The sequence below is a fragment of the Labrus mixtus genome, chromosome 24, assembly GCF_963584025.1.
Source record: "Labrus mixtus chromosome 24, fLabMix1.1, whole genome shotgun sequence".
Lineage (NCBI taxonomy): Eukaryota > Metazoa > Chordata > Actinopteri > Labriformes > Labridae > Labrus > Labrus mixtus.
The window spans coordinates 11,112,661-11,234,556 of record NC_083635.1 but is presented as its reverse complement, the minus strand read 5'-3'; the positions used below and the strand labels follow the sequence as shown (position 1 = coordinate 11,234,556).

The following is a 121,896-nucleotide window of genomic DNA, read 5'->3' as shown; positions in this document are numbered from 1 at the left end:
CATTAACACCAAACATTTTATTTTATTATTTCTATATATTTAAATTAAAATTTTAATTTTCTTCTTTCCTTTAATGTTGACACATATATATCTTTTTTTCTCCCCTCTTTTCTCTTCCTCTCAATTATCTTCAATTTTGTTTCTGTTTATTTTTCTTGCTACTTCCCATTCAGCCACTCACTTTAATGCATCACACTGTCACACACACATTCACACGTTTCTTACACACTACTTCAACTTACTACTTGACTTTTATATCTACTTCAATTGTATTTGTCTTTGCTAATGTTTGCGTATTTTGATTTTGTTTATTTCTGTTTTGCCTGTTTTTGTTTATTTGCCGTCGCTTTAATTGTCATGTCTTGAATAAAAAAATAAAATTAAAAAAAAGAGTGTTTCTTATTTCCCCTCGCGTTTACATGAGCCTTTTATTGTGAAAGACCACACCGGAAACAGTTGTGTTTTCATTCCCGCTGACTTGACATCACCCCAAATCGCCTTATGGTTGTTAAGACTTGAACGGCTTTTTTCCTGCATCTGCGGGAATTTGTTTCGGCAAGGCATTACAAGATAAAGAAGAAGACCTATCTCGGATACATCAACGTGGCTATTTATTGGTAAAAGTGAAGAAAAAAGGCTTTTCTGTCCATTCAAAGAGCTACTTCGTGCCCCCGGTGAGTTTCTGCCTCTCCTTTAAAAAAAGATGAGCTTCTTCGAGTTTATCCTCGTGTTCGACTAATTCATATTTTAAACATCTATTAGCGACTTGTTTCAACTTGTAGCTACAAGAAATCACGTAAACGCATCTTTATTTACGATAAATGGGATAAAGGGATAGTTTAAATTAATGTTTTGGTGGCGAATGTAGTCGATAAATGATGACAAACATTTTAAGGCAGTAAAACTTGACTAACGTTGGCTTGGCTACTGCCGTTATTTTTACGTTATTTTTACGTTATTTTACGTTATTTTACGTTATACTACACCCACGATATTTTGTATTGAGGAATCGAGTAGAGTTGAGTAAGGCCGTTTTTTTTTTACTTCAAAATGTGTTATTTATTTTATTTTTTTTCGTCGTGTCATGCTGTATTAGCTGCATTTATTCGAAACGTTTTAACAGTTGTTCCCAATTTGATTTAGTTGTGGTTTAATTTCAGTGTAACGGAAGCCGACTCTCGGCGGGTAAACAGGCTAATTGCTCAAAAGCTACAAGTGGGCATGTCTTCAAGCGGAGTGCGTCTCAGATGACCTCAGTGGGCTTCCTTACTTAGACTTTTTTTGGAACGTAACGAAAATTTCTGTTACACCTGCCATTATTTTTAACTATGAATATACACATTTACCTTAAAAGTTTAATTGAATTCATGCCTTTTTCTTCAATTGCCTTTATTTTAGTACTTATTTACTTTGTATTTAATATTATATTGTGTTTAAATTTGCTAATATTGTGGGGTTTTTTTGCTCATATTGTGTGTTGGACAACGCCACAATTTTATTTTTTATTTATTTATTGCACAAAAAAACCAACATAAACATAATAGATGAATGGAAAAACAGACAGTCCATAATGATTAGTTAATTAACAAACTATACATTTTGAAAGAAATGTGCTGGAGGAGCCAAATAAACCCAGAGGGGCTTGTCGAGCCCTCCTAAAGAGAAACATGTAACACAGAGACATATTAGACTCTACTTCTTGAGGAAGCTTAGGTCTTTTAATGTGTGTAGCAAAATGTTATCCATGTTTTATCAGACTGTCGTGGCAAGTGCCATTTTCTTTGCAGCCGTCTGTTGGGCTTGTGACTCTAAAAAGCTTAACAAGCTGATTAGGAGGGCTGGCTCTGTGCTGGGGTCTGATGTGGAGCCCCTGGAGGTGGTGATGGGGAGAAGGATGATACAGAAACTGTTGAACATTATGGACAATAACATGCATCCCTTACACAATCTCGTGTGTGAACAAAAGAGTGTTTTTAGTGGGAGGCTACGGCAGGAGGACAGATTTAAAAATACTTTTTTACCTACTGCAATTGCACTTTATAAGGACTCCCCTTTAAGTAAGGACAGAAGACATTTAAACTTTTAAACTTTAGCCTGAGCTGCATATATCATATATCAAACTGTATTGTGGGCTCATGTTTTTTTGTATGGGTGGGATATGTATGTATATATGTGTGTTGTGTTGTGTGTTTGTATGCTGGCTGCTGGAACACCTAAATTTCCCTGCTGGGATGAATAAAGTATATCTTATCTTATCTTATCTTTAATATTAATGTAGTCCAAGCAAAAACAATAAAGCTAACAAGAACACATACTCAATAAGGTGTAAAAGAAAGCAAAACAAGAAAGAGACAAATTAAAGAAGAGGGGGAAAAATGAAAATAAGATAAAGATTATAATTTCCAAGTTTGGGATCAATAAAGTAATTCTATTCTATTCTAATGAAGTCCCCTTTCTTGGATTCTGTCATGAGTAGGAACTAGTTACCCTGGTCATTCATTAAACTGAAATGGCAGGATTAATACAGGATTAGGATTAATACTACTCTACAGCCATGCCAAAGTGTTGCCAAGAAGTCAGGATTGCCCTTTACAGTCGATTGGATTTGAATTGGCATTAATAAGGCAATAAAACACATATTATAGTACAGGGCTTATGATTTAAAATGTTCACATGCAAATGCAAAATGTATGACATAATAGTACTTTGGTAAAGTATTGTTATGTCATACAAATTCCGATCGAGCCATGTACTAGAGCAGTGGTTCCCAAAGTGGGGGTCGCCTTCCAAAAACAAATGCAAACTGGAAATGACATATTTGACCTATTATTGTGAAATTAACTTACAAAAATGTTGTTCAGTTAGTTTAAGGCTGCTGTGTTTTTTTTAGTGTTGTTCTAATGTCAGTGTTTGGATAGGTCCATTAGTGCGTGCTGCTGTGTGCACCGTTATGCTTTAAGCACTTCCAGGGACAGAGGGGGTCCCCGGTCTCTCGCGTGGTTATTTTGGGGGTCGCGGGATGAAAAGTTTGGGAACCCCTGTACTAGAGTGTCCCTGTCTGTCTGTTGTGATTTATTTACACAACATTACAGTCGTTATTTTAGCATCATATGACAGTTCAACGCAGGTCATCACCAAACCTTCAGGCTTGTGTTTCAACCGGCTGAGAGTGAGATGTGTATTTTACAGAGAACTTGACAGCAGACCAACGAAGTAAAACGAGAAAACCAAATATAACATTTTGTATGTATCCATTCATGGTAACTTAATAATGTTGCTGGTATTTTTCATTTGTAGCAGTTTTGTCTAAATGCTTTTCCCCTACGCCCTTAAAATAGTTCCCTTATGTAACTACGTCTCTGTTCTTTTGGCTGTTTGGGGTTTCTGTGCCTCGTGGTCATTAACACGTTTAGGAATGGGATTCATTTCAAGCTATTTTTCTGGAGTTTTGGACGCTTCTGTTTCAACCTCCGATGCCAGCAGAGGTGGGATAACTTCATCCCCCATTACGCCTCTGTGACATTCATTGTGAAGGCGAAACGTCGCAGGGGCGTAAATATCACACCTCGGACTGAATAGGGTGTTAAACTCAGTTTACTGAGTGTGTTTCCCTCCTGTCTGAAAACTTTCTACTCCTTTTAGTATTTGCTGTTTGCAATGTCTTCATGTCCTACACCCTTGTATTCTGTATAGTTCAAGGAAAAGTTAATACATTTTTTTTTATTCCAGGTCCTGTGATCCAGGTGTTGTTGCCGTCCTGTGACGGATTTACCCTCTCAGCTGTCGGGCAAAAGGAAGAGCGGAAGCAAGGATGCCAAAACCGGTAGGATACTGTTGTTAGATGAAAGTTTGCAGAAACATTTTCGGAAGCTTTCATCACTTTTTGCTCTAAGAAGATGTTCAGAAATGCACCGAGTGGAAAAGCTATGCAATGTCTCTCCTAATTAATTCAGATTGTTTGATATAAGAAACCGAGTTTGCAGGCACAACTTATGAAGTAGTTCAGGATGTATGAGATGAAGGAGATTCATAAAGGTTGCACTCTCTTTCTGCCTAGTCTGCTAATGTTGTGATCTTGTAGCTTCATGTGTGCGTCTACTAAGTGGCAGTTTCAACCCCCTGGCTGCTCCCACTCCTCATACTCCTCATCCAAGTAAACAACAGCCAGAGTGTAAAGTGAACTGCCAGACCCACAGGCCTGCAACTGCAACACTGCTGCCTTTGTTGCTGAAAGGGAGGAGAGAATGCCAGAGAGCTGGGATGTGAACAACGCCAAAACAAAAAACGATTTGATGCAGTTCTTTCATGGCTGTCTCGATGCTGTTAACCCTGTTTTTTTTTTCAGCATTAACAGACCTGGGTAAAGCTCTCTTATGAATAAGCAGATATTGCATTTCACATGCTTCTCTTTCACTTTACAATAGGAATTTTTCATAGTTTATGTGTCCAGTTGTGTTGATTAGTTTCTTTCATGGAAAAAGTACCAGGCAAGGTTGCTAAAGCTTGCGTCATTCACTTTCCTAGCAACTTATAACAACAGGCTTTGCTGCAAATAAAGCATGTCTTCTGTCTGTTCTCGAGGTGGTGGGTGTTTGTGTGTAGGGGGGATTCTGGAAGCTACAGAGGAAGAACAAACCAGGCACTGATGTCACCCTTCATTTCCTCCTCCTGTCCCCTGAGTCACAAGGGCACCATCCCAAAACAGACCCTCGGATAGGGCAGGGAGCGACGTCTCAGTCTCAGACAATAACTGACAGAGAAAGTACAGCAGGGAGGCACTGACATAATAAACAGAGGAAACGAGAGCCATCCGACGTGACTTGCTCTGGGCTCTGTGCCAGACATCATAACTTTTTGGAAAAGGCCTCTTTTGTCTCGGTGTCAGCGCTCATCTGTAAATGAAGGCGTGTAAACAGTCCCAAGGTTGAGTAACATGACAGTTTTTGGAGCCAGCAGGGATAGCAATGAGTTTGTAATAACAATAACTTTATTGATTTCAACACAGAAACACATGGTTCTTGTTCACACTCAGGATTTGGTAGACAGTTTGGATAATACCCAACATGGTTCAGCTTGGAGGTTATATTGTCCCTGCTTTGATTTTAACCCAGTGTGGTTCAGCAAGATCTATGTTTTCACAATAATCAGGCTCAGTAGTGTTCCCTAAGGTCACCATTTGGGGGAGAATTGTCTGCTTGCACAAGTATTTAAAATGTACAAGTTGTCCTATCAACATATAGTTCAGTTCAGTTAATCTGGAGTGATTTGCAGCTTCTTATTTATCCCAACATATCATCTCACCCCTTTGGAGCTCGCTGTGGGCTGAAGGCCAGCTGGGGAGTTATGAGGTGATAGCACCCCACAGGAAGAAGGGCCCTTGCTGGTTCCCTAGCTTGTGGCTGTTTTCCTGTTTGCAGTTAAAGGGGGCCTGCTGTATATATCAGGGCTCAGGCTGTGTCAACATCCTGACTCTGAGGAAGAGCAGAAGTAAAGTGACGAGGGAGGATTATCACTGTCAGGAGAGAGTGAGGAAGGCGACATGGGAATTTGTTGTAGTATTCAGCTTTGAAGGAAACCGTCAGAATTACAGGAAGGGAGGAGTTGGAATATTGTTTCTAGGCAACGTTAAGTTTGTTTGCTGACCGCTTTTATTTGACCCTTAACTGCATTTACCAAACAAATGGGGTCCATAATAATGTAGAGTAAGTGAGGCCCTCCTGCTTCCTCTTTATTATCCCTCTGCTACATCTTGTAAAATCACTTGAAGTCCCTCAGATTGCTGTTAACCTTCCCTCCCTCAAAAGGATGACCATTTGTGTTGGTATGTAGCTGTGATTGTTCCTCTCCCATTCTCATGCCTCCTTTCTTTTCTCCCTCCCTCCCACTGAAGCCTGCCTCACCCTGCAGGGGGGTTAATCAGAGGGACAGACAGCTGCTCAGAGCCCAGCAGGCCAGATTAGCAGTTCTACTGATTGAAGTGTGTGTGTCTGTGTGCGTCTCTCAGCAAAGCTCCTCTTAGCAGCTTACAGTTACTAAACAGCTGCACATTTAACAAGGGGCCTGTCTGAGAGAGAACTCGTCTTCACAGCTGAAATGGAGAGGGGGAATTAAAGTGCAACACAGAAGGAAAACAAACACGTACAGCCTGATGCAGTGTTTGACACTCAATAGCCACTTTCCTAAACGCCCTCCTAAAAATGCACCTGAATCTTCCCGAGTTATTCTTTAACATATGTCCCTCTCAGCGGGACATCTTTCCTGTTGGACAGGAGGGACCTCGGGCAAGACATGACATCAAAAGGGTGCTGCAGAGGCCACAGTTTAATGTTTCCAACATATTCAAAGTGGTCAACAGAGCAATGTTTGGTGTAATTGGACATGCAGCATTAACAAATGTGTAGAAAAGAAGATTTTGGCAAGAAGAAACCACAAAGAAGCACCTGCATTATGTCTAACATGATTACACCAGTCACACATCGCTCGCAGGATATAAACATCATCATCCTGCTCGCTCGCCTGCAGTGAATTCCCTAGTTATTGCCTGCTGCATTCACACACCTTAAGGAGGCTCCCCCTGACTTGTGCATGTCAATTGCAGCTGAAATTATTCTGGCCATGTTGGAGTTGGAGCTCACAAAAGTTGAACTACTGCAGAACAGAAAATATGCACCCATAATAAGCCCATTAGCATTGAGAGTTGCAAAAAAAACTGTGTCTGAGTTTTAACTTCATGTGGAAGCTAACGGGCTGCAGCAGCTTCAAACTTGCACCAAGGGCAGTGTCCCAGGATGTTTTGATGCGATGCAATCACGCGGAAAAGTCACAGTTGTCGTAGCCTGCAGTGCTGCGATGTGTAGTTACATTTCTTGGAAGTTGGGCAGCTGACTAGAGGGACTGTCAATTTAATTCAGTATGCTTTCAATCATTTTAAAATCCCTCATTAAACAAACACACCTGAGTTTATAGTGTTCATGGTTTTATCTGAAATATTTGAGCAAAGCTTTACATCTAGAGGTGTCACTGTTTGGGCTTCACTGCAGGTATTTGTCTTTAACTTCTTACCCTCATTTTAAGAAGGTAAATCGACTGTGTTGCGCAGTCAGTGTGTTTGTTACCAGACTGTCACATGAGGACAGGCTTGCAGGAGTTGCTCCTTTAAGATTGCTCAGTTGTCAGTGTGTGTGATTAGCTGTGTCAGAGCATCGGCATGTTGTCGTCTCTCTCCTCCTCCCCCTCTCTCTGCAGGAGAGAGCGGATTAACTGACCGTCTGGTCCGCGCAGGATTCCACCACTCTGTGCCCTGTGGGTTGGCTATGTTTTGGCGCACACACACACACACACACACACAAAGGCCCCAAACAAATGCAAGCGAAGGAACATTCATCTCCGGTCACTTGGAAACCCCAGCTCAGCAGCACTATGTTGTCCATAACTACTCGAGTCTCAGAGAGTCAATGAGGCAGCTACTGAAACCAAAACAGAACTAATTCATCTAGCAGTGAGCCACGAATGTTTCTTTATTCAGAGGGCTGATTTTGTACACTTGAAAGAGCAGACAAAGAAGTTGTCCTAGTTGCAGAAGTTTTGTTTTAATTGGCTTTATGTGGTGTGATGGAATTTGTGCCAGAAATCTAACACAGCAGATCTCAGCCTGTTGAATATGTGCAAATCTTTTCTCTAAAATGCTATGACTATGTTGTGATGCTTTCTTCCTCTCCAACATTGACAACAAATGATGATTAGAATAATACCGCCTGACCCTATTGGACAATTGTAGCTCAAAGATGTCATATTGTTTGTATACTTTCACCTAAGCCTGAATTAGCTTTAGTTCATGTGGTATCGTGTAACCATATCCTCAGCATCCTCGCTGTAATGATGTTGACAGGGCTTTGTTGATACGAGCAGCTTATGTTATTGGATGTCACTTTCATGCCATCTAAACTTACATATGAAAAGCATTTGAGAATCACTTGAAGAATTACTCGACAGCAGCACACATTGCATGCAACTTGAAATAGTTTGAAGTTATTCAAACAATGCTTTTATAGCTGAACAGATTTTGATTGATGCATCCTACCACAGGTTTCATATTCTACCTCTGCAGGACACGTTGAACTCCTCGTTTTTACATTTTATTTCCTGAAAATCATTCCCTGGTTTGTCTATTTTTTTCTTTTTCATTACCGCTAATATATCTGGTTCTAAACTGCAGTGTGGGCAGGTTTTCCAGACTGAAATTAAGCCTTGATCTTTGGGTGGATTTAAGAGTAAGTGCCTCTTCCTATGATTTTTAGATACTCTATTCCCTTTAACACCAAGGCACTATGTTTTGAAGCAACTTAAATGCCTTTATTGTCACAGCATGGTCATGATAGAAATCAAACAGTCATTCAGACAAGTAGAAGGAAACTCTTCTGGAGGTCAGTTGCTAATGTTTGGACACACTACATCTTCCTCAGAGTCAAACAGTACAAGAACCGATTTGAATAACCTAAATACCCTCCCACTCACAGAGAGTCATCTCTCATTCGTCGAGAAGTGGGAGACATTCAGACATTTTCAACTTGAAGTCTTTACCAGAGAGTCAAACCACTTTACCGCCAGCATGTTAAACATACTTGATTTAAGGAAGCGCTCCTATCCTCCTGTTTTTTGGGGCACAAAATATCTTTTGCACTTCTGCAACTGCATAAATAGATAATCTGCAAAATGTTCAAGGCAAAATACCTCATTGAGTTATTTAAGACTTCTTTTCCTTGGACGCTGCCCACATTGTCCCCAAAAGTTGCCCTGGGCCTTAAGCAGGTCAGATTATGAAGATGTAGGATACAGTTTGGTCCATTTCCATAAATGGACTGTCGCACAGTGTATTTATAATGTCATGCTGCATACCTATAGTGCAGAGAAAGTGCCGCAGCTTCATGGCTAATTAATGAGTGGGAGATACATTGTGGTCTGAGCCTCATGTGGTGCAGCGGGAGTCCAGTCATTTGCTGTATAGACACAAGTTTCATTGATTATTCATCTCAGGGTTATTATGAGAGACAGTGAGGGAGAAATGCAAAGTAAGCCTTTCTGAGGTTGTGTGTATAATTTCTCTGAGTAAAAAGGAAGGTTCGCTGCTGCTTCTTTTCTGCATCTCGTCTTCTCCTTTCCCTCCTTTTTTAAGAGGTTGGCTCATCTTCAGTAACCTCGCTGTAACTTAATCTGAAAGAGAGTACACCCCAGATCTGCTCTCTTGCTTCCTGTTGCGTTTATCTTCCCCGCTTATTTTTTTCTCTCTTCTTGCAGCTTCTGCACTTCGCCTCTCGTGCTCCCCTCTGTATCTCTTCTCATGTTAACCGCAGCTGAGGCGGCACACAGCTCAGTGTGTGCGTAGGTGTGAGAGGAAGGATGTCAAATAACTCAGAGGTCAGCCCCTCGATGCTCTGTGCCATCAGCTGCTGCTAGGCCTTCTGCCAGTGCTGCTCCGCAGGGCACAGCCAATGAACGAGTATTATTCTCTGCACCACCCCATGAGGGGTAGCTGAGAAGTTGTGGGCTGTCACGAAAGCTGGGGCGCTGCTTGCTCTGGCAGTAAAGGATGGAAACATGGAGAAAGAAAAGTTAAACACTGTTGCTACTTTGGTTAGGATTGAGGAAAACTGACACATGCTGAGCAATCGTGATTCTGCAGATGTGTTGGTGCATTTTTGCCACGTGTCAAGTTTACTATTTCTATCATAATGTTTTGGGAAGATGTTTGCATTTTGCATGAATTTGATTAAAAAGTGGAGAAACAAAGTGGAACAGCGGATGTACGGGGGGATTGAACATGCAATAAAGATATTTGGAAAGAAGATTTGGGAAAAGGCTTCTTTGAAAAGTTAGTTTATTGATTTAGTTTGGTTTCAACTTTCGACTGATTGTAGTCGAGCAGCGACAGCAACATGATGTACAACTTACTAGAAGTTGTACATCATGTTAAGAAGTTTAGAATAAAAAAAACTTACAGTTCACTTCAATAAAACTTGATGTGACAAACAAATGAAACTCTTGTTGTGTTTGTTTTCTAGATCAATGTTCGTGTGACCACCATGGATGCGGAGCTTGAGTTTGCCATCCAACCAAATACGACAGGGAAACAGCTCTTTGACCAGGTGAGCATGACTGATGTACCTTTTTCTTTTTATAAAAGGTTTGTTTGCGCTCCAGAAGAGGAGCAGGACACAGACATTCATGATTTTTGCTCATCAGTGGAGACATTTTTGTGTCGAAGGAGAAGACTTCAGAGAAAAGTATTTTCAGATCTCGTAAAGTAAAGGTATTCATCTCAATCTCAATTTCATCTGAAGCAATTGTTCATCAGAGTCCATGCTTTCAAAACTCCTTGTCTCTTGTAGTTCACATCTTTTGGAGACCAAAAAAGACCCTAAGGAAAAGTAATTTAACCGATGTGAAAGAAAGGATTTGCACAAATAAGTTATGCGCTGAAGCATCCATGAATGCCTTCCAACCTACTCCAGGGATCCTTGTTGAGCATCTGCTGCATGTTTGGACGAGGATGTGATACCAAATGTGACATGCACAACACAAAGAGGGCGAATCCAGATTAAATAAATTAAAGAAATAATTCTTGTATCAGCTGTAGAAATCCAGATTCCCTTTTTTGTTAAATTCTCAGGTGGTGAAGACGGTGGGGCTGCGGGAGGTCTGGTTCTTTGGTCTACAGTATGTTGACAGTAAAGGCTACAGCACCTGGCTCAAACTCAACAAGAAGGTCAGTTCTCTTCTGCTTTTTCCCCCCGTCACCAAACACATGTGTTGTATTTCTTACATGCTTGCTCTCTTATTTGTCAGGGTCTCTCTACTCTCTGTTTCCCTTTTATCCGTTGGTCTTTTATCCACTCAGTGCTGGATGTTTGTTTGGGATTTGCCCAGAAGCTCTACTGGAGCCTCTGATGCACTCCTTTTACAGGCGTCCTCTCTCACTCAGGCTAACACACACACACACACACACACACACACACACACACCAGCATTACAGTGCGTCTGTGTGTTTCTGACTTTGCATGACAGAAGATTCCCCCCACACTCCACTAGTGTGTGAAGGAGAGAGAAATCAGGAGCTCCAGAAATAGTTGTTGAGAAATTCTGATTACACTTCAGTGTTGTGAAGCACGTGTGTCCATATGTCCGGTCCTTCCACAAATATAGACCAGAAACAGGATTTAAAGCGGCTTCAAAAGGAAACTATTTCCGTGCACATGCCCCCTGAAATCCAAAGATCTCCTCTGAATTACTGTGACAAGATTATGTAAGTGTAGCTCAAAGAGCATTCTAGTTTGTTGCAGTTCTTTTTCATGCGTTTATATTGGAGGAACAGTTCTGGAAAGGATTCATGCTCTGACATTAACCCCGGACTATAGCAACCATATTTTACCCTCTGGCTTACTTGTAAAATCTCTTTACTGTAAGACTTGACCAGCTGAACAAAATATCTTCAAATGATGCAGGAAGACTGAACAGCTGACCCACACCCTTACACATTGTTGACTTGAAGCCTCTTTTACATCTGGGTATGCTGACTGGACTTACGTGAGGTCTGTTTCTACTGCACACTGTCTTAAATTCTGTACAGTAAGATAGATATTTGGACTAAACATCATCCTGCTCAACTGTACAGATGTTCCTTGACTCGTATTGCACACATCTTTGATCACTTTTTTTAGTCCACTGATAGTTCTGCTGTTCACTAGCTTTCTTGTTTTATATTTTGCTTTTATGTTTGATGTTTTTTAGCTCCAAAAACACCAACACTAAGATATATGTGTAAACCTACTCTGCAACAAACCCGAGTCTGATACTGTAACAAGTGCTGCATGTATTTTCTGACAGGTTTTTGGAACTCTGAATTTAGAGGCCTTCTTGTCTATGTGAGCAGTGCTCAAAAATATTTATGCCTTGATGGATTTATTATTGTTAAAGTTCATGACTTGTCCTTCCTTCCTGCTCAGCCAGTCACCAACATGCAGCTTTGATGCAACCTTTATGATCTGCTGCTTAACAGATGGTGTCTTTGTCTTTCAGGTGACCCAGCAGGATGTAAAGAAAGAAAACCCTCTACAGTTCAAGTTCAGAGCCAAGTTCTTCCCCGAGGACGTCTCAGAGGAACTCATCCAGGAGATCACCCAGAGACTCTTCTTCCTGCAGGTAACAACACACTCTCTGCTCAGGTTTCCATCTAAAGGTAGTCCAAAATGTAACAGGAGAGAAAGGTCATATCTGCAGAACATATTTATTTGATAAGAAAGCTGAAAGTTATTTTTAAAATAAATATGAATGTTGAATAAATGAATTAATTCTTCTTTTTATCGACCTCAGGTGAAGGAGGCCATTCTCAATGATGAGAACTACTGTCCTCCAGAGACGGCTGTTCTTCTAGCATCATATGCTGTCCAGGCAAAGTATGGAGACTACAACAAGGATGTTCACAAACCTGGCTATCTTACCCACGACAGACTGCTGCCTCAGAGGTGAAAACACACACACACTATTTCCCAGCCTGTGAGAACACTGTGGGAGGTTTCTGTTTGATTTTCACACAGATATTCTGAACCTGGAATGCCTCGGGTTCCCTGTTGGAACTTTCAAGGATTTCCTCCTGCGAGGTTATTTCATACAGTTCAACAATCCTTTCAGGTGAAGTCATTGTGCTTGTGTTTGTGCACACAGAGTCCTTGAGCAGCACAAACTTACCAAGGAGCAGTGGGAGGACAGGATACAGACCTGGCACGAAGAACACAGAGGAATGCTCAGGTACATACGTGCATGTTGTGAGGACAGTGAACTGCACATTATGTGTCCGTACAGTTTTTATTTTTAGACCGGCTCTTAGACAGACAAGGCCAAATAAGTCATGTTATGCTTGTCCACTTTTCCAGAGAGGACTCGATGATGGAGTACCTTAAAATCGCTCAGGACTTGGAGATGTACGGCGTGAACTACTTTGAGATCAAAAACAAGAAGGGCACACAGCTGTGGCTGGGCGTCGATGCCCTCGGCCTCAACATCTACGAACATGAAGACAAGTAAGCAGCACGCACAGACGCATACACAGAGTTGAGTTTACAATGTAAGATAAAATAATTTGATCTTTGAAGACATTTAAAAGCTGGCCTGACTGTTTACACTTTTCAGTTCCCATTAAGACATGACCAATAAACACCAGTTTACCCGCCATGTTTTGGTATGTATGACACTTTGAGATCTGTGGTTTGCTGTAAACTACTGAGCAGCCACAGACATGTACACACGTGAACAGATTTGAAACAGTTTCACAACCGAGTATGTGCCAAAGCATGTCATCACAACGGTATTTCACCTCCTGTGTCACCCGACCTCACCACAAGGTGTGACCCAGATTAGAGATACAAAGAGGATTTATCACAGTGAAGAAATAAAGGAAAACATCATATTATAGTTTCTCTGGCTGTGCAGATCTGTTTGCATTTTCTTTTTCTAATTAATTAAATATCTCATTATTCAGCAGGCTAGATTTTATATTTCTCACTTTGTCGGAGGCCCGTTCCCAAAGGTAAAATGCAAGTTTCGAGTAAGCGAAGCTCCTTTTTTGAAATAAAATCTGAGAGAAGGGAGGACTGTGTCGGTCCATTGTAGGAGAGTCTTTCCTGTCCTCTGCTCAGATATTTTTTACCCTTTTGTGGATAAAGGGATAGATTTAATCACATCTCCTGCAGCATTTCCTTTCGCTGCTTTCCCCTTCCTGCCCGTCTTCTGAGGTCATCACATCTGCCTTTCTTTTTCTCTTGTCAAGGTGCCACAGGAAGGAAATGAGTGATAGTTTATTTCTCTCATCATCATCAATTTATCCATATACTCCCCTCTTGTCCTTTCTTTTATTTGTACTTTCTGGATTAGAGAAAGTGATATTTGTTCTCTTATCTGTCACCACTTTTTAAAACAAAACTGCAACATAAACTAAAAAAGGAGCATTCAGTCATCTGATTTCCTTACAGATGATTTGTTTCTCTTAGGGCACCACCTGCTGGCTGATAGTTAAAACATGTTTTACTGTGTATCATCAGTGAGTGGGATGTAAGCTGAAGTATTTAAAGTTCAAGTTGTAAACTTTGTTTTAAATTTGTGTTCCAGGTTGACACCAAAGATCGGCTTCCCCTGGAGTGAAATACGAAACATCTCTTTCAACGACAAGAAGTTTGTCATCAAACCGATTGACAAGAAAGCACCGGTGAGAGTGAGAGGAAAAACATCAGCCATATTTGACTTACTGCTTGATTCTTTAAAGAGAGGAAAAACTCCTGCTTTACATCCTCCCCCTTCTCCTTGTAGGACTTTGTGTTTTACGCCCCCCGACTGCGCATCAACAAGCGGATCTTGGCGTTGTGTATGGGGAACCACGAGTTGTACATGAGGAGGAGGAAGCCTGACACCATCGAGGTGCAGCAGATGAAGGCTCAGGCCCGGGAAGAGAAGCACCACAAACAGATGGAGAGGTACAGCAAGTGGACACTTACTAAATTGCACATCATTTGTTGGGTTAAAATGAGACTTGCTTATTTAATATTTTACCCTTTAAAATTGCACTGTAATTAAAACACTTTTTGAAACACTTGTAAAAAGGTGTTGATAATAATTACGCCACTAGAGGGCAGCCTTTCTTCATAGAGTTCATGATCTGAGGCAGAGGGAGTTTTATTTTTTTTAGATAAAGGTGCTACAATTATTATTTTTTTCTGTCATTAAGGATCAAAGCTAACTTTCCTCAAAATAACCCTGAATTAACTTTTCTAATCGTTCACAAGTTTATATAAATCAAGCGGGAAAACAAATTCCCCAGTGCTGTAACTAAAGGTACATTTGTTTTTCTGCACTTGAGGATGTTTTAAACCTAAATGAAAAGGTCATTAGTAGACTTTGTCGTTGGTCATGAGAAGGGCTGCATTAGGAATCCTTCAGTTTTTAATCTTTTACCAAGTTTTTAATGAAGCTTACTCTCCAAAACAAGTCGACCAGGGGGGGAAGAGTATTCAGCTAAATGAAGCAGCTCTGCATGTCTTATTTCCAAGTTCATTTACACACACAGGAATTTGTCTTGGTGTTTTGTTGCAAAATAATTAGCCTAGCAGTTTTCCATGTGCTGCATTTTATTTGTACACATATTCTGAATATTCATGCAAACAAAATACCGCGTGTTCTGGAGACATCTTTTGAAAATCTGTGCTCAACACTCATCATCCCTGAATCCATGAGTCACAGTTAGTCTGGAGGCTGAGCGCTGTATCATACTAGAAATGTTTTGTTACTCGTTTAACAACACTCTATCTTAAACGTGTCTTCTAAAACTTTTCAGGGCTCAGCTGGAGAACGAGAAGAAGAAGCGAGAGTATGCGGAGAAGGAGAAGGAGAGGATAGAGCGTGAGAAAGAGGAGCTCATGGACAGGCTGAGACAGATTGAAGAGCAGACGATGAGAGCTCAGAAAGGTATGCATGTTTTCTTTTCATCCACTTATCTCTGCTTCCTCTTCTCTCGTCATTTCTGTCAAATTGCAGAATCTCTTCAGGGCTTTGAGCCAAGGCCCGTCATGTCTAGTCCCCGTGCTTGTACGACCAGAATGAACTGAAGAGTTATTTTTGTAAATGCAGCCTCAGTTCAGATGAATTTGTGTAAATATGAAACTGAAGGATCAAATGATTTGTAACACGTCTACAGAGCTGGAGGAACAGACTCGTAAAGCCATGGAGCTGGAGCAGGAGAGAAAGCGGGCGAGAGAGGAGGCCGAGAGGTTGGAGAGAGACAGGCTAGCGGCCGAGGAGGCGAAGGCGGAACTGGCCATACAGGCTGCAGACCAGCAGAAGACCCAGGAGCAACTGGTATGTGTGTTTATGTTACAATCTGGCTCATTCCTCTGATGTTTTATTTTTGATTCATGCTACATTCTTCTGTCTGTTTTCTTCCAGGCTTCAGAACTGGCTGAATTCACAGCCAAGATCGCTCTGCTGGAAGAAGCCAAAAAAAAGAAAGATGACGAAGCCTCACAATGGCAACACAAGGTTTAAATTCAAATATCAGAAGAACATGCAAACACTTTGAAATCTTTCCAACTAGAGTCTTACTCTCCCCTCTCTGTGTCGTCTCCCTGCAGGCTCTGTCAGCTCAGGAGGACCTGGAGAAGACCAAGGAGGAGCTGAAGACAGCCATGACGGTGGTGCCAGCTCCTCCGGGTGGCAACGGTGAGAACGAGCATGACGAGCAGGATGAGAACCATGCAGAGGACAGCGCGGAGCTCTCCAACGAGGGAGTCAGCCAGCTCGACCTGCGCAGCGAAGAGGCGCGCGTCACCGAGGCCCAGAAGAACGAGAGGGTCAAGAAGCAGCTGCAGGTAAGGGACAACGTTGACATTTCATGATTTGTTTTTTCCTCTTCTGCATCTCTGCGTCTCTGTACGCTCCACTGTTGTTGTCTTTTTCTGTTCCGTTCTCCTCACCTTCCCTTCTCTTCGCTCTCTCAGACATTAAGTTCAGAGTTGGCCGAGGCGAGAGACGAAACCAAGAAGACGCAGAACGACGTGCTGCACGCCGAGAACGTGAAAGCGGGCCGAGACAAATACAAAACCCTCCGCCAGATCCGACAGGGCAACACGAAGCAACGCATCGACGAGTTTGAGTCCATGTGAGAGCAGCACCTTTTCCTCATCTGCTCCCGAACTCTCCCGTCAGCGGATGCTCAGTTTTCACGGACAACAGATGCTCGCCCCGGCAATCCTGAGAAGTCAAAAAAAAAACTGCCAAAGTCGGCATTTCCACTCCGACATTTACGGAGCTGCCTACGCCACTCTGATCAACGTCTCCTATAATCCTGAAAAGAAACTGCTAAACCAAAAGTGAAGCGTTTGTATTTTGAGCTAACATGGCCATAGAAAGCTACATTTGTGTTTTGTTTTTTTTTTGTAATGCTTGATGACTTGTATGCAAAGGTTACGTATGTCCTCTCTTTTTGTTTTTAAGATGTCTTTGCTGCTTTTTCTTTGACTCGTTTTACTGATGGCGCCCTTCTTTTAAGTTGTCTGTCCAACATTTGAATACAGACTGGAGTTTCTTTTGGGGGGGAGAGTAGGTCAATATTTTCATTTAGTGTCAAAGCTATGTTACATTATAACAAAATATTACAAGCTAATTATGCTATTTATATCCCTGTCTGTGAGCTGAGGTCATTTCAATGTATTGGATTCATTTAAACAACAACTACAGGTTATAATAATAAACTCACTGCAGTATTTCAACACTTTCATGTCAGGCTGAATTAAAAATCCACAAAAGCAGTATTTAGAATGAAATGGAAGCTCGTTGGGAATAGAGCCACCCGTCTAGTCAGAAGGCAGGGACTGATGAATGAATGTAGCAGAGGTCACAAAGGGAAAGTTTTTTTGTTTGTTTTTTTTTACATGCAGAGATGATAGGGTAGCAAGGAGCTATCACCCTGCGATGAGGAAGTGTTCTAAGATAAGCTAATTGATAGTTGTGTGTGTGTATGTGTGTGAAGCATCCAGTGTTTGAGTCCCAGTCACCACAGATGGTTTTCTCTGCCTACCAGCTCACAGAGGAACAGGGTGACTGTTTGTGTGGAAGGCCTGCTTCCTGTGTGACTGGGGAGCTTATGAAAACATCAGTCCTCGATCTCTGGACAAATCTCTACCTCAGTAATGTTAGCGGTGGTGACTGAAAGTCAAACACTCGTGGTGCCTCCCTCCGCCCTCCAGACGATCAAAAAAAAAAAGAAGGTTGTTACTTCACATGGTTGTTGTTACATATTTGGGTGGCGCTTCTTTTGCAGGCGATGCGATCTGCCTGATATTTTGGGGAGTTAAAGACTTCAGCAGGCTGTAATGGCTTCAACAAAATCTCCACCAACGTTATAGAAAGCATCTCTGGAGACTCTTTCTTTTCAACCAGAAACAACAGTTTGTCTTCTAAGCCTCCAAACTCCATCGATTAAAAAGGTTAATTTAACTACACGGAACAGGAGGCGCTGGTCTACTGCTGCCTTCATCTTTTAGTGTTCTCTTAATATGACGTAGATCTGAATAACTATTTCATGAAAGTCAAGAATTAACTGATCGAAGACAGGATTGACCAGCAACTCTGATGTCTGCAAGATAAAAAAACAGTTTTTATCAGTGGAGTTTGGGGCGCTTTAACGGCTGTTTATGGGTTTTAAAGAAGGATTTTACTAAACAAAAAAAGTATCTCTGTATCGATCCTTTCTAAAATGTTTTACAAGATTTAACTGCAGCCATTACAGCCGGTCCGCTGACTGCAGGCTGAAGCAATTTACAAAGTAAAAATACAGACGTGGTTAAAAATCACTGAACTTTACCCTTTAAATGTTTATTTTGAAACTTTTTTTTTTTGTATATGTAACATTAAGACAGTGGTTTCATCCTGCTCCCTACACTGCTTAGATTTTCTTGTTCATTCTCATTTTCTGCAAAAACAAACGATGAGAAAGGTGACTGAAATGATGCTGCACAGATCATGTTTGAGATGTACTGAATGATGAGAAATGTTTTTGAAGAAGCTTTGTCTGTCAGTTAGTGAAAATGAAGGAGGGTGATGTGGGGCATTTGATCGTGAGGAGGCCGATTCATGTTCTCGTTCAAATGAGAAACTTGTGATCACAGAAATGTAGAAGTTGTAAGTAGATCTTAACATGAAGAGACCCGACTGTTGTTCAAATCTCTCCAGTGTCAAATGGAGAGCAGGCCAATTTCTTCCATAACCTTTATTCTAAAATCTCAAACAAAACTTCGGTGCACAGAAAACAAAACAATTGTTGGGGTGGAAATCAGCTTGAGCGTGCTTTTTTTTTATTATTATTAACAATCCGATGAAAACATGTTAATGGTATTATTTGTTATGTGACAGCTGGTGTGGGTTAATATTTTTTTTAATAGAGTTTTAAAGTTCAAGCACTTGTTTGAAACAGGACACTGAAGCCTGCCTTTTGTGTTTAACTTCACAGTGTCCATTGAGAGAATATTGTTTGTGTTGTGTTTGCCATAGCAGGTGGAAAAATTTACCTTTTTTTTTGTATTTTGTACAAAGAACCTCAATTAGCAGCATGCATCGCTATACTGGACAACTTCCCTGGAGGGGAAAACTGACAGCCCCGCCCCGTCTCTACTCCACGTTCAAGCTGTGAGGCTTCAGTTGAATGTTTTTTTTTGGCCCGCCTGTCCCCTCCAGTGAAGCCAGGGTCCGTGGTGATGCCTGCACTGGCACCAGCTGTCACATTTTGCTGTTTTTTTTTTTTGTTCATGTTTAGTACTCTTCATGATAGATAGCACAGATGGATTGCAGTCCATTTCATTGGTTCACAAATAAAAGTTTTAAATTTTGAGCATGTGTTTTGTCATTTTTTTATTCTTTGAATTAAAAGCTAGCGTTCAGCCAAATTCTCGTTTATAAGTTTTGCATAAAATTCTACTCAAAAACATGAAGAGTTAAAGATTCAAAAAACTGTGTCTGTCTTACAGTGACAGAAAATGACCTTTGGTTAGAGGCTCGTGTGACATGAATTGTGCCAATTCACAACACGACATGTCCCAATTTAAAAAAAAAACAACATACTAACCCAGGGGTGGGCAACTTGCGGCCTGGGGGCCAAATGCGGCCCCCATCAACCCTAAACGTGGCCCTCAGGTACATTTTTACATATTTATTGATTGGAAACATCTAAACAGATTTATCTTATATTATAAGTTTTACAATAATTCTACAAGTTTGTTTACCTTTAACTTGTGCAAGCTTTTGGGGGAAAGAAAATGCTGAATACATATATATAATATATATTCAGAGTTGTAATTAATCTGTGATATTATCAATGAACTTAATATAATGGAGAACATAAGGTAGATGAAGAAGAGTTATGAGCATATGAAAGTTAATAAAATCAAGGCAAGGAAGAAGAATTTTAAAACAACCTTTTTAACTTGTAAATGTTTCCTTTTAATTTATGTTTAATCTAAATTATCTCAATGAGCTGTAAGATGTACTCATATCAAATATTTTAATCCTAATTAAAAAAGCAGATTTAATCAAATTGATCATTTCAATTAAATCAATAAAAAGGTTTGTGGTATTTTCATTAAGAAAACCAAACGACAATAAACTAATTAAATTGATTAAAAGGTAAGTTTGAAAAGTAAAATTAAACCTAAGAAGAAAAGGTTTAAGGTAAAAATGCAGCTTTAATATAAATAATTTACCAAACGATGATGTAAGACTCTAATTAAAAGTTATAGGTTGAAAATAAATGTATTTTATCTTTTATAAATGACTTTATATAGAGAGGGCGCCCTCTGGTGGTTAGTTGTTGGTTACTGCACTTAAATAATAAATTAATCAGACTGCTGTTTCTTTGACTAAATTAAACACAGAAGGCTGGATTAAGAGCTTTTACTTTTAAATAAAATAAATGAAGTTTATTCATATTACTTTGAGTAAGATGAACATTTAATCTCTGAGCTCTGTGAACAGTAATGTTTAGAAAATCATTTTACCTCTGAGCTGCAGCACAGAGCGAGGAAACACCTGCACACACCTGTACAAAGAAACAAGAAGAAAATACAGAATTTTGCTATACAGAAGTAACTGCACTATTTATATTTATCCAGACATTTATGTGTTGGATAAAAAGGTTAATAAGAGGATACATTTGTGTTATAGTGACTGTTGGATGTAATTACAACCCATCGCCAGCAGAGGGCAGCAGTGTAATATGAATGCATGATGCAGCGGTTAATTAGACCTGACGAGGCTGTTAACATCCAGGTGAGCTATGTTGTAATATTTACAGTCTGTGGTTGTAAAGTGTAGAAGTTATATTAAAGCCACAAAGAGTTAAAAACCTTAAATATCATGTAGATCATTTGAAGCACAACAAAGTATTTAATTATTATAAAAGATATACTTTAAAACACGCAGTGCTACTTTAGCTGCGGAACGGAAGTGGGGAAATGTTGGATGTTAAATGAAACAGCAGTTTGGCTGCTATCTAGTGGACATGATTAGTAACTACAGTCAAACTAGAGTTTATGAGTTTGTTTATGATTATTTCCTGATGTTTGTTGTTGTTTTTGTTGTTGTAGGCCATGTCCCTGCCTGTTGTTGTCATCTCTAACGTCTGTCAGCTGCCCAGCGGCTGGGCCTCCATCCTCTGGTACAACATGCTGACCTCCGAGCCCAGGGTACATAACCAGGACTCTCATTGATGATTACAGATGTTTACTTATCACAAATATCAAAGATACAATTAGGTGATATCTTAATGATTTAAACAAGTTTCACAGCTGCCACCTTAAATTCATAAACAGACCATGAATACAATCTAAATGTTGACGCGTGTATAGCTGTTTTACGGTTTGCATTTTGAGTATATTTTGATGCCTGTTCTTTTTATATGAAGTAAGGTTTTGAATAAAGGTCTTCTATTCGTAACAGAGTGTCTTTAACTGTAGTTTTAAACCAAATGGTTTGACTTTTTGTGTTTCCATCTCTTCTTCTTTCCTCTCCTCTCCCTCAGAATCTGAAGTTCTTCCTCAGCCCTCCGCAGGCCAAGTGGTCTCAGCTGTCCGAGGTCCTCAGCTGGCAGTTCTCCTCCGTCACCAAGCGAGGCCTGAACCAGGAGCAGCTCAACATGCTGGCTGACAAACTGCTCGGTAGAAATTGTTTTCTTTTGGGGTTTTTTAACAGTTTTGTTTATTAAATTTTTGTACACAAAGAGGCAATAGGTTCACAGTACTTGTGAGTGACAGTGTTGCAAGGTTAACATCAACAAACAAAAACAAACAACATTTGAACAGGGTGGTCAGTCTGGTCACACTATGGATCACGGCTGTTAGTATACATAACAATCTCAGTCCTTAAAGCAGAGTCGAAGAGGGAAGACAAAAAAGAAACAATAAATAGATACATCAATACAATAATTACAAAGAGGTAGCAGCAGGACAGAGCAGGATCTTATCCAGGAACAAGTGGGAAAATAATCTTTTCTGCATGAACAAGGAAGGGGCCCCACAGTTCTCTGAATTTGCAGGCGTCTGGTGACATTTCTCACAGGACGGCTCAACTGTGTCATAGATCTTGGAGAGTCTAACCTTAGTCCAGTGAGTGCGGTGAACCACGCCTGGCACAGATAGATGAGGTATGCACCCGCTTAAGAATATCCCCCCAGAGCTCGTCCGAAATGCCCTCCCCCAGTTCCTCCTCCCAGAGAGCCTTCACAATATTCAAAGAGGTCGAGGATAGGGTTTGAATCTGACTATAAATATGTGAAATCATACCTCTTCTCATGATTGGGACTTGAATAAAGAGAGTATCTAGGGTTGTATCGGCAGGCAGGTTTGGAAATTGGGCATATGTATTGCGAGCAAAACTACAAGCTTGTAGGTATCGGAGAAAGTGACTCTTAGGAATAGAAAACAGTTCCTGGAGTTGTTGAAAAGATGCAAATACATTATTGATGTATAAATCTCTAAACCGTTTAATGCCAAGATTGGACCAAATCCCAAAAGTACCATCAGATATGGAGGGAGGGAAAGAAATAGTTTTCTTTAACAGATAAACACCTGCAGGACTTTCAAACAGGCCTTTAACTTTCATTTATTTTTATCTTCAGGAGCCAAAGCAAAGAGAAACCCAGAGGGACAAATCCCCTGGACCAAGTTCTGCAAGGTGAGCCCCATTCAGCCTGAGATTTAAGATCGTCAACATCTGTGATACTTTTCGATACCACAAGTTAAAAATGAATAAAATCTGTTATTTCAATATGATTGAAAGTTTGGAAAAGTACTAAAGCTGTCCAAAAACTTAGATCTTCAGTCTCATTTTAACCAAAAGCTGCAATAAGAGAAACATGTACAGGTTAGCAGATACTAATGAAGTGTTTTTGGTGCATCATAAAGTTAAAACTACATCTTCTCTTTGAACTAAATGTATTTGTCTGTAAGCAGAGTGCGAACGAGAAAGCGTATTCCTTCTGGTTGTGGATCGAAGGAATCCTGGATGTGATTAAAAGACACCTGCTTTCCCTTTGGAACGACGGGTGAGTGCTGCCGTCTTTCTTCAGTGTGAAGATTACACTTTTCTGAGATGTGCGGAGTGGATGTTAGAGTCATTTTCTGTGTGTGTGTGTGTGTGTGTGTGTGTGTGTGTGTGTGTGTGTGTGTGTGTGTGTGTGTGTGTGTGTGTGTGTGTGTGTGTGTGTGTGTGTGTGTGTGTGTGTGTGTGTGTGTGTGTGTGCAGCTCCATCATGGGCTTCATCAGTAAGGAGAGGGAGAAGGCTCTGCTCAGTGATAAGTGTCCCGGGACCTTCCTGCTCAGGTTCAGTGAGAGCAGCAGAGAGGGAGCCATCACCTTTACCTGGATCGAATACGACCTCTGCAGTGAGTGAAGGACTGATGCTGTTCATGTCTTATGTAAAGGAAGAATGTGAGACTCTTTGATCCAGTAGATATCGCCCTCCAGCACCAGCATTAAACCAAAACAAACAACAATATGCCCAGATAGGTCGTGCTGTGCTACCCCCAAACCTTCCGCTCAGTATCTGATATTTTCTGATATTTAAATTGAAGAACAGTTTCCTACTCCCTCTCTCTGCAGACAAGCCGCTCTTTCACTCTGTGGAGCCGTACACGAAGAAGGAGCTGTCCGCCGTCTCTCTGCCCGACATCATCCGTACCTACAAAGTGATGGCTGCCGAGAACATCCCCGAGAACCCGCTCCGCTTCCTCTACCCCAACATCCCAAAAGACAAGGCCTTCGGGAAATACTACCCCAAACCCACAGAGAGTAAGTGTTGTGGTTCCACAGTAAAACCATATGATCTGTTTATAAAATATGATGCTTTCTTACATTTCACAAACTGTGTATTAAGTATTAATGCTTCTTTTAAGAGTGTTTATTAAACTTAACAATCTGCAGGTGCTGTAAAAACATTAGACCTTTTATACAAACGAGCTGATGAGAGGTTTTTTATTACCTGTGATTTCAGCAAAGTATCTTATTGCAAAGTGCACATGTTTATTTAATGCTTATTGGGGACTAAATGCTGTTAAAGTTGAATCTGTGTTTATTTGACTTTTAGCTCAGGAGCCCATGGATGTGGAGAACAATCCAGATAGGAGCGGCTACATGAAGACAGAGCTCATTTCTGTCTCTGAAGTGTGAGCAGAGAACGTCACTTTTTAAACACATGTCAAATATTTTATTGGTAATGCATTGAGCAGATTTAATGTGGATTTGCTTTCTGTTCAGACATCCGTCCAGACTGCAGGACAACATGTTGCCCATGTCTCCTGATGACTACAGGGCGTTGTCACAGTTAGTCGGCCCCAGAGACATTGATGCTGTGGTGAGTATTTTGATAAGTTTCTGAACCAGCTTCTGTGAGCACCTCTTTAAAAACTGCTGTTTACAGTCTGCACAGGGTTTTTTTTTTTTTACAGGTTAAGATTTCTGTTAATTCATCATCTGTAAAGAAACAACACCTCAGATGAATGTAGACGAGTAAACTGACAATATGTCCACCTGAGATGAACCGGTAGATGTGTAGAAATGTAAACCCAGCTTTACTCTGTCTGTATTTATCTGTTATTTTGTCCTTGTTGATCTTAAATGCAGTTGCTTTAAGTATTGTTGTGTTGTGTGTAACTAAAGTTTAAATTTGGAATGTTTTTATGGGGTTTGGCCAGTAATGTGAGCTAAGTTTTGCTGTGTGTTTTCTCTTCTCTTGCTCTGCTCAGACCAACAATCTGCTTGGATTTGAAGAGCTTGATGTTCAGGTAGAGGCAGCCTCAGTTTGTTGCTCTACACTGAATTTCCTTTGTGTTGTTGTGCTAACATCACTTCTACATCTAACATACAGAGAAATAAATATGAATCAGAATGTTGCAGCCCTAAAGTCTAAAAATCTAAACATGTACTCCAGTTGCATGAATTTAACTGTTTTGCGATGCAGCGGCATGCAAAGGCGTGAATTTAAGTCGTTTTCACATCTGCACTCCTGAAAATATCTAGATCATTTCAGGAGGACTGCTCCGGAGATTCTCCTGATCTGGTTGTTCACATATCCAGAAGTTTCTTCATTTCATCCAAGTCTTCTTTCTGTACTCTCTTTCAGTGTCTTTGTTTCATCAGTGGTTGAACTCTGATGATCATTTTATCTGCTCTTAGAGGTGTGGTAAAGACCCTCACTACTTTTAAGTTACATACAGGTCAGTGTAGTAACCAGTCACCTTCTAGACACATTTGAGTGATTACATTCACTCTACTTGGAAGTCAAAGAATTTATATTTTTGCCCGATAATTACGAGGCCAAAAAGCAGAAAAGGCTTAAAAAGACATTCAAAACAAAAACCCTTGAAGCTAAAGAGTACGATATTTATCAGGTCTTTCTATCCTGACGGCTTTATGTTTTTTTGTTGATTATTCTAGTAGAAATAAATATAATACATCTGGTCTGAATATGGCTAAAATCCGGTTGAAACATTATTTTGTAAATATTTTTAATAAATGTGAAATATATCTACTCTGTTAGACACTTCCTGCATGTCGTTCCCCACTCTCTCTCCCTGATTTCCGACTCTATCCACTGTCCTATCGCTCCATGAAAGGCACAAAAAGCCCAAAAATAAATCTTAAAAAAAAATAAAAAATATGCAATCAATGAAGTTACACTTCAGATTCTTTGAGAGACTAACATGCATGTGTGATTAACAGACAATGGATTTTAATTAACATAAGCAGTAAACAGTTGCTTTATAATTTAAATAAAAGATTTTAAAAAATATGTTATCTGTGATTAAGTGAAGTCACATTTATTTATAAAGAAATAAAACAAAGAAAGCAGTTTGAATTTGTTGTATCTAGAACAAGAAAGGTGAAAAAAGAAACCTCCGAATGCAGTAATTCACAGAGTGACCACAGGAGGGCGCAACTTCGTCTTTAAACTCCATCTTTACACATTAGTATCTCAAACTAACTAATTTATCTGCTTCTTGGACACTTTGGAGAACGACAGGGAAAGGAAGAGAGAAACTGGAGGTAAACATCATTAACAGTGAATTTATCTGTGGGTAAGAATTCAGTCAGAGTCCTAAAGACCGGAAAACAGGTTAGCGTCTTCCCCTGCTAAGAGCTATGCTAACGAACGCAGTTAGTGGGGCGGTTAATGTTACCATGGTGACCCGAGTTTGACTTTCTCTTGTTGCTCATACCAAGAGTTTAAAAAACAAGTAAATTACATTAATAAATATTTTTTATCAATAAAACATTTGATTTTTGACTTAGTCTTGTTTATGTGTCCTCTTATTTATAACTTTTTCATTTCTTCGACAGAAACTTTCACCGTCACTTCCGGTTGAAGCTTCCGGTAATCACGCCCAAGTGTTCTCAGGTGTGTATATCATTGTTTCGACCAGGTAAGCGGTGCGGACCGCGGGCAGCCTGGCTGTCGATGGAAGAGGTGGAAGAAGAAGGAAAGATGAAGTCTAGATACTCAGTGAGTCATTCAAAGTCCAGTTTTGTGTGAAAAGACATAAAATAGAAATACCGGCGTCTTTATGCTAATGCTAACACCTGGGCTCATGCTGACGTCATTACAAATGTTTGTTAAGAGGAAACATCGTCAAAGTAAGCTGATGATAACGTTTATCAATATTATCACTTTACTAAACTATTTAACTTTTTTGACTAATGTGTAAATTAGTTAATCCGAGGTAAAATTATTTATGTTTTATTTCTTGATTGCACAAAAAAAAATATTTTCTCAACATTACTGTTCACAGAGCTCAGAAATTAAATGTTCATCTTGTTTAAGTAATATGAATAGACTTAATTTATTTAATTTAAAAAGTAAAAGCTCTGAATCCAGTTTTCTGTTTAATTCAAACTGTTTAATTTATTATTTAAGTGCAGTAACCAACTAACCACCAGAGGGCGCCCTTTCTATAGAAAGTGATTTATAAACGATAAAATACATTTATTTTCAACCTTTAACTTTAATTAGAGTCTTTGTTCTTGTGACAGTTAATGTATGGTAAAGATGTTTCTATATTATATTCTACATTTAAACTTTTTAATTAAGTTTGCTTCGGTCTCATCCAAAAGCCTTAAAGTGAAGTTAAACACAGATAATTTACAGTGAATGATAAAACCCAGGTTTATTCCAATCATCATGATGTTGTATAATCACAAACATTTTCTGTGTTTTACTAACTTGATGAACTAAAATTAGTTTTTCTTCTTCAACAGGAACTCTGTCGACGTCTTCCAGGAGGATCCCCCGTCGGTGGCCGTCTTCCTGCTCAGGTAGGAGACTCAATGCTTTCTTAATGTTGTTTTATTATGTTTTAGGTCTTATAGATGTTTTGACTTCATCCTTTTTAAAAAGCTACTAAGTCGATTTAGAGTTCAGGAACATCAGGTGTTTAATGAAATACTACAGTTTTATAATCCTTAGCTACATAGAGTTATCAGTATGTTGATGTTAAAGCTGATTTAAGGGGAGTTATGACCTCCTTTTAGTTTAGACCTTGATACAGCGCTTACTCCCTTAAATCAGCTTGAACATCAACATACTGATAACTCTATGTAGCTAAGGATTATAAAACTGTAGTATTTCATTAAACACCTGATGTTCCTGAACTCTAAATCGACTTCTTAGTAGCTGATTAAAATAACTGAGTCTAAACATTTATAAGACCTAAAACATAATAAAACAACATTAAGAAAGCTTTGAGCTCCTATCCAATGGGGTGCCTTGTATGTGCTGATGTATCATGTCTGTTAAATATTTTTTTGTAATAAAACTACTGCTATGTCCATTCTGCATCAGTGATCAGGCTCAGCTTTGTCTCTTTCATATTGCTTAATGTTGGTTATCTGCCAGCTGTGCTTAATTTACAGCTTTCATTGTATTGTCATTTTGAGGAAACATGTTTATTGTTAGTTAATATCTGTCACCCAAAGGAGCGACCAATAAATAGTTAAACTGTACTTCAAATGAAAACAAATCTAACACCAAGTTCACAGCTGTGTGACAAAGAAGGAAACAACTACTACAAAACATCAGGAATTACAGATGCTGACAACAAACATGAGACAAATTTAGAGTTTAACATTTTATTTATTATGAAAGTGGCAAAGAGAAAACAGACAAAAGAAAAGCTACAACAAGTAAGTTAACAGGTAAACTTTATTTCAAAGAAAATCCTTCCAGCTGCAGCACAGATCTACTCTTCAGAGTTCAGAGAGCGAGGAAACACCTGGAATATCAGACACAAAAAACAAAGACATCAGTTTACAGCTAGGATTGTACAGCTAGGAAAACATGAAAAGTAAAATGGGCCATTCTGATACATAACTAATTTTTAATCATTTAATTAAGTCAAAAGAATCTCTACATCAAAGAGAGAGTTAAGATTAAAATTTAAAAGTTTGGAGCATCATGTAAAAGCACGCCAAAACTAAAATGGTGGTTAATTTGAGATAAGACATGTTTACACGTCTTTCAAATGTATAAAATTGATCACAGATCAACATTTATAATGGTTTAAATATGTAGCCGTGATGTCTTAACACAGATGTTTGTAGTTTTATCTGCACCTACTTAGCATCAAGAATATGACTATATGTGACTTAAACAGTTAAAATACTCAACATGTTGAATGAAGCAGGCGAGGCAGCGTGGTGTAGCAGACATGTTCACAGCTCTTTGTTTTGTTCAGGCTGCCCCTAAAAGTGTTAAAAAAAACATCACAATTAGTTTAAACTTCAAAATGTTTGTTATTGTAAAGTGTCTGCAGATAACTTTTCTTCTGATTTGGAGATAAGTGAATAAAAATGGACTGATGAATGAAAGTTAACATTCAGCAATAAGCATGTTTCCTAATAGAAAATCATTTACATTAAAGAAGACGATTGAAACAGCTTGAACAAACTTTAAAAACTGTTTTATTTTTAATAAATTCCCCAATTTAAAATGTAAATCAAACATTTGTAACATTCTCTCTGTAGAGCTGCTGGTTGAGTGTGTGAAGAACAAAGACTTAAAGAAGGTGAGTGACAGTTTCATCTCTCACTACAGACCTTTGCACCTCATTTCTACATACTCACATGTGTCTTTGAATTGAATCATCAGCTGCAGGAGCTGCACCTGAAGGGAGCCGACCTCACGTCACTCCACTCCACTCGTCCGGCTGCAGGTGACGTCATCACGCTGCCAGTGCACGAAGCAAAGAGATGGTCCTCTACATCCTCCACAGGTGTGTGTACAGTCCTCCACCTGTTTGGTGCACGTATGGAGTGAGTCAGGATGTTAGTTACTCTTTTGATTTATTCACCAGATTGAAGGAGTGAAAACTACAAAACACAAGAACATTTAGTTTAGTCATTACCAAAGTTCTACAATAAACAATAAACTAATACACCACAAAAGAAAGCTTAGTTGTTGCTAATGCTAAGCTACATGCTAATGCTAAGCCACATGTTATGCTACATCAATCAGATGCAATACGCAACAAATTATAACAAGCTAATGTTAAGCTACATGCTAAACCTTAACTTCAGTAAAGTGAAGGAACTTACATTTCTGTTGCTGCCTGCTGTGTGCAGTCTTGAAGACTAAAGAAGGAACCCTCAACTTCCTGCTTCCTTTATAGGCGGGCACTTCCTGTTTGAACAGTCACTTCCTGTAGCAGTACCTGTACCTTTAAGAGTTTACCAAATAACCAGGTGTAGCTCATTAGAAGAATCCTTAGTTGTTTTTTTTTTTTACCATTAATGAATGTATGTGGATTCTTTTCATCATAGGTATGTATGTAGTTTTATTCAAAATAGGAATATGTAGTTTTTTTCTTTCTGTATTCTAGTGTTTGAATAAATGGGAAACTTTCAATGACAGGCTTGTAAAACAATAAGTCAGTTCAATCAATCTTTATTTTGTAGAGCGCCAACTCAATACAAATGTTATCTCAAGACACTTTACAAACAGCAGGTAAGAGAGAGTCTTGTCTGGGTTAAAGGCAGGGTTGATCATTTTCTAAAAGTAGCATTCCCTCAGTGCTCCGTCTGCACCCACCCCAGAAGCAGACCTCAGCTCATTGCTTGCATTGTCAGGACCAAAAGACAATTTCAACCAGAATCTTAAAAAGTGGATCTGGAGAAAATCACCAACCCTGCCTTTAACTAGTTTTTAGTCGTTACAGAAAAACTGCAGTAAGTACAGATTCTATTTCTGCATGAAAACATCTAACATTGAACTGAAACCATGAGGTTTTTAAAATTTTAAACACTTTATTTAAATGTTAACAGAGTGTAGATGATGATGCTGTATCTGTGCTCTGATCTCTGTTCAGTCTATATGTGATGATATATGTGCCATCATAAACACAAGACACCAAAAGAAGCAGCAGGGGGGTTGATGTCTGTTCCTCGGGTGATGTTGTCTCTCTCTCTCTCTCTCTCTCTTCTGTTGACCAGGGGGGAGACGGTCCTTCACCGAGCTGCGTCCCTGTGTCAAAGAACTATCTGTCATTATCTGGTTGAAGCAGGAGCCTCGCTCATGAAGACAGACCTACAGGTACAGTTCAGACTCTAACCTGCAGGCTTTAAAATGAATATCATTATAGTACATTATATTAAGTAAGTTTCATCCAACACAGCTGAAAGATAAAAACAACAAACATTAAAGACTAAGAAGACAAACTACGACTGAAAGAAAACTGCACAGAAAAGCTACAAGACAACAGCTAACAAGTAAATAAAACTAAACAACAGCTAAAAGGTAAATAAAACTAAACAACAGCTAAAAAGTAAATAAAACTAAACAACAACTAAAAGGTAAATAAAACTAAACAACAGCTAAAAAGTAAATACAACTAAACAACAACTAAAAGGTAAATAAAACTAAACAACAGCTAACAAGTAAATAAAACTAAACAACAGCTAAAAAGTAAATAAAACTAAACAACAGCTAAAAGGTAAATAAAACTAAACAACAACTAAAAGGTAAATAAAACTAAACAACAGCTAAAAGGTAAATAAAACTAAACAACAGGTAACAGGTAAATAAAAATAAACAACAGCTAAAAGGTAAATAAAACAACAGCTAAAAAGTAAATAAAACTAAACAACAACTAAAAAGTAAATAAAACAAAAGCTAAAAGGTAAATAAAAATAAACAACAGCTAAAAGGTAAATAAAACAACAGCTAAAAGGTAAATAAAACAACAGCTAAAAAGTAAATAAAACTAAACAACAGCTAAAAGGTAAATAAAACAACAGGTAAAAGGTAAATAAAACTAAACAACAACTAAAAGGTAAATAAAACAACAGCTAAAAGGTAAATAAAACTAAACAACAGCTAAAAGGTAAATAAAACTAAACAACAACTAAAAGGTAAATAAAACTAAACAACAGCTAAAAGGTAAATAAAACTAAACAACAACTAAAAGGTAAATAAAACTAAACAACAACTAACAGGTAAATAAAAATAAACAACAGCTAAAAGGTAAATAAAACAACAGCTAAAAAGTAAATAAAACTAAACAACTAAAAAGTAAATAAAACAAAAGCTAAAAGGTAAATAAAAATAAACAACAGCTAAAAGGTAAATAAAACAACAGCTAAAAGGTAAATAAAACTAAACAACAGCTAAAAAGTAAATAAAACAACAGCTAAAAGGTAAATAAAACTAAACAACAGCTAAAAGGTAAATAAAACAACAGCTAAAAAGTAAATAAAACAACAGCTAAAAGGTAAATAAAACTAAACAACAGCTAAAAGGTAAATAAAACAACAACTAAAAAGTAAATAAAACAACAGCTAAAAGGTAAATAAAAGTAAACAACAACTAAAAAGTAAATAAAACAACAGCTAAAAAGTAAATAAAACTAAACAACAACTAAAAAGTAAATAAAACAACAGCTAAAAAGTAAATAAAACAACAGCTAAAAAGTAAATAAAACAACAGCTAAAAAGTAAATAAAACAACAGCTAAAAGGTAAATAAAACAACAGCTAAAAAGTAAATAAAACAACAGCTAAAAGGTAAATAAAACTAAACAACAACTAAAAAGTAAATAAAACAACAACTAAAAAGTAAATAAAACTAAACAACAACTAAAAAGTAAATAAAACAACAGCTAAAAAGTAAATAAAACAACAGCTAAAAGGTAAATAAAACTAAACAACAGCTAAAAGGTAAATAAAAATAAACAACAGCTAAAAGGTAAATAAAACAACAGCTAAAAAGTAAATAAAACAACAGCTAAAAGGTAAATAAAACTAAACAACAGCTAAAAGGTAAATAAAACAACAACTAAAAAGTAAATAAAACAACAGCTAAAAGGTAAATAAAAGTAAACAACAACTAAAAAGTAAATAAAACAACAGCTAAAAAGTAAATAAAACTAAACAACAACTAAAAAGTAAATAAAACAACAGCTAAAAAGTAAATAAAACTAAACAACAACTAAAAAGTAAATAAAACAACAGCTAAAAAGTAAATAAAACTAAACAACAGCTAAAAAGTAAATAAAACAACAGCTAAAAAGTAAATAAAACAACAGCTAAAAGGTAAATAAAACTAAACAACAGCTAAAAGGTAAATAAAAATAAACAACAGCTAAAAGGTAAATAAAACAACAGCTAAAAAGTAAATAAAACAACAGCTAAAAGGTAAATAAAACTAAACAACAGCTAAAAGGTAAATAAAACAACAACTAAAAAGTAAATAAAACAACAGCTAAAAGGTAAATAAAAGTAAACAACAACTAAAAAGTAAATAAAACAACAGCTAAAAAGTAAATAAAACTAAACAACAACTAAAAAGTAAATAAAACAACAGCTAAAAAGTAAATAAAACTAAACAACAACTAAAAAGTAAATAAAACTAAACAACAGGTAAAAGGTAAATAAAACTAAACAACAACTAAAAAGTAAATAAAACATAAGCTAAAAGGTAAATAAAAATAAACAACAGCTAAAAGGTAAATAAATCAACAGCTAAAAGGTAAATAAAACTAAACAACAGCTAAAAGGTAAATAAAACAACAGCTAAAAGGTAAATAAAACTAAACAACAGCTAAAAGGTAAATAAAACTAAACAACAGCTAAAAGGTAAATAAAACAACAGCTAAAAGGTAAATAAAACTAAACAACAGCTAAAAGGTAAATAAAACTAAACAACAGCTGAAAGGTAAATAAAACAACAGCTAAAAGGTAAATAAAACAACAGCTAAAAGGTAAATAAAACTAAACAACAGCTAAAAGGTAAATAAAACAACAGCTAAAAAGTAAATAAAACAACAGCTAAAAGGTAAATAAAACTAAACAACAACTAAAAAGTAAATAAAACAACAGGTAAAAAGTAAATAAAACTAAACAACAACTAAAAAGTAAATAAAACAACAGGTAAAAAGTAAATAAAACTAAACAACAACTAAAAAGTAAATAAAACAACAGCTAAAAAGTAAATAAAACTAAACAACAGCTAACAGGTAAATAAAATTAAACAACAGCTAAAAGGTAAATAAAACAACAGCTAAAAGGTAAATAAAACAACAACTAAAAGGTAAATAAAAGTAAACAACAGCTAACAGGTAAATAAAATTAAACAACAGCTAAAAGGTAAATAAAAGTAAACAACAGCTAAAAGGTAAATAAAAGTAAACAACAGCTAACAGGTAAATAAAACTAAACAACAGCTAAAAGGTAAATAAAACTAAACAACAGGTAAAAGGTAAATAAAACAAAAGCTAAAAGGTAAATAAAACTAAACAACAGCTAAAAGGTAAATAAAACAAAAGCTAAAAGGTAAATAAAACTAAACAACAGGTAAATAAGACAACAAGCCTTCTGTGTTTAATTTAGTCAAAGAAACAGCAGTCTGATTAATTTATTATTTAAGTGCAGTAACCAACAACTAACCACCAGAGGGCGCCCTCTCTATATAAAGTGATTTATAAAAGATAAAATACATTTATTTTCAACCTATAACTTTAATTAGAGTCTTACATCATTGTTTGGTAAATTATTTATATTAAAGCTGCATTTTTACCTTAAACCTTTTCTTCTTAGGTTTAATTTTACTTTTCAAACTTACCTTTTAATCAATTTAATTAGTTTATTGTCGTTTGGTTTTCTTAATGAAAATACCACAAACCTTTTTATTGATTTAATTGAAATGATCAATTTGATTAAAACTGCTTTTTAGATTAGGATTAAAATATTTGATGAGTAAATCTTACAGCTCATTGAGATAATTTAGATTAAACATAAATTAAAAGGAAACATTTACAAGTTAAAAAGGTTGTTTTAAAATTCTTCTTCCTTGCCTTGATTTTTTTAACTTTCATATGCTCATAACTCTTCTTCACCTACTTTATGTTCTCGATTAACAATTAATAATATCAGTCTGTGATCACAGAATATCACAGACTTTTAGTTTAGGAGCACTCAAACGTGTGAATCTAATTCACAGCTAGGATTGAACAATACGTGAAAAGTAAATGTGCCATTATGATACACTACTCATTTTAAATTAACTAACTGAAAATACTTCTTACCTTTGTGAAAGAAAAGTCAAATAATATTGTTGCCACGAGCGGAGCAAATACGAGGAGGACATCAGCAACCTGTACAAACATCTGGATGAAGAATAGACTAAAGTCAAAGACAAGACACAACATTAGAAGAACAGTTTGAAGACAACCTGCTTAAAGATTCAAACTAAATACAAAGACTTTCATTTTCTCAATTATTATTATTACTTGATGTCCTTTTCTTGTAATAATTCACAGGATGATGAGATCAACCAACACAGTCAGCTGGCTGACAAACTCAAGGAGCAGATGAAGAAGAGGTTTGTCTCTCAGCCAATGAAATACAAAAGAAATATCAAGTATTTTCATTGAAACATGGATTTCATGAGGATGATCATTTCTGCATGAACTCACTGTGACCCCACGTCCCTCCCAGGAGGAGCTGTGCCGGCTGCAAACGGAGAACCAGCTGGCCAAGGAGGAGGTGAAGGAGGTGCTGCAGGCGCTGGAGGAGCTCGCCGTCAACTACGAGCAGAAGAGGCAAGAGGTGGAGGAGAGAGATCAGACCAACCTGCAGCACGAGACGGTACAGATATGTTTCAGGAGAAAGTGTTTAAAGTCTGCATCTTGACTTCTGCATCATCATCATCAGCAGTGACGTCAACACAGCTGAGAAACTACTTCAGTTAGAAGAGTCAGATTTGATACACTGAAGCAGACATGAACATTAACTCACAGCTAACACATCACACCACATGTTCTGTCCAGACTGCTGAATGATCAGAGGGAAAACCAAACATTCAATCATTCAGCTTAACCAACAAGGCAGATCCAGGTACCGGCCGCAGCGGGACTCGAACACCATTTAAAGTGTCTAAAGAGGGTAGTGTTGTAGTCATGACTACACTAAGACCAAGACCACAAATATCTGTGTGTGCAGGTTTTAACACCGGGAAGGTTGTGGTCGTAACCAGGGGATAAAAATCGAACTACAAATGGAGTTTGAAGTTATTTCTTGTTTTTTCCTTCTAGTCCCAGACCGAGACCTTCAAGGAGTCTCAAGGAGTCTCAAGGAGCACATGAGGGTGTTCCAGGACTTCTGATTGGCCCTTCTTATTGTTTCTGTTAACAATGCTGAGGTTACCAAACCAACAGATCTCAGTAAAAGAATGAATGTTGTTTGATCACCTGTCTGTTTCTCTCATCGGTCTTCTTATATCTGTGAATCTGTAACTCTGGATTTATCAACAGGAAGTGCTCTGGAGTGCAACAGGAAGTGCTCTGGAGTTATCAACAGGAAGTGCTCTGGAGTGCAACAGGAAGTGCTCTGGATTTATCAACAGGAAGTGCTCTGGAGTGCAACAGGAAGTGCTCTGGATTTATCAACAGGAAGTGCTCTGGAGTGCAACAGGAAGTGCTCTGGATTTATCAACAGGAAGTGCCCTGGAGTGCAACAGGAAGTGCTCTGGATTTATCAAGAGGAAGTTGAGGGTTCTTTCTTTCTTTAATCTTCAAGGCAGCAACAGAGATGTAAGTTCCTTTACTGTACTGAAGTTAAGGTTTAGCATTAGCATGTAGCTTAGCATTAGCCTTGTTATAATTTGTTTGTTTGTATCTGATGTAGCATAGCATGTGGCTTAGCATTAACATGTGGCTTAGCATTAGCATGTAGCTTAGCATTAGCATTGTTATAATTTGTTTGCATCTGATGTAGCATAGCATGTGGCTTAGCATTAACATGTGGCTTAGCATTAGCATGTAGCTTAGCATTAGCATGTAGCCGCCAGATAGTCTATCTGCAGCTGTACTTTAATCCTCTGCACCTTCAGTATTCTGAGAGTCTCACTGCAGGAACTTTGTCTGTTTGGTGATGTTGGATTAACAGAGTTTAATAATCCAGTGACACACACACACACACACATGCACACACGCACACACACCAGTGGAAATACACGTTTTTATTTCTTAACACAAGGCGTTAAACAGAAAGAAGACGATTGAAACAGCTTAAACAAACTTAAAAAATAGTTTTTATTTTGAATTTATTCCCGTATTTAAAATACAAATGAAACATTTGAACATTCTCTCTACAGATCGATGATATCAGACCTTTAAACCTCAGTTCTACATACTCACATGTGCATGCTTTGCTCCGTGTTCCCCAACATTTTAAAGAACCTCTTTGTCTTTGAATTGCAGGAGCTGCACCTGAAGGGAGCTAAGAGATGGTCCGAGTCCGTCAGCCAATCAGTGACTCTGTTGATTTATTCACCAGATTGAAGGAGTGAAAACTACAAAACACAAGAACATTTAGTTTAGTCATTACCAAAGTTCTAGATAAATTCAAACAATAAACTAATGCTAAGCTACATGCTAATGCTAAGCTACATGCTAAGCTAAACTTACATCTCTGTTGCTGCCTGCTTGAAGATTAAAGAAAGAACCCTCAACTTCCTGTTTCCTTTATAACTTCCTGTTTCCTTTATAACTTCCTGTTTCCTGAATGATCCAGAGAGAGGAGAGGTGTTCTTGGTGTTAACATATATAATTGACCATATGTATATATAATAAATCAAATCTGATGTCATGGTGGGAACAATGGACCATTAATGAATTTAGGTTAGTATGTTGTTTAAAAAAAAAAAGTTAGTGAGTAAATTATAAGATTTGAACCCTCCATCTCCAGACACAGCAGGATTCAAACCCAGGCTCACCACTTACAGAGCTTGGGAGCCTCAATCTTATCCACTACACTACTGATGCCTTCACTCTATGTCATGAGCTCCGGGCGTATTTATCATCGTCATTTCAGATGTTAGACTTTAAAACCCACGACCTCCAGACTCCAAGTCCTCGTTCTATCTCCTGAGCCACAGAGACAGATGCTGGACTCTGATTCTCAGATCTCTTGAGTCTTTCCTTTGGACCAACACCTTTAAGATAATGGTGTGTGTGTGTGGTCGTCTGAGAAACTCTGTCTTTGAGTGTTTCCTGTGGATCCATACTGGCAGGTTGCTTCACTATGTTCCTCTTGAGTCTTTCATTTAGGACCGACACCTTTAAAATTCACTGAGTCCTGATAAGATTCGAACCCACGACCTCCAGACTCCAAGTCCTCCTTCTATCTCCTGAGCCACAGAGACAGATGCAGACTCTGTGTCTCATTCTGGATCTGTTTGTTGTTTTGTTCAAGTCTCAGATTTCTTTTAAATATATGTTAAATAAATGATTTATTGGGGGGGGGACGTCCTGCATCTGTTTGGCTTCCTGGCTTGGCAGACAGTACTACCTCAAACTACCTCATGTTTACTTCAGCATCTCTCCACTATTATCCTGTTTAGCCTTGTACATATTAGTCTCTGATTATTGTTGATATTTAATATTATACTTTTGTACAAAGAGAGCACAGTTTATAAAAGTTAAACTCCTCGTGTGTTTAAGAATACCTGACCAATAAAGCTGATTCTGAAGGATTTCTGTGGCTTTGATAACTGTTGGAAACATTATTTTGGTCCATTATTTGGCCCCTTTAATACTAATTGGTGTTGTATTTTATATCGTTGGAAAGCCTGATGAGTCACCTTTACAACGAGGTGTAACTTGTAAGGATCAACACAGCTAAACATGAGTAGCACTCTAAATGGACACAGCAGTAGTTTTATTACAATAAAATATTGAACAGACATGATGACCTCTGTTTTGTACATGTTACATCAGCACAATACAATAAGGTGTCACAGGTGAGGGGGGGGGGTGTTACATCCAGCCAGTCTCCAGCCCCATTGGGTAGGAGCTCAAAGCTTTCTTAATGTTTTATTATGTTATTATTATTCCAGGTCTTATAGAAGTTTAGTTATTTTAATCATTTGATCCTTTTTGGAGTGGAGGAACATCAGGTGTTTAATGAAATAAGGATTATAAAAATGTATTTCATTAAACACCTGATGTTCCTCCACTCCAAAAAGGATCAAATGATTAAAATAACTGAGTCTAAACATCTATAAGACCTAAAACCTGGAACATAATAAAACAACATTAAGAAAGCTTTGAGTCTCCTACCTGAGCAGGAAGACGACCACCGACGGGGGATCCTCCTGGAAGACGTCGACAGAGTTCCTGTTGAAGAAGAAAAACTAATTTTAGTTCATCAAGTTAATAAAACACAGAAAATGTTTGTGATTATACAACATCATGATGATTGGAATAAACCTGAGTTTTATCATTCACTGTAAATTATCTGTGTTTAACTTCACTTTAAGGCTTTTGGATGAAGCAAACTTCAATTCAAAGTTTAAATGTAGAATATAATATAGAAACATTAAGTATAAGGTCTGAAGAAACATCAAAACAGATTTATCTTATATTATAAGTTTTACAATAATTCTACAAGTTTGTTTACCTTTAACTTGTGCGAGCTTTTGGGGGAAAGAAAATGCTGAATACATATATATAATATATATTCAGAGTTGTAATTAATCTGTGATATTATCAATGAACTTAATATAATGGAGAACATAAGGTAGATGAAGAAGAGTTATGAGCATATGAAAGTTAATAAAATCAAGGCAAGGAAGAAGAATTTTAAAACAACCTTTTTAACTTGTAAATGTTTCCTTTAATTTATGTTTAATCTAAATTATCTCAATGAGCTGTAAGATTTACTCATCAAATATTTTAATCCTAATTAAAAAAGCAGATTTAATCAGAATGATCATTTCAATTAAATCAATAAAAAGGTTTGTGGTATTTTCATTAATAAAACCAAACGACAATAAACTAATTAAATTGATTAAAAAGTAAGTTTGAAAAGTAAAATTAAACCTAAGAAGAAAAGGTTTAAGGTAAAAATGCAGCTTTAATATAAATAATTTACTAAACAATGATGTAAGACTCTAATTAAAAGTTATAGGTTGAAAATAAATGTATTTTATCTTTTATAAATCACTTTATATAGAGAGGGCGCCCTCTGGTGGTTAGTTGTTGGTTACTGCACTTAAATAATAAATTAATCAGACTGCTGTTTCTTTGACTAAATTAAACACAGAAGGCTTGTTGTCTTATTTACCTGTTGTTTAGTTTTATTTACCTTTTAGTTGTTGTTTAGTTGTATTTACCTTTTAGTTGTTGTTTAGTTTTATTTACCTTTTAGTTGTTGTTTAGTTTTATTTACCTTTTACCTGTTGTTTAGTTTTATTTACCTTTTAGTTGTTGTTTAGTTTTATTTACCTTTTAGTTGTTGTTTAGTTTTATTTACCTTTTAGTTGTTGTTTAGTTTTATTTACCTTTTACCTGTTGTTTAGTTTTATTTACCTTTTAGTTGTTGTTTAGTTTTATTTACCTTTTAGTTGTTGTTTAGTTTTATTTACCTTTTAGTTGTTGTTTAGTTTTATTTACCTTTTACCTGTTGTTTAGTTTTATTTACCTTTTAGCTGTTGTTTAGTTGTATTTACCTTTTAGCTGTTGTTTTATTTACCTTTTAGTTGTTGTTTAGTTTTATTTACCTTTTAGCTGTTGTTTAGTTTTATTTACCTTTTAGCTGTTGTTTAGTTTTATTTACCTTTTACCTGTTGTTTAGTTTTATTTACCTTTTACCTGTTGTTTAGTTTTATTTACCTTTTAGCTGTTGTTTAGTTTTATTTACCTTTTAGTTGTTGTTTAGTTTTATTTACCTTTTACCTGTTGTTTAGTTTTATTTACCTTTTAGCTGTTGTTTAGTTGTATTTACCTTTTAGCTGTTGTTTAGTTTTATTTACCTTTTAGCTGTTGTTTAGTTTTATTTACCTTTTAGTTGTTGTTTAGTTTTATTTACCTTTTAGCTGTTGTTTAGTTTACCTTTTAGTTGTTGTTTAGTTTTATTTACCTTTTAGCTGTTGTTTTATTTACCTTTTAGTTGTTGTTTAGTTTTATTTACCTTTTAGCTGTTGTTTAGTTTTATTTACCTTTTACCTGTTGTTTAGTTTTATTTACCTTTTAGCTGTTGTTTAGTTTTATTTACCTTTTAGTTGTTGTTTAGTTTTCTTTACCTTTTAGTTGTTGTTTAGTTTTATTTACCTTTTACCTGTTGTCTTAGTTTTATTTACCTTTTACCTGTTGTTTAGTTTTATTTACCTTTTAGCTGTTGTTTAGTTTACCTTTTAGTTGTTGTTTAGTTGTATTTACCTTTTAGCTGTTGTTTTATTTACCTTTTAGCTGTTGTTTTATTTACCTTTTAGTTGTTGTTTAGTTTTATTTACCTTTTAGCTGTTGTTTAGTTTTATTTACCTTTTAGCTGTTGTTTAGTTTTATTTACCTTTTACCTGTTGTTTAGTTTTATTTACCTTTTAGCTGTTGTTTTATTTACCTTTTAGCTGTTGTTTAGTTTTATTTACCTTTTAGTTGTTGTTTAGTTTTCTTTACCTTTTAGTTGTTGTTTAGTTTTATTTACCTTTTAGCTGTTGTTTAGTTTTATTTACCTTTTAGTTGTTGTTTAGTTTTATTTACCTTTTAGCTGTTGTTTAGTTTTATTTACCTTTTAGTTGTTGTTTAGTTTTATTTACCTTTTAGCTGTTGTTTAGTTTTATTTACCTTTTAGCTGTTGTTTAGTTTTATTTACTTTTTTAGCTGTTGTTTAGTTTTATTTACCTTTTAGTTGTTGTTTAGTTTTATTTACCTTTTAGTTGTTGTTTAGTTTTATTTACCTTTTAGCTGTTGTTTAGTTTTATTTACCTTTTAGTTGTTGTTTAGTTTTATTTACCTTTTAGTTGTTGTTTAGTTTTATTTACCTTTTATCTGTTGTTTAGTTTTATTTACCTTTTAGTTGTTGTTTAGTTTTATTTACCTTTTAGCTGTTGTTTAGTTTTATTTACCTTTTAGTTGTTGTTTAGTTTTATTTACCTTTTAGTTGTTGTTTAGTTTTATTTACCTTTTAGCTGTTGTTTAGTTTTATTTACCTTTTAGTTGTTGTTTAGTTTTATTTACCTTTTAGTTGTTGTTTAGTTTTATTTACCTTTTAGTTGTTGTTTAGTTTTATTTACCTTTTAGCTGTTGTTTAGTTTTATTTACCTTTTAGTTGTTGTTTAGTTTTATTTACCTTTTAGTTGTTGTTTAGTTTTATTTACCTTTTATCTGTTGTTTAGTTTTATTTACCTTTTAGTTGTTGTTTAGTTTTATTTACCTTTTATCTGTTGTTTAGTTTTATTTACCTTTTAGTTGTTGTTTAGTTTTATTTACCTTTTAGTTGTTGTTTAGTTTTATTTACCTTTTAGCTGTTGTTTAGTTTTATTTACCTTTTAGTTGTTGTTTAGTTTTATTTACCTTTTAGTTGTTGTTTAGTTTTATTTACCTTTTAGTTGTTGTTTAGTTTTATTTACCTTTTAGTTGTTGTTTAGTTTTATTTACCTTTTAGCTGTTGTTTAGTTTTATTTACCTTTTACCTGTTGTTTAGTTTTATTTACCTTTTACCTGTTGTTTAGTTTTATTTTGTTGGTTACTGCACTTAAATAATAAATTAATCAGACTGCTGTTTCTTTGACTAAATTAAACACAGAAGGCTGGATTAAGAGCTTTTACTTTTAAATAAAATAAATGAAGTTTATTCATATTACTTGAGTAAGATGAACATTTAATCTCTGAGCTCTGTGAACAGTAATGTTTAGAAAATCATTTTACCTCTGAGCTGCAGCACAGAGCGAGGAAACACCTGCACACACCTGTACAAAGAAACAAGAAGAAAATACAGAATTTTGAGTTCAACCAACAACTTTCAACTAAAACGACATATCCGATTTTAACGAGCACTATGTAATGTGACTAATGAGACTAAATATAAAGACAGACGATGTTGCTATGGTTCAGTTAGCACTAACATTAGCAGACACCTGAGGAGCACACCTGAGCGTGATGCGCAGCAGCGGTCCAGCGGAAGTGACGTTGGTCGTGTCATTCCCAGGTAAAGGTCGTATCGATGTAGAGAACTCATTGTGAATTAGGAGACACAATAACAAAATTCAGTAAAACACCGAAAATCAATGAAAACGTTAATTTTTAGATTTATAATCTATAAATGTGGATAGATACTGTTGTTTAAATGATTTGTCTATTAGTGAAATAATCCAAACACTCAAGAAAACACTAATATTTTACTGACATTACAAACACATCTTGTAGTAGTTATAGGTGTAGTCACTTTAATTACCAACCATTTAAAAAATATTCAGTCTTTTCATTTAGTTTGTTTTAACAGCTTCTTAAATAAGTATAAACTGCACTATTTATATTTATCCAGACATTTATGTGTTGGATAAAAAGGTTAATAAGAGGATACATTTCTGTTATAGTGACTGTTGGATGTAATTACAACCCATCGCCAGCAGAGGGCAGCAGTGTAACATGAATGCATGATGCAGCGGTTAATTAGACCTGACGAGGCTGTTAACCTCCAGGTGAGCTATGTTGTAATATTTACAGTCTGTGGTTGTAAAGTGTAGAAGTTACATTAAAGCCACAAAGAGTTAAAAACCTTAAATATCATGTAGATCATTTGAAGCACAACAAAGTATTTAATTATTATAAAATATATACTTTAAAACACGCAGTGCTACTTTAGCTGCGGAACGGAAGTGGGGAAATGTTGGATGTTAAATGAAACAGAAGTTTGGCTGCCATCTAGTGGACATGATTAGTAACTACAGTCAAACTATAGAGATAATGAGTTTGTTTATGATTATTTCCTGATGTTTGTTGTTGTTTTTGTTGTTGTAGGCCATGTCCCTGCCTGTTGTTGTCATCTCTAACGTCTGTCAGCTGCCCAGCGGCTGGGCCTCCATCCTCTGGTACAACATGCTGACCTCCGAGCCCAGGGTACATAACCAGGACTCTCATTGATGATTACAGATGTTTACTTATCACAAATATCAAAGATACAATTAGGTGATATCTTAATGATTTAAACAAGTTTCACAGCTGCCACCTTAAATTCATAAACAGACCATGAATACAATCTAAATGTTGACGCGTGTATAGCTGTTTTACGGTTTGCATTTTGAGTATATTTTGATGCCTGTGCTTTTTATATGAAGTAAGGTTTTGAATAAAGGTCTTCTATTCGTAACAGAGTATCTTTAACTGTAGTTTTAAACCAAATGGTTTGACTTTTTGTGTTTCCATCTCTTCTTCTTTCCTCTTCTCTCCCTCAGAATCTGAAGTTCTTCCTCAGCCCTCCGCAGGCCAAGTGGTCTCAGCTGTCCGAGGTCCTCAGCTGGCAGTTCTCCTCCGTCACCAAGCGAGGCCTGAACCAGGAGCAGCTCAACATGCTGGCTGACAAACTGCTCGGTAGAAATAGTTTTCTTTAACAGATAAACACCTGCAGGACTTTCAAACAGGCCTTTAACTTTCATTTATTTTTATCTTCAGGAGCCAAAGCAAAGAGAAACCCAGAGGGACAAATCCCCTGGACCAAGTTCTGCAAGGTGAGCCCCATTCAGCCTGAGATTTAAGATCGTCAACATCTGTGATACTTTTCGATACCACAAGTTAAAAATGAATAAAATCTGTTATTTCAATATGATTGAAAGTTTGGAAAAGTACGAAAGCTGTCCAAAAACTTAGATCTTCAGTCTTATTTTAACCAAAAGCTGCAATAAGAGAAACGTGTACAGGTTAGCAGATACTAATGAAGTGTTTTTGGTGCATCATAAAGTTAAAACTACATCTTCTCTTTGAACTAAATGTATTTGTCTGTAAGCAGAGTGCGAACGAGAAAGCGTATTCCTTCTGGTTGTGGATCGAAGGAATCCTGGATGTGATTAAAAGACACCTGCTTTCCCTTTGGAACGACGGGTGAGTGCTGCCGTCTTTCTTCAGTGTGAAGATTACACTTTTCTGAGATGTGCGGAGTGGATGTTAGAGTCATTTTCTCTCTGTGTGTGTGTGTGTGTGTGTGTGTGTGCAGCTCCATCATGGGCTTCATCAGTAAGGAGAGGGAGAAGGCTCTGCTCAGTGATAAGTGTCCCGGGACCTTCCTGCTCAGGTTCAGTGAGAGCAGCAGAGAGGGAGCCATCACCTTTACCTGGATCGAATACGACCTCTGCAGTGAGTGAAGGACTGATGCTGTTCATGTCTTATGTAAAGGAAGAATGTGAGACTCTTTGATCCAGTAGATATCTCCCTCCAGCACCAGCATTAAACCAAAACAAACAACAATATGCCCAGATAGGTCGTGCTGTGCTACCCCCAAACCTTCCACTCAGTATCTGACATTTTCTGATATTTAAATTGAAGAACAGTTTCCTACTCCCTCTCTCTGCAGACAAGCCGCTCTTTCACTCTGTGGAGCCGTACACGAAGAAGGAGCTGTCCGCCGTCTCTCTGCCCGACATCATCCGTACCTACAAAGTGATGGCTGCCGAGAACATCCCCGAGAACCCGCTCCGCTTCCTCTACCCCAACATCCCAAAAGACAAGGCCTTCGGGAAATACTACCCCAAACCCACAGAGAGTAAGTGTTGTGGTTCCACAGTAAAACCATATGATCTGTTTATAAAATATGATGCTGTCTTACATTTCACAAACTGTGTATTAAGTATTAATGCTTCTTTTAAGAGTGTTTATTAAACTTAACAATCTGCAGGTGCTGTAAAAACATTAGACCTTTTATACAAACGAGCTGATGAGAGGTTTTTTATTACCTGTGATTTCAGCAAAGTATCTTATTGCAAAGTGCACATGTTTATTTAATGCTTATTGGGGACTAAATGCTGTTAAAGTTGAATCTGTGTTTATTTGACTTTTAGCTCAGGAGCCCATGGATGTGGAGAACAATCCAGATAGGAGCGGCTACATGAAGACAGAGCTCATTTCTGTCTCTGAAGTGTGAGCAGAGAACGTCACTTTTTAAACACATGTCAAATATTTTATTGGTAATGCATTGAGCAGATTTAATGTGGATTTGCTTTCTGTTCAGACATCCGTCCAGACTGCAGGACAACATGTTGCCCATGTCTCCTGATGACTACAGGGCGTTGTCACAGTTAGTCGGCCCCAGAGACATTGATGCTGTGGTGAGTATTTTGATAAGTTTCTGAACCAGCTTCTGTGAGCACCTCTTTAAAAACTGCTGTTTACAGTCTGCACAGGGTTTTTTTTTTTTTACAGGTTAAGATTTCTGTTAATTCATCATCTGTAAAGAAACAACACCTCAGATGAATGTAGACGAGTAAACTGACAATATGTCCACCTGAGATGAACCGGTAGATGTGTAGAAATGTAAACCCAGCTTTACTCTGTCTGTATTTATCTGTTATTTTGTCCTTGTTGATCTTAAATGCAGTTGCTTTAAGTATTGTTGTGTTGTGTGTAACTAAAGTTTAAATTTGGAGATGTTTTTATGGGGTTTGGCCAGTAATGTGAGCTAAGTTTTGCTGTGTGTTTTCTCTTCTCTTGCTCTGCTCAGACCAACAATCTGCTTGGATTTGAAGAGCTTGATGTTCAGGTAGAGGCAGCCTCAGTTTGTTGCTCTACACTGAATTTCCTTTGTGTTGTTGTGCTAACATCACTTCTACATCTAACATACAGAGAAATAAATATGAATCAGAATGTTGCAGCCCTAAAGTCTAAAAATCTAAACATGTACTCCAGTTGCATGAATTTAACTGTTTTGCGATGCAGCGGCATGCAAAGGCGTGAATTTAAGTCGTTTTCACATCTGCACTCCTGAAAATATCTAGATCATTTCAGGAGGACTGCTCCGGAGATTCTCCTGATCTGGTTGTTCACATATCCAGAAGTTTCTTCATTTCATCCAAGTCTTCTTTCTGTACTCTCTTTCAGTGTCTTTGTTTCGTCAGTGGTTGAACTCTGATGATCATTTTATCTGCTCTTAGAGGTGTGGTAAAGACCCTCACTACTTTTAAGTTACATACAGGTCAGTGTAGTAACCAGTCACCTTCTAGACACATTTGAGTGATTACATTCACTCTACTTGGAAGTCAAAGAATTTATATTTTTGCCCGATAATTACGAGGCCAAAAAGCAGAAAAGGCTTAAAAAGACATTCAAAACAAAAACTCTTGAAGCTAAAGAGTACGATATTTATCAGGTCTTTCTATCCTGACGGCTTTATGTTTTTTTGTTGATTATTCTAGTAGAAATAAATATAATACATCTGGTCTGAATATGGCTTAAATCCAGTTGAAACATTATTTTGTAAATATTTTTAATAAATGTGAAATATATCTACTCTGTTAGACACTTCCTGCATGTCGTTCCCCACTCTCTCTCCCTGATTTCCGACTCTATCCACTGTCCTATCGCTCCATGAAAGGCACAAAAAGCCCAAAAATAAATCTTAAAAAAAAATAAAAAATATGCACTCAATGAAGTTACACTTCAGATTCTTTGAGAGACTAACATGCATGTGTGATTAACAGACAATGGATTTTAATTAACATAAGCAGTAAACAGTTGCTTTATAATTTAAATAAAAGATTTTAAAAAATATGTTATCTGTGATTAAGTCAAATCACATTTATTTATAAAGAAATAAAACGAAGAAAGCAGTTTGAATTTGTTGTATCTAGAACAAGAAAGGTGAAAAAAGAAACTTCCGAATGCAGTAATTCACAGAGTGACCACAGGAGGGCGCAACTTCGTCTTTAAACTCCATCTTTACACATTAGTATCTCAAACTAACTAATTTATCTGCTTCTTGGACACTTTGGAGAACGACAGGGAAAGGAAGAGAGAAACTGGAGGTAAACATCATTAACAGTGAATTTATCTGTGGGTAAGAATTCAGTCAGAGTCCTAAAGACCGGAAAACAGGTTAGCGTCGTCCCCTGCTAAGAGCTATGCTAACGAACGCAGTTAGTGGGGCGGTTAATGTTACCATGGTGACCCGAGTTTGACTTTCTCTTGTTGCTAGGTTACCAAGAGTTAAAAAAAACAAGTAAATTACATTAATAAATATTTTTTATCAATAAAACATTTGATTTTTGACTTAGTCTTGTTTATGTGTCCTCTTATTTATAACTTTTTCATTTCTTCGATAGAAACCTTCTGCGTCACTTCCGGTTGAAGCTTCCGGTAATCACGCCCAAGTGTTCTCAGGTGTGTATATCATTGTTTCGACCAGGTAAGCGGTGCGGACCGCGGGCAGCCTGGCTGTCGATGAAAGAGGTGGAAGAAGAAGGAAAGATGAAGTCTGGATACTCAGTGAGTCATTCAAAGTCCAGTTTTGTGTGAAAAGACATAAAATAGAAATACCGGCGTCTTTATGCTAATGCTAACACCTGGGCTAACGCTCATGCTGACGTCATTACAAATGTTTGTTAAGAGGAAACATCGTCAAACTAAGATGATGATAACGTTTATCAATATTATCACTTTACTGAACTATTTAAGTTTATTGACTAATGTGTAAATTAGTTAATCCGAGGTAAAATTATTTATGTTTTATTTATTTATTGCACAAAAAAAAGATTTTCTCAACATTACTGTTCACAGAGCTCAGAAATTAAATGTTCATCTTGTTTAAGTAATATGAATAGACTTAATTTATTTTATTTAAAAAGTAAAAGCTCTTAATCCAGTTTTCTGTTTAATTCAAACTGTTTAATTTATTATTTAAGTGCAGTAACCAACTAACCACCAGAGGGCGCCCTTTCTATATAAAGTGATTTATAAACGATAAAATACATTTATTTTCAACGTTTAACTTTAATTAGAGTCTTTGTTCTTGTGACAGTTAATGTATGGTAAAGATGTTTCTATATTATATTCTACATTTAAACTTTGAATTGAAGTTTGCTTCGGTCTCATCCAAAAGCCTTAAAGTGAAGTTAAACACAGATAATTTACAGTGAATGATAAAACCCAGGTTTATTCCAATCATCATGGTGTTGTATAATCACAAACATTTTCTGTGTTTTATTAACTTGATGAACTAAAATTAGTTTTTCTTCTTCAACAGGAACTCTGTCGACGTCTTCCAGGAGGATCCCCCGTCGGTGGCCGTCTTCCTGCTCAGGTAGGAGACTCAATGCTTTCTTAATGTTGTTTTATTATGTTTTAGGTCTTATAGATGTTTTGACTTCATCCTTTTTGAAAAGCTACTAAGTCGATTTAGAGTTCAGGAACATCAGGTGTTTAATGAAATACTACAGTTTTATAATCCTTAGGTATCGTTAGTCAACAGCTTATGTTAGCTACATAGTTATGAGTTTTTTATATGTTGATGTTAAAGCTGATTTAAGGGGAGTTATGACCTCCTTTTAGTTTAGTCCTTGATACAGCACTTACTCCCTTAAATCAGCTTTAACATCAACATACTGATAACTCTATGTAGCTAAGCTGTTGACTAACGATACCTAAGGATTATAAAACTGTAGTATTTCATTAAACACCTGATGTTCCTGAACTCTAAATCGACTTCTTAGTAGCTGATTAAAATAACTGAGTCTAAACATTTATAAGACCTAAAACATAATAAAACAACATTAAGAAAGCTTTGAGCTCCTATCCAATGGGGTGCTTTATTTTAATGTGCTGATGTATCATGTCTGTTAAATATTTTATTGTAATAAAACTACTGCTATGTCCATTCTGCATCAGTGATCAGGCTCAGCTTTGTCTTTTTCATAATGCTTAATGTTGGTTATCTGCCAGCTGTGTTTCATTTACTAGTTTACAGCTTTCATTGTATTGTCATTTTGAGGAAACATGTTTATTGTTCGTTAATATCTGTCACCCAAAGGAGCGACCAATAAATAGTTAAACTTTACTTCAAATGTAACACCTCAAGTTCACAGCTATGTGTGACAAAGAAGGAAACAACTACAAAACATCAGGAATTAAACATGCTGACAACAAACATGAGACAAATTTAGAGTTTAACATTTTATTTATTATGAAAGTGGCAAAGAGAAAACAGACAATAAAACTTCAAACAAAACTAGCTTAAAGACTAAGACGACAAAAGAAAAGCTACAACAGCACCCAACAAGTTAGTTAACAGGTAAACTTTAATCTGTAGAAAATCCTTCCAGCTGCAGCACAGATCTACTCTTCAGAGTTCAGAGAGCGAGGAAACACCTGGAATATCAGACACAAAAAACAAAGACATCAGGGTTTAAAGTTCACTTCAGTTTACAGCTAGGATTGTACAAAACATGAATAGTAAAATGGGCCATTCTGATACATGACTAATTTTTAATCATTTCATTAAGTGAAAATCTCTACATCTACATCAAAGAGAGTTAAGATTAAAATGTAAAAGTTTGGAGCATCATGTAAAAGCACGCCAAAACTAAAATGGTGGTTAATTTGAGATAAGACATGTTTACACGTCTTTCAAATGTATAAAAAGTGATCACAGATCAACATATGTAGTCGTGATGTCTTAAAACAGATGTTTGTAGTTTTATCTGCACCTACTTAGCATCAAGAATATGACTATATGTGACTTAAACAGTTAAAATACTCACCAAATGTTGAATGAAGCAGGCGAGGCAGCGTGGTGTAGCAGACATGTTCACAGCTCTTTGTTTTGTTCAGGCTGCCCCTAAAAGTGTTAAAAAAACATAACAATTAGTTTAAACTTCAAAATGTTTGTTATTGTAAAGTGTCTGCAGATAACTTTTCTTCTGATTTGGAGATAAGTAAATAAAAATGGACTGATGAATGAAAGTTAACATTCAGCAATAAGCATGTTTCCTAATAGAAAATCATTTACATTAAAGAAGACGATTGAAACAGCTTGAACAAACTTTAAAAACTGTTTTATTTAAAATGTAAATCAAACATTTGTAACATTCTCTCTGTAGAGCTGCTGGTTGAGTGTGTGAAGAACAAAGACTTAAAGAAGGTGAGTGACAGTTTCATCTCTCACTACAGACCTTTGCACCTCATTTCTACAGACTCACATGTGTCTTTGAATTGAATCATCAGCTGCAGGAGCTGCACCTGAAGGGAGCCGGCCTCACGTCACTCCACTCGTCCGGCTGCAGGTGACGTCATCACGCTGCCAGTGCAGGAAGCGAAGAGATGGTCCTCTACATCCTCCACAGGTGTGTGTACAGTCCTCCACCTGTTTGGTGCACGTAGGTTAACAGTCAGACAAACTCCATTCAGCGATGAGTGAGTCAGGATGTTAGTTACTCTTTTGATTTATTCACCAGATTGAAGAAGGAGTGAAAACTACAGAACACAAGAACATTTAGTTGAGTCATTACCAAAGTTCTACAATAAACAATAAACTAATACAGGACAAAAGAAAGCTTAGTTGTTGCTAATGCTAAGCTACATGCTAATGCTAAGCCACATGTTATTCTACATCAATCAGATGCAATACGCAACAAATTATAACAAGGCTAATGTTAAGCTACATGCTAAACCTTAACTTCAGTAAAGTGAAGGAACTTACATTTCTGTTGCTGCCTGCTGTGTGCAGTCTTGAAGACTAAAGAAGGAACCCTCAACTTCCTGCTTCCTTTATAGGCGGGCACTTCCTGTTTGAACAGTCACTTCCTGTAGCAGTACCTGTACCTTTAAGAGTTTACCAAATAACCAGGTGTAGCTCATTAGAAGAATCCTTAGTTGTTGTTTTTTTTTTACCATTAATGAATGTATGTGGATTCTTTTCATCATAGGTATGTATGTAGTTTTTTTCTTTCTGTATTCTAGTGTTTGAATAAATGGGAAACTTTCAATGACAGGCTTGTAAAACAATAAGTCAGTTCAATCAATCTTTATTTTGTAGAGCGCCAACTCAATACAAATGTTATCTCAAGACACTTTACAAACAGCAGGTAAGAGAGAGTCTTGTCTGGGTTAAAGGCAGGGTTGATCATTTTCTAAAAGTAGCATTCCCTCAGTGCTCCGTCTGCACCCACCCCAGAAGCAGACCTCAGCTCATTGCTTTCATTGTCAGGACCAAAAGACAATTTCAACCAGAATCTTAAAAAGTGGATCTGGAGAAAATCACCAACCCTGCCTTTAACTAGTTTTTAGTTGTTACAGAAAAACTGCAGTAAGTACAGATTCTATTTGTGCATGAAAACATCTAACATTGAACTGAAACCATGAGGTTTTTAAAATGTTAAACACTTTATTTAAATGTTAACAGAGTGTAGATGATGATGCTGTATCTGTGCTCTGATCTCTGTTCAGTCTATATGTGATGATATATGTGCCATCATAAACACAAGACACCAAAAGAAGCAGCAGGGGGGTTGATGTCTGTTCCTCGGGTGATGTTGTCTCTCTCTCTCTCTTCTGTTGACCAGGGGGGAGACGGTCCTTCACCGAGCTGCGTCCCTGTGTCAAAGAACTATCTGTCATTATCTGGTTGAAGCAGGAGCCTCGCTCATGAAGACAGACCTACAGGTACAGTTCAGACTCTAACCTGCAGCCTTTAAAATGAATATCATTATAGTACATTATATTAAGTAAGTTTCATCCAACACAGCTGAAAGATAAAAACAACAAACATTAAAGACTAAGAAGACAAACTACGACTGAAAGAAAACTGCACAGAAAAGCTACAAGACAACAGCTAACAAGTAACCAAGACAACAGCTAAAAGGTAAATAAAACTAAACAACAGCTAAAAGGTAAATAAAACTAAACAACAGCTAAAAGGTAAATAAAACTAAACAACAGCTAAAAGGTAAATAAAACTAAACAACAACTAAAAGGTAAATAAATCAACAGCTAAAAGGTAAATAAATCAACAGCTAAAAGGTAAATAAAACTAAACAACAGCTAAAAGGTAAATAAATCAACAGCTAAAAGGTAAATAAAACTAAACAACAGCTAAAAGGTAAATAAATCAACAGCTAAAAGGTAAATAAAACTAAACAACAGCTAAAAGGTAAATAAAACTAAACAACAGCTAAAAGGTAAATAAAACTAAACAACAGCTAAAAGGTAAATAAAACTAAACAACAACTAAAAGGTAAATAAAACAACAGCTAAAAGGTAAATAAAACTAAACAACAGCTAAAAGGTAAATAAATCAACAGCTAAAAGGTAAATAAAACTAAACAACAGCTAAAAGGTAAATAAAACTAAACAACAACTAAAAGGTAAATAAATCAACAGCTAAAAGGTAAATAAATCAACAGCTAAAAGGTAAATAAAACAACAGCTAAAAGGTAAATAAAACTAAACAACAGCTAAAAGGTAAATAAAACTAAACAACAACTAAAAGGTAAATAAATCAACAGCTAAAAGGTAAATAAATCAACAGCTAAAAGGTAAATAAAACTAAACAACAGCTAAAAGGTAAATAAAACTAAACAACAGGTAAAAGGTAAATAAAACTAATCAACAGCTAAAAGGTAAATAAAACTAAACAACAGGTAAAAGGTAAATAAAACTAAACAACAACTAAAAGGTAAATAAAACTAAACAACAACTAAAAGGTAAATAAATCAACAGCTAAAAGGTAAATAAAACTAAACAACAACTAAAAGGTAAATAAAACTAAACAACAGCTAAAAGGTAAATAAATCAACAGCTAAAAGGTAAATAAAACTAAACAACAGCTAAAAGGTAAATAAAACTAATCAACAGCTAAAAGGTAAATAAAACAACAGCTAAAAAGTAAATAAATCAACAGCTAAAAGGTAAATAAAACTAAACAACAGCTAAAAGGTAAATAAAACTAATCAACAGCTAAAAGGTAAATAAAACAACAGCTAAAAGGTAAATAAATCAACAGCTAAAAGGTAAATAAAACTAAACAACAGCTAAAAGGTAAATAAAACTAATCAACAGCTAAAAGGTAAATAAAACTAAACAACAGGTAAAAGGTAAATAAAACTAAACAACAACTAAAAGGTAAATAAAACTAAACAACAGCTAAAAGGTAAATAAATCAACAGCTAAAAGGTAAATAAAACTAAACAACAACTAAAAGGTAAATAAATCAACAGCTAAAAGGTAAATAAAACTAAACAACAACTAAAAGGTAAATAAATCAACAGCTAAAAGGTAAATAAAACTAAACAACAACTAAAAGGTAAATAAAACTAAACAACAACTAAAAGGTAAATAAAACTAAACAACAGCTAAAAGGTAAATAAAACTAAACAACAACTAAAAGGTAAATAAAACTAAACAACAACTAAAAGGTAAATAAAACTAAACAACAACTAAAAGGTAAATAAAACTAAACAACAACTAAAAGGTAAATAAATCAACAGCTAAAAGGTAAATAAAACTAAACAACAACTAAAAGGTAAATAAATCAACAGCTAAAAGGTAAATAAAACTAAACAACAACTAAAAGGTAAATAAAACTAAACAACAACTAAAAGGTAAATAAAACTAAACAACAACTAAAAGGTAAATAAATCAACAGCTAAAAGGTAAATAAAACTAAACAACAGGTAAACTAAGACAACAAGCCTTCTGTGTTTAATTTAGTCAAAGAAACAGCAGTCTGATTAATTTCTTATTTAAGTGCAGTAACCAACAACTAACCACCAGAGGGCGCCCTCTCTATATAAAGTGATTTATAAAAGATATAATACATTTATTTTCAACCTATAACTTTAATTAGAGTTTTACATCATTGTTTGGTAAATTATTTATATTAAAGCTGCATTTTTACCTTAAACCTTTTCTTCTTAGGTTTAATTTTACTTTTCAAACTTACCTTTTAATCAGTTTAATTAGTTTATTGTCGTTTGGTTTTCTTAATGAAAATACCACAAACCTTTTTATTGATTTAATTGAAATGATCATTTTGATTAAAACTGCTTTTTTGATTAGGATTAAAATATTTGATGAGTAAATCTTACAGCTCATTGAGATAATTTAGATTAAACATAAATTAAAAGGAAACATTTACAAGTTAAAAAGGTTGTTTTAAAATTCTTCTTCCTTGCCTTGATTTTATTAACTTTCATATGCTCATAACTCTTCTTCACCTACCTTATGTTCTCGATTAACAATTAATAATATCAGTCTGTGATCACAGAATATCACAGACTTTTAGTTTAGGAGCACTCAAACGTGTGAATCTAATTCACAGCTAGGATTGAACAATACGTGAAAAGTAAATGTGCCATTATGATACACTACTCATTTTAAATTAACTAACTGAAAATACTTCTTACCTTTGTGAAAGAAAAGTCAAATAATATTGTTGCCACGAGCGGAGCAAATACGAGGAGGACATCAGCAACCTGTACAAACATCTGGATGAAGAATAGACTAAAGTCAAAGACAAGACACAACATTAGAAGAACAGTTTGAAGACAACCTGCTTAAAGATTCAAACTAAATACAAAGACTTTCATTTTCTCAATTATTATTATTACTTGATGTCCTTTTCTTGTAATAATTGACAGGATGATGAGATCAACCAACACAGTCAGCTGGCTGACAAACTCAAGGAGCAGATGAAGAAGAGGTTTGTCTCTCAGCCAATGAAATACAAAAGAAATATCAAGTATTTTCATTGAAACATGGATTTCATGAGGATGATCATTTTTGCTTGAACTCACTGTGACCCCACGTCCCTCCCAGGAGGAGCTGTGCCGGCTGCAAACGGAGAACCAGCTGGCCAAGGAGGAGGTGAAGGAGGTGCTGCAGGCGCTGGAGGAGCTCGCCGTCAACTACGAGCAGAAGAGGCAAGAGGTGGAGGAGAGAGATCAGACCAACCTGCAGCACGAGACGGTACAGATATGTTTCAGGAGAAAGTGTTTAAAGTCTGCATCTTGACTTCTGCATCATCATCATCAGCAGTGACGTCAACACAGCTGAGAAACTACTTCAGTTAGAAGAGTCAGATTTGATACACTGAAGCAGACATGAACATTAACTCACAGCTAACACATCACACCACATGTTCTGTCCAGACTGCTGAATGATCAGAGGGAAAACCAAACATTCAATCATTCAGCTTAACCAACAAGGCAGATCCAGGTACCGGCCGCAGCGGGACTCGAACACCATTTAAAGTGTCTAAAGAGGGTAGTGTTGTAGTCATGACTACACTAAGACCAAGACCACAAATATCTGTGTGTGCAGGTTTTAACACCGGGAAGGTTGTGGTCGTAACCGGGGGATAAAAATCGAACTACAAATGGAGTTTGAAGTTATTTCTTGTTTTTTCCTTCTAGTCCCAGACCGAGACCTTCAAGGAGTCTCAAGGAGTCTCAAGGAGCACATGAGGGTGTTCCAGGACTTCTGATTGGCCCTTCTTATTGTTTCTGTTAACAATGCTGAGGTTACCAAACCAACAGATCTCAGTAAAAGAATGAATGTTGTTTGATCACCTGTCTGTTTCTCTCATCGGTCTTCTTATATCTGTGAATCTGTAACTCTGGATTTATCAACAGGAAGTGCTCTGGAGTGCAACAGGAAGTGCTCTGGATTTATCAACAGGAAGTGCTCTGGAGTGCAACAGGAAGTGCTCTGGAGTTATCAACAGGAAGTGCTCTGGAGTGCAACAGGAAGTGCTCTGGATTTATCAACAGGAAGTGCTCTGGATTTATCAAGAGGAAGTTGAGGGTTCTTTCTTTCTTTAATCTTCAAGGCAGCAACAGAGATGTAAGTTCCTTTACTGTACTGAAGTTAAGGTTTAGCATTAGCATGTAGCTTAGCATTAGCCTTGTTATAATTTGTTTGTTTGTATCTGATGTAGCATAGCATGTGTCTTAGCATTAACATGTGGCTTAGCATTAGCATGTAGCTTAGCATTAGCATTGTTATAATTTGTTTGCATCTGATGTAGCATAGCATGTGGCTTAGCATTAACATGTGGCTTAGCATTAGCATGTAGCTTAGCATTAGCATGTAGCCGCCAGATAGTAGTCTATCTGCAGCTGTACTTTAATCCTCTGCACCTTCAGTATTCTGAGAGTCTCACTGCAGGAACTTTGTCTGTTTGGTGATGTTGGATTAACAGAGTTTAATAATCCAGTGACACACGCACACACACACACACACACACCAGTGGAAATACACGTTTTTATTTCTTAACACAAGGCGTTAAACAGAAAGAAGACGATTGAAACAGCTTGAACAAACTTAAAAAAGCAGTTTTTATTTTGAATTTATTCCCGTATTTAAAATACAAATGAAACATTTGAACATTCTCTCTACAGATCGATGATATCAGACCTTTAAACCTCAGTTCTACATACTCACATGTGCATGCTTTGCTCCGTGTTCCCCAACATTTTAAAGAACCTCTTTGTCTTTGAATTGCAGGAGCTGCACCTGAAGGGAGCCAAGAGATGGTCCGAGTCCGTCAGCCAATCAGTGACTCTGTTGATTTATTCACCAGATTGAAGAAGGAGTGAAAACTACAAAACACAAGAACGTTTAGTTTCGTCATTACCAAAGTTCTAGATAAATTCAAACAATAAACTAATGCTAAGCTACATGCTAATGCTAAGCTACATGCTAAGCTAAACTTACACCTCTGTTGCTGCCTGCTTGAAGATTAAAGAAAGAACCCTCAACTTCCTGTTCCCTTTATAACTTCCTGTTTCCTTTATAACTTCCTGTTTCCTTTATAACTTCCTGTTTCCTTTATAACTTCCTGTTTCCTGAATGATCCAGAGAGAGGAGAGGTGTTCTTGGTGTTAACATATATAATTGACCATATGTATATATAATAAATCAAATCTGATGTCATGGTGGGAACAATGGACCATTAATGAATTTAGGTTAGTATGTTGTTTAAAAAAAAAAAGTTAGTGAGTAAATTGTAAGATTTGAACCCTCCATCTCCAGACACAGCGGGATTCAAACCCAGGCTCACCACTTACAGATCTTGGAATCCTCAATCTTATCCACTACACTACTGATGCCTTCACACTATGTCTTGAGCTCCGGGCGTATTTATCATCGTCATTTCAGATGTTAGACTTTAAAATTTACCCCGATGAGATTCAAACCCACGACCTCCAGACTCCAAGTCCTCGTTCTATCTCCTGAGCCACAGAGACAGATACTTGACTCTGATTCTCAGATCTCTTGAGTCTTTCCTTTGGACCAACACCTTTAAGATAATGGTGTGTGTGTGGTCGTCTGAGAAACTCTGTCTTTGAGTGTTTCCTGTGGATCCATGCTGGCAGGTTGCTTCACTATGTTCCTCTTGAGTCTTTCATTTAGGACCGACACCTTTAAAATTCACTGAGTCCTGATAAGATTCGAACCCACGACCTCCAGACTCCAAGTCCTCCTTCTATCTCCTGAGCCACAGAGACAGATGCAGACTCTGTGTCTCCTGCTGGATCTGTTTGTTGTTTTGTTCAAGTCTCAGATTTCTTTTAAATATATGTTAAATAAATGATTTATTGGGGGGGGGGGGGGGACGTCCTGCATCTGTTTGGCTTCCTGGCTTGGCAGACAGTACTACCTCAAACTACCTCATGTTTACTTCAGCATCTCTCCACTATTATCCTGTTTAGCCTTGTACATATTAGTCTCTGATTATTGTTGATATTTAATATTATACTTTTGTACAAAGAGAGCACAGTTTATAAAAGTTAAACTCCTCGTGTGTTTAAGAATACCTGACCAATAAAGCTGATTCTGAAGGATTTCTGTGGCTTTGATAACTGTTGGAAACATTATTTTGGTCCATTATTTGGCCCCTTTAATACTAATTGGTGTTGTATTTTATATCGTTGGAAAGCCTGATGAGTCACCTTTACAACGAGGTGTAACTTGTAAGGATCAACACAGCTAAACGTGAGTAGCACTCTAAATGGACACAGCAGTAGTTTTATTACAATAAAATATTGAACAGACATGATGACCTCTGTTTTGTACATTGTTACATCAGCACAATACAATAAGGTGTCACAGGTGAGGGGGGGGGTGTTACATCCAGCCAGTCTCCAGCCCCATTGGGTAGGAGCTCAAAGCTTTCTTAATGTTTTATTATGTTCCAGGTCTTATAGAAGTTTAGTTATTTTAATCATTTGATCCTTTTTGGAGTGGAGGAACATCAGGTGTTTAATGAAATAAGGATTATAAAAATGTATTTCATTAAACACCTGATGTTCCTCCACTCCAAAAAGGATCAAATGATTAAAATAACTGAGTCTAAACATCTATAAGACCTAAAACCTGGAACATAATAAAACAACATTAAGAAAGCTTTGAGTCTCCTACCTGAGCAGGAAGACGGCCACCGACGGGGGATCCTCCTGGAAGACGTCGACAGAGTTCCTGTTGGAGAAGAAAAACTAATTTTAGTTCATCGAGTTAATAAAACACAGAAAATGTTTGTGATTATACAACATCATGATGATTGGAATAAACCTGGGTTTTATCATTCACTGTAAATTATCTGTGTTTAACTTCACTTTAAGGCTTTTGGATGAAGCAAACTTCAATTCAAAGTTTAAATGTAGAATATAATATAGAAACATTAAGTATAAGGTCTGAAGAAACATCTAAACAGATTTATCTTATATTATAAGTTTTACAATAATTCTACAAGTTTGTTTACCTTTAACTTGTGCGAGCTTTTGGGGGAAAGAAAATGCTTTATACATATATATAATATATATTCATAGTTGTAATTAATCTGTGATATTATCAATGAACTTAATATAATGGAGAACATAAAGTAGGTGAAGAAGAGTTATGAGCATATGAAAGTTAATAAAATCAAGGCAAGGAAGAAGAATTTTAAAACAACCTTTTTAACTTGTAAATGTTTCCTTTAATTTATGTTTAATCTAAATTATCTCAATGAGCTGTAAGATTTACTCATATCAAATATTTTAATCCTAATTAAAAAAGCAGTTTTAATCAGAATGATCATTTCAATTAAATCAATAAAAAGGTTTGTGGTATTTTCATTAAGAAAACCAAACGACAATAAACTAATTAAATTGATTAAAAAGTAAGTTTGAAAAGTAAAATTAAACCTAAGAAGAAAAGGTTTAAGGTAAAAATGCAGCTTTAATATAAATAATTTACCAAACAAAGATGTAAGACTCTAATTAAAAGTTATAGGTTGAAAATAAATGTATTATATCTTTTATAAATCACTTTATATAGAGAGGGCGCCCTCTGGTGGTTAGTTGTTGGTTACTGCACTTAAATAATAAATTAATCAGACTGCTGTTTCTTTGACTAAATTAAACACAGAAGGCTTGTTGTCTTAGTTTACCTGTTGTTTAGTTTTATTTTGTTGGTTATTGCACTTAAATAATAAATTAATCAGACTGCTGTTTCTTTGACTAAATTAAACACAGAAGGCTGGATTAAGAGCTTTTACTTTTAAATTAAATAAATGAAGTTTATTCATATTACTTGAGTAAGATGAACATTTAATCTCTGAGCTCTGTGAACAGTAATGTTTAGAAAATCATTTTACCTCTGAGCTGCAGCACAGAGCGAGGAAACACCTGCACACACCTGTACAAAGAAACAAGAAGAAAATACAGAATTTTGAGTTCAACCAACAACTTTCAACTAAAACGACATATCCGATTTTAACGAGCACTATGTAATGTGACTAATGAGACTAAATATAAAGACAGACGATGTTGCTATGGTTCAGTTAGCACTAACATTAGCAGACACCTGAGGAGCACACCTGAGCGTGATGCGCAGCAGCGGTCCAGCGGAAGTGACGTTGGTCGTGTCACTCCCAGGTAAAGGTCGTATCGATGTAGAGAACTCATTGTGAATTAGGAGACACAATAACAAAATTCAGTAAAACACCGAAAATCAATGAAAACGTTAATTTTTAGATTTATAATCTATAAATGTGGATAGATACTGTTGTTTAAATGATTTGTCTATTAGTGAAATAATCCAAACACTCAAGAAAACACTAATATTTTACTGACATTACAAACACATCTTGTAGTAGTTATAGGTGTAGTCACTTTATACATACATACATTTCTGTTATAGTGACTGTTGGATGTAATTACAACCCATCGCCAGCAGAGGGCAGCAGTGTAATATGAATGCATGATGCAGCGGTTAATTAGACCTGACGAGGCTGTTAACATCCAGGTGAGCTATGTTGTAATATTTACAGTCTGTGGTTGTAAAGTGTAGAAGTTACATTAAAGCCACAAAGAGTTAAAAACCTTAAATATCATGTAGATCATTTGAAGCACAACAAAGTATTTAATTATTATAAAATATATACTTTAAAACAACATCTTTATAGTACATGCATGTATGACTTTTTTTTTACTGTTTGTATCTTTTCTTTATATATATCTGACTTTTTTATTTTTTTATGAATGCATTCAGTGCAGCGGGATCTGCACACAGAATTTCCACAATGGGAGACTTGAGTCTTATCCACCACGCCACTGATACCGCTCACCCTGGGTGATTCTCTCCAGGCAGATTTATCTTTGTCATTTTGGATGTTGGCCTTAAAAATTCACCAGATAAAGTTTGAACACACAACCTCTGGACTCTGAGACAGTCGTCCATCTCCCTGAGCTACATGTTTTATTCCTTATTAGTGAGGAACGCAAATAAAACTGGAGACACAGGGAGCACTAAAATGTACTTCATCATGGTGCAACACAGTTAAAGATTTAATTTAAAAGCAACAGAAACACACTCCTCCAGTTTATTTTTAGAACTTTTATTAAATGTCTGATCTGTGAATAAATATCTGAGCTGCCTGCGACGCTCAGCAGCAGAAACATACATGGAGAAAGAGAACGACACCAAACACGTTACATTCAGAATACTTCAGCTGCACACAGAGATCACGTCATATCACAGACGACAGCAGAGAGAGCGGAGCTGCAGGTCGGGATCAGAGTCCAATATTGCTGATTTTATGGTACAATCATAACAATTCTATTGCTAATTGTCTCTTCAAATATTGCAGCTTTTAGGTTCCTTTTTGTGCTTCTCTTTGATTACTTTGAAATCATGTAATTTAAAATGAATTTACCGATCCCACCCAGAGGGATACAAAGATTTCTCACTGCACTGATTTTAACTGTGGATTGTTTTTACAACAGACGCGATTGCCTGGTTCAGTTTGTCTGTTAAAAACAACAACATCCAAACCTCAAACACACTACAAACACAAGAACCCTCTGGAAAACATTTACACAACGTTTCAAGTAAGACAAACATCCTCTGCATTTTAAAGCTCCTGCACTTAAGTCTCTAGTGTTTGAAAACCTGTTGTCCTGTCCGAGTGCTCTGCAGGAACACGTGTACAAAGAAACCATCAGAATTCATGTGATACATTACAGAGTCAACACATTTCTGCTCTGAAAGCCAAGATCTTCAGAAAAACATGATCAAAACTTTAATGTGATTTCAAGTGTGAAGAAAGGAGGAACTGCACTCAACAGAATTTTTTTTTACTACAAGTCCCATGATGCATTGCTGTAGACAACAACCAATCAGAGAGCCGGGGATTTAATCAGGTTTATAGATGTAAAGTTTTCTTTACATTATTCATCTTCACAGCTTCAGTGAAGATTATCTTTGTCATAACGTTTTCATTCACTCAGAGCAACAAAGATGACGGGACTAAACGAGCAGAGAAATTCTAGAAGTGATCAATCAGTCGCTGGTAATGTGAAGATTCGCTGCTTTTCTTTGTCATTTATGATCATGATAAATCTTTTAATTCTTGTAGTTTCAACATATTGTCTTTCATGGCTTCCGTATGGTTGAAAATGTTGTGACCTCCAGTAGAAAATGTAAATAAAGATTTGAGAGTTTGAATGATTAGCTGCACAGTTCGGATGTGCAGCAACCAATTTTCTTTTGTTGAGTGCAGTTTCTTGTCTAAAAGATAAATCTGACAAACAAAATAAAAGTATGAAACAAACTTTCCTTGTATTCAAGCTGCTGTCAGTGCTGGCAGTGTCACATCCGATATCTAAGAGCTCCTTCGATCAGTCAGGAGGCGACAAACACGCCCAACTTTGGATGACTTTCTATTAAAAACACAAATTACCTTAAGGTACAAAATAATAAATATCAAATATTTCAGTGTAAAGGTGCAAAATTAAAATCCAGTTTTAGGGGTAAAAACAAAAACAGCCATCATATAGCTAACAGAAGAAAAGCTTTTTACTCGTATTTAAATTTAAAGGCTGAACATCGAACAGATTTAAGAATTCAAAATGAAGTTTAAAAACAGAAAAATAGTTTGAGTGAAATCGACCTCACACACCTCGTGATCAAAATCCACCAGACTACAGAGCTACAACTATACACCTGTACGTATTTACACCAATATATATCCTCACCTGAAGAATACACACACACACACTCGCACACACACACACACACACACTACATGAATGTACAGTTTATCTTAAATAGATAAATAAATATCACACACGTACAAACACTCTGTGTGTTTGGGGGAAGATACATTCCACCATGTTGTGATGATGATGATGAAGCCAGGGAGGTTTTTTTAACACCTGGACTCCAAATTACACCTGCTACTTCCTCTATCACCTTTTCAAAATAAAAACAATTAAAAGTCAACAGGTGAGTCCTTTAACTCACCAGCCGCAGCCAAATTTACCCAGAATTCAGCTGGCGGCTGGCCACTTCCTACAGAGCTACAAAGGTGATGACTGAACACAGGAGGAGAAATTAAACAGAAATACAATTTATCTTACAAAAACTTACTACATCTAACAACATGAGGAGGAGCTTTTACACTGGAGGGGTGTGTGTTTAACGGACTGTTATCTAAGTTGTTTCTAAAGATTCCTCTTTACAGTTTAATGTTCCTAACTGTTCCTACATGTGAGTGTTTGATAGATTCTCCTCTCAAACCTCCTGATTTAAGACGTTTCTCTCTGAGAACAAACCGTCCCGCTCGGCTTCAGTGACTTCTTCTTCTCTCCCTCAGAGCAACCCGTCCAGGTTCTGCTCCGCGCTCTGCTTGTCGGTGGGCGTCTCCTGCGGGTTGTACTTCGTGTGATGATCTCTCAGGATGGTCACCACGTCGTGATGACCGAAGTGAACTGCTTCATCCTGTGGTGTGTTTCCCCACCTGCAGCACAGAGCGCAGCCACAAACAACATCACAAACAACATCACATATAACATCACATATAACATCACATATAACATCACATATAACATCACATATAACATCACATATAAACAGAAGAATCACAAACAGCCCTATAGATTATTTTTTATCATTTATGTACCGGTAAGTGTAAAATAATGTTTCATTTTGACTGTTTTTTCTGCATATTTTAGTCTAAAACATGTTCTGACCTTACAGAGCTGAACGAGATGTATTCAATGTTAAAGACAAAGTTTTGGTCTTTTTTCCCCCTTTACAGTATAAGATATGACAGCCGGAGAGAGAGAGAGGAAATCCTGGGAGGAGAAGCTGGACTCAAACCCACAGCTGCTGGGACGAGGACCACAGACTCCCTACATGGGGGCTCGCAAAATAACAAAATCTAAGTATGCTGCTGGACTGTTACCTGTCTTTGGGAACTGGGTTGACTTTGCAGGCCTCCAGCAGGAAGCGGACCACCTCAGCGTGTCCTAAAAAAACCACACACACGCACACATTAGCTACCCACACTCAAACTGCTCAAAGGAAATGTGTCTTTCATCCTCGTCAGTAGTTTTTACCTTCAGCAGCTGCAACATGCAGAGCCGTCCTGGAGTCGTAGTCTCTCTGCTCCATGTCCATGGAGGACAACGCAAACCTGGAACACGACGCAGCGGATTCAAAATCTTCATCTTAATGTAAAAGAGAACTAACTGCTGCTTAAGGACACGTGATGTGAAAGACACTTTGACTTTGTCTTTAGTTTGGATGCAGCAGAAAAGATGAGAAACATTTGAAATCTGAATATTTAAAGAGGTTACCTCCTCAGGGCGGACACGTCTCCTGTGTAAGCTGCAAACAGCAGATTAATCACCGACTTCACCTGAAACACAACAACAAGCACATTTCACTGAAACCTGAAGAATAACAACTTGTTGATTTCTCCACTTATATCCTGCTTAAGTTTCAACATAGGGATCATTTCAGAAGGGTCCAGTGCAGGAATTTAACTTTTATGAGCTAGTGAGAGAAAAGTGGTTCAGTTATTCCGCCACCAGATGGCGCTGAGGATTAAAATGCTGGACACAGAGTCGCACAGCCTCCATCACAGAGATGATGTGACGCATGAAAATGTTTCCTGTTAAAGAAAGATTCTGGACTAAAATGAACCCTGACTACAAATGTTTAGCAGGAGGAGAAGGAGGAGGAAGAGGAGGAGGAGGAAGAGGATGAGGAGGAGGAGGAGGAGGAGGAAGAGGAGGAGGAGGAGGAAGAGGAGGAGGAGGAGGAGGAAGAAGAGGAGCAAGAGGAGGAGGAGGAGGAAGAGGAGGAGGAGGAGGAGGAGGAGGAGGAAGAAGAGGAGCAAGAGGAGGAGGAGGAGGAAGAGGAGGATGAGGAGGAGGAGGGGGAGGAGGAAGAGGAGGATGAGGAGGAGGAGGATGAGGAGGAGGAGGAGGAAGAGGAGGAGGAGGAAGAGGAGGAGGAGGATGAGGAGGAGGAGGAGGAAGAGGAGGAGGAGGAAGAGGAGGAGGAGGAGGAGGAGGAAGAGGAGGAGGAGGATGAGGATGAGGAGGATAAGGATGAGGATGAGGAGGAGGAAGAGGATGAAGATGAGGAGGATGAGGAGGAGGAAGAGGAGGATGAGGAGGAGGAGTAGGATGAGGATGAGGAGGAGGAAGAGGATGAAGATGAGGAGGATGAGGAGGAGGAAGAGGAGGATGAGGAGGAGGAGGAGGATGAGGATGAGGAGGAGGATGAGGAGGATGAGGAGGAGGAGGATGAGGATGAGGAGGAGGAGGATGAGGAGGAGGATGAGGAGAAGGATGAGGAGGAGGAGGAGGACAAGGAGGAGGAGGAAGAAGAGGAGGAGGACAAGGAGGATGAGGAGGAGGATGAGGAGGAGGAAGAGGAGGGAGAGGAAGAGGAGGAGGAGGAGGAGGAGGACAAGGAGGAGGAGGACGAGGAGGATGAGGAGGAGAAGAGGAGGATGAGGAGGAGGAGGATGCGGAGGAGGATGAGGAGGAAGAGGAGGATGAGGAGGAAGAAGAGGAGGAGGAGGAGGAGGAAGAGGAGGAGGACAAGGAGGAGGAGGATGAGGAGGAGGATGAGGAGGAGGAAGATGAGGAGAAGAGGAGGAGGAAGAGGAAAAGGAGGAAGAGGAGGAGGAGGAGGAGGAGGAAGAGGAGGATGAGGAGGAGGAAGAGGAGGGAGAGGAAGAGGAGGAGGAGGAGGAGAAGGATGAGGAGGAGGAGGAAGAGGAGGGAGAGGAAGAGGAGGAGGAGGAGGAGGAGAAGGATGAGGAGGAGGAGGATGAGGAGGAGGAAGAGGAGGGAGAGGAAGAGGAGGAGGAGGAGGAGGAGGAGAAGGATGAGGAGGAGGAGGATGAGGAGGAGGAGGAGAAGGATGAGGAGGAGGAGGATGAGGAGGAGGAAGAAGAGGAGGAGGAGGAGGAGGAAGAGGAGGGAGAGGAAGAGGAGGAGGAGGAGGAGGAAGAGGAGGAGGAGGAGGAGGAGGACAAGGAGGAGGAGGAGGAGGATGAGGAGGAGGAAGAGGAGGGAGAGGAAGAGGAGGAGGAGGAGGAGGAGGAGGAGGAATGAAGCTGATGAAGGAACATGTTTGAGAGTCTCACCCTCTGGTCTCCTCCCTCCCTGCGAGGATCGAGCTTCTTGGCAAAGTGTCTCAGATTGTCGTAGTTGTGGAAGTTACAGAGAGAGACCAGGTCCTGCAGGAAGAGGAAGAACATCAGGTAAACTGCTGAATGAGCGAGTAGAGTTTTAAACACAGCTTTCATAACACATTTATTCTCAGGTAACAACAAATGTACCATAGTTGTGTTCCACAATATTACAGCAAAAACAAGTAGAGAAAACCAAATCCTATTTCTAGGAGCCAATAATTATATTTATTTTTCATGTTAAGGCCCAAAAGTCAAATACTTTCTTTCCTTCTATGATAAACTGGACAAATTTGGAGCTTGGACTGCAACTCAGGCGAAACTAAAACCCTGAAGACACGACCCTGAGATTCTGGTTTACAGTAAAGTGTCGCTGTTGAAGTAAAAACAGATAATAAGAGGAGTGTTACTCTTACCGTGCAGAACTGGATTCCTCTCACGCTGTTGCCCAGCTTGTCGAGCGGAGGAGACCAACACATGACGCCCATCACATTCGGAACGACCAGCAGGATCCCACCGGCGACGCCTGATTTGGCGGGCAGGCCGACCTGAAACAGGAAGAGGAAGAAGTGTTGACGTGGAGTCTGGCGTGCTTCACACGGAGGAGGAGAAGTTAAACGTTTGAAGGAGTTACTGACGTGGAAAGCAAACTGTCCCGAGAAGTCGTACATGCCGCAGGAATGCATCAGACTCAGAGTGTTTCGCACGGCCTCTGGGGCCAGAACACGCTCGCCTGTGATTGGACAGAAGCCGCCGTTAGCCAGAGTGGCTGCCATGACACTGGCGCTCTCACAGGTCACCTCGATAGAGCACAGCTGAGGGAGGAGAACACAGGTATATCTTTTACACTGAGCAGAGTTTGTTCATTCAGACGGTCATGAGAGTTCATGTTTGGAGGTTTCTCACAGAGTAATCACGAGCTCTCATAGTGGACTTCATTTACCTGGAAGTAGAGGTCGAGGATGGAGGTCATGTCTGTCCCCTCAGGGAAACACTGAAACAACAACACGGTTAGCATCGTCAACAGAGACATGTGCTGCTCCTCTGAATAATAAAGTAAAGTATCATAGCAACAACATTCAATCACTGAGTTATGATGAAACGACGCGTGATTTAAAGCGCGGCAAACTTCAAGTTGTATGAATAAATATATTTAAAACTCCCGGCAGTGCTAGGCTGCAGTAGATGACCTTTGACCTTACCTTCTTCTCCTTCAGGTAGTAGCCGATGGCAAAGTTTCTGTCTCCAGACTCTCGCTCCGACTGGAAACTGGGACACAAAGAAGAGGTTTGTGACTCAGCTCAGGTTTTATAAAACTCAAACTGACACCTCAAAGACGTCGTCTATTGAATGGACTCATTCACGTATTGTAACCTCAGCGTTTCAGTAGATTTCTGTACGACGTGTCGTTGTACTCACGTGGCGTTGCTGAAGCCGACATACTCGTTTCCTGCGAGTTTGTTCATGAAGTTCATGACCTGAAAACAGATTCAGATTGTCAGATTTATTAACATCACACAGTGTTACTCATCCTACAAAAGGTTATTCCCAATTTAAATAAATGTCTTTGAACACAACATCGATACTCACATAATCAAACTTCTCAGAGTTGCTCACTCCTTGCTGAAACACAAGCAGGACAAACGCAGTGTGACATTTTTGATCTCGTATTGTAAACTTGGCATTAAACAGTTACCCACGTCACGACTTTAGCACTACTTTAAACCATCCGTATGTCTATGATATCAAACTAGAAAGAAAGTTTACATCACTACTGTTTTTAAATCAAAGGCTTCATGTAACCAATCAAACCAATCGATGAATTAAGATTAGAGGTGGGAGACTAGCTGGAGATGGAGGAGGTGAAACAAAAACAGTTAATACACTCAAGAGTCTCTGTTTTGTTTTTCAAAACGAAACTTATCATGAAAGTAAAGAAAAATGATCTGACCCTGTTTGAACTCAAAGAGTGAAGTTAGCTGTGTCTCATTAACTGTTACTCTACAGGCGCTGCATTCACACTGCAAGTCACATGAAACAAAAGACATTAAAGAGACGCTCCTTCAACCTCAAGTGTCAAATGATTCAATTATATACATCTAGAAAAGAATCAGACTCATTAAAGTCTCCTCTAAATGTTTGAAAATCTCTCAGCTTGGTGTTGATTTATTTTATGCTGGCTACATTTTCATCCAAATGTTCACCCTGCTAGCACGGCTTCAAATCTTCACATTAATAAATCAAATATCGAGTAAACAAGGCGTCACAAACTATTAAAGCTGGGAGATACGACTGTAATAAATCTTTATCTTTCTGATAAATGGTTTATAGACGTGTCCGCGTCACTGATTAAGACAATAAGCAACACTTTGTTGTTTTGAATCTATTCTGAGTCCGCACACCAGAAGCTGCTCTGATTAAATGTAATCTGATGAAGGACGAGGGCCGAAACGTTACATGTGGTGATAATTCCCATTAAATGTAATTGGAGCAGCTTCTGGTGTGCAGACTCCGGCTTTCTCTTTCTTTGGATTCAGCACCCAGTGTTCAACTTTTCACATGTTTTTGTATTTGAATCTGTTCTGTCTCTGAAGTTGATTAACTGCGGACCTGAAGTTTGGACACTCATCAGTCACCGTGTGAATATTTGTATAACGTGCGGCTTTCAGTGTGAAGCTCATTTTGTTGTTTTAACATCTACTGTTTGTCCGTAGCTGAAGAGAAGTTAAGAGGAGTAACTAGGATGTCTTTACTGTCTAAGGCCCCGTGTACACATGGCGTTCTTTCTGGGCAGAAAAGCGCTGGCTGTGCTCCCGGTAGCGTTTGCATGAAGCGTTTGTGCTCTGAGAAGAAAAGCGCAGTCCGTCTCCATGACAACAGTCTGTTGACAAAGGCCGCTGTATGACCGACGCTGCTCTGTCACTTTTTACTGCACGTTTTATATTTGAGATCGTTTCTTTCCCGATCAGACACGGAGCGGGGAGGATGTGAAGACGCGATCTGTAGGTGGCAAAACTGCGGGGAATATCATACACGTGGAAAAGAGCGGCGGTGACGTCAGCAGCGCCTTTTTGAAAAGTTCATTTGAGCGCTCGGAGGCAGAGGGCTCGGACAAAAGACTCTGGGCGCCGCTGTGCTCTGTCTCCGGGCGGCCGCCTGCTGATGAAAACGCTCTCTACTCTTTGAGTCAGTTAAAAAAAGGCGCTGACGCTCAGAAAGAAACGCTAGGTGGGACACGGGGCCTCAGACAGACTAAGTGATCTAAGAATCAAAAGCTAGAGAAGAATGGAGTATGAAACCAGTGTTTGAGTTGAGTCACAGCTGAACTGTTTATAACGTATAAACAGTTTGGGGAGAATGCAGGTGAAAAGTATAAAAGCAACACTGAAACATTCATAAACAGCCATGTGAAGGCTAAAAGCTTCGCACAAATCCAGACAGAAGAGGGGAAAAATAATTAAAAAGGAAAAATTACCAACGTCATTGACCTGTTGCAGTGGTCATAATTTCCCAAAGATCCTAATGCTGTAAAATATGCAACAACACATAAAACCACACAACGAGCCTTGAAAAGGTACATTGCAATGAGGATATTTAAGATGTAGATTCAGAAGAAGGACAGAGGAGGGGAGGCGCATGCACACAGTCCCTGATTTATTTCTCCAATCAAACAATAGATTTAAACCTCATCTGAACAGTGATTGGTCGGACTCAAAGGGACAGAGGGATTGGCTGACAGTCACATCATGAAGGAATGATTGACAGAAGTCATTCAAACAAGACTCTACTTTATTGTCTTGTTGATAAATCTGATCTCCCTGCCATCATGATGTGATCATAACAAACAACACGGGGTGATTCTCCTGCTCATCCAAACACTTTATGCACATCCTGTGTTTTTTATTTTGAGGCATTTCATGTCTTTGGATGATTTACTGATAGTCTTGCTTAAAAATCGTTGTTGTTTAGCACGATCACAACCTGAATCCTGCCATTTCAGCCATCCTTCACTGAGGTAAACAGAATCTGATGTCCCTCCTGAATCAATTCAAACTGAAGTGCAGAGGAAAAAACTTCCTCTGGATTTTATCTGAGTAATTAAAATGTTCATCATCCTACAGGGAGACCCTCGTGATCCTTAGCGGCTGCTCAAGGACGGACCGAGTCAGAGTCACTGAAGGTTTCTATTTTTCATTTGAGTCTAAACTCAGCAGGTGGTGCTCCTGTGTCCCTGTGTGTGTGTGTGTGTGTGTGTGTGAAGGTCAGAGGGGGATATTTAATGAAACATTGAGGTGGCAGAGCTGCTCTCAAAAGTCCCCGCGCTACAAACTGTACGTATGTGTGTGTTTTTGTGCAGGATGGCGGCTGAGCGATGGCTGCCTTCAACCAAATCCCCTTTTAGCGTGATTATCTACAACCTTAATCTGCCCCGGATACTCAGAGATTATAATTCTATTCATACACTTTCTCTTTGGATGCAACTTAGTCGGACTTTCTCGCTGCACAGAAATACAAATATTTAATCTGTCAAACTTCAGATAGTTTGAGAGATGACATTAAAAACTGAATCTGGAATCAACTTTTTACAGACTTTAAATGTAACATATAAGAACTTTACAGACTTTTTTTTACAGCCAGAATTCAAGAAACTCAACATGAAATGACAAAATACAGTCATGAGGCCCCGTTTCTTGTTTTGTACTAGAGCAGTTTGGATAAATGTAAACATAATAATTGAAGGTGTCGTGTGTAAACACAGCTTACCTTAATGAGGGAGGTACAGACGATAGCTCCAGCATTAACCATGGGGTTGTGCGGTTTATCTGCAGGTGAAAAAAGAATCAAGCATGAGGTGATTTTTAATCTTTACTGATGTGAGAAAGTGGAGAGAGGCAGACTCGACAACATAAACGACAAAGAGGATTCATCAGGAATATGTTATGATAGATGCATGAACAGAACTATACAAGATACTTCACCATATAATAACACAATGTTGAGTGGTACACAACTCCCCCTCTGGGTTTTAATCTGCTTATGCAACCGTCCAGACAGGAGCATATTCAAATCAAATAAAAACATGTAAAAGTACACAGCTGGAATGAGTCTGCTGCATGCTCTGATAGGTAACAAAGAGAGGAAACCAGGAGACCAGCACCAGACAAAAATAACGTATTTTACAGAGAGAAGCCAACAATTCATGCTGCTGTTTAGCCATGTCACACACAGAGCCCTGACAGACAGGCTGATGGGTAAAAACATCGATTTTTATGTAAATGTTCAAACACAAAAGTCTGGTTGTCATTGAGCCACGTGGCAGCAGCTCGTTGTATTTCAAGGTTACATGCACTCTCTGTTACACACTAGCCGCTCGGTTTTATTCTGCAACCTTTCATTAACTATTCATCTCACTTCCATAGCAACCGGGCCTGGAGACGGATCCTCTTACAGTGAAAGTGTGAGCCCAGAGAGCCAATTCAACCACAGCTGGCTGAGTCACCATAGAAACACAGAGACACAGGTGTGTGTGTGTGTGTGTGTGTGTGTGTGTGTGTGTTTGTGTGTGTGTTTCCTCTCACCTTCCTCGTTCAGGAAGAGCTTGTTGAACCGTAGACCGCTGGGCTCTTTGCCGATGAAGCGGTGCACGTACTCAGTGCCGTGGTCGTGAACAGCGATGGCGTATTTCAACGGCTTCACGCACGACTGCAGACAGAAAGGGACCTTTGTGTCGCCGACGGTGTGCCTGACAAACAGACGGAGACATGTACAAAGCTTTTGAAATGTGTTCTAGACGTGACACAGACAGAATATTTCTCTCCTTACTTTATCAGAGTCTGTTCTTAAAGGGTTAATGCATGATACAGAAACAATAGCTGCAGGTGATTCTATTCATACTCTACACACATGCAAAACATCAACAGCTGTCGATGAATTATTCTTTCTGTTTCACCTCTGTCCGTCCACCGTGCACAGGGCGACGGCCCATATGTCGGGGCTGAATCGAGCCAGCTGGGGGATGTAGTCGGCCACCTAAAGCAGAACAAAACATACAAATATGAGGACACTGAGGTTTTAAACTGAGAAAGAAAAGTCCTTATGTAGAGCTGCTCTTTAGTGCTGTGCCGCCCTCGCTCACCTGCCCTCCAGGCATGGTTTTAGCCGTCCCGTAGAGTTCATCGATGTGGGCGCAGAAAGACTGAAAGTCTGGGATGACAAACTTCTTCCTGAAGGCCTGAGTGAGCAGAACGATGTTGCTCTGGACACACCTGAGACAGGAGACAAGAAAAACGTTTAGGCCTCCAAACATGAGTCGGGACACACATCTTTAATAACAGCTCGTTGTGTTAACCTTACACTACAGCTGCTGCAGTTTACAGTTACGTTTTTTCCTAGTTTGCAAAAGGCATGTGGAAAATATATGCACAGATTGGTGCCATGTCAGGTCCATGTTAGTTTGAAAGAAACCTCCAGATTTAGTCCTGCTCCTTTTAATCTGAGTGATTCAGGAGCACAGATAGTAAACAGTCTTGAGGTAGAAGCTGTGTCGCAGAGATTTGTGGCTCAGCTATCTCCCTGCATCAAACTCTTTGTAATCCCTGTAGCATGGGATCCCTGCAGAGCACACACGCCACACTCCAGCTCCCGCTCACGTGCTTCCCTCTGAGGCCGAGCTCTATAAATAAGCCCGGGGAGGTGATGTGATGGATTCCAGCCAAGAGCTGCAGCGCCGAGGTCTGTTCACCGAGGATTCAACTCCCTGGTGAGCTGTCATATGCCCTGACTCACCACGGCGCCGCTTCACAAGCTGTCACCCAGTTTGTCTCAGCACCGATTCCTCTGGGGGGGGTCAAACAGCAGCCGTGATACTGAACAAGAAGGGGGGGGCTAATAATACTTTATTCAACAGTCATCTTCGTTTTGACTCCAGTTGTGGTTTCACACCAGTTATTTTATCAATGTTTTACTGCTGCTTCTCGTCTTGTTGTTATGAAAATATTCCATTAAAGCAACTTTTTTGTTTTATCAGGGAGGTCATACATACAACACCAATCATCTATCATCAAACATCATCATAAGCAAACGTTAGAATCATTACCAGATGTTAAAATGATGCAGAAAGTTTAATTTATGTCCTCCACTTCTCTTCAGTTACGCCTCGTTATTGTTGAATTAGTTTTCCTCTAAAGAGGGCAGTGTAGTGCTTTCATCACTTAAAGATACTTGAACTTTCATTAAAGATAAACTGATGATTCTTTTTGTGTCCTATTGTCCCCGCAGTAGTGGTGCGTCTTGTTTGAATCCAGCTGGACGGAGACGTGGACGACGTCTGAACTGAGGAGTGGTGAATGATTGATGACGTGCAGCGACGGAGAATAAGAATAAATCATTCTAAAACACGACTCTGATGAAAGATTCATGTCGATACAAAAGGTGGAGCAGGAGGCGGAGAGACAGCTGGCTCCACCCAAACAACTATTCATAAAATACAAAACATCATTTGAAGTTTTGATTTGTGAGAAAGTTACTCAGGGTGTTTTGAATTTTCATAACATTTGACACATTAACTCTCTGAAAGCTCTTCATTTAAAACTACTATGAAGCTGCACATTTCATTGTATTAAAAAGAGTTTATCTCAATAATTCTTTGACTGCATGATGAACTTTTCCCGTCATTTTAAATCTAATTTTCCATATAAAAAGTTAGTGGAGCAACTTCCAACTCAACTCAAGGAATATATTTATAGATTCAATAAAAACCTACTTTTTGAAGAGGTGTCGGTCGAGAGTTCCGTCGGAGGTCGTCTTCAAGGTCACCTTCAGCATCTCCATACATTCCTTCAGTCTGGGGTCTCCTGTGCGAAGCCCGGTGGCTTTAAGAGCCTGCAGAGATGAAGGAGACATTTTGATTAAGGCAGCCTGAAAGCAAATCAATAAAGCTACAAGCCGTGAACCGAGGCTCCTGAAGAGGCTTACAAGAGGAGTCATCCTGCTCATAATTCAACCAGGGAGACAACTACAAAGAGGAGCTGATTCACTGCCTCCCTCTCTATCTGTAAATCCTACAGCTACCAGGACAGTTGATCTGAAACGACTGTTCTTATTTCCTGTTGTGAGGACTCACTGTGGTGAACTTGTGTGCAGGGATTTTTTCCTGGCCCTCTGCGATGGTATAGAAGAGCAGGTCCTCCAGGCTGGGCAGCACGCCCGCCTTCCTTCTCCTGCAGGAGAGAAAAAGAAAGACACACACAGAGAAGGAAAAGTGAGAAAAACATCTGAACAGTGAGGCGCGCTGTGGTGGAAACATGGAGGGGAAACTGCAGCGGAGGGAGGAGAGAGAAGCTGTGAGTAATATGTGTCACACTGCTCTGAGAACATCACCGTACACTGACCTTATTTCAGAGTTTGAACCTGTGGAAAAGGACATGTTAAGTCTTTTCCACAGGCTAACATGCTGACATAAGGTCACTGTAAAGTCAACTGTTTATCGGCTACTTTGCTAGAATACCAGCCATGTGTTTAAAAAGCTGATTAGCATGTAAGCTAACCAAAGGACTCACTGTGTAGTTTTTAGTTTAATCTCAAACCCTGTGATGTCGCATGAAGCTCAAGGAATTTGTGATTATGAATATGACCTATATTCACCCTGGGGACAGCAGCAGCACAGAGGGAGCAGAAACAACAAATATTTCATGATGAATTAAGCACTCTGAGAAAGAAGTGCTTACAGGCATCTTGGTCCTCACTGTATGAGAGGATGACGTGTCAGAGCAATTCAGCCGAATGAATCCACTATCTGTGAATTGTGCTGACTGGGTCTTAACCGCTGCAGCTGTGACGGGAAGCTTGCCAGAGCTCCCGCCTCATTAGCGCCGTGTTCACTGAGTATCGACCACCAGCCTCCAAATGAATGACTGTACAGTCTGCATGGTGGCTGTTAAATAACCTCAAATCAAGTCAAGGGTCAGAATATTTCTTGCTGCTGGACTCTTGTTGAAACACACGTTGTTGTGTCCTCTGCTTACAAGTCTCTTATTGTGCACCACGGACACTTTGCAGAAGATTTTCATAACATGTTCATATTTCTGTCCCACAGTGCCGCTGGCTGCAGACTTTTCCACAGATCGTGTTTGTTATCTATGTTCTCTGTGCTTCTGTTCTCCTGTAATTTGCAGCCGTTATAAAGTTGGAGGTCAGTATTTGCAGAGTGTTATTTTTTCCTTTCAGCCTGGCTGGTATTCTCAGCAGCGCCTCCACACGGAGTCGTCTCTAGGAGGAAAGTTAGTAGCGTGTCAGGAGGCAGATGGGGCGACCAGCTCACAGCAGGCTCTCTGCTATGATTTATATCAACACCAAACTGAAACTATGCAAAGCCCTCGGCGCCAAGGCACACTCGGTCCCATTATGCACCGCGGGGCAGCGGCTTGTGTGCAGGGAGAAGATGTGTCAAGGTTGGCAGGAGGATCCTCGCAGCAGCCAACCAGATCAAAAGCTCAGTTTGCACCTTTACAGTCATGAGAGCAGAACTCAGAGTCAGACTCAGCACTAACAGGGTTTCCTCTGGATGTATTCAGCAGCAGGGAGAAATGGGATTGAATCAATATTAACTTTTTTTTATCATGAAATTTATCAACAAAAAGATAAATATAGAATATCACCCTCCTTATCCCTCTGAAATCAATCAGTTTTAGACCCAACAACCTGCTTTACATCCATAATCTGTGTTTTTCTGTTGCAGAATAACATCACAGAGGAAACTCTGGACCCGTCTTTGACCCATAATTTAGACGCCATGACCTGCACAGTTCCACTCAGTGACCAGTCAGAAAAAATTGTGATTCAAGCTGCACAACAAAAATAAATTCTTGTGATCCTGGAGTTTAATATAAACACATCCGCTCCTGTTGAGACTCTGGTGTTTTGAGTACAATTTGGACTTTGACGGATGTCAGACGAGCTTGAAATCTGAACAACTTTCTGACTCGTGTGGAACATTACATGTTAAAAAATTCTCACGAGAACCGTTAAGCTTTTTCACTGCTGCAATCATAAACAAAGGTCGATGCCTGCTGGTGAGGAAGAATACACATCAGAGAGTGTGTGTGAGGAGGGAGGAGGAGGGGTGAGGGAGAGGGAGGGGGGATTCAAGCGCAGCCTCTTGGACAGTGAGGTCATTTCAAGGTAAAAGCGGTTTGTCGGCTTTCTGCAGAAAACCTCTACTTCTACTGGAAAACAGGTTAAAAAAAGAGGAACTAGAACTAAAATAAAAAATAGAAACATACTTACAAATGCAAAGCAAGCAGATCAACAAGAGGGAGAGAGTGTGCAGAGGGAACAATACTGAATTAGTAACAGTAGTACAGTATGAGCACATCTGAGCAATGTAACAGTACGACTCCATAACACTGCAAACATACCGATACTACTGTGACAACAAAAACAAAATAAATACAGACATAATACTGATAAAGTGTCTGACAGGACGAGAAAGACACAAACACAGATAATGATGGAAAGCTTCAAAAGAGTTGGGAACATGACATAAACCTGAAAAAAAGAGGACATTAACAAATCTGTGAGGATAAGAAACAACAGAATTTTAAGTATAAATATAATATGAACCCCAACATCGTTTAATGAAGACTCTGAGCTGCATATTAAGAGAAAAGGATTGAATCTGTACACAGATATCTTCTTCCTGCTACAAGACAGAGACAACCTTCTTGTTCTGGTTACGAGGCCTGAGAGAGAATCATGAGTGCAGGGTTAGAGGTGTCCCTGCAACATCTGGAGCAGCCTCTGGATCCACTCATTAATCTACCTCATTAGCGTTCGAGCTTCCCTCCCTGAACGCCTCTAAAGGTCAGCTGTTATCCAACACGCATAGTTTGCCAAGAAGGTGTACAACTCTCTCTCTCTACCTCATAACAGTTACAAGCTAATAAAGCTCTATAAATATGGACGATCTCATCCATGCTACTCTGTCAGCTTCACCATCGTGCAGTCATCTGCCCTCCTGGCAACCTCCCCCCTCCCACACACACACACTGCTCTGCTGCAAGATACCCAGTGAGGAATGTTGTTGACGTGCGGCGTTTGTTGTCTCACTTTGCACACCTTGACTTTTCTAAATGTGTAAAAACTGTTTGTTTTAGCTGCATTGTTCTTATCAATGAATCAGCTGTTTCTTTCTTTAACAGGTCAATAGTGAGGATGTTAATTCCCTGATGTTACTGGAGCTGACCCCAGTGTAGTAGACAGCTGCTCCTGAGGACGCTCACAGCTGATCTGAGGTCAGAATCGGCGCGTGAACTGACTGAACAAACAGTTTGTTGTTTTTAAAATGCAAACAGTCAGACACAGTTCATGTCGAGCTGTTGGTATCGACAGTTCGATGTCTGATTGAGTCGTCTGTGTTGTCAGTCTGTATCGTCTGACCCGATCGACGGAGCGGGTTTCACCGCCACACAGATGTCACGACAAGCGGGCGGCGAGGGCGGAGGCAGACGTGAGAGGCGGAGCTGCACAAATCAATCAGCGAGAAGTGACTCATCTGCTCCTGGAGGCTCTGACAACTGCCGGGCAGCACGCCAGCATCCCGGCTTTGGTGCAAATAACGGAGGAAAAATGACGTGGGCGGGATAAGCTCCCCTGCATTACAAACATTTTTAACCCCTTATTAGCCAGAGCACCGCCTCAGGACCCTCATAGATGCTGTCGGGCCCCGGGGACTCCAAACAGTCCGCTGTGGATTTTATATTTTAACACTTGATTCATGTTGCGTTGGCCTGATTTACAGACTTTTAACCCTGATGTTACTTCTGAGTCTGCTGGGTGTCATCTTGTGTTTGATGGTTGTATTATGGGTTAATTTGATTAGTTGATTTGCTGTTGAAGTTTTAATCGTTGATCCATAAAATGTCAAAGTATCTGAATGTGCATTTAAAAGTCCAAATAGTCATAAATCATTTGTTCTGTCTATTTAAGAATCAAGAGTCCAGATAGTAAATAACAAACTATTATAGAAGTTTACAGCACATGCCAATCTTCCTCATTTAAAGCAAAAGACCAGAAGCCAAAGCAGCGTCTCCTGATGTTGAACATTTCCTGTTTTCTTTGTTATTGTTCCACAGCTGAAGTTCACATGAGCAGATGACTCACAGCCTGAATGAATGAAGTCAGTGTGTTCCTCACTGTGCCTCATCCTGCATGTGGCCTGTTGATCATTTCAATCCACGCTGAGGATGTTTCAAGCCGAGGCTTCCCTCTCACTGAAATGAGCCTTCTGGGGAAACGAGGAGTGACTGCTAAACATGGCCGACAGCTTAAGCAAATTGTCCGTGAATGAAAGCAAATGGGACGACGTCGGCCCGCAGAGGCGATGAGGCATTTTACTGACGCTGGTGGTATCACAGCTGCTCTGAATGAAAAAGTGTAACACAGCCAGACGCTTACATCTTTTTATTTTCTTCTTAAACAGTGTGCCAGTCTGCCCTCCAGGCTTTTACAGATTATACTAACACACCACAGAAAAAAAATGATGTCCGGATTAATTCACTGCAGCGTGTTAAATATCTATCCTGAAGAAGATGAAGCACGATTCATCAGCGTGCAGAAACCTGAGTGAACACTCGAGTGTGATCAGAGGAAAAGAGGAAGCACCGCGTCACATTCCTGACAGACTGGAGGCTGCTGGCATACCGATGAAACGACGGACCAGCCGTGGCACTTTACATCACCAATAATCTGAAAGTGACCTATTGGATATTTGACAACATATATTGAGTTTTTAACCAGACGACTGATAAAATAATTTGTTTTAGGTGGACGGCAGAGGTTCTGCTACTTCCCCTGAACTGGTCTGACGTGCGTTTGTAAAATAACTTTCTGAGTGTGTCCAGAGGTTTAATCTAGGCTTCCTCTTCCTGTGGATCACAGATTTAAAAGGTGATGTGGCGTCCGCCGTCCAGAGATGTTTAATTATTCAAACAGAAAGTGGAGGCAGAAATACGTTCAGGCAATTTCCAGTGAGAGCATATTCAGTACGTCTCTTCAGAATCAACTTCCAGCACACAGAGTGGGAGAAGTCTGTCATAAAAATCATACTTAATGAACTCTGTGAGGGGACGCAGCTGAAGGGAAGTTTGGGATTTGTTTAAAACGGTCTGGGAGAAGAACGTTACAAACACACGATGCTGTACAAACACTAACAGAGCCAGAAAAAAAAGTGGATCATTATCTTAATAGACGTCAGTGGGTTTTAAGTGGATCCAGCGAGGCCTTCGGGAACTGTGGTGGCGATGTTCCCGAAATGATTTTAACCTGCATCCAGTCTATCAGCAGGAGGACTCTCATCCTCACTCCTCGATCAGCACGCTCTCTTTTAGCCTGTTGAACAATCACCCCTATCAGACTCTCTATTACAGCCCTATCTGCTCCACTAACATGCTGATAACTGATCATGCAATTATCTGCCAACGGACACTAAAGACTCAGTAATGGAGTCTTTTAGTTTCAACTTCTGGTTCATAAAGAAACAAACAGACAGACTGTTTAGTGCTGAACTGTTGGACTGTTAACTGACCTTTCATTGTTATCGTGTTTACACATGATGACACCCTGACTGTGAATCTAAAAGGGTTGTTTTGTCAGCGGAGGCGACTAGATAAATAAATCCTGACAAACGTGTGTCTTAATGGGGCACCGGTAGCGTCGTGGTTACTGCGTGAGCCCCATGTACGGAGGCTATGGTCCTCCAGGCGGGCGGCCCAGACTCGAATCCGACCTTTCCCGAAAAAATCTGAAAAAAATGTGGATTGCATTCCTAGATTCAAAGATTGACCTTCATTAGACTTTGAGTTATGCACGGTCTGCCTGCAGGGTACATTATGTTATATGCAGATTTTGTTTGTTGCAGCATCAGCAGAACTAATAAAGTTATTTTTAAAAGAAGAAGGAGCTGGCCTGGTAGCAGCTTGATATCATGTAGTTTCACACTGAGGCTGCAGGATGCTGCAGGTCACCATACCTGCCTGCACATCACATGCTTCCATTTCCGGACACCTCCTTATTCCAGGAGCTCTTTCCTTGTCCCCCCCTGGAAATAAGTCTGATAACATGTCAAGAAGTGAATCACATCAACATGGGATTTAAAAAAATATGCATGGCACATATTCACATCTGGAACAGCTATTTAAGCTAAGGTATCACGACCCGACATGGAGCTGTCCACCCGGTCATATTGCACTGACCCCCGGGGGATGAGCGTGGTGTCACCGGTCGCTTCTGCCTGTTTGTCCTTTCCACTAAAACCCTGACCAGGCTGGATACCTTTAAACCCTTAATCTAACATGCTGGGAGACCTATTAGCATGCTTCATAGTTCGTCATCCCAATGGGGAGCTGCGTTTGAGCTAGCTAGTGAAGAGCTAGTCCGTGCGTGATGCGGTTGAAGGCGCTCAATGCCGAACTACGTTTAAAAAACCGACAACTTAAAAAAACCTTGATTGTATGTGATAAAAATAATCACAACTTTAAAAAATATATTGCTCATGTTATATTTAGAGTATTTCTTTAATTCGGCGTCTGTTCTTTGTGGAAAATGTCGATATTTTTTCAAGAAAAAGACTATATCATCATCTCCATCACCGATAATCGCTACAGTAAATTGTATTTTTTTTCCATTGGGTTCGGCGTAGACCGGGGTTACTCACTTCTCTGTTGCTGAGTCCTTGCCGGCTTCATTTGGTTCATCACCCTTGGAGCAAAAGCCTCTCAGTCCGTACCGCCTGGAGTAGTGCTGCGGCGGGGCTCTCCACCCGGGATACCCCCCCCTTCTGCCCGGTGACCTCCCATCCGACCTAACGGTGCTGAAGCAGGAGGCGGTCGCAGGTGCAGCTTTAATACCTGCCAACGGACGCTTCAGCTGGGTTTGAAATAACTCCTTGAGCGCTACCGTGGACCGAAAATGTAACATTTCAACCCCGTCGAGAAAAAGTATTTAGATGGTGGAACTACAACGAGGCCGAGATCAGAAATCCGAGATGTAAAGTGCGCTGTTCCCGGTCGAGTAACGGTTTTCCCGGTGACTCAACAACTGAAAATTTTCCTCACTGGGATACAACCTACCTTTCACGCCGCGAGGGATTTGATTGGAGCATGATAACGCAACATCAGTCCCTGATTGGCCAACAGAGCTGTCAATCATCAGAACTGCCAGTTGATCCGTGTAGGCCATGTTTATGATCATTTATCTCCATCACTTTAATTCTTACCAAAGTTTACAGCCATTATGGTAATATACATCCTCTTTTATTGTTTTAAACTACTTTTACAAGCTTTGTAGCAGTTTATGCAAAACAATTAAGAATCAAATATTAGAGTTAAAAGAGGAATATTCATAAAAAGAAGAATGAAACTCAGTTAAGAAGCCTTTACATAAAATCATAGTCAGTAGAGTTATATAAGCTATACAGTGAAAATCCCCTTTAAATGCCATATAAGTCATATAATAGGCTATTTCAAAACACTTTTGTTCACTGATTATGTTTTCATAATAGGCTATTTCAAAACACTTTAGTTCACTGATTATGTTTTCATCTACAGGAGTTAGAAACAAGAGGGGCATAAAGTCAGTGCAGATCACAATCTTTAATATTTACAGTCTCAGGTCACAGCAGCAGCAGCACGGATGTCAGACACATACTGTAATGTCTTGTCTTTGTGTGACACCACTTGATTTATTTTGGTACTGCACATGTTGTGTCTGAGGTTTCCTCGGCAGATGGCGGCTTCTGTCCTGAACAGAACAGTTACAGCGCCATCTCCTGGCTGGATTTTTACTCTGGATTAGTTATTAGCAACAGCAATACTGACAGGCCAATAACAGATAAGAAGGAGGAGATTCTCAGCCCAAAAAATTGGATGTTGGATGTTAACATAAAAAGTTGGACTTAATGTTCTCTATTCTTTGATGACATGATTGCAGCGTTATATTTCTCTCTCTGGATACTTTTCTGCACACTGCAGAATCCTGAATTCATCTTTTTTGGCATGCAACATTTAAATTGATGTAATACACACTCATGTTCCTCTAGAGAAATCTCTGTAGATATGTAATGTTCTTCAACCATCCTAAATGTGAATATGCATAAGACCTGAGTCAGGCAGCGCTGTAATGTCTGTTCTGACCTCTTTCACAGCCTGGGTGGGTGCAGCTTGACTCCCAGTATAAAACACTGACCTACAAACCAGATTACTCACTGGAAAGTTTTTGGTTAGTTAGTTGCTCCAGTTTGATTTTCTGTGGCTCCTAACTTTTAATCTGACTTTATCAGAATCTCTGTAAACTCCGCCCACCAGGAGCTCCGAGTTAAACAAACAAAATCCATGCTGACTAATAATCCTTCACTGGGAACATGAAACATTCATGAATCTGGACTGAATCGGTGGAAGAAACCCGAAGTCTGTGGCTCACTTTCCCAAGCAACAACGTCTACAATTAAAGGGGAATTCCAACTAACTTCATCAGATGTTATCTTACAGGAATCCATTTCTAGTCACACACAAAAATCCTGACCTCTGAGCCTGAGATGTTCTCTAACCTAGATTAATCAGCCCACTGGATTCTTCACTGTATAATCAGAAGTGTGTGGACAAAGCATGTAGTCATAAATAAACTTAAAACATAAACATAAAGTTAGCCAGTTGGGTTTATTTTGTCCCTGAGCTTCATTTCTCTCCAGAGTCCTCAGAGATCCTTCTTGTAATGTAACAGGAGAATTGTTGTCAAACCAGCCGCAGCTCTAAAAGTTTAATTCTGCATAAATCCCCCTGAGCCGCTGCATTTTCCCTGCATGCAGCAGTGAAGCAGAAAACAAAGGAAGGAAGGAAGGAGACAAACAAGGCGATCCCTAACGAAGCTGCAGGGAGGAGAGGCGATAATTCACTGACACCCACACCTTCTCAAAAGCAGTCAGCTTCCTGCTCCTTCAAAATGAGGGTGATGGGTGCGCTCGGCAGATCCCTCCCACGCTGCTTAGCGGCTGGCTTCCGCCCACCGCCCGTGGAGCCGCCCACCTCCAGCCGTTGCCACAGCAACACATCATCATCAGTGACTTGCACTGGAGGAGGAGGGCAGGGAGGGGAGGGGCGAGCAGGCATCCAGCATGGGTGTTCATGAGCCGAGCTATTCTCCAGAGAAAATCTGTCTACATGTGTGAGAGAGTGTGTGTGCGCGCGTGTCTGAGTGTGTGTTTGAGACGAGGGCGAGAGAGGGAGAGAGAGAAGGAGGATGATGGGAGGTATGTGAAAAGGACCTGCGTCAGAGTGAGTCATCAGCCAGTTTCACAATGTGTTGATGTGACGCTGATGCAAATGTCCTGCGCAGGGATTCATGAGTAAAAAAAAGAGAAAACAGAGACGCTCCTTTAAAGGAAGCTCCACTGTCCTTTCATTGTCTTTGATTTTCTCCATTTTTATCCCTTTACCACCTGCTTCTCTCCTTCAGTAACTAATCACTTCTGCTCTCTTCCTGCGTCTCCTGCTCTGCATTCACTCACACAGTTATGCTGCTATAAGCCCGTGCTTCCCTGCCTTGCTCAAAAGCACCCTGACAGTTGTTTCTGGAGGATCAGGATCCGTTTATGAGTAAGACACTGAAACTCCTGCAGCTCCTCCCTGTCGTGGAAACTAATCTGTAATTAGCCAAAACATGTATCTCTACATTACAGTGTATTCCTCTAACCTGTCATCACAGCACTACAGCAACCTTTGTGCCCCATTAAACACTTGACTTTATCGTAAGCTCTGTCTGGATGAACTCAAGTCTGAAGAAATCTGCAAAACAGTAAACAGTCTGTTTTCTTGTCATTTGCAGAATTTAGCCTTCTGCTCATATCAAGCTGCATGAAGTGTAACAGCAGCTGTGATCTTGCATCCAACATCCAAACATTAACCGGCTTTAGTGCACAAAAGTCTGCTGCCACATTTAGGTTTATGTAGACTTAAACAATTCTTAGCAGACTTCAACTCAAGCAGGAATTATGTGCAAAAACCAGTTAAAGCTGTTAGTACATTAATGTCTAGCAAATGTAAACGCTGGTTTATTTAAGTGGTTTATACATTTTTAATGAAATGTAATGAACTCTCATCCCTTCACGCTGGCTTAGAGGTCAGTCACTGGAATAGGAGCTACCAGGCTAAGCTAACATCCCGACCAGCCATGATGGATGGACACGACATTGATCACAGAACGCACCTCACAATAGAGTTCAAAAAAATAAAGTTTAATGTTCATGTGCTGTATAACAAATAAAATATATTAGTGTTTAAAAAACAGGTGCATAACTAGGTGAAGCCTAATCTATCACTTTACAATAAACAGAGAGGAGAACAGTGATCAGTTTTCTCTGAAACATCGTACAACAGTCACGCTAACCGGGCCAGTGTTTCAGCCAATCAGGACGCAGACAGAAGATGAGTTCTGCCCCTGAGCATCCATGGCTTTATCCCCCAGAATGCACCAGCCAGTTTGGATTTAAACGACTCCAAATCCTCGCTAGCTTGAAACAAACCCACCACATGGACCTTTTTTTTCTTTTTTTTAACTCTTGAAATTTAAGAACACTGCCCTGCACACTCAAGGTGAGACGACACAAATACTTCTTTAGTTGTAGGTGAATTCCCAGCCTGAATCCATAACAGACATACAGTTACTGAGCACAGAACAAAATGAAGTATCCATATAGTATGCAAATAGACTTATTACTTACATAAATATTGCATTGGTCTGTCATTACGCTGAGTGACACTAAACTATCTGCAGGGAGAGGGGGAGAGGACCAAACAGACGTATTTACACATAAAAACACAGTGAACACTTATTTATGTATTTAAACAGCAAGAACACGTCTTTGAAATATGCACTGATGGCCATCACAGGTGGATTAAACACTGTTAAGAGCTAAGGCTAATCAACACTTTCATCATGTAAAGCATGTTTTTAAATACCAGACACTTTCACACGCTTGTATTTTTTCCTCAGTGACACTTAAGTTGTCTTTTTTTCTTTTTGCTCTACGTACATAAACACTGTATTGACACCGAGAAATCTACAGCAGAGTTACACTTGACAAAGGAAAACCCTGGTTGAGAGATTAGGCTAGCACTATTTGTTATCACACAACTATTTACAGACCCCGGGCTGCTGCTCCGCCAGGAACAGCAAGAAACAGGAATGTAGCTTTTAGCTGCTGCTGCTGTAAAACCACGTCTGCAATCTTTAATATATTTAATCCTTTACTGAGTTAAGAACATATTTAGTGGATTTACGACCTGTGGGGTCTGCCGAAAGCCTGCTGGATCATTTCTTTATTCCTGAAATACTCCCCGTTTGCAGATGCGTGGTTTCACTTCAGCAGCAGTGTTTTGCTAAATTACAAAGTGAAATGAACCAATTAGCTCGGCCTCCGGCATGCCAGCCCAGCCATCCTGCCAAAGCCAATGAGAGAGGTCCCCCTGCTGTTCCTCAACAACAGCTCGGATCCATCCTCCTTTTTATATTACCTCCCATAAATATACACAAGACAAGAGCGAGGAAGGAGGGATTCATCCCACCTCTTCTGTTTCCACATTTGACTTGAATGATACAAAAAAAATAACTTATCAGGGGCTGAATCCTAACTCCTTCTCCCTACAGTACTTTTACACCTTTGTTTTGACTTACAGTACAAATGCCGACACACTTCAGTTCGATTTGGGAGAGTAACCGAGGCTCAGAAGACAGAGAGATGTCTGGATATCGTTGATATCTTTGAAGATCTTAGTGTAGAAGTGAATTGGATATCAGACTTTAGCGGCCAGATTAGTTAACACTGTGTATGTTTCTGTTGAATCACAGAAATGTGTAAGCCAATGAAGTTCATGGTTTCTGAGATAGTAGGTCTACTTGGTGGAGCTGCCCTAAAAACAGAGGATTACATGTTATGAGCTCTGTGTATACAGGATGTTGATTTGTTCCACTTGTTAATAATTCTAAAAGGTTCATCTGTGAGTAGCACCAAATCAAAAAATCAAAGGATCACTTCAGTCTTCAGGACTCCTCTTCTTGTTTTTACCATTTTTTTATCAACAATCCTTAAAATATTTATCTGAATATTTCAGCACGACCAGTGGATTTTTTTTTTTCTTCTTGTCTCTGAATCTAAGTTTGAGTTAGGATTCAGCCCGGGCATCACAGCCAGCGACCCGACTGTGCAAAGGAAGCAACAGAAAACCCACCCAGGCAGAGGTAAAGAGTACACACGTCTCTTAAATGACATGAACATACGATTGATCAACAGACAAAGACCTGCAGAGCGCTGAGGGGCTTCTCATCTTGCTCTCTAGGTGCTTTGGCAAATAACTTTGAAACAAAAGACGAGATCAAAGAAAAATAAATGCTATTCATGAGGCAACATTGGTTGTTAAGGCTCTACTGTGGCTGTGCTTGCTTAGTATCTATTGATGGATAACTGCATACTGTCAAGTGTGAGTAAAATGAAGTGAGGGGGGGGCGGGTACTAGAGGGGGGGTGTTGGGGCGAGGAGAGGAGAGGCGGGAGGCACTATGTGGAGTCTTCCGGCTCTGATTTGATGGTTTTCTTCTCTGCGTTGTTGGACGCTCGCTGCGATGTCCCGTTTTCTGGAGATAAAGAAGAAGCACAGACTCGTCAGCATGGAGGTTTAAAACGCTGCGTGAAGCCTCGTACCTGTAGCACCAATCAAAGGCCGTACATTCTCAGAAGTCTTGCCTGAAGTAACACCTCGAGAAAAGCTCCAGCTAGTCGTCGAACGTCACAAACCTGTTGCTGGTGTTTTGGTCTCGTCTGTGTGGTTGCTGTTGTTGCTGTGGTTGTGATGGCGCTTCAGTTCATTGGCTAGCTGCTTGCCCAATGGGAGGTCGCCTTCCTGCATGTTCTGACTAACAACCCGCAAGTTGATTGGTCTTTCATCTGGAGGAGAGATGCAGAAGAAAAAACAGAATCATATCTCTGCGTACAGCACCGTGCAGATTTATCGATCGGTGATGTAAAATATATCAGAATAAAGACATGAAGCATCCATCACACGTGGAGGGACTCCAGATGGGTATATGCAAACATTCACCCAGATGATGTTTTAACGCTGGCTGTGTTTAACATGTTCTGTATTCCCAGTGGTAACAAAGCCTGTGTTTGTGTGAGTTAAGCTTCTGATCCCTCATGTTTGCCTTTTATTCCCTCTGAGAGAACAGCCAGAGAAGGAGAAGAGAGAGAGAGAAAGAGAGAGAGGAGGGAGGATTAGAATGTATTTTCTACTTCTAGGCTTAATACTAGCATACAGATGTTTTTATTTCACAGTGGAAATGTGCAGAAATTTCCTAGATTGGAGTCTTTTCCAGGTTTCAGCCACTTCTGTCTTCTCTGAATCAGCTGCTTTACCTCAGCGGTGGACGATAAACCCACATTTTTTACCCATAATGCTTCATGAGGTTGAGGTATAAGGTTATCTTATCATTATGTCGTCTACAGTCAGGTTTCTGTCTCTTGGAGAGCAGATATTTTTTATTTTATTTATGGCTTCCAGGACTTTTTTTGTGAAATGTCAGAAAACTGCAGAAAATAAATTCATACAGCTCAGGATGATGTTTTTAAAGATCTAAACTTATTTAACCTCGACTCTAAATCCCACAAATATTCACTTTACTGTCACATATAACAATAAAGCATGAAATCCTCACATCTTTTGAAGCTTGAATTCTTTGTGTAACGCTGCACAAAAGCATGCTGGGATACCTTTAGAAGAAGACAAGGCTGGCGAGTTGTGAAGATTTATCAGGCTGAACGCTGTTGATAGCAGAGACTTACAAAGTGAGTTTTTTGTCAGATTAAGACCGCTGTAGGTTTGACTATTCTGCTCCATTTGTGACTTAAAGGCATGGTTGGTCATTTTCAAAAACTAGCAGGATTTTGAAAGTAGTAATTGTCTAATTGTTGCAGCACCATGTGGATGCATTTGCTTAACATGTTAAGTAGGAAGACTTAAATCTTAAGGCTCTGTGTCAACCATTTATAGTCATTTTAAGAGAAATGTTCAAGCATGTTCTGGTAAGTTATAGTTGATACTTCAAGAAGAAGCTTTTGGGGGACATAAAGGACGACAATCAGAAATGACTAAACCAAGAGAAATCAAGAGACATGTGGGCAGAGAGGGATGTTTATGCACAGACAGATGTGTAGAAATATAAACGTGTGTGATAAGAGGGAGTTAGGACATTTAGAGGACAAGAAGAAGAAGAAAGAACGTGACAAGTGACGGAGAGGAAGAAAGAAAAGGGACAGAGAAGACGTGGGGGAGGACAGAGAGAGAGAGAGAGAGAGAGAGAGAGACGCCCCCCTCCAGGCAACTGGCTGGAGGTAAACAGGCGTGGGCGTGATAATTACAGGTGCATTGTGGGATTTGTGGGAACAGCGATATAATGAGCTGTCGGGAGTGGGTGAGTGAGGAAAGGGATGAAAATGAGATGAGGCCCCGAGGAGAAGAAAGATCCTGAATAATGATGCCTCTCTTCTTCTTCCTCCTCCCTTCTGTGTTCGAGAAGTCGGAGATAATAAAGTTAAAAAAAAGTGACAGCTGCCACGGCCGGAAAATCTGCACCTATAGGTGTTGTTTCCATCCTGTGGCATTTCTGACATGAAATGAATCCTCCGACGCACTCCAAGAAACATCAAGTCACATTAGGCTCAGATTCAGTCTCAGTTTGTTTCCATTCAGAAAACAACAATGGGCAAAACGTTGGCTGAAAGTGCAAACCACAGCTGGATGTTTTCTCTCCACTGGAAACGAGAGGCGGCAGCGAGATAATTACTTTTTGGCAAAGCAGCAAAAAAAGGCTCAAACTAAACGACAGATTGGTGATTCATTCCAGGAGTTTCAGGTGCAGTTTGTCTTTAAAGGTCATATTTTAAAAAAGGAGTAATCTCAGAGGTCAAATAAAAGTTCTGCTCAGGCTCACCTTGGTTATCTCTACTCCCGTCTGCGGCCGCTCCGTTGGTGTTCTGGGCGTCGTTGAGGTACTTTAGAGCGGCGGGAGGGATCCTCCAGTCCAGCGCTTGGAGTCGCTCCTGGACGGCGGCGTCCTGCAGGATCTCCATCTGCCGTGCGAGCAGACGCTCAAGCTGCATCTGATGGACACAAGAGAGATTTACAATAAAAAATCTCAGAAAACCAAATTAAGACTCCAGACGAAGGTGAGATTTATTTTGAGCACTTGAGGAAAACGGAGACCAGCTGACTTATTCTGCAGATTCAAAGTGCTTCTAAAGCTGTTTCCATTAAATCAATCTTTATCCTTAATCTCCACGACTTCTCAGAGAGAAATAATAAAATACGGTCCACTCGTGAGCGTCTCAGTTTCAGCCTGGAAAATTGTTGTTGCAGTTCAAAGGAAGTCATTGAGCATTCACACAGAGGACCAATGACTGACAGCTGACATGGAGCGTTCACAGAAATGTGCGGAAATAAAAACATTGTTGGTATCTGCTCATTGTCAGTCTGCACATCAGTGTCAGCTCAGATTATTATGGGATGCGCTTCACATCGTCACACAGTGAAACGTCTGATACGAGCAGCGGTTCAGAGGCCCCGCGGTGCAAAGCAGCCATGAAATCTCTTCTTCTGCTGAATGTGATTTCTGAAAAATCACATCAGGATGACAAGTGTATCTGCAGTCACACACACACACACACACACACACACACACACACACACACACACACACGTAGGACCAGACACATGTTGACACTTGAAGAAGTGAAGGAGCATGGGTTTCTCACACACACACACACACACACACACACACACACACACACACACACACACACACACACACACACACACACACACACACACACACACACACACACACACACACACACACACACACACACACACACACACACACACACACACACACACACCATATGAACATGTTTCCTGGGTAATGGGTTATCATAAAGCTCTCCTCCTACACGCCGGCTCTAATTAGGAACAAGCCGCAGCCGAATCACTGGAAACCAATAAAGACCATTACTGGGATCAAACTGGATCCTGTGTTGAAAACATCTGCTCACATGGAAATGTGTCGCCGTGTCTGCTGGTGGGAATCCTCTCAATGTCCTGATTATCATATTTCCTCTTTCATATATAACCTTGTTTTCAACCATGTGCTGTGACTGGAAAGATCCATAAAGACTTGTAATGGGAGTATTCAAACCAGTACCTTCCACAGTGCTCTGGTGCATTTATTGGTGTACCGTGCCTCATTCTCTCTCATTCTCTCTTTTTCTCTCTTTGCCTACCTGCAGATTTCGCCCCACGGTTTCTTCTCCTTTGGACTTGGCGCAGGCCAGCTGCTCCCTCAGCATCTCCTGCCTCATGTGGATCGCCTGCAGCGCCTCCTGGATGTCGAAGAAGTTCTCCTGAAGGAGTCAAACAGACAGAGAAAGAGACGCCATTATTCTCAACACTTTTGAAAACAATGTGAATGGGAGACTTTGATATATTTCCCTTTAAATAAAGCAACAGAATGGAAGTTTGTAGGTCAGATTTGAGGGTTCATCGTGGACATATTTGTCCTCTAAATGTTTCTGGACATTAATGAGGGTTAGATGACATCAGGAGGAGTTTACCTACAACAGTGTGAGACCTCATTTTCCATTAAGACCCCCTTTTTAAAAACAATTTGAACAATTTGCTTTGACTTAAAATCTTTTTCTTATATTATTTTAACCTTTTTTAATTCTTTTCACTTTGAAATTTTATTACAACGAAACAAAAGCTTCATATAAATCATCTTTGAACCTCCCTGACTACAGATCATAAACTATAGATATAGGCTGTTTCATTAAAATAATCACAGCAACAATAACGTCTGATCTGTGAATCTTAATCCAAACATGTATCATGTACGGTTTCCTTTGATAAAGAACAACTGATCAAACAAAGAGGAATAGTACGGAGTTCTTCTGTTTCTGCTGAACTGTAAACTCGGCAGGAACTCCCCTCTTTTGTTTATCAAGGCGCTCAGAGTAGTTTTTATTGAGCAGGTGTCAGTTCATCCGCAGCTCTTCTTCTTGGTTTTAATCCCTGCAGAGTTTGCAGCCGGCACATGTTTCTGGATCTGAAACTGAGGAGCCTTTCAGAGCTCCAACACTGAGCCAAGTGTGTCAGGAGAGAAACACTGAGGGATCACTCTGTGTTCTGTTTCAAGGATGTTACTGCTCCATCCGTTCTCTTTATGAAGGCTGCACAGGCTGTCTTCACATCAAAGGCATCTCTAAGACTATTAACATTATTTACACAAACATTATCGAGTCCATTCTCAACACAGGGAGTTAAGAAGAAGAAGAAGAAAAGCTGTGTTGGTAGCATGAGCAGGGAAACGCAACATCACTGACATCATAGAAATAAAGATTTATTCCACAGAAAATGGACTGTTTGATAAAAAGGTTCAGGGCTGCAGACATGAACAATATCAGAATAAATAATGAACTCACCTCCGTTTTAATCCTTTTAGGTGACGGCTCGTCTCTGTCTCCACAGCGAGACCTGCAGACAAACATCAGAAAAAACTCTTCAGGACTAAAGTTGTTGTTGAAAACATAAATTAATCTTCTTCAAATATGCACGGTAAGAAATATAGCATCAGCTGTTTTCTGGTTTGAGGATTTATTATTAAAGTTTTTTTTTTTAAAGTAAATAACAAAAAAACAAAAACACCAAGACAGACGGACGGCTCATCTTCATTTTTAAGAACCTCTAAGTTCATCTAGGTCTCCAAGAAGACGTGAATCAGTCTGATTTTAATTCTCAGAGACCAAAATAAATGCTAATTGAGGAAAACTTTGACTCTTGTTTGTGTTTGAAGAAGGAAATATTTTAGTAACTATTTCAAATGTTTTTTTTTCTGAAGATAAAAAGTGTTCAAAGTCAAATAAAACTAGTTAAGATGAAACAGAGACAGTCTCAGTGGAAGCTCTTACTTGCTGGTGCGATAGGTGTATTTGTAGGTGACCTCTCTGGAGATCTGGCGGGCGAGTCCGAACAGCTCGTCTCGACGTGTCAGCAGCGCCATGTCCCTCATACAGAGCTGAGCCGCCGCCTCGTTCACCGTCAGCTGCACATCATAGACAACAGTCATTCATTGAGTAAGAACACAGGAGTATAGAGGAAGTCTGTTATTTAAATGATGTGATTATAAACCTCATGCAGCGTCAGGTGTTTCCCGTCCCTCCTCTTGGAGTCAAAGCGTCCATAGATGGCGCTGTATTTACGGATCTCCTCCTCCCTGCGTGGATCATCGTCGCTCATTTCAAAGATGTGGCCGATCATCTTTGCCAGTTTCTTGTTGTTCTTCAGCTGCTCTTTGACCTCAGCCACGTCTGTTTTAGGAAGTCCTGGCACCATCCTGTCCACACACTCCAGGACTGACTGGACGGCGGCGGCGTCCAGAGCCTCTAATGCGTCTCTGGGTGACGACGGCGAGCCGAGGTCTGAGGGCGACAGGCTGTGCTCGCTGTCGTTGCTGTGTCCCGACCAGAAGCGAGCCTCGCTGCTGCCCTGTAGAGGTGAACCAGCTGACACTTTGTCTCTCGCCACATCCAGCTTCCCCGGGTCGGAGCAGGCGGCGGCGATAGCTTTGGGCATCTTGACGCTGGCTGTGTTGGCTCTGTCCTGACCACTGAGCAGTGTTGGCGAGCCTTCAGGGAGTTTGTAGACGGGGATGCTGCAGACGGGCAGCGATGTGAGCGGCTGGTTGAATATGGACGGGTTGGTGACCCAGTCCCGCAGCGCCTTCTGTAGGCGCCGCACGTGCAGCGGCTTGCTGGCCATGCCGACAAGCGCCATGATCTCCAGGAACTCCTCCTCCCCGGCCTCGCACAGCTGCTGCACATCGTCGCCGCCCTGCTGGATGAAAGCCTCGTAGTAGTAGAGCAGGTTGGCCCGCTGCAGGATCCTGTAGAGCTGCAGCTCACCCAGGGTTCTCGGCAACACGGCCGCCATACCTGAGGGAGGAGCACAAGAGGTTAACACAGACGGACGAGGGGATTCTTCCTTATGCTAAGCTAAGCTGTCTGACAAACGGCTCCAGTTTTATATTCACCCTGCAGACATGAAAATGGTTCTGATGTTCTCGTTTGACTTACAGGCCAGACAGAAAATAAGTGTGTTTTCAAAAATGTCAAACTGCTCCTTTTATACTGAATAACTTTAAGTCAAGTCCTTCAAACATTTCAGACGCAGAAATGTCAGAGAAGCCATTCGCTGACTGCAGAGCCTAAAAACCTCCCGCTGAGCACCAACTGGCGAGAAAACCTAATCGCCCTTTATTTTTTTTAAGTAAAGAGAGAGAAATCCACAGATGACACTGAGTCTGAGATGATCATATTCGCCTTTTGGCTGTCACACTGTGCTCAATAAAGTAGTCGGGTTCTTTCTGCCTGGATGCCAAACTATTAACAGTTTATGACTTTGCCACAAAAAACAATCTTGACACAATTTTCCACTTTAAGTTTCTAAGAGAAGCCAGAAAAAATGAAATTTTGGGGGTTAAAAACATTCATACGACAGATTCTACACCAGAATTAGCATAACTAGCACAACTTATATTTGGACTGCTCACATGACTCCCGGCAGGTGCATGCTCACAGTTTATCAGGCCTCAGCAGGTGTGTGAAAGGTTACATTTGGCATCTGAATGGACGACTTCTCCATGAAGTATGCCACGATGAGAGCCTCACATCTTTAGAGTGAATGGCACAGGTGGGATTTTCTTTAACCCTGTTTAGTAATCAGCATGTTTTCAGGTGTAAACATTCCTGTTTCATGTGTGGGATAAGGACAAAAGCATGCTTTCAAGACCACAAAGATGCCTTTTAAGGAGCTAATTTTGTGTTTGTCATGCATGTAGAGCATTGAACTAGTTTTTGCATTAGTAATGCCATTTTCAGCTTGAAAGCAAAACACTGAAAACATGTTTTTACTATTTTAGCCCCACATGCATCAGAGCAGATTCCACATGTGAAAAATACTTATCTGGATGAAAGGCTGTTTGCTGCCCAGTCACACTGTCATTCACTCTGCCACCAATATCTCACAAAGCGAGGACACACTCAGATCTGGGCCAAGAAAGTGTCACATGCCACCTCAAAGTGGAGAAAAAGTGGAGGTCTGAGAGAGGCTTGTTTTCCACTCTTCCTATGTGCATGAGAGGCCCTGCGGAGGCCGAGCTAACAGAGGAGTGGCAGTCAGCAGGCCCGGGTTGCTGGGAGGACCACATGCCTCTCTCCACCCCTGCAGGATGTGTAGGTGGTGGGCTCGCCTCACCCAGAATAGGCCAAGACAGCCTCAGCGCAGGGAGCCAGGCAAGCCTCGACTCACCCTGACTGAGCCCGGGGAAAAGCGACAAAGAAAAGCGCTGCCTCAGAGAAGACGGTGACGGAAAAGATCACATTTATGTAGAGGTAAAACTAAAAGCACAAATACTACTACCACTACCAATGTACAGTCACTGACCTACAAATCAACCAATCAGAGCACAGCATGAGAAAACACAGATGCAATAACTATAACACCAGGTTTGAATCTATTCTGAACACAGTCATTGGTTGTAGAAGAATGCACTCTGGAGTTACCGTAAGTGAAACTGAGTCATTGAAATTGTTAATTAAAAAAAAGTACATCAGAATTATTATCAATGTGCGCCTCGAGTATGAAAGGTCAAAGTTCACGTACTGCTGAAATTAAGTTGAATATACTTAGTAATAACCCCGGTGAGTTTAAATCTGCAATAACACGAGCTGTCTGTGATCGTGTTTGTACGGAAACATTCAGTCCGAGAGGTCGTTCAGAGAGCATCGCCTGATTCTGTTAAAGATAAAGTTTTTATGTTCTGAACGATTCAGAGTTCAGAGTGTGAATGTGGGGTTGTGTTTGCAGAAGTTACAGAAGTTAACATTGTGTAAGGAATAAAACACGGCATGATCACACCTCCACATGTTGCTCTGAACAAAGTTTTTACAACCTGGAGTCTAAATTTGGTGCGAGAGTTTGCAAGTGACGCTCTTAGATTAAGCAGGTGTGAATCTTATATCCCTTATAACTGATCTTTTATTGACTTTAAATAATTCAGTCTACTGTGTGAACCTGCAGCGTGTTACTCCAAACATTGTCTGTGCATGTTACAAGAAATAAGGACTACAAATATCTACCATGCTTTTCTCTGATGGATGCTTTTTTTTGTGGTTGAACTTGAAAAATGTCACTTCACATTTTCTCGCCATTCAAACACAAATCAGTGAAAGTAGTTGCAGCCATAAATACAAAAACTCCGAGAGGCAGCGTGATCATCGAAGTGTTTTCTGCTGTTCTTTTACAACATGTGTGAGCTGCTTTCTTCAGCTGCAGAGTGACTCCTGCGTGAACGAGCAAGCAGGTAAATTGTCCATCAGCCGTCACAAACGTGCGTCTGGAGCGTAAAATGCTGATGGAAACTGCTGCTATAAACGCTCCACGCCGTGTTTCTACAAATAGACACACACACTCGAAAAAAAAAAAGATTCAATAATGCTGATTGTGAGTTCAACAGCCGGCTGCACTCACACTCTGATATCTAACAGACTGCCATCTTTCTCCACTTTACCACAGCAGACGAGTGTGTGTGTGTGTGTGTGAGGCTTCTGTGAATGGCAGGCTCTAATTGATGCCTGCTTCACAAAAGCGAGTTTAGCGAGTTCGACTTTTCACCTGGAGAAGCGAGGCGTGCAGTGGCACAATGGCACACACACACACACATACACACACACAGGATACAGATGTGTAGTTTTCCAGGTGAAGTGCCACGCAGCAGACCAACCCCTCAGATAAGTGAGGAGCGCTTTGATTTCACTGTGAATCAGGAGCAATTTCCCAACGTGGAAAAATAATGTTGAAGTCATCAGTTTGACTTTGGAACAATGTGTTCAAATGTGTGTGTGTGTGTGTGTGTGTGTGTGTGTGAGAGAGAGAGATGTGTCCTTCATCCATTAATACATCTTACTTGGAACAATCTTAAACATTACTTCTTTAAAAACAGCATAAATAAGGAAATGAGCGTATGTACAATACCAGAAAAAATGTAAAAATACTGCACAGAAATGAAACTTCATGTTGTAACTTCTCTATTGTTCTGAGGAGTGAGTTGACAATGACAATGTCACCTTTCATGTCACTATGAACCTCACAATGTGTTAATAATTGACATCTATTGTCCACAGGAGAATCTCCAAGTTTGATGTAAAGCCTTTTATATTAATAGAGCACAGTATGGAGTTTAAATTATAACTGGCAGTTTGAGCCGTTAATGACTGAAACAAATATTTTTATCTTCCTTATCGTGCACAAAATGTGAGTTTTTATCACGTATATTCAGAGTTTAAAGCCAGCATGATATCAGAAAGAATTTCCTATCATTTTTCCTGCATCACCTGGAGGATTTGTGGTGCTACCGGCTTCCTATCTGTGCAAAAATAAGAACTGAATAACGACCAAAAGCAGCGACAGAAGCAGGTAACATGTAGGATTATATCCAATTAATTATGCCTACCTGGTGAGTTTTTGTCCCCCTTTGGTCCTCCCTGGTCCAGGTTTTCTTCGTTTTCCTCCTTCTTCTTTATCAGCACAAAGCCTGAGTGACGGTGTGTGCAATAAAAAAAGAAAAAGCCCGCAGAGAAGGGATCCCCGACGAGAGGCAACGTGCGTAAAAATCACAAATCAAAATCAATTAAGTGCAGAAATTGAATAATAATTTCCAAATAGCGTTTGTGTTTCTGTGCGTGCTCAACCCGAGCGACACTCTGCTCCTCTTCCTCTCTTTCTGGAAACTTTTTCTGTCTCCAGCCGTTGAGAGAGAAAGAAAAAAAAAGCGCAGAATCGGAGTAAAACGCTGCTGACCTTCGTGCGTCTTTCGTTGCGTCGTTTTCCTCCAAGTGTGTGTTGTGTGTGTTCGCGAGTATGACGAGTGTGTGTGAGTGTCTGTGTGAGTGTTTGAGTCCTCTCCCAGCGTCTCTCCACTCCCCTGCACTGTACACAATCATCAAACCCGCCACAGACACACAGACACTCATTTCCGGCCGGAGTACAAAATAAAAGCATCGATGATGACCTGGATTATATTCATGTAATTACGTCCTCAAAATAAAAAAAAGTTTACAGTTACTGAAAATACGTTCAATTAAATATATTAATGTCGTTTTGTCTGTTATAAAATGTGAATAACAGACACATTTTCTGTTTTTGAATCCCCACAAACTACTAGGATGGATGGATTAAAAGATAAGTGCAATAAATACTAGAGCTGCATCTTGCTGTCAATTGATCTGACTTCATTTTTCGTGATTATTCCGTAATATTTATATTTCTTCTGCTTTTTAACAGACATCAGAAAACATTCACTTTGAAAAACGTGGCATCAAAGAGTTTAACGATGACTGAAACTGATTTACGGACCATCAAAATACTCTGCAATTTAATTTGAAGTTGAGGACTTATATATTTGTATTTGCAGCTGTGCAACGGCTGCAGTGAGACAACGCTGAATTCAAAATATAAATCAAGCATTTTACATTAAACCACAACATTTATTTGTTTTATCTTACTGATATTATTTGAAAAGACTGCAACAGTTTGAGTCTTCATCAGTATGTTTGAACTTATTTATTATCTATTTTCTACTAATGATCCATTTCAGTGTGTGCTGTTTTTATTTTATCTACTTGTCTTATTTCAGAATCAGAAACAATCGGAATCGGAAAATCCGGGCATTAGGTGCTCAATTAGCATAAATATAAAAGATGTAAGCAGCTATGTAAAAACCTTCTTTGCAGTTCATCATAACTAAAGATGCTTTTATTTTGTCAACACTTCCTGTCTTGTCAGCGTCTAACCACGTGCAGCTTCACGCACGCAGCAGAATAAAGTGGGATATTCCGCGCGGTTGCCACAGAGCGTCTCTCTCTCTCTCTCTCTCTCTCTCTCTCTCTCTCTCTCTCTCTCTCTCTCGCCCACGCTGCTCCCTGCGTGACGCAAATCCGCGCGTGGGCGGACACACGGGGCGTGGGAGGCTTTCTGCACGGAATACCAAACACAGGCAGGTTCAACACCCACAGAGACACAGAGAGACGCAGCAGTTTGAACGCTTCATGTTCCAAACTCGATTATTACGGTGGAGATTATTTCATTATTTGATCCTCAACTGTAAATATTGTCAAAACCAAAAACTCAATAAAAAAACAAAAAAACGGATTTCATATTTGTGCAGTGTGACGAGCTGCAGGCAGCCGCTTTAAAACTGCTGATCATTTCATTTAAAGTTTACATTTTCCACATGTAGATCGTGTCTATACTTAAATTAACTTTATATCACACGTTCACTGGCTTTACATTTTTCATTCCTTGTGGATTCTAAAATCCAACATTTGACATTCTGACAGAAACACAGAGAATAAATAGACAAACACAGGTGAGGACAATGAGGGAAACACAGAGGCAGGAATAAATACAGGACTAGAGAAACAAGAATAAGAAATAAAACAATAAATCCAGAAACACTAAAGACACAGAGAAATTACAAAATAAAACAGGAAACACTAAAGACTTATCTAGGGAACACAAAAGGAAACAAGCGAAATAATGAAAAACTAAAACAAGAAACGAATCTGAAAACTATGCAATATTAAATGATGACACATAGAAACAGATAAATGACATGACATGTTGTTTAGTTGTGACTGTGATTAATAACACACACACACGTGTGTATTAAAATCCCTGACTGATATTGATAAGGTCACGTGAAGTGAAGTGCCACAGATGTGCGTCAGTGAAAACCCGCCTGTATGCAAATAATCAATTCAGTTTTCACAATTTAACAATCAGTGGTGATGTGACGGGGCATGCAAATGGTTTCCTGCACAGATGAGTGTGCAGCAGGAACTCCCTGCACTGTGTGTGTGTGTGTGTGTGTGTGTTGATCAGCTGGGTAAAGTTTTTCCTGTAATCACCTTTAACAGAAAGAGTTTTGATTGTTTCTGTAAAATTGCTTTAAACGTTTATTTTGGGTCTTTTTACACCTTTATTTAGAGACAGGACAGTGGATAGAGTCAGAGATCAGGGACAGAGTGATATGCGGGAAGGAGGATTTGAACCCGGGCTGCCCGTCTCGATGAGCGCATCCTCTGCACTACAGGCGCGCGCCCTAACCACTAAGCCATCGGCGCCCCAGCTATAAACACTTTAACAACTAAAAACAAGCTTTTAAAACTAAACGAGGTTCCTTTGAATACTACAAAACTCTCTGTAACAAAACTACTAAAGCAGTATAACATCTGCTACAGATATTTAGCATCACTTTGATAATATTAAGATAGCAGCTGCAGCTTTATTTCTAAATAAGCCGTCTATGTTGTGCTTTGCCTCTGGTCACTTCCTGTCAGCACCTGTGTGTCCAATCGGACTCAAAGCTGATCGTTTCCACTTACTGACATTGTTCCCTTTTTTTTCTAAATCATCGCTTGTGCTGCACTTACTCTCTGATGTACGTCGCTTTGGATAAAAGCGTCTGCTAAGTGTAGAAATAAACTTCGATATGTTTCCTGTTTTGAAACCACTGCAACAAAAATACAAATCCCAGGCAACCACTGCTGGGTAATTTCTTGTTTTTGATTTAGAAACAAATGCAGGCAAACTTCTGCACACATCGTCTAAATTGCACTAATTTGTGGTAAATGGTAAAAATGTATTTGTGTAACGTTGACAGCGCTTTGGTTTAAACGACTGAAGAGCTGAAACTTTTTAAGAGCTTTGGTAATCAACCGTTCAAATAAGATTGTATCGTTTTAGAACGCAGGGTATCGAAAAGTTTCAAACTATGGAAAGTTTTGTCACTTCTCCAAACTACCACTACTGTGACCTCAATTACCTGATCAACATGCTGTGACTACTTCAAACTGTGACTCATTGAACCTGACGAACACGGCTGCTATCCTCCATAGATGTTTCTTCTTCTGCTTTTAGCACTTGTTTTGATTGTCTAATAAAGGACAATAAGTAGTATGAAGTCACTACTCAGAGGTCAGCGTGCAAACATCTGCACAGGAACTTCCTAGTGAGACGTAAATGTTTTTTTATGAAGATGGAGCGCAGAGAAGTGAGCAGACAGCTGTTAGACGTCTCTCTCCCGACGCCCTCAGCGCTCCAATCAAATCTCAACGGCTTCCACGCCGTCTGATTCCCCATCAATGAGCTATTTTGGGGAATTAGGCCAGCCGCCACCAGTTTAACTCCCTGAGGACCAAACCAGAACGGCTTTTATCAAACCTACCCCACCTCCTGAACCTCTCCCCCCCCCTCATGCCCTCCCACTTCCACCACCACCATCACACCCTGAACAGCTGCTGAGACGTGAAAGAAGAACAACTAAGACTCAACGCTGCAGCTCATGTCGTCTCAAAAACACAAATAAAGAGAAAACTAGTATTTGCAGAGAGTGTGTGTGTGTGTGTGTTTATGAGTGTGTGTGTGTCAGTGTGGGGGTGGATGGGGTGGGACGGCTTGCTTTTCAGATCCTCTAATTAATTTCAGAAGGAAAGTAAAACAAATATCAAAGCAGAACTGCAGATTATGCTGGAATACTAAATCCTGCAGGAATATAAAAATGAAACTAAAAGGTAAAGTTCTTTGCTAAGCTAGGCTAACAAGCTGCTGGATGTAATATCGTATTTACCAAAAAGTCGTTTAAGGAGCTGCTTAAGGAGCTTCTAATACGATACATTCATATTATTATTATTATTATCACCAAACTCATATTTTAGATCCATGGAAAGGATTTGAAATATGATTTGATGAGACCTAATATATTTCAATTTAAAGTTTGAAAACGTCTCAGTATAAAACTGATAAGTGAGGTCTTCTATGTGACGTCATGTCTGGGATTCTTTTAGGTGTTCATTGTACCGCTGTTGAAGACGATCACGTCATGTTTGACTGAAAACTCCAAAGATGATAAAATAAAACGTTGTTTCTGTCAGGAATAAACTTTTACTGAAATACTAACGATGTGTTTTCCAAACGCACACATGGAGCAGGTAGTCAGGTAGGATTCCTGACCGCCCACCTTCAGCCTCTAAATCCATGTCTGGCTGCTGTGTGTGTGTGTGTGTGTGTGTGTGTGTGTGTGTCTGTAGATATGCAGATATGACCTTCTTATGGCGCTCCCATGGATCAGCCTCCGAGCAGACGGAGATCAAATCAAATTCTGAAAAAAAAATGACAGAAGAAAGAATATCAGTTCAGTATTTCTCTCTTTTGACCTCCATCCTCACCCACATATGTCCCCCCCCTCCCTCCCCCACACCTACACACACACACACTGCACTCAATATCTAACAAGAACCAAACTAGAACATATTAAAAAGAGAGCGCCAGCAGGAAATAGGATGTCCACCCACACTGTGAGGTAGGTCGACACCCAGGCTGCCTGTTCCCACAAGTCCCAGTTCCCCAGTTTAGAAAAATGTACGCTACACTCTTGTTTTTTTTAAAGCTCCAGTCGCCTCCTTTCGGCATGGAGAGTTTATTTACATGATTGTCTTTACAGAAGACACCTCAAGTGTATGAGCCAAAAGATTTACATAAAAGCCGCCTCTGCTCCCGTAAAGGAGAAGCTCAACGATTTGGGAAACGCATTAGTCGGCTTTATGACTAAAAGTGATATTAAAGGTCGACACCTCGCTCAAATCTGTGCAGCTGAAAGAACAATACATTCTTGTTCCCCTCAGGATGAATCTATTTAACTTTCTAATGCACAGCTTTTCTATTCAGCGCCACCATCAGGTCCAACACAGCTGCTTATTATCAAACGCTGGTCAGCAAGCTAGTTAGCATTTAGTCCCAAGTGTTGTGTTTCTTCCACTCTCACTGTCACTTATAAACCAGTGAAGAATGGAAGCGTGCATTCATTTATATTTTGATAACATGTGCACTAAATTTATATAGAAACCTTGGAAGCGTCAAGAAATCCTATTCCACACTCAGGTGAAGTTATCACCAACAATAAGCGACTTGAAGAGAAATTTAGTGAACTATGCCGAACTCCAAACTATGAGACAGAACTTTACGGTAGGATGAAACCGTCCGCTTTGTTGATGCACTACTTTGCACAACACTTTACCTATACCCCCTCCTCCATGTGAATCTGTAAATACATTCAGATGTTTCTCTGCAGAAGCTGAATCCAGATTTGTTCTTGTTTTGTATTCAAGTGATCAGGTTCCCCCCCAAACCCAACCCCCCCCCCCATCCTTCAATTTAGACCTAAAAATATTAAAAACCGCCAGGAGCAAGAGTTACAAGGTTTTCACACGACAGCAGCAATCTGCTTTCATGTCGTCCTGTCAATCATTCCCGAAGAGTAGGCGTCACTTTGTGTGTGTGTGTGTGTGTGTGTGTGTGTCCTCCCCTCCCCGCTGAAACCTCCGAACAGTGGATGTATCTCATTTGGCAAGGAGCCTCTTCATATTTCACTTTTCAGGAGACGCCTGTTCGTTTAATTTCTGCAGCGGCGTGCCTCTCTCTCTTTTTCTTCTTCTTCTCCTTTTCTTTTCTTTTTCCCTGCAACTTCTTCTTCTTCCCCCCCCGGAGTAGAAACACATTTCAATGACACGCCCACGCCTGGGCCTGTCAGCCCCTCGCCCTGTCAGAACGCCCACGCTGCTCTGCTCCCCTTCTCCCTCCCCTCTGTCTCCTCCCTCCCCTCGCCTCTCCTCCCCTTCCCACCAACCCACATCCTCAACACTTTGCGCTCTAAAAAAGCAGCTCTTTTCATCCAAGTTCCTCTTTTGCAAGGAGAGAAGAAAAAAAAGAAAAAAGGAGGAACAACAGAGCGGCATGATTCAGTCTCCAGGCGGTGGTAGTGCTTGTCATGGAGTGTCCCTTTTCATTTGGAGGGAATATGGGTTACAGGATGACTGTGATGCCGAAAAGCAGCAGATAAAAAATGTGTTTGGTGCCTCCTATTGTCGTCTCCACCCGGTGCTGTGATGCCATTTTTGGGTGGCAGACACATTTTAGACGGGCGTGGATGTGACTTCACAGGCCGTGGAAAAAAAAATGTTGTGAAATCTAAAAAATCTGTCCAGAAAGAAGTCACAGCAGCCGAGCAGGTTTTCCTTTCTATTAAAGCACATTTTGTTTTGTGATGCCGTATGAGGCCACGGCTCGTGTGAATTGAGAGAATGTGTGTGTGCATGTGAATATGCAGGCTGAAGCCGGTGTGTTTGCACAGGCTCCCTGGTTAGCAGAGTCTTACTTTGTGTCTGTTGAGAAAGTGTGGGATGGTATGAGCGGCTTATGTCTGACTGAACACGTGTGTGCCTGCGTGGGTGGGGAGTGTGTATAGGGGCGATGTGTGTGTGTGTGTGTGTCTTTGCACACAGATTACACTTGTGTGGGTGTTTTGGGCAAGGATGTGTGTGGGCGTAGTGAGCGTAGGCGGAGGTTATGTGACATACAGATAGAGACTGCAGTGTTCCTGCAGTGTGTTTATGTGTGTGAAACTTTACTGCAGAGTGTGGACGGCACAAACAGCTATAGGGGCCCTGCTGCCTCCAAATGTGCCAGCGTGGAAATCTGCTGCCTTCACACTCGTCTACTACTACTTAAGTCGAAATCCCCTGCATGAAGATACAGTCTGGAAATGTGTCACGTTCAGGAGCTGAAAAGGACACATCACACATGAGTCCAAGAAAGTCACTGTATGTTCAGTGAAGTGTAAGTAAAACTGTAAAAATGTTTAACACTTCAAACTACAATCTGAGTTACTTTTATGTCCGAAAGTATCAAAATACTGAAGCTTATATTTTTACCAAAAGGTGCTGCGAGTGAGGCAGTGCACTGTCTCACCTGCACAAATATTTTGCCAATGCACGGTAATTAAGACAAAGTGTGCAGGAGTTGCCGTTGTATCAAAGCAGGTATCAACACAGTTTGTAACCTCACAGTCTAAGTTACAAGTAAAAGTCCTGCTCTCAAATTGAGTCAGGTTTTAATGAGAGCTGTGCAAAGTTCAACATTTTCTCCCAAAGAGCGGTGGAGCAGAAGAATAAATGAGCATAGAATTAAAAAATTCTACCAAGTTGAATCAATGCAGCTGTTTTCTTAGGGCTGTTAATCTGACTGTTTCTGACTTTTTGATCGATCTGTTGATTTGGAATCAAACTAATGATGACTGATGAATTATTTATATAAACTACAGCTCCCATGAGTCATAGCTTTTTCCGTTCTGCTGGTAAACTAATAGGTGCAGTAGCTGGAGAAGATAACAGTAGCGATGGTGACAAAGATGATGCAGTGATATTGGTTTATCTTTGTCTCCAGGGTGAGGAGTTTAAATGTCACCTGTCCTCGTTAATAATCAAACATTTACACAAAAAGAAGCTCACATTAATAAAATCACTAACAGAGACTCATAATACAAATCAGACTTGACATATGACCTCGCTGCCAGCATGTAAATCTGCACCTTTCACGCTCACAAAGCTTTATGAAATATGTAAACGATGGCGTTGAATGGCTGAATCCTCGTACTATCACAGTCGTGACACATGTTGACTCATCCTCCTCTACAGCGGGCTCAACCTGCGACACAGCGGCCTTGTGGTTTCAAAGAATGCCCTGTTGCTGAAATGTATTTTGGTAAAAGGGTTCAAAAGGAAAACGTGTCACACAACAATCACAGTTTTGTGATGCGTCTTTGTATAAAGTCTGAATCACACAAGTGAAGTCAGCATCTGAGTTACAATATTCAGCAAAGACAACATTGTTTGTTTATCTCATTTTTAACTGCGTTGAGTAGCATTTCATCTTTACGAGTCGCCCATTTTTACTTTTTACGGCCCGATGAGTAATATTTTCACCGAAACCAAACAGAGAATTGAAAGCTAGCGTCTGTAAGCGCTCTGAGACATGCACACTATGTGAGCCACTAAAGCTAACATGAAAAATCAAACCGTAGTTTCTTCAACCTGTTCTGAAAACAATAAATTTTTCCTCAAACTTTGGGGAGTGCTACAGCTCATGTAACAACACTACGCACTTACTACACAGACGATCTATCGGCTAAAAACTTATTTTAACGAGCCAGTCATCAGGAGTCCACCTACATAATCCACTTACGGTGTTGCTAACATTTTGCACCTCAATGAAATGTTTTTATTTTTAAGATGAAGACAAGAAGAAATGTTTATACTTTACAATCAGACACTTGTGGACGTAAAAAATACTTTTTAAACTAAATATCTTAAAACATAAAACTTTATCTTGCCGGATAAAGAGAGAAACAACTGGATGAGGTGAAGAGTGAACCAGACATGTCAAAGTCTGCTGTGAGATCAAAACAAGGAATGTTTTAATCTGCAGTGTAACGTGTAACTTCACAAAGTGCACGTCACACAATTCTGTGCAAAAAAAAGAAAAAAAAAGCAAAGGCAATGTTTGAATCTTTGGAGGCTTGGTGTCTTCACTCCTTCACACATAAAAAGGTCACTTTAAGTACAAATTGTTTTGCTGCATGATGAAAGGAGTGGGTTCAGACATAAAAAGGGCCGGGCGTTATTTATGCGGTGGAGTTTTTACTGCTCTTTAAATTCTATGTGCTGCACCTTTAAAGCTTCAGTGGGAAGCGCTGTTGGTCCCCGCTGACACGTCGTGGGCTGATGTGGAGGGGATTTGCCCATTTTGGCCACGTTTGGGCCTCAGCGACCCTCGCCGCCCACGGAATCCTCACACTGAGAGCGCTGCTGACGTCTGACATGTCTGCTATCTGCAGGCGGAGGCTGATGCTCACTCCGCCACGACCACACACTGCAGTCAGAGAGAAACTGAAGGCCTCAGCGTGGCATGTGAGACAGAAACACCTCAACTTTGAGCTGATGTGAAGGTGTGATTAATCTGTTAAGTGTATTAATTCTGTGCTGCCTCCTAAAGGTCAGGGCTGCCTATCAGATCGCCTTCAAACCTCACTGATATGTGACAAAAGAAGAACACTAACGGGGGAAAAATCCCTCGCAGGAGAGGAGAAGCAGAACTGGTAGAAAAATGATGAAACAATGCGAGCTAAGGGTGTGAGCAAAGTTGAGGCAGGCTTTGAAGTGAAGCCACACATTTTGCATGATTATTGCTGTTAAGTTTTTGATCTTGAGCCAGCAGGCACGAAAAACAACAGCAGCTTGGGATTAGTCTCCCCCCCACTCACACGCCTACCTTTGCCAGCATAAGTCCCTGACTCAATTAGAAAAAAACCTCTGCAACTTAGGGCTCCTCACGCACAAGTACCCACATCGCCCTGCCCACGTCCCTGCAGCACATCACTACCAGCATCACTTTAATCACACGGCACAGTGAATGCACAGGGATTTGTCTTGGTGACATTAATGCAAAGACTTGTCACCAATAATGTACACATTGATATGACAGCACAGAGATGACAGGGCCAAACACACAGAGGAAAATAAGATTTATCTGTCATTAATTAAATATCAAGTATCATCCAGGGAGGGTACTCTCTGCATAGAGCTTCAAAAAAGTGACTAAAATGTGAAGATTGATTGTTTTTGCACAAATTATTGGAAGATTACATTTTTCAGTTTTAGTTTCTCTGAATGTTGTTCCAAAGTCTCTTCAAACTCACAAAACACAGACTATTATTGCAAAAGATAATCATAGTCTTCTTTGCTGCAAACGCCCGACAAGAAGGATTCTGGAAGCAGAATCTGCACACATTCTTTTTTTTTTTTGCAACGTCTGTACATGAGAACAGCAGCCATGACAGAATAATAATGGCTTCTGAGATAGGAAATGGTTTGAGTTCAGCACCTAAAAACATTTGTTTCGATGAAGTAAAGGTCAGGGTTTTTAATGATTAAAAAGAATCTGAGCTGCAGGTCTGTAACCGTCCATCTTTACTTCACATCAGCACTGGTCCCAAAGTCTGAGATACTGAATTGCCCATAAATGTCAAAGGAACTAGCTAGGTTAGCTGCTGATGCATGAAAAAAGATCAGAGGTGAACCAATACTGCATCAAGAATCATAAAACGTCAATTCTTCTGCAGATTTCCTGAGTAACATTAAGACCTGGGATTTGTAGTTTTTTGTTCTCTTCCTAAAAAGAGAGTCTCCCTCCTCAGATCTGCTCACTGCTTCCTGGTCATGTCAGCAGTGGAGGTGTCTAACTAAAGTCCCTTCAGGTAAAACAGCTGCAGCTGAGTGATCATTTTTAAAAATGTAAATGTCCAGACTGTGGGCGATCACTGAGTTTAATCTGATCTCTGCCCCGGAAAACAGCCGTGGATAAATGTAAATGTGTTGAGTGTTTGTGTGAAACATTGTGGGTGATTCAGGTATCAAAGCCCACTGTAAGGTTGTTTTTATAACTCTGGATCAGCGGGTCGGCTTCAAACAAACACTTACATTACAAATCCTCCTTTTTCAGTTGAATGTGGCGTAGTGTTGTTGGACATCTGGAGACTTTTAAGTGTAATCATTTTTAAAGCAGGTCATTTTTAATCCACCACAGAAACCGAGGTGGTGTAGTGTAACTCCATCATCAGTTAGTGTACTTGCTCTTACCTGTGCTGTTTCCATAGCAACAGATGCAGACAGGTTAATGACGCCCCGAACACATCGTGACCCTGCAGATAATGAGAATGGACAATCAGACTCTAATGACAGAACAAACACAATCTACAGTCTTACTGATGTTCACCTCTTTATTTCGAGTCGCCCTGAAAAAGATCATCAGCTGCAGGTAACCATCCAAACCGGCGGTCCTTCGCTGCACGGCCTTCAGTCACGTTTTGCTCTTTTTGTGTCAGCCTAAAGGGATTCTCTCTGTGATTCGGTCCTGTGTGCTGATTTGTGGGATTACCGTCTGAGGAAATACAGAAAATATAAGCGAGGACAGCTGAAGAGAGACAGGAAATGTTGGGAGTAGAGAGAGTGGGAGGACATGCAGTTAAGGTCACAGGTCAGATTTGAACCTACGGCCGCTGAGGACTATTGCCTCTTGCATATGGAGTACCTAAACTAACCTCTAGACCACCAGCGCCCCTCTTTTGCTTATTTTAAAAAGATTCTGTCGCTTACTTTGGATGAAAATGGACATACTTGAAAGCCTCTAATTTTAACTTTGGTGTAAAGACATGATTTTGTTTTCTGACAACATTAGTGAAACTTAATTGACAATCTCACCCTCTCGACAATCCAATCAGCTTCCTTTCTGACACTGCGATCCCATTGGCCGTGAGTGATCAGGAAGTAGTTCACAATAATGAAGCTCTGCTCTCTCCTTTGGTGACTTTAGAGATGTCAGCTGAAAGCTTTCATATGTAAAGTTCAGCTCTCCGGTCCTTCCTGCCCTGCTTGCTGCGGGGGCCGGAGGAGGCCCTGAGCCGGGGCGGGGCTGGACTGGGGCCGGCCTGCAGGGCTGCTGGGCTGCTGGGCTCCCAGCCGCCCACAGAGAGGCCTGGCTGGGTGGGCGTCATCTATGGAGCGATTGATCCCAGCAGAGACAAAAAGTCTCCCTGTTGTCCTGCTTGACTGGAAACAGCAGAAAGCAAAAGCTCAGAGTCACTGCTATGAATAAACTACACGGCTGCTACACCACTATGCATCTACCAACATAAACAGTTTCCATTAATAAGCAGCTCTGCATGAGACAATGGTGGAAAATGTGAAGTGAAATAACAACGCAGCGCTGAAGTTAAAGTTTGTGTAGAGCACTGTAGTACGACTCTGGTATCACGCCAATCTTTCTCCTTTGAAGTCCAGGCAGCCGTGCCGGGGAGGCGGCTGCTGCTGTGGGTTCGGTGTGGAGGTGTTTGCCTGGAGAGGGGGAAAGGTCAAAGAGAGAGAGCACACATCTTTTACACTTTGTGATACACATCACATCAGGGCTGAGCTGTTTATCAGCTGCTGAGGGGAGACAAGAGAACCTGGAGTTTTTGGTGGCGTAGGTTTTTAAGTTTGGAGGGAGTTTTGGAAACTTTTGGGCCTGGAAACTTAAACAGACAATAACGATATTGTAAGTTTTTGTGTTTTATCACCAGAAATAAAACACAATATTTTCTCATGTTTGTGTTCATTATGTGATGTTTTCAATCCAGCTGAAAGATTCAAGACAACAAAACAAGAAGTGATCATGATTACTTCACTACTCAAAGTTTTGAAGTTTATCTGCAGGTTCTTTACTTGTAATGGATATTTGAGGATTTCTTTACACTCTTGAATTAGTGTTTTACTTGAGTAGAGGATCTGAAAAACTCAACCACCTATATGCTACATACAAGCAGCTAATTATAAATATCAGCGGTGGAGGATTAAATAAACATTTATTTTTGATGCTTTGATTGTTTTACATTTTAACAGATGCAGTCCGTACTCTGTGCTTGACAGCAGCATCTGTCGACGGCTCCTGATGTTGATGCATCTGGGAAAAAAAGGATTTTGCTGTAATTAGTCCGGTTAGCGACACTTCACTTTGTAGAGCTTTATCCACTGTTGTCTCATCTCATGGTAATTATCGTCATAATCCATCATTAAGCACATCATAGACCTACACTGCAGCTCAGAGTCAGTCTGCTCTCATTGATTTTTAATGATTAATAATGCATGTCCATTATAAGCCCTCTGTCTGCGCTCTCTCATCTACATTATGACAGTGTTTATACAGATAGAAGCTATGCACTGATAAATGACTAAACATGAATGTCATGAAAAGGATGCTGTCTTTTTTTTTTATTGATCTGTATGTAATACTCACTATCTCATATCAACTTATCTCTAATCCTTCCTCCAGATCAGTTGGCTGCAATCGATAAAAGTAAAACTACACGGTGTGAAATCCCTAATCTGTGCAGGAGCCAGCCTGCAGCTACGCACTGGTATAAGACGAGTAACCTCCCATTCTGCTCAGAATCTTTCTGCTTTTTTCAAATCACATTTGGCTGCTGAGACACTGAGACGCTCTGGCAAATATTTGGAAGGCACAAAGCATTGTGGCCGGTGGATGAAAATGTTAATTTCCTCCTTTGATAATGATGCATGTCGTTATCCAAATGTGATTACACAAACAGAATGGTGTGTAACACGCCTGTAATGTGCTTAAGATGTTTTAAAACACATTTTCATGCCTTCACACTGGGAAATGTAAAAGACCCCAAAGAAACCTTTAAGGTTTTATGATTAAAAAAACAAAACACAGGGGGACCCAGGATGGTTCCCTGAGGAATCCCAGGATTAAGGATTTATAGTGACATGAAGTTAATATGTGGTGTTTGTGAGATATAAAAGCTTGCCTCGTTCTTTTTCCTGGTGACTAAAAAATAATAAATAATAAATAAAACTCCCTTCATGTTCACTGGTAATGGTAAAGAAGTTAAATATTTCCACTGGTTGGGAAAAAAATGTATATATACATTTTTAGAAGAAAAAAAAACTAACAGAAAAGCTTTTCGGTTTTTCCCTGATTATCTAGTATTACCTAGGCTTTAAATGAGTTACAAATCAGTTTTTTTTTGTGAATGTTGCTGGTTTTTCTATTTATTGCTCGACGTCATTGTAAATGAGGGCTATGCTCTCAATGATTTTCGAGTTTAAATAAATACATAATAAATACATTTTACATTAACTTCAATATTTTAGGATAGATTTTTTCAGATTGAGAATCTATCTTGCATTACCGTATTTTTTCAATACTTAATGTTATCATGTCATAAATTGTCTAAATCCCTGAATTGCTTGGTAAATTTTAGGTGGGATTAATTACCTGAACGACACCTCTACAGTGTGTTTGTGCCAAAACACTTACCCTCCATTTGTCCCAGTGGAACGACATGGAGATGATGAGCGCTTGATTCCTAAAGTATGGCCGTCTTCTTAACCCCACCCTGCCTCGTAACAGATATCAAAATATCAATTAAGTCATTTGATGTAGGTCAAGCAGAAGTGTGTTGTTAGCTAGCAGGTAGCACTACAGCTTCCTCACGTTCCTGTGTAAACAGACGCAGGCTGTATGAATGCATCCAGTGGGGTGATGGCAGACCGACCATGACAGCTGTCTGCTCCTATATGTCTTAGTTGGCTGCACCCGCTTCACACGGCAGGGCTTCGCTCTGCACACTGAAACTGTTAACACTACTGTAACACCAAAAAGAAAGACACAAATCATTTCTAGCAGCATCCTTATCATGGACTGAAATTATGAATTGGTTGAAAAAGGAGAATCAACAAGCTTGAAACAGAATTGTAGCTTTGAAAGATGTTGTATGATGTTCTGTAAGGACATAAATCAAAAAGATCATTAAATGTTCTTTTTATTTTAAAATGGTACTAAGTTTCGTTGTAACCTGCATCCTGTGCCGAGTCTTTCTAATCAGCATTTCTGTGTTAAAATGATTCCTCAATCCAAAAAAGAGAGCAAGAGGCAAGGAGCCATTCAGTGTGAAACATTCTGCCAATAACATGACTCGCCGTGGTCTTTACTCTGACTCAGACTTGACTCAGGGGGTCCTGATTGCTGCGGTGCAGGAGGTCTAAGCGAGGTTGTCTGGGGGGGTTTTTTGAAACCGAGTCAGGCTCATCTTTAACCCGTGACCCATTCTGCTGCTGCTGCGTTACACTTCACAGTTTAGTCAGTTAGCTCGGTGGTCTCCTGCAGTTCTGCTCGCGGGGCAAAGAGTCTGCAGGTTTCTGTTTCAACTGAAGCTGCTTCTACCTTGAAAAACACAAACGCCCCGACAGTCAAAACAAAACATAACAGGATGGAAGTCTGGGGCTCTGACAAAGGAAAAGAAACAAAAAACAAAGTGATAAAAAAAATCAGTTTCTAACATTTAACATTTACATTTGGATTCTACCTTTTACATTGAACATCATTAGCTCATTAGCAAGTCTGTAGGGACTTGGGTTGGATCCCTGATGGTCACCGGTTCAGAAAGGACCAAGCCTGAAAATTGGTTTGGTAGCTGGAGAGATGCCAGTTTACTTCCTCAGCACTGCCAAGGTGCCCTTGAGCAACGCACTGAAATATTGTTAGTATTCAAAGCAACAAGATCAGCTGATTTTAGTTCATATACTTCGAACAAACTCCTGTTATCATCAAAGGGTTTGACACCAGGAGTATCCAGCTCTGCAGCTAAGAAAACCAAACATAGTTATTGTAATTGACAAAGTAGCCCGATGAATCATCCCAGAAACACGTTTTACCATTTCACAGGAAAAGTTTAAAATGAAAAGAAATCGCTTCTGATGTTCTAAACAAAGTTTGTTCTTTGAAGTCAGAGACACTTGAGTCATTTCAAAAAATGCACGAAGCAACGTCCAACCACAAAATCAATCAAGGAGAACTTAAGCCGTCTATGTCAAACACAAAACTGGAAATGTTCAGGATTTTTTTTTCCAGTATTGGAAACCTATAACTGGATTATTTGGCGTCTCGTTCAACGCTTGCTCTACTGTGCTCCCCTGGGTGTTTCAGGTTAATGTGAACACCTTGTATTGGTTCATAAAGGTCCAGATCCGGATCTCTCCAGAGATTCAGGGAGGACACGAGGAGCCGTCATCACCTTGACTCAACAGATCCTGCCAAGTCGCCTCCTCAGGGCGTCTGGCTCGGCTCGCCGTCACGGCACAGTGAGGAGAAAAGAAGCTAAAAATAGCTGCAGGTTGTTTCTGGGCAGCAGTCGGCCGGGAGCGACTGATTAGCTTTACATTTGAGCTTTTTTATGTTGATGTTAACTGGTGGTGTTGACTAAATGAGCTCTGGATGAGGATACTGTTTTTGATTATGTTATTTAGACAATTATAAGACATCAGATTTGAATCCTTTTGACGCTCAGGTGTGAGACACGATTGTCACGATATCAAGTTTTTAAACTTTGACACGGTAAAAATCTAATATTGATATCTCTTTCAATATCAGGGAAACAAAAACAGAAGTCCAAGGCATCCAATACTGGATGATTTCTTGATTTGAACTCCTGCACACAGTCTGAATGATACAGACTGCGCTCTGTCTCTTTCGCTCACAGCAATACAACTGAAGATCATTAAATAAACAAAATGGTATCTTTTTTTAAACACATGGTGTCGAAAAAGCAGCAAAGTAATCGACATATTTTAAAACCTTAAGGAGGAGGACATCGGTTTTGGTCAATCTGGGCAAAAGAAAAAAATAACTTAGCAAAATTAGAGAATAAAAAGGGATACTAAGAAGCCTGGATGGAGCAAATTAACTTTAAATGGCTTATTATGCATAAAGAAACACTGCAAACTATGTAAAAATCTTCTGATTTTGTTCATAATAAAACAGAAACTAACATTATTAGTATTTCATCATCATGAACACACTGTCCAATGGAAGAAAAGTATAAAAGTAAAGTATAAAACAATCAACTGGCCATCTGTGCGTCCTGCCTAAGTGCCCACAAGCAACTCACAGAAATTATTATCATGTCAAATTCTGTAATTGGAAGCGTCTGTAGGTCAGACGCTGCTGCACTCATTTCCTGCGACGTGTCAGTGAATAAGGCGCTCTCACCTCGACCCTCTGTGTAATTCAAATCTAAAGGTGTAGCATTGTTCTGCAGCTCATGAAAACATTATTATACCGCTCATTATTAACGAACCACGCAGGACAAAACAACAACAAGGGGCTGGTGAGATTTCTCCATGCATATCAGACAGGCTGAGTGTGCCAAGACGCTTTTGATTTTATTTTTTTATTTTTTTTTACGACAGCACTAGTCTAGTTTTTGAGGAAGCCTATTACTGTCCTCCCACACACACCCATCAGTAGCAGGCGCACCACGACCTCAATAACCCTCCACACATACTCACACACACAGGACGCTTCAGTCCATTTAAGACTCCAGAAAACTGACCACACACTCAGAGCGCTACTGCCATCAAGTGGCTGATTTTACACACGACACCCGCCTGTCAAACATCCTGCAGAGCACATGCAGAGTTTAAACGCTGTGCTTTAATTAACTTAAAACAATGAGGTACATTCAACTAGAACTCCAAAAGAAACATACTCTACTTCAACTTTCCTACTTTTATTTACTGCTAAAGTTACATCACAAATCAGCATTTTAAATAACAACGCCCCCTTTAAAAATTACAGTTTATATTCAACAGTGATGGAAGAAGATTTCAGAACTGCCCTGAAGTGTAAGAAGCAAAACCACATAAAATCTTTAAAAGTACAAGTTTGTGTTGTAGTCAAGACCACACTAACCGAGACCAGAGTGCCCCGAGACCGAGACAAGACCAAGACATTTAGGGATCGAGACATTATGTGTATCTACCTCTGAGGGTTTTGTGTGGGTGCTGTCGGTTTGTGGGAGGGATGTGTGGGTGGAGGGGTGGGTGAGAGCCTTTATGTGTGAACGTTGTGCATGTTGGACCCCCTCCAAAACAAGATGCTTCATCTCAAGGGGCTATCCGTCAATACAAATAATTTAAACAGTAGACCAAGACCATACACATCACTTAAAAATCATCTTGTGTACAGGGGGAGTGACACACATTTAGACCGTAACACCGGGAAGGTTGCGGCCGTAACCGGGGGATAAAAAATCAAATTATGAATTCATTTAAGTTATTTGTTTTTGTGTTCCTTCTGATCACAGTAATGTCATGTGGTCAGTGGTGGTCTTGATTTAAAATCTGGAGTCCGTCCAGTCTGAGACCGAGACAAGACTGAGTAAAAATGCTTTTGATTCAGAGATGAGACCGAGACCGATTTAGAGGACTCCAACTCTAGTCCAGGTTAATGTGAAGAAGAATAAACAGTACAATGAACTTGTTATGCAGCCGATCAGTCATTTTATTAACATATCTACAAGAATTCAGATATTCAAATGTAAATATTTTGAGTCAAAAGCCCCCCCCCCCATTATTTGTGAGATGAACCTTTAATCATATCTTTAAGATTAAACACACTGATTCTGTTTTAAAGGGATGATATTGGCGTTACAGAGGAAAGAAAAACAGGCTGGGGAACGAGAGGCATTTTAATTTTTTGTTTACACTTTTTCCGATTTAATTTCCTGTAAACAGAATTTCTTCATCTATTTCTATTTCCGAGGGTTTTTTCCGGACCAGAGGACACAAATAAATACACTGAATACTGGGAATTGTTTGGCATGAAGAGATGAGAGTAAATATAGCGAGAGGATTATTGGCAGCTTCAATAGAAAAATATTGGAATCAGGCTTTAAAAGGAGCCTCAGTTTGCTGTGTGGAGTGTTTTAATGTAGGAGGAAAGAAATCAAGTCAGAAGCTTCAAGGTTTGACAAAACGTTTCAAAGAGGCACTTCTTCATCAGCGTGCTCAGAGGTTTAGACGCACAAATCTCGAGTTTTATTGTACAAGTGACGACACCTGAAACAAAAAGGAAAAGGTCAAACCTCCATGTTTTAAACACGTTAATACTCCATATACAAGAATATCTCAACACAACGTTTCTTAACCAATAGGGATCAATGGTGTCGAGAGCGAGGACTCGTACAACGTAAATCACAGTATGGCGGCACCCACAGCGCCCCCCCCCCACAGGAGCGGCGCTTCTTCACAACGGAGATAATCCATGTCAGGATTTTTCTGAGTCGATATTGATTAGAGGAAATAAAATTATTGCAATGCACTGATGAATGGATTATTTACTCAGCCTTATTAACGAGCTGCTTCTGGAGTTTCAAACCACAAACGAAGAGAAACTCACTTTCTTCTTCGCGGTGTGTTGAGACGTTTAAATCAAAGCTTTTAACGGGTTTTGGGCGGTTGAAATTAGAAACAGTTTGAGGACAGTTTTGTCATTTGATGCATTTTAATTTAGATCAATTTAAGACTTCCTTTAAAACCAAAGATTCCAGTTTAGGACAAGTTTTAAAACGATTCAATCTTTGTTATTTTAATTTTCGAAAGTATAAAAAATAAAGACGCTTTAAAATAAAAACCTTCAGATTTTCAGTCAAATTTTAAGCCAAAAGCTACAAAAAGAGTGAACGAGAGAGAGAGAGAGCGCGGTCTAAATTGCACAAAAAAATTTGGTACTGAATTATTACCAACTTATTTGTGTAATTCAGACATTGTGCCGACGTCTGCTTACACTTTGTGTGAATTAAAAACAACAAATTAACCAATTTGAGGTGTCAAGGAACTTCTTCGACGCTGTGGGATCGAAACAGGAATCAATATCGTTAGATTTTTGGAGAATCATATCTAAGATTAAAAGTCTGTTATCATGGCAACGTCCAACCTGCCAAAGTGTTAACGTCTAACGGTAAAGAAAGCAAACAAGAAGCTCCTGTTTGAAGGATTTACCGATGAGTGAAGAAAAGCATGTTGGCTCGTAACCTCACTTATCATCCTGCCATCTTTCAAACGGGAGCTTCTCTGAGGGATTGATTTTTTTAACCACAAACGGTAAAACAGGAGGTTAAAGAAACATTCCTAATGAAATAATAATAAGCTGATACTTAAAATGGAGTTATAAATCTGTTAAGTTATGGTTTCGTAAAAAGCTGAAGAGTTTGATTCAGACTTCCATGGTTTAGTTCAGTTGAGTTGATTAAAGTCACTCATCGTTGAATCCGAGCTGATCAAACTTCACCTACTTCACACTTTTAGCCCTTTTCAATCTAAAAACTGTGCGGCAAAAAGCTTTGGGTCTTTTGTTTCCAAGTCATTCAAACATCCCTAAAATGTTCCTATTTCTAATTCTTTTTAAAAAAGTGTTTTCATATGATCAGCATGTGCTGGCCGCCAATTTACAACAGCAGCTGTCCCTTTAAAGAAAGTCAAAGTGCTAAGTTCGCAACACCGTTATAAGTTAATTAAGTTAATAACTTAACAAGAGGCACATAGTTTTCATACATTTGAAGGGTGTCCTTCACACTTCACTTGTAAAGGGCAGTTAATTTAGTGCACAAGGCTCCCTGGTGAAAAAACACCACCACACACACCTCCAGGTTCATCCAGATGTTCAACCCAAACCCCCCTTTGCAAAGACATCCACTAATACAAGTTATCAGTCTTTTAAAAATGAGTTACCGTACTCTCATTTTGACATTTTCAGCCTCAATGATCAGAAGGAATGCTCACACTGATTCAGTAAAAAGGTTCTGACTGTAGCTGTAACTCAGATTTTAAGAGTGAGTTAGAGACGCCTTGTTCTGATGGATGTGTCTGCAGTGATAAAAGCCCAGAGAGATTTAAATAGTCTATAAGTTAAACAGTCACACTGTGTTTTCTTCTGCTGTGAACGCCGGGTTTTCTTGAGGCCCTCCTCTGTCTGAGGATGGCTTTGTTTGGTCTTTGTCTTTGTCAGAGTCTGAGGGTGCTGCTGGCTGGGCGGTGTTTGCTTGTGTGGGCGATTCTGAGGTGGGTGGAGGATCTGTGCCGTCATCGCTCGAGTTTCTGCGTGATGTCGCCAGCGAGTTGGAATCCGTCTGCTCCTCAGGTACCTGGCAACAAAAACAAACAAACAATAATAATGGCAGCTGAGTTTTGCAAAGTCTACCACCAACAACTTTAAAATAAATGAGAGTAATTATATCAAAACTAGGCTAAAACAAAGAGCTACCTTCTGCTTTGTGACTAACTACGAGCTTAAACAAAATCTACTTCTATGATCTTTAAGCTAACATGTTAGCCTCTACTAGCTAGGTTAACCTTGGGGCGACATCATTATACAAAAACTAACTCTGACTTAGATTTTAAGAACAGAAAAACTTCCCTGATGTCTGCACTACTCTGCCTACATCTCGACCATCTTCATCTGAAATCCTCAGCACTTCGCCAACATGGCCGCCAGAGGGAGGGAGGGGCGGGGTGACATCAGCAGGGGGATATTTCATACAGGCATGCCGTGCAGTGCAAATGACGTCAGGAAAAACAGGCGTGGGAAGGTCGCAAAACACACAGACACATACAGTATGCATGCATGTACACTCCCACATACCACACACACACTTCAGACCACACACACACTTCACACCACACAGGTATAGATGAGTCACCGCGTGCATGAACACACACACACACACCAAAGGAAACCCCCCACGCACACACACGGTAGTTTTCCGTTAGCACACACAAACGGCTCACCTTTCTTTAGAGCGTGTGTGTGTGTGTGGGCAGCAGGTTAGAGGAGGAAGTGACGGAAAGTTCAAGTTAGTGGAAGTCAAACACATTAAACGACCATTATTATTATTATATTATTATGCAGTATAGATTCTATTTTCCTGTAACACATCAGAGTTAAGCCCTGGTTTTTGTTTTGTCTCTTTAGTAAATATTCTCTGTTTTTAAGTCAGAAATGTCCTAAAAGAGACACCGTACTGAGGATCAAGGCTTTCATTTGACACTTCAACTTTAGGAAGTATATACATTTATATATCACATATCTGAGGTCATGAGTCAATCACATCATGAGTAAGCAAAAAAAACTCTGAATTTCTGTCATCAGTAATCATCGTGAGTATATTTATGTATAGCTGAACATCTTCCCGCTGTAGACCGTTACTGTCATAAATGTCTCACCTTCGCTCTCCCACACTGGAGATGCAAATGGGACAGACCCAGTTAGAAGGGAATTATTATGGATAACACTTTATGTTTAAGTATACCATCTCTGTTTGTTTAATGCTAGGTAGAATCCAAACACACCAAAGTTTTAGAAAACACCTATACCATAAGACATGTGCGTAGAAGAGCAAAACATCTGTCTAAAGTTGGAAACAATCAGCTGCAAACTGTCTTTGTTTGTGCAGTTTAGACAGTTAGCAGCTGATAGCATTTTTGTTACTATGGCAACAACAGTTTGATTTTTAATAGAATCTTAGTGAAGTTTAAAATTCTGGTGTAGTGAAAACCTCTCATGGTCAAAGCATTTCCTCATCTCTGCCTCTTTGTATTTAAGTACTGAACGTGTTTTGAGTTTGTGTTCTTGTGTACCTGCAGCGGGTGAGTTTCTGGTGGGGGTCCGCTGCCCTTTTTCAAATTCATCATCTCTCTGATTTGGAAGATTGCAAAGGCGACTGTGACCCAGGGGGCGCCGGAGAGCACCCAGGCCGGCCTGCTCACGTCCTCCTGCTCCTCCTGGTGTTTGGTCTTCAAGACGGGCTGCACGGCGGCCTGACGGGTCGGGGTGAGGCTACCCACATCGTTCTGGCTTTGCACCAGGTCGATGGTGGCGATGGGGACCGGGCTGGAGGGAACGGGGATGTTCTCTGCCAACATTTTGTCCTCTGAGGAAGAAGAAGAAGAAGAAACAAGCATTGAAAAACAAGCTGATTTAGGAACAGTTTTTATTTTATTTACAGACACCGTTAAACTCCTTTTCCTTTAAATGAGATGTGCAGTTTTGTGCATGTTGATTTCCTGTGTGTTGTAATGAGTGATTCACATCTTGCATCATATTTGAATCGGGTGCCTGATAACTAGACATAAGACAAACTGTGAGTTTGGATGTAAATAGTGTTTCCCACCTTTCCCCTCCGTCTCTCCAGTAAGACACTGGATGAAGGAGAAGATGAGGAGGATGACGAGGGACGCCATGCCGATTCCTCTGAACGTGGCGGCAGCACCTTAAAAGAAGAAGAAAATAAAATACAGACGTCATCAGGAGGAAAACTCAAAGACGTCATTTTTTAAAGGTTCATCTTTGGGGCTTTTTATCCTTTTTTTTTTGGAGATAGGGACAAGGATAGAGTCAGAAATGAGAGAGAGAGAGCGGGGAATGACGTGCAGGAAAGGAGCCACAGGCCGGATTCAAACCCGGGTCGCCAGCTTGGAGGACCATAGCCTCACTAGGCTACCGGCGCCCCCAAAGACGTCATTAAAGTGTAGAATTACATATGATTTAATCTGAAAATGTCAAGTTTTTTCTCCTGGAGGTCGTAAAACAGACAGAAAAAAATGCAGCCTCATCCCGTCTTACCAAAGAAGTTGACGAAGACTCCTCCCATCATGGCTCCGCAGCCTCGGCCCAGTCCGAGGTGAAGGCCCTGCAGGATTCCCTGTGCAGACGTCCTCAGAGCTGGAGGAACCGCAGCACTCAGGTAGGAGATACAGGCTGCCCAAACTGAGGCGTGCGTCACACCTGGGGGACAGACAAAGGGTCACAGCTGGAGGAACTACTCGCTGAATCTCTGCTTGAGTAATTACAGAGGCTGCACATTACCAGCTACACAGGATTGTTTGCAATGCTTTAAAATAATAATATGTTTAGTAAGTGCTCATTACATTTACTCGTGTGTTTTCTAAAGCTGCAGAAATTCTTATCCGTTATCAGCTCAGACTGGAGGTTGGCACACACACAGTTTTAGACTTTTTGATTGTTTTACGGCCGGTTTCACGTCAAAACAGTCGCAGAAACATTCAACTTGTTTTCACTTGTTTGTTCTGGGAGGCGTCTGTGTTTCCTCAGGGTGGACTTCTCAAACAAACCAAATGAGATTCTCAGAGCTCTCACTTCATTTCTTTACTTGTTATTATCCACTGCTTTCACTTTTATTGTTCTGGGTCTTGTCTACAGCACTGATTAGAGGATAAATCAGAGGATACAAGGCATGTATCTGTTCATATTTGAAAACAGGCAGTTCTCTTTTTTAATTCAACCTTCAATGGTGCAAATTTCCCCAGACAACTATCACTGGTTTAGTTTTGAATCTGCAGTTAAAAGCAAAGTCTCTTTCCTTTCATATCTGTTGATTCAGATTTGATTGTGTTAAAACTCAAGAGGGCGACCACATGAATGAGCTATGCCAACATCCTAAGAGGTAAATGTGCTCATACTGCAGCTGTTTGACTAATTAACACGCGTCCTGCAGAGGCACAAAGTTCATCCCAGTGTTTCTAAAGCTTCATCACTCCTGCAGGCTATCAGGAGGAAAAAGGCCGTCTGATAAGCGTCCTGTTGGACAAACACGGTGAGGTTCCTGTGCTGTCCCCTGGGTCCTAGTTTCCTAAACTCTCCAGACAGAGAGAGATGGAGAAACGTTACCTTGAAGGACCTCCATGGGCAGGACAATCCAGGCGTTCTCCAGGTAGGAGATGTACAGGTAGCGAGCTGTGTTGCAGGCCAGGCCGATGTAGAGCACCCTGAGAGAGAAAACATGGAGGAGGAAAGCAACAGAATTTATTTATTACAGGAACCAAATGTTCAGTCTGAACAGCAGCATAGTTCCTTGACTGGATTTGTGTTGGGGCTGCAAAATTGTTATTATTATTAAAGTCTGTTTTTATCAGAACAAACACTAAAGTGTAACATTTAGATGCTGTGACAGATTACTATATTATCTAAGAAAAAATAAAAATGAAACACCAAAAAGATAATAAAAAAAAGAAACTCAAACACGGTCAGAAACAGAGAATGTTTCCATATCAGCAGGAGGATCTCATGCTCTCATGTGTGAGAGGA

At 39.6% G+C, this 121,896-nt stretch overlaps 7 protein-coding genes and 9 long non-coding RNA genes across 19 annotated transcripts in view; 8 read left to right on the top strand and 8 right to left on the bottom strand.

The window, feature by feature from the left end:
• Positions 1–478: 478 nt before the first annotated feature.
• On the top strand, positions 479–19,423 carry LOC132959671 (radixin-like). Its single transcript, XM_061032859.1, has 15 exons — positions 479–674; positions 3,730–3,823; positions 10,059–10,142; positions 10,667–10,762; positions 12,073–12,195; positions 12,367–12,518; positions 12,718–12,801; positions 12,927–13,073; positions 14,158–14,254; positions 14,356–14,519; positions 15,377–15,507; positions 15,737–15,897; positions 15,985–16,077; positions 16,170–16,406; positions 16,536–19,423. Exons 2-15 carry the CDS (start codon positions 3,812–3,814, stop codon positions 16,698–16,700), a joined length of 1,746 nt encoding a protein of 581 aa, XP_060888842.1. The 5' UTR covers positions 479–674; positions 3,730–3,811; the 3' UTR covers positions 16,701–19,423.
• Positions 19,424–21,144: 1,721 nt separating this feature from the next.
• On the top strand, positions 21,145–25,228 carry LOC132959884 (signal transducer and activator of transcription 1-like). Its single transcript, XM_061033132.1, has 10 exons — positions 21,145–21,272; positions 21,608–21,743; positions 22,703–22,758; positions 23,037–23,128; positions 23,329–23,468; positions 23,686–23,874; positions 24,170–24,248; positions 24,340–24,436; positions 24,828–25,003; positions 25,222–25,228. Exons 1-10 carry the CDS (start codon positions 21,177–21,179, stop codon positions 25,226–25,228), a joined length of 1,068 nt encoding a protein of 355 aa, XP_060889115.1. The 5' UTR covers positions 21,145–21,176.
• Positions 25,229–29,014: 3,786 nt separating this feature from the next.
• LOC132959679 (uncharacterized) lies at positions 29,015–29,400 on the top strand. Its single transcript, XR_009667061.1, has 2 exons — positions 29,015–29,141; positions 29,225–29,400. It is a non-coding gene; the product is annotated as an uncharacterized LOC132959679 (long non-coding RNA).
• A 603-nt stretch (positions 29,401–30,003) lies between these two features.
• LOC132959681 (uncharacterized) lies at positions 30,004–34,734 on the bottom strand. Its single transcript, XR_009667063.1, has 2 exons — positions 34,652–34,734; positions 30,004–30,595 (listed from the first exon to the last, which is right to left on the bottom strand). It is a non-coding gene; the product is annotated as an uncharacterized LOC132959681 (long non-coding RNA).
• LOC132959675 (diacylglycerol kinase zeta-like) lies at positions 30,283–35,523 on the top strand. Of its 2 annotated transcripts, XR_009667057.1 has the most exons (3): positions 30,283–30,300; positions 30,565–30,664; positions 35,064–35,523. XR_009667057.1 is itself a non-coding variant. In XM_061032867.1 (2 exons), exons 1-2 carry the CDS (start codon positions 30,458–30,460, stop codon positions 35,256–35,258), a joined length of 402 nt encoding a protein of 133 aa, XP_060888850.1. In that variant the 3' UTR covers positions 35,259–35,279. The 2 variants fall into 2 exon arrangements, 1 of the variants encoding a protein (XP_060888850.1); XM_061032867.1 differs by lacking the exon at positions 30,283–30,300 and having other exon boundaries at positions 30,458–30,664; positions 35,064–35,279.
• LOC132959682 (uncharacterized) lies at positions 32,919–33,840 on the top strand. The gene is made up of 3 exons (XR_009667064.1): positions 32,919–32,994; positions 33,557–33,634; positions 33,798–33,840. It is a non-coding gene; the product is annotated as an uncharacterized LOC132959682 (long non-coding RNA).
• Positions 35,524–40,696: 5,173 nt separating the features above from the next.
• On the bottom strand, positions 40,697–42,091 carry LOC132959683 (uncharacterized). The gene is made up of 3 exons (XR_009667065.1): positions 42,033–42,091; positions 40,787–41,218; positions 40,697–40,735 (listed from the first exon to the last, which is right to left on the bottom strand). It is a non-coding gene; the product is annotated as an uncharacterized LOC132959683 (long non-coding RNA).
• A 1,246-nt stretch (positions 42,092–43,337) lies between these two features.
• Positions 43,338–48,633, top strand: LOC132959883 (signal transducer and activator of transcription 1-like). The gene is made up of 10 exons (XM_061033131.1): positions 43,338–43,465; positions 43,801–43,936; positions 44,018–44,073; positions 44,352–44,443; positions 44,556–44,695; positions 44,913–45,101; positions 45,397–45,475; positions 45,567–45,663; positions 46,056–46,231; positions 48,573–48,633. Exons 1-10 carry the CDS (start codon positions 43,370–43,372, stop codon positions 48,631–48,633), a joined length of 1,122 nt encoding a protein of 373 aa, XP_060889114.1. The 5' UTR covers positions 43,338–43,369.
• Positions 48,634–48,894: 261 nt separating this feature from the next.
• On the bottom strand, positions 48,895–60,198 carry LOC132959680 (uncharacterized). Its single transcript, XR_009667062.1, has 3 exons — positions 59,961–60,198; positions 58,627–58,801; positions 48,895–49,005 (listed from the first exon to the last, which is right to left on the bottom strand). It is a non-coding gene; the product is annotated as an uncharacterized LOC132959680 (long non-coding RNA).
• Positions 49,598–51,117, bottom strand: LOC132959676 (uncharacterized). Its single transcript, XR_009667058.1, has 4 exons — positions 51,024–51,117; positions 50,524–50,797; positions 50,086–50,162; positions 49,598–49,693 (listed from the first exon to the last, which is right to left on the bottom strand). It is a non-coding gene; the product is annotated as an uncharacterized LOC132959676 (long non-coding RNA).
• Positions 51,613–57,927, top strand: LOC132959677 (uncharacterized). The gene is made up of 4 exons (XR_009667059.1): positions 51,613–51,629; positions 51,886–51,985; positions 55,139–56,164; positions 56,828–57,927. It is a non-coding gene; the product is annotated as an uncharacterized LOC132959677 (long non-coding RNA).
• A 988-nt stretch (positions 60,199–61,186) lies between the features above and the next one.
• On the bottom strand, positions 61,187–81,406 carry LOC132959668 (glutaminase kidney isoform, mitochondrial-like). 2 transcript variants are annotated; one of them, XM_061032856.1, is made up of 18 exons: positions 81,010–81,406; positions 74,422–74,518; positions 74,062–74,180; positions 72,436–72,565; positions 72,250–72,329; positions 71,879–72,042; positions 71,064–71,122; positions 67,890–67,922; positions 67,719–67,777; positions 67,502–67,568; positions 67,243–67,293; positions 66,938–67,114; positions 66,716–66,847; positions 66,255–66,347; positions 64,447–64,508; positions 64,207–64,283; positions 64,053–64,116; positions 61,187–63,605 (listed from the first exon to the last, which is right to left on the bottom strand). In XM_061032856.1, exons 1-18 carry the CDS (start codon positions 81,270–81,272, stop codon positions 63,458–63,460), a joined length of 1,875 nt encoding a protein of 624 aa, XP_060888839.1. In that variant the 5' UTR covers positions 81,273–81,406; the 3' UTR covers positions 61,187–63,457. The 2 variants fall into 2 exon arrangements, with proteins under 2 accessions (XP_060888839.1, XP_060888840.1); XM_061032857.1 differs by having other exon boundaries at positions 74,422–74,512.
• Positions 74,525–78,505, top strand: LOC132959684 (uncharacterized). The gene is made up of 2 exons (XR_009667066.1): positions 74,525–74,641; positions 77,498–78,505. It is a non-coding gene; the product is annotated as an uncharacterized LOC132959684 (long non-coding RNA).
• A 3,160-nt stretch (positions 81,407–84,566) lies between the features above and the next one.
• On the bottom strand, positions 84,567–108,099 carry LOC132959494 (NGFI-A-binding protein 1-like). 2 transcript variants are annotated; one of them, XM_061032542.1, is made up of 10 exons: positions 108,036–108,099; positions 101,610–101,665; positions 96,959–97,022; positions 92,578–93,380; positions 92,358–92,491; positions 91,872–91,923; positions 90,675–90,794; positions 89,330–89,498; positions 87,138–87,287; positions 84,567–86,977 (listed from the first exon to the last, which is right to left on the bottom strand). In XM_061032542.1, exons 4-10 carry the CDS (start codon positions 93,376–93,378, stop codon positions 86,901–86,903), a joined length of 1,503 nt encoding a protein of 500 aa, XP_060888525.1. In that variant the 5' UTR covers positions 93,379–93,380; positions 96,959–97,022; positions 101,610–101,665; positions 108,036–108,099; the 3' UTR covers positions 84,567–86,900. The 2 variants fall into 2 exon arrangements, with proteins under 2 accessions (XP_060888525.1, XP_060888526.1); XM_061032543.1 differs by lacking the exons at positions 101,610–101,665; positions 108,036–108,099 and having other exon boundaries at positions 87,087–87,287; positions 96,959–97,524.
• An 81-nt stretch (positions 108,100–108,180) lies between these two features.
• On the bottom strand, positions 108,181–111,353 carry LOC132959828 (uncharacterized). The gene is made up of 4 exons (XR_009667111.1): positions 111,274–111,353; positions 109,823–109,893; positions 108,657–109,289; positions 108,181–108,336 (listed from the first exon to the last, which is right to left on the bottom strand). It is a non-coding gene; the product is annotated as an uncharacterized LOC132959828 (long non-coding RNA).
• Positions 111,354–115,702: 4,349 nt separating this feature from the next.
• Positions 115,703–121,896, bottom strand: part of LOC132959313 (major facilitator superfamily domain-containing protein 6-A-like) — an 11,122-nt gene continuing 4,928 nt past the window's right edge. Inside the window, exons 3-7 of the mRNA XM_061032216.1 lie at positions 121,480–121,577; positions 120,415–120,576; positions 119,963–120,061; positions 119,430–119,722; positions 115,703–117,937 (exon numbers count right to left, since the gene is read on the bottom strand). Of these exons, the coding sequence (XP_060888199.1) occupies positions 117,710–117,937; positions 119,430–119,722; positions 119,963–120,061; positions 120,415–120,576; positions 121,480–121,577 (880 nt within the window). The 3' untranslated portion in view covers positions 115,703–117,709. The remainder of the gene's footprint in view (positions 117,938–119,429; positions 119,723–119,962; positions 120,062–120,414; positions 120,577–121,479; positions 121,578–121,896) is intronic.

Bases quoted from the DNA above. Each gene is read 5' to 3' on its own strand.
- LOC132959671 (XM_061032859.1), top strand. The intron at 10,763-12,072 runs GTCAGTTCTCTT...TTTGTCTTTCAG, and splicing joins GGCTCAAACTCAACAAGAAG to GTGACCCAGCAGGATGTAAA. The intron at 14,255-14,355 runs GTGAGAGTGAGA...TTCTCCTTGTAG, and splicing joins CGATTGACAAGAAAGCACCG to GACTTTGTGTTTTACGCCCC.
- LOC132959884 (XM_061033132.1), top strand. From the start codon at position 21,177: ATGTCCCTGCCTGTTGTTGTCATCTCTAACGTCTGTCAGCTGCCCAGC. The intron at 23,129-23,328 runs GTGAGTGCTGCC...GTGTGTGTGCAG, and splicing joins CTTTCCCTTTGGAACGACGG to CTCCATCATGGGCTTCATCA. The intron at 24,249-24,339 runs GTGAGCAGAGAA...CTTTCTGTTCAG, and splicing joins CTCATTTCTGTCTCTGAAGT to ACATCCGTCCAGACTGCAGG.
- LOC132959675 (XM_061032867.1), top strand. From the start codon at position 30,458: ATGTGCCATCATAAACACAAGACACCAAAAGAAGCAGCAGGGGGGTTG. The intron at 30,665-35,063 runs GTACAGTTCAGA...CGTCCCTCCCAG, and splicing joins TCATGAAGACAGACCTACAG to GAGGAGCTGTGCCGGCTGCA.
- LOC132959883 (XM_061033131.1), top strand. From the start codon at position 43,370: ATGTCCCTGCCTGTTGTTGTCATCTCTAACGTCTGTCAGCTGCCCAGC. The intron at 44,444-44,555 runs GTGAGTGCTGCC...GTGTGTGTGCAG, and splicing joins CTTTCCCTTTGGAACGACGG to CTCCATCATGGGCTTCATCA. The intron at 44,696-44,912 runs GTGAGTGAAGGA...CTCTCTCTGCAG, and splicing joins GATCGAATACGACCTCTGCA to ACAAGCCGCTCTTTCACTCT.
- LOC132959668 (XM_061032856.1), bottom strand. From the start codon at position 81,272: ATGTTACATTTTCGGTCCACGGTAGCGCTCAAGGAGTTATTTCAAACC. The intron at 64,117-64,206 runs GTAAAAACTACT...TGGTTTTTTTAG, and splicing joins GCATGTTGCAGCTGCTGAAG to GACACGCTGAGGTGGTCCGC. The intron at 63,606-64,052 runs GTAACAGTCCAG...TCTGTGCTGCAG, and splicing joins AACCCAGTTCCCAAAGACAG to GTGGGGAAACACACCACAGG.
- LOC132959494 (XM_061032542.1), bottom strand. From the start codon at position 93,378: ATGGCGGCCGTGTTGCCGAGAACCCTGGGTGAGCTGCAGCTCTACAGG. The intron at 92,492-92,577 runs GTTTATAATCAC...TATGATGTGCAG, and splicing joins AACACCTGACGCTGCATGAG to CTGACGGTGAACGAGGCGGC. The intron at 86,978-87,137 runs GTTTGTGACGTT...CTTTATCTCCAG, and splicing joins GACCAAAACACCAGCAACAG to AAAACGGGACATCGCAGCGA.